Source organism: Jaculus jaculus, chromosome 1, assembly GCF_020740685.1.
Source record: "Jaculus jaculus isolate mJacJac1 chromosome 1, mJacJac1.mat.Y.cur, whole genome shotgun sequence".
In the NCBI taxonomy this organism is placed as follows: Eukaryota; Metazoa; Chordata; class Mammalia; order Rodentia; family Dipodidae; genus Jaculus; species Jaculus jaculus.
In genome coordinates, this window is record NC_059102.1 from 150,657,041 (window position 1) to 150,778,936 (window position 121,896).

At 50.5% G+C, this 121,896-nt stretch overlaps 2 protein-coding genes across 5 annotated transcripts in view; both read left to right on the plus strand.

Moving 5' to 3' along the window:
• Tmem250 (transmembrane protein 250) overlaps positions 1-2,540 on the plus strand; it is a 4,297-nt gene extending 1,757 nt beyond the window's left edge. For all 3 annotated transcript variants that reach the window (XM_045139415.1, XM_045139408.1, XM_045139422.1), the window contains exon 2: positions 418-2,540. In XM_045139415.1, coding sequence (XP_044995350.1) covers positions 535-954 — 420 coding nt within the window. In that variant the 5' untranslated portion in view covers positions 418-534 and the 3' untranslated portion in view covers positions 955-2,540. The remainder of the gene's footprint in view (positions 1-417) is intronic.
• Positions 2,541-22,233: 19,693 nt separating this feature from the next.
• Nacc2 (NACC family member 2) lies at positions 22,234-120,802 on the plus strand. 2 transcript variants are annotated; one of them, XM_045155545.1, is made up of 6 exons: positions 22,234-22,273; positions 75,456-76,395; positions 109,658-109,822; positions 112,601-112,706; positions 113,302-113,399; positions 115,788-120,802. In XM_045155545.1, the coding sequence occupies exons 2-6, from the start codon at positions 75,516-75,518 to the stop codon at positions 116,300-116,302; spliced, it is 1,764 nt and encodes a 587-aa protein (XP_045011480.1). In that variant the 5' UTR covers positions 22,234-22,273; positions 75,456-75,515; the 3' UTR covers positions 116,303-120,802. The 2 variants fall into 2 exon arrangements, with proteins under 2 accessions (XP_045011480.1, XP_004654143.2); XM_004654086.3 differs by lacking the exon at positions 22,234-22,273 and adding an exon at positions 73,893-74,209.
• The last annotated feature ends 1,094 nt before the right edge of the window (positions 120,803-121,896 follow it).

Consider the following 121,896-nt stretch of genomic DNA (forward strand, 5'->3'; position numbering starts at 1 on the left):
TGTGACATGAAAACACCATGGCAGGGCAGGATCCTAGGGCTGGAGAAGCTATAGAAGGAGTGGGCATAGACTCTGCTTATCCTGTCCCCAACCTTCTTGCCATTGACTGCCCCCCCAGGGGGTCTCTTGGCAGCTGGAAGGGGACGCAGCTACTGTTCCAGCTGCTCTCCCGCCCCAACACTGTGGATAGAATGGCACTTTGGGCTTTCACAAGTTGTCAGAGTCCCTGGAAAGTGTCCTCAGGAGGATTTGTGAAGGGGTTAGGGTGAGGTTCTGAGACCGAGGGTACAGCCCCCACACCTGGCATTCGTGCTTGTTCAAACTGCCTGATGTCCAGAGAGAGAGAGAGAGAGACCCTGTGGTTGCCCTTGCTTGTTGCCCTTGCTTGACCTGGCCTCCTTGTTCCTTTTCCTGCAGGCCAACAGTTCTCTCAAGGGTCAGCTGAGAAATCCCAGGCCTAGGCACCTATGACACCTATGCTGGCCGCCTGGACACTGCACCACCACCGTGAGCTAGTGCTGCCGCTGGGGCCAAATGCCGGTTATGCCCATCCCCCGACGGGTGCGCTCCTTCCATGGCCCGCACACCACCTGCCTCCACGCAGCCTGTGGGCCAGTGCGGACCTCCCACCTGGCGCGCACCAAGTACAACAACTTCGACGTGTACATCAAGACCCGCTGGCTCTATGGCTTCATCCGCTTCTTACTGTATTTCAGCTGCAGCCTCTTCACAGCGGCGCTGTGGGGCGCGCTGGCCACGCTCTTCTGTCTGCAGTATGTGGGTGTGAGGGTGCTGCTGCGCTTCCAGCTCAAGCTGTCCGTGCTGCTGCTGCTGCTGGGCCGAAGACGCGTGGACTTCCGCCTCATGAACGAGCTGCTCATCTATGGCATTCATGTGACCATGCTGCTGGTCGGAGGCCTGGGCTGGTGCTTCATGGTCTTTGTGGACATGTGAGGGCCCAGTCTCCCCAGGGCTCTTGACTGTGCCCGGGCATGCTCCATTTCTTGATGAGTAGGGCCAGTCAGGGCCTTTGCTGCCCCATCCTGTGGGTGAGGCCCACAGCACACACTCCCATGGGGAGAGAAAAGGGCTGAGACTACTCCACAATCCTGCTGGCTTGTGCGCTACCCTCCTGTGTGATTCCCTTGGCCTCCTGCCTCTGGTTGCTGCCTGCACTTATTCAGGTTGTCCTGTGGGTGGCCTCTTCTGGCCAGTCGGCACCTTGAGACCCTCTGTGTGACACACCCCCAACATCAGACCCCCACAAGTGGTTTGAAAGACCCTGGGACATAGAGGAGTGCCTTCCAGCTGCATATCCCTTCCTGTACCCTGGTTGTGGCCCCAGCCTCAGGGACCCGTCAAGCTCTACTAGCAGACACACTACTGCCACAAACTCCTCCCAGCTGCCTGAGTCCTATGCCCATAGATCACCCTATGCTGTGCTGAGGGGCTAAGTTGGTCATGATCCCCAGGCAGGCCTTAGGTAAAGTCCAACAGAATGCCACAGATGGCACTGGCAGGTCCTTGGTGCAGGGCCACCCAGGGTGGCACAAGTTCCCATCTGCCCTCCCTCTGAGCAGGTCTTCTGAGTTTCAGGCTGATCCTGGAATTCCATGTAGAGGTCCTGGGAGGCCACTCCCATTTTAGCATTTGGGGGCCCTTTTGGCCTCTCTGAAGGATGGAGACCTGTTGGCCTCCGGCAACTGTCTGAGATCTTGAACAAGCCAGCCTTGGAGAACCCAGACCAATAGCATTTTCTCCAGCGGCTTTTGCCAGCCTAGTGGATGGCCTTAATGGGCCAGCTGTTCCCTCGATGTTTGTAGCTTTTAGAGCACCCTGGGGGTGTGAGACAAAATGCAGGCAGTACCTGGCCTGTCTGGTTTGTCAGTGGAGTGCGTGGCTCATGGGGACCTGGGTGGCAGGTGAAGTACTATTATCACCAGGGGCAGGACACCGGATGGATCCTGTGAATACTTGCTTCACTCAAAATTGTTGTCATCCCCATGCCCTGGGCATGTGTGTGGCCCTTTTGGCCCTGCCTTGCCAGGTAGACCAGTGGCTGGCAGTCTGAAGACAGTTGTGTTCCACTGAAGAAAAACAGATTTCTCCAAACAGGGCAGGCAAGCAAAAACACATGGCTGTTGACCCAGCTCTTTAATTTATAGTCAACTTCCGTCCACTAGCAGGAGGGCTCTGCACGAAGTCTGTCTGCTCCCAAGGACTGGCAGGAGCCTCCCCAGTGGACCCTGCTGCTTGCTGCAGATTTTTTGCACTAAATCATGCTCTTTCCTCAAAGAAGCTTTGTTCTGCATTAATTAGCTCCTTTTCCTCAGAGCTGTCGATGCCCCCCTTGCTGGGTGATGGGGTGGGAGTGTTAGGGTTGGTAGTTGGAAGGGATGGCTGTGCCAAATGTCAGTGGCAGTGCCAGGGGATAAGAAAACTCTGTCACATGTTGCACACTCAGCCTTCCCAGCGTCCCGAGTGCCTGTTAAATTCTTTATGAGATGAACCACCTGCATTAAACCTATTTTTTTAATGTGTTGATGGAGTGATTGCTTAGATTTGCAGTGCTAGGGTCGGAAGGAACCAGGGCCTCGTGTACTAGGCAAGCACTTGCTTTACCACTGAGCTCACCTGCAGCCCTTAACATTTATTCTTTTGCAAAGGATATAATCACTACCCAAAAATGTCACAGGAACCATTTTCCTCCTGTAAAATTGGGACAGTGTCTAAAAACAACTGTGATGTTGGGGATGTCGTCCTTGAGACCAGTACTTTCACTGTGTCAAAATTACTGAGGAAGCTGGGCATGGTGGCGCACACCTTTAATCCCAGCACTTGGGAGGCAGAGGTAGGAGGATCACCGTGAGTTCGAGGCCACCCTGAGACTACATAGTGAATTCCAGGTCAGCCTGAACCAGAATGAGACCCTACCTCATAAAACCAGAAAAAAAAAATACTGAAGAGAGGGCCTGGAATTTAGTTAGCAAGTAAAGTCGGGGTGCTGGGCTGAAAGGCCAGGAGCAGGTCTATGGGGAAGACACAGATGCTAGACCCAGAAACTGGGAGAAGAGAGACTGTGTGCATGCACATGTGTGTACATGTGGTGTGACCTCACACTCCTGAGTCTGGGATGGCAACGCATGTGGCCCCATCCTTGGGGTTTTGTATTTTGAAGAAATTCTTAACTTGAAAAAGCCTTTGCCCCAGGCAGCGCTGGAACTGAAGAGGGTGAGGTCAGCCTTCCAGAACTGGGTTAGGGTGAGAGTATGGCTCCGTCTCCTGACCTGGTTTCTTCACATCTTGGGCTCCAGGTGATGCCATGCTGAGGGATAGCAAAGGGCCCTCAGCTGCCCAGGTGCACCTACTTGATGTTTCCCAAGTACCCAAAACTGGGCTCATTAGCAGACAGGTGTGAAGGTGGTCATACAGTGACAGTGGTCCTGCTAGGCTGCTCACTGTGCAGAGAGAATGTCTCTTTCCAGGAGCTTCTCTGGTCATAATTATCACATGCTAAGCCTTACTCCAGGCTCTGAACTATTTTCTGTTGTGGGTAACAAGACCATCTCCGTCTGGTAGAACACCCTGCCATGTGCAGATGGTCCCCCTACCCTGTCTGGTGGAGCCACTACCCTTAGTGCCCACTGAGCACATGGACTGTGGGCTACAAGACCAACCAACCAGGCCCAGGGTAGCTAAGGGTCCTTGTTGAGCTGCCTGTGGCTGGATGATAACAAGGGTATTTTACATGCTCCCGGTCTTGGGAGCCATGGCTTCACGGTAGCACTATGTATCATTGGAGGAATGCATTTGAGCCAGCTCCTTCTTTATTCCACTGGCAAAAAAGGGCTTCCTGGGGCTGGAGAGATGGCTCAGTTAAGGCATTTGCCTTCAAAGCCTAATGACCCAGGTTCGGTTCCCTAGTACCCATGTAAAGCTAGATGCACAAAGTGGTGCATATGTGTCATAAGTTTGTTTTCAGTGGCTGGAGATTCCGTTATACCCATGTGATTTCTTTATCTTCTTGCAAATAACAAATTTTAAAATATTTTATTTGTGAGAGGGAGAGAGAGGAGAATGGACACACCACAGCCTCCAGCCACTGCCAACAAACTCGAGACGCATGTGCCACCTTGAACATCTGGCTTATGTGGGTCCTAGGGAATCAAACCCTTAGGCTTGGCAGGCAAGTGGCTTAGCCACTAAGTCATCTCTCTGCAGCCCTAAAATACATACTTTTAAACAAGAGCTTCTAGGGCTTAGTGGTTAAGGCACTTGCCTGTGAAACCTATCGATCCAGGTTCAATTCCCTCCTACCCACATAAGCCAGTATGTACAAGGTGGTGCATGCATTTGGAGTTTGTGGCAGTGGCTCAGGTTCTGGCGCACCCATTATCTCCCCCGCCCCATCTATGTACTTCTCTCTCTCAAATAAATATTTTTTTTTAAAAAAAGATTCCAATAGAACTTCTACCTACAGGCCATATTACCTGGATATTGGTTTCAGGGGTATTAGCCCCTGAGGCCCATAACATGTTAAACTGGGTCTGAGACTGCAGTGTCTCTGAAGAGGCCAGAGATACTGTGGGATTGTCTACTGGCAGACGTGGAAATGGAGCAGTGTTCTGGGTCCTGGCTACTGAAGTAGTTTGGTACTGTCAGTGCAGGGGGCCCAGGGAACTCCACCAGTAGCTGTGCCTTTGCTGAAGGCCACTTGCTGAGTCTGAGCATTCTGCTGAAATGTCTTTTTTTGTTTTGTTCGTTTGTTTTGTTTTTTGTTTTTCAAGGTAGGGTCTCACTCTAGCTCAGGCTGACCTGGAATTCACTACTATGTTGTCTCAGGGTGGCCTCGAACTCATGGCAATCCTCCTACCTTTGCCTCCTGAGTGATAGGATTAAAGACGTGTGCCACCACACCTGGCTTGAAATGTCTTACTTATTTATATATTTTTGTGTGAATATGTAAGCATGCAGATATGCATTTGTGCACATGCATGGAGAGACTAGAGGACAACCTCAGATATCATCTTCAAATACACTACTCACCTTGCCTCTTTTTTCCCCCCTTTTTATGTATTTATTTGAGAAAGAGAAAGAGAGGGAGAGAAAGAGGCAGATAGAGAATGGGCACACTAGGGCCTCCAGCCACTGCAAATGAATCTAGACACATGTGCTACCTTGTACATCTGGCTTACGTGGATCCTGGGAAATTGAACCTGGGTCCTTAGGCTTTTCAGGTAAGTGTCTTAACTAAGGCATCTCTCCAGCCCCTACCCACCTCTTTCTAAGACAGGGCCTGTCATTGGTTGGAGCTCACCAGTTGGCCTAGGCTAGCTGGCCAGTGAGATCCAGGGATCCACCTATTTCCACATCCCCAGTAGTAGTGAGGCTCATGCCACCATACTTGGCATTTACATGGGTACAGGGGCTTGAACTCATGTTTGTAAGGCAAGCATTTTAGTACCTGATCTATCAACTCAACCCCCAAATGCCTTAAACAAGGCATATTTATTTGCTCAATAAGGGCTCCATATCACAGTATGGAAAAAGGGGAATGGCCTGTCTGCTTATGGGCTTCTAGAATCTTCCAGTAGGACAGGAGTCAATGACTCAATTCAGGAGGTGCTAAGAAGGCCAGGCCTAGACACAATAACATAGTGACTCCTGGGTGAGGGCACCAGCAATTCAGGGCCTACATAGGAGACAGGACTGACCTTGATACAGCCATCTTCATGTAGCTGCCCAACCCCAGATCCAGGCTGCCCCGAAGGTAGGAGAGTCAGCAGGCACAGTTTCTTCATTGGCCTTGTGATCTTAGGAGGAAGAGTACCTGGGAAACCCTCGTTACCCAGTGCATGGTGGAAAAGGAGAGGGGATGAACATCAGGACCAACCACCTGCTGGGATTTTTCTGAGATTGGCAGATCTGCCCAGCCAGGGCTGACTCAGGAGCTGCAGTTAGAGCTCCTGAGCAGCCATGATAGGTAGGGGAGGTTTGATTTGGGAGTCAGGAGCTGGGCACTGAGCCAAGACATCTTTCCATTGTGTTGGCTCAAGCCAACAAGAAGAAAGCACCCAGGGCAGAGAGGCCATACCCACAGGGAACTTGAGGGGCCAGTCCTTGGACAGAGGAGGAACAAGTGGAAATGGGAACACTGGGTTAGGAAAGCTTATCCAGGTGCGGTGGGGGTAGGGGGCGCGGAGGAAAGGGCTGAAGTCGAAGGTCCAAAGTGCCCACCGCTGAGTGAGATTCATTTCCTGTCCCGTCCAGGGTTATGGCGGTGGGGGTCAGGAGTTGGCTGCATGTTAGCCAGTTTTCTGGCCTGGGGAGGAAGTGGGTGGGATCTCTGTCAGTGGCAAGGGAGATCAAAGCTAAAGAGCCGAGCCAGCAGAGGACAGGAGATAGCAGGAAGGGCTCCATGCTTGGGGAATTTCTAGAAACGAGATGCTCACTAGAAAGAGGCTGGGGGGTGGGGAAGGCGGGGGTGGGGGGAGCAGGGGTGTCTCCCAGGCTCAGGATGGATCAGTTGTCTACAAAGACCCGTTCAGTGCCTCTATAACAAGCAACAGCTTTGCAGCTCCTGATGGAGAACCGAAACAAACACAGCACCTATGACCTTCCCAGAATAGTGGTGGGACAGCCAGGGACAAAGGGTCCACTTAGAGAGGAGGCCTAGACATCGCCCCCCACACACACTGGGCAAGGATGGCTGGCAGGGGCAGGCGCATCTCACAGCACCACCCTGTGTTGCTGTGGACTCATCTGCACAGTTATTGATGTCCCCTGACCTTGGAAAGGCCCGGTCCCTGCCAGCTAGTGAGGGGGAGGGAGCCAGCGGAGGCGCCTTCGAGCGCTGATTCAGCAGTTTCTGGGGAAGGGAAACGTGCTAGATCCGCAGTGGCCAGGGCGCCTTTCTCTTCTCCGTTTTTGGTCTTGTTTGGAAAAAAGGGTCCCTGTCTGCCCAGCCTCCCAGGAAGCCACCCCCTTCCCGAAGTCTCTGTGGCTCCCACACCAGCTTCTAGGGAAGCATCATTCTCAGGCAGGCTGGAGCAAGTAGGAGTGACTTTTCAGAAATCCTGGCATTCTGGTGCGTTTCCCCAACAGTTCCCAAAAGAGAGAGGTGCCCACCCCCCAGCAGCAGCAGTTTTGCCCACGCAGGATAGGGTCCAGCCTAGCTGATTCAGTGGCTGCTGGACACAGTGCCCCTCCCCCACCCAGCTGGGCAGCATGCCCGGGGGCCTGTTGGCAGCTGTGTCACATAGGGGCCTTCAGCAGGGTGGTGTGGCCCACACTGCGCGCCCGGGGGCTGGCAGCAGACTGAAGCACACAGGCTGCCAGGTGCTCCCTCCCCGCCTGGCCAGCGGCTCCCTGCCCACCCCAGGCACTGCTTTCGCAGGCTCCTGCAGGACAGCAGACTTAGAAGGGTGCCTGGGCCCCAAGCAAAAGGGACTGCAGGGCTGCCCTGAAGTCTCTGTCAGCCTCCCCCGCCTCAGAAGATCTCTTTGTTGTAAGAACAGTTAAGTCAGCAGTTATTTCAACCTCTTACAGCCAAAGTCCCCTTGAAGCCTAGGTCCAGGGCAAAGTTCCCATCCGTCTGTCTGTATCTCATGAGGCCACCTGCTGGGGTTAGGGTGGAGCTGCACAGAGCCCCCTTCTGAGCTCTAAACTAGCTGGTCCAGGGCAGCAGTCTGGGGCCCCAGGGGCTCCCAGGGCAGCAAGTGACAAGCAAGGAAATGAGCCTTACAGCTTAGCACATGGCCAGCATTGCTACAGACTGGGTTTGCTTCTAGCCGTGGACCCTGTACACAGAGGAATCTGTGGGGACCACTGACAGGGCAGGAAGGTCCCAGCCAATTGGGACATGGTACCCGTATGTAACCAGTCTTAATGAGTCTGCTCAGAGCCTTGGGGTCCCCATTAGAGTGGGGCCATGGGTGTGGGTGACTACACCAGGCAGTAGCAGAGCAGAGCAGGAAGGCTGGAGGGGAGGTTAGTGTAGAGGCTGAAAGAAAAAGGCAAGCTGGTCAGGAGGGCATGGCCAGTAAGGTCATGGGGCAAAAGCAGGAACCGCAGGGGGTCTCTGGTCAGAGTGAGAGGGCTGACACCACGCTGAGCTTGGGGGCTCATGGGTGGACACGCCAGTCACCCGCTGCAGATCGACCTCGCTCATTAAATGAGGACAGGTATACTTTCCCCTTTCTTGGAATATTAATGACAGTCCCTCAGGATGCCAGATGAATATTCATACAGAGATCAATCAAGTCTAGGCTGGCTGCGACGGCTGCAAGAGATGGGATCAGCCAGGTAGCTAGCGCAGAAAGGAGTGGGGACCCCATCAGGGGTGTGGCTGTGCACCCCCTGCCACTCCTGTGGGTCCCTTCACCCTCTAGGCAGATGACATCACTGCTGTGTGGCCAACCCCAGTTTGGGGATCAGAATCCTGGCATGGGACCTCAGTCCATAGGTCAGCTTGGGTTTTGCAGTGGATGCCACTCTTCAAATGTCAGGCTTTGAGTGGTGAACTTCCTGCCCTCACCGGCATCTGGAAGCAAGGGTGGGACAACCGGAAGAAGGGGCAGGCATAGGGGCACTGGTGAGGGTCAGGCATCAGGGCACTTGGTGAGGCATAGAGCCCAGTGTGTACTAGGTAGCCAAGGCTAATCCTCCAGTGAGCACCCAGTAACTTCAAGCTGGAGGTTAGGGCCTCAGCCCCTCTCTAATACATTGCTGGCCAGCCCACTGACAGCCAGTGGAGCATGTGGGCTTCCAGTTGTCTGGCAGGCACAACCAGGGTTGGCACTTCTCTTCTTGCTTCTATGGGGAGTGTGATCGCTACCCAGAACCCCTCAACAACTTGGTTCACTAGACTGGGCTCCTGCCTGGGGTCTCTCCTGGGGATGAGGGGCTCCACGCTGATCTCCCAGACCCTTGCCTGTCACAGGTTTTGCTTTGCCCCTGCTGCCTGTCCAGGGTGGGGACCGCCTCATGATGGAAACCGGGTGTTGGTGAGAATTCATTATTTACAGCACCATGACGTCATGATAACATGAATTATTTGTGTGTTTTTCGAATTGTGCTGCGATTACCCTGTCTGTTTTCCTGGCTCCGTAATGCATAAGGCGCCCTCGTGAACACCGTCATCTCCCATAGCACCAGCTGCGGCTGCTGCAGCCTCAGCTGACCCTTCAGCCCCCCCCCCCCCCACCAGCAGCCAGGTGTGTGCCTGTCATGCATGTGTTAGTGGAGACGTGAGCAAGCGTGAGCGTGAAAGCACAGCCCCACCATCCTGTTTCTCATGGTGGTTTTGCTGTCTGTCCTCTGTTTTCTCTGGGTGTCTCCCAGAGCACTGAGGGGCTGGGAGAATCCCTGGGTGGTTGTTGCTGCCCAGCAGCCCCTCATGATCCTGCCAGAGACAAGTGCTGCTGTAAGGAGCTGGCAGGCAGATGCCTTCCTGCTTGGCCATTGTCTGAGCTGATTCTGGGACTGGCAGCCTCCAGATCCAGCAGGATGAAGGGAGGGAGCCGGAGGCGGGACCACAGCTTGCAGCCCTGGGTGGTATTTCGTTCCAGAACCAGCCAGCTGAAGAGAAGCAGTGTGGGGGGTGCCGAGTTTCTCAGATGGGTGGAGGGTTCCTCTCAGTGGCCAGAGGCCCCCATCCTGGGGGGACCTGGGCAGGATCTCTGATCCATATGGCAGGTCCCTAATTCTTTCTCTTGGTGAGCACCTGGAGGCCCTCAGAGTATCAGTGACACCAACACTTCTGAATCTTGTCCTGTGGGCCAGCATCCCAGGGGGTCAGCCTGCAGAGAGTACCAAACTTATTCTTGGAGCATGGACCTTGGACTCGGTGATTGGTTGGTTGTTGAGTGAATGAATGAATGTGAGAATGAATGAGAAGCAAATGAATGGTGTGTTGTCACGCACGTCCTCGGGCCTGGCACATGGCTGGCTTCCAAATGTTTACTTTTTTTTTTCTTTTTGGCTTTTCGAGGTAGGGTCTTGCTCTAGCTCAGGCTGATCTGGAATTCACTATGTGGTCTCAGGGTGGCCTTGAACTCACAGTGATCCTCCTACCACTGCCTCCCGAGTGCTGGGATTAAAGGTGTGCATGCCACCACGCCCGGCTCTAATGCTTGCTTTCTGAATGACTGAGGTGAGGGTCCAGCTGCTGTCTTGGTCTAGATTTCGTTTCTGCAGAGATTCTGTCCAGCTCTCACCTACCCGTGTCCCCTATCTGCGGGGCTCACTAAACCACACTTGGTCTATCCTTCCCGGGAGGTAAGCCTCTGCCAGCTCGACCCTCAGCCTGCTCCAGAGCAGGAGGCAGCAGCTGCTCCACAGCTGCAGAGAGGCAGAGGGGAATTTAGAACAAAGGAGGAAGGAGATTAGAGCATCCAATTTAAACAGAGGGGAGGCATTTGGAAACCAAAACCGTCCTGCCCTAATTCCCCGAGCAGACAAGAAACCAAAATACTCACCCAGTTTTCTCCTGCGGAAGAGATCCAAGCTCGCCTGGCCGGGAGCCCACACGTGTACCTGGCCCTGCACCTGGAGGATGACGGGAACCCACCTGTGCCCCTGGGTCGCACCCTTCCAGGACCTGGGCTGGGCTTGTGGGTCCTTGTTCCACGGGGACTCAGTGGGCATCTATGTGGCAGGCAGTGGTGAGGACCTGCCTTGTCGGGGAAGGAGCTAAATTGTTACTAGGACACTAGGGTCAGAGCCTGGGCCCTGGCAGCCCTAACCAACCATGATCAGCCACCTGTCCTCAATAGACCAATCAAGGTGACAAATTAATAGTGAAAGCAGAAAGAAGAGATTTCTTCAATATGGCCATATTGGGAAGAGGGACAAAGAGATCCAGTGATCATTTTTGGAGTCCTGACATGAGATTCAGGTTTAAATAGAGGGCCGGGGGCATATGTAGCTAAGCAGTCCTGGTTCCAGTGTGCTCCTACCCAGCACCATTGTTTCTGTTCGAGTATGTTCTGCAAGGTAGTCTGACAAGTTATACGTCTCTTTCCAGGAGACAAGCTCCCCCTCTCGCTGGCCCCAGGGCCTTAAACCTTTCTCTGCTACCAGCATGAGATTCTGGGGGAAATTTGAGTTTCTTGGGATTCATGGTTTCAATGGGGTGATAGCTATAGGATGGGCCATGCATGTCTCTTTAGAATATCTTCCTTCCTGTCAGGGTGATTATAACCCAGCTTGCATTCTGATGCCCACCCCTAGCCAGTTTGAAGGCATGTGGAGCCTAGTGACAGGGTGTGACCCCAGTCTTTCCAGGCCCCAGTTACAGCCCCCATTGCTTGCTCCCAGGTCAGCATGTGGGGCGATGGGACATGGCTCCCTTCGCTGGTCAGCTTTGTGGCTCAAGCGTCTGCTCTAAACTGGGGCCCAGTGGTGGCTGACGGATCCCGGAGGCTGCCTACAAGAGGAATTGTTCCAGATAAGTCCAGATTCCAATTCAGCCTCTGGCTATATCCAGCTGCTAAACAAGGGTCCCATCACTCACAAGTTTCACTGCAGGACGGCAGAGATGGGGGAAGGAGGCCAGTGGTGTGGGGTGCCTGATGACTCAGGGAGCTCACTACTGAGGTGGCCAGGGTTGGTCTGTTGGCAGAGGGCAGTCTTTGCTCCTCACCTACTCCACCAAGCCCCTGGTTCCTGAGCAGCCAGGGACCCTTCAGCACCCAGGCAGCACCAGGTGCTGGAGGCTGATCCTGGCTCAGCTTCCAGTGGGCCTGAGGGCATGATACCAAGTCAATGCCAGCAAGAAAGATTAGGAAGTGAGGTCTTTTCCTCCAGGGTGGGGCAGATTGCAGGCGGTTCCTGGATTCCTGCCGCTTTCTCAAGGACTCTAAGATTTCTGGTTCTCTGAAGCAGTGAATTCACGCCTCATCACAGACCCATGCTGAGCGGGAACTGAAGGCAGGGCTCCCTGGCCAGAGAGTTGAATCAACATAAGCAGTAGTGTGTTCTGCTTGGGATATCTGGAAGCCTGTGGTGTTTGTGATCATGTTGCCTACCCATCCTTCAGACTCTAATCAAGAGACACCCAGAAAGACTCCTCCCCTGGGGACATGGGGACAGTGGCCATGAGCAGCCCTTTCTAGGAACTGTGCTCCAACAGCCTACTCTCCCAGCCTTGTGGGGAAGCTTCGGTTTATAGGAGCAGGCCACGAGACACCCCACCATACTGCATTCGTGGGCTTCCGGTGTTCAAGGCTGACATGCAGTGTTGGCAATGTTTGGAGCATGGGACTGTTTTAGGAGGCAGATGGTGGCATGGGGGGGGTAGCATTCAGGCAGGTGCCCCATGTTGGTGGCTGCCTGATTCTGCACTGCCACCTTTCCAATTGAAGCCGATGTGACCAGCTCCTCAGCAGGATGCGCTGGATGTCTCAGTCCTGTGAGCCCAGCCTCCCCCTGCGTGTCCCTGGATCCCTGAATCAATCCTCCCCACTCCTTCACACACATGATGGGCCGTGGAGCTGGCTGGCAGGAGCCAGGAGTGCAGAACAGATGCCTTCCTCTGCCTCCTCATCTCAGCGTGGAGGGCGGCGTTCAGCTAGCTGTGCATGTAACTCAGGTGGAAAAGTGCTTGCCTGGTTTGCACAAGGCCTTGGGGTCCTCCCCAGCCCGTGTAGCCTGACTTGAGAGTAGTGGAGGGAAGGGCTCTGATGATGGCTGTGTGGAACTGTCCTCACCTCCAGACTATCTGGCCCCACACATCCTGTCAATCTGGCCACCCCTGGTTGTTGTCCACACTCCATATGCTTGATGCTGATGGTTTTCAACCTACAAACTCAAGAACCTCACTTCCTCCCAGGGCCTAATCCTGGTCAGGATCAGATCTTTTGGGCCCATTTTACTCTGGGTTGAAGTATCTGGTGATCAGATGTCCCGTTGCCCATGTTCCTACCCAGAACTGCATTCTTTCCAGCCTCGTGTCCACCCCCAGTGCCCAGAGACCATAGCCTGACAACCAGCAAATTGTTGTATAGAGGGAAGAAAGGGGGCAAAAAAAAAGTAATGGAAAAGGATTATCATCAAAATATATTTACACATGCATGGCAATTGTATTAAAAAGTTTTTAAAATATATATTTTTATTTATTTGAAAGAGAGAAAGAGTCAGAGGGGTGGGGAGGGAGAGAATGGGCATGTCAGGGCCTCTAGCCACTGCAAATGAACTCCAGATGCATGTGCCCCTTGTGCATCTGGCTTAGGGGGTTCCTGGGGAGCCGAACCATATAAGCCAGGTGCACAAGGTGGCACATGCATCTGAAGTTCATCTGTAGTGGCTAGAAGTCCTGGCATGCCCATTCTCTCTCCATCCACACCTTTAAAAAAGAAAGTAAATATTGAGATAGGGAGTGGATGTGATGGAGAAGGGAATTTCAAAGGGGAAAAGGGGGTGAGGGGGTATTACCATGGGATACTTTTTTATAATCACGGGAAATGTTTAATAAAATTGAGGGAAAAAAAGAAAGTAAAAAGATGCCAGGTAGGTGATACACACCTTTAACCCTATCACTTGGGGAGCCAAGGTAGGAGGAGTGCCATGAGTTTGAGGCCACTCTGTGATTATAGAGTGAATTCCAGGTCAGCCTGGACTAGAGGAGACCTTACCTCAAAAAACAAAAACAAATGGCTGGGGAGATAGCTCAGCAATTAAAGGTGCTTGCTAATAAAGCCTAATGGTCTGATTCAGTTCCCCAGTACCCACATAAATCCAGACACTCAAAGTGGCACAGGCATCTGGAGTTTATTTGCAGCAGCAAGAGGCCCTGGCGTGCCCATACTCACCACTCTCAATCTTCTCTTTCAAATAAATAAATAAAATATTTTTTAAAAAGAAAAGAAAAAATGTAGATTAGTTTAGTCAGCAGGCCTTGGGGCCAGGACAGACCCTGTGTTTCCAACAGATCCCATCTCTGTTCAGTAGGGGTCACTAGAGCTGGAGAATGAGCCAGTAAGGGAACAGAGAGGGGGTTCAGAAACCCAGGATGCCACAGGACTGTAGAAGCCACTAGATGACATTTGGAGGAGGGTGGTGTGGGCACAGTGGGCGGTGTGGCAGTGGTGAGCAGAGGTGTCACTGGGACTCTCAACGACCATGTCAAACCTCGCAGTAGCTGGATAAAGACTGTCCCCAAGTCATTGAGCCCCAGCCTTAGGGCACTGGACACTTGAATAGCAATGCCTGCCAATTCTTTCTCCTAAAGACTCACTGGCTTTTGCCCTGTCCCCACAGTATAGTCCGTAGTTTGACATTGCAGGACCACTTACTTGCCCAGCCATCAGGCTGAGCGCACTTCCCCTCCTCTCCTAGTCCTTCTTGTTCCTCTTGTTCTGCTTTCAGAATCCTCCGCCATCAACCTCTACACTCCTTGGAGACCAGGGGAGTCCCAGTGGGTCTGAAGAACATTCTCACCCCAGCAGCCAGAGCTCCTCAAAGTATGCAATGAACCTAGAGCCCCGGGTATGCTAGCTAGGCAAGCACTCTACCACTAAGGCACACTCCCCGCCCTGGAGCAGGGAATGAGACCTGCCTTGTAGCCAGTGGCTGGCTCCTTCCTTCCAGGCCTTACCCTCCTTGCTGTGGCATCCCTGGGTGACTGCCTTTCCCTTTGTCCAGTCCTCACCTTACTGACCCCTCCTGCCCTCTAAGTCTTCTTTGTCTTGGCTCAAGGAGCCTCCCTGTCCTCAGTGCTTGTGCCTACGTAGCACACTCAGACTGGTTCTAAGAGAACAGTCAGTGCATTAAGCTGCCCACCTGCTGCTCACTCTGTTCCCATTAAACACTACCTCCAACCCTGACACCTGCCTTCTACCTCTGTCTCTGTGGATCTGACTTGTGACCTTCTGGGCCTGGCTCATTTCTCAGCACTATGTCTTCAGGGTCTGTCGCTATGGTGGCAGGTGGCAGTTGTCCTCTGTGCTGGGCTGAGTGATGTTCTAAGATACGGCTACACTCCCCCCTTGCTGTGTTTACCCACCGGCCCTCTATGCTCGCTGTGGCTTCCACCACTGGATGTTACGGTACACTGCTCCCAGCACTTGCTCTCACTTTTGTTGTATTTTATTTTATTATTTTTTGGGGGTGCTGGGGATGTTGCCCAGGGCCTGGCGCATGAGCTGTGCTCCTGAGCTATTTCCCAGCTCCCTGTTTTCACCCCTTTCATGTTTGTGCCTAGAGGTGGGGTTGTCATATGGTCATGCTCTGTGTGGTTTTTGGGGATAGTCTGTGCTGATTCCCACAGCCAACACACTACGTCACATTGCCCATATCCCTTCTGACACTGGTTACTTCATGATTTTCTTATTATTATTTTTCTGTCTAAGCCACCATGGTGGGAGTTATACAGTGTCTTGCTGTGTGAAGTCTTTGATACATCATCATCATTTTTGACCTTGAATTCATAAACTGAGGATGACTTTAAACTCCTGATCTTTTTGCTTCTACCTCTTTTTAAAAAAATATTTTATTTATTTATTTATTTGAGAGAGAGAAAGAGGCAGAGAGAGTGGCGGGGGTGGGGAGAATGGGCAGCATGCCAGGGCCTCCAGCCACTGCAAACGAACTCCAGATGCATGCACCCCCTTGTGCATCTGGCTCACGCGGGTCCTGGGGAATCGAACGCGGGTCCTTTGGCTTTGCAGGCAAGCGCCTTAACCACTAAGCAAACCTTCCAGGCCCCTGCTTCTACCTCATAAGTGATGGAATTGCAGGCATGTACGATGATGTCAGACTTACATGATGCTGGGGATTGGGCACAGGGCCTTGTGTATACTAGGCAAACACTTTACCAACTGAGCTACCTCTAGAGCCCCTTGATATATTTTCTTTTTCTTTGGTTTTTCAGGGTAGGGTCTCACTCTAGTCCAGGCTGACCTGGAATTCACTATGCCATCTCAAGGCAGACTCGAACTCATAGCAATCCTCCCACCTCTGCCTCCCAAGTGCTGAGATTAAAGGCATGTGCTGCTATGCCCGGCTGATATACTTTTTTTTTCCTTTATTTTTTCTTTCCTTTTTTTTTTTTTTTTCCAAAGTAGGGTCTTGCTTTAGCCTGGGCTTACCTAAAACTCACTATGTAGTCTCAGGCTGGCCTGGAACTCACAGCAATCCTCCTACCTCTGCTTACCAAAGGCTGGGGTTAAAGGCATGTGCCACCACACTTGGCTCATTTTCTGACTGGTCTATCTCCCTACTAGGACAAAAGACTAGAAAAGGCTCTCCTCAAGGCCCAGTATCTTCTGGCTCCTTTCTGTGGTGGACTGCACACCATTCTATCCTGACAGCGGCAAGGGTCCTGGTCATCTTCATCATGGGCTTTGAATCTAAGTCACATGGTCAAAGGACATGAGTAGATTCTGTTCCAGGAGATAGAAACTCCTTGACCTACTGTTCCAGGAAGGGGCCTGCCGCTGCTGAGAGCTGGCTGGGGCATCAAGGACACCTTCCCTGAGGACCTGTCAGCCTCCAGGCCTGAAGGATGACCAGAGTTCAAGTGCCAGCATGGAGAGGCAAAATGCTCCACTTAAGAGGAGTCACATGTGCAAAGGCCTTGTGGCATCAGATGGAGAGAAGAGATCTCATATGCCGCTGAGTAGATTGTGATTGGGGGGGGGGGTAGGAGGCTGGGGAGTGGGTAGAGGTCAACAACTTGGGCTAGGCAGAAAGTGACTGGACATAGGTGGGACAAAGTAAGTTTATTCACACATACACCTCGGTCAGTTAGATGCACCCTTGTCACTGACATCTGTGGCTGCAGGACAGACTTCCATTAGAAACATGAAAGACTAAGTCCTTTCCCATGCAGGTCTAACAGACCCACTTCACCTGGGGGGACCACGGACACTGGGGCTGGAAGCAGTCTCCTACCTCGGAGCCAGCCCGTCCCTTTCCTCACTGGGATGAATACCTAATGAGGACTCAGGCTTGGTAGAGGGGACAGGCTCCTGGTGGCAGGGCCAGGGCTGGCAAGCTGGATCTATTAGCAATTACAAAAGTGACACCCTAAAAGAACTATGAAGGTCCTTGGGTACTCCAATATTCATGCCCATAGAGGTGCCCTGTGGTCTGGCATGACCCCGGGTGTGATGGTTCACCCCTGGAAAGGCTAGAGGTGGCTCCACCGGTCTTCCACTCCCATTCACCAGGTAGGTAGATGCCGTGACACTAGACATGGGAGGCGGTTGCTTAGCGGGAGGCTCTGCAGGAAGGGGCTTCGGTCACACACACAACAGCCCCTTCCTTTGGCCTGCAGGTGGCTAGAGTTTGCATATAGTGCATTGAGCGGACTGGATACCCAGGCTCTGGGCCAAGAGCAAAGGTAGACAGAGGGTGGTGCTCAGGGTTGACCGGCTGGGTTGGCTGAGGCTGGAGGGTGGCTTGGTTCCCCAGCTAGGCAGTGAGGTGAGCCTGTTCTCAGTATTCCAGACCATTCTTTCTGAGAACAACCTTTGCTCCCTCAGGTTTCTACGAGTCAGTTACAGGCCAGGTCAAGCCAGGCTGAGGGAACTTCGCAGGGCTTCCTGGGAAAACCACAGCCTTCTTAGCCCAGCAGTCCAATCAAGGTATGTGAAAGGATCTGCCCTTGCAGACCAGGTACTTTGGACACCTTGAGGACCGGGCATAGGGTCCGCTCCTCTCCAACCGGGGCACAGCATCAGAGAAAGGGGGTCTGTGCACCCCTGCTGGGGCCAGGTCCTCCACTGGGCTGGAGACAAGACAACAGAAAAATGGGAGCCTGGACCCACAGGAGCAGCAGAGCAGGAGGCATCAGCCAGCCCATATGACTCACATGGAGGGGATGAGGAAGCCCTTAAAAGCCAGGAGTCAGGGCTGGAGGGATGGCTTAGTGGTTAAGACGCTTGCCTGCAAAGCCAAAGGACCCAGGCTGGATTCCCCAGGACCCACATTAGCCAGATACACAAGGGGGCACATGCATCTGGAGTTCATTTGCAGTGGCTGGAGGCTCTGTCATGCCCATTCTCTCTCATATTCTCTCCTTCTTTCTTTCAAATAAATAAATAAAAATTTAAAAATATTTTTAAAAAGCCAGGAGTCTCTGGACAGAGACCTAAATGAAGGGATAGTGTCAGCCCGGAAGACACCGGGAGGAAGGTGCGTGTAGTGGTCACAGCAGTGAGACTGGCGCTTGGGTATGCTGCTCTTGGTTCTGGGGATGTATTCTAGGTAGAGGGCTTGCCCGGCAGCCACGAAGCCCTGGCTTTGGTCTTCAGGTCCACATCATAAGGGCGCAGTGACACATGCTTGTAGTACTCAGGTGGTAGAGGCAAAAGGATCATAAGTTCAAGGTTATCCTTGGCTACATAGTGAGTTCAAGGCCAGACTACGATCTAAGAGGCTCCATCTTAAAAAAAAAAAATCAGCTGCTTTTGCTAAGAAGCACTGGCTCTTCATCTGGGCCCACAAAGTAACGAAAAGTAGGAGGGAAGCCTGTCCTCTCTGCTTTCATTTTGTGTCTTTGGCTGAAGGCACAGCGATGTCATTGTCCTTAAACTTTCTTCTCGAGTCACCTAAAACAAAACATCATAAGACAGACCAGCCTCCCCAGATGAAGAGAATTACCTCAGCAATTAACACATCCGTGCTGGGAATATAGCTCAGTGGCAGAGTGTTTACCTAGTATGTTCCAGATCCCAGGTTCAACTCCCAGCACCACACAAAAAGACATTATGAAGCCAGCAATTAACAATTTAGCAACTTATTGGAATCACCTTGCAGGACAGACAGACCAGTGCTGAGACAATGCTAAAAATGCTCCCGGCAGTGGTCTGGGGCATAGCAACAAGGCCCTTGTGAGGTGGGATGCAGAATGAAGGGCTGGGTAGAAGGCCCACCCTCACCTGGAGGAGATCAGGTCTGCTGGACCTCAAGAGCGCAGGGGTAAGAGATGGTCAGACTTGTAATGAGGTGGTAAAGCAGGGATTGGCAGGTTGCATCTGGGGTGTGAAAAAGGTGATCAGTTGATGAAATGCAGAAGGAGGAGGTGGGAAAAACAGCTCTGGAGATGATATGGGCTTCCAGCTCATCACATCAACAGTGGAGGTAACTGTTACAGGAACTTCTGATAGAATAAAGCAGGCCACTTCACAAGCCTAGGCACATCTGCATTCCAACAGTCACTGGGCACTCCATCCCCAAAGCCCATCCACAGGCCCCTTGGGGACGCCAGTCCTCATAAAAGGAGTCCTTCAGGAGCCTGGGAAACAAGAGGTGCATGTGATCAGGGTTTGAATGTGAAACTTCGTTGGGGACCCTACACTCCACTTTTGTGCCTCAGAGGTTTGTTTGCAGACATCTCTGATCCACCCCCTGGCCTGAACCCCTGGAGATAAAAGGGGGAAGTCGTGTAGGCTACATCCATGGAAGCTGAGGACCCAACTCTTGGCTGGAACCCATCTCAAAGGTGCTGAGATATTCCCTCCAACAGACACTGCCAAACAGCAGTGGGACCTCTGTGCCTGTGTCGGAGACCGATCTGCCCTTCACAACCGTTGTTTGTAGTGAAGCTGGAACCCAGAACCTCAGGTATGACCAGCAAGTCCTGTTCCACGGATCTGGGTGTGCTCTGCCATTGAGATGTGCCACAGTGCTTCACAGTTCTTTTATTATATATATATTTTTTACTAACAACTTCCATGATTATAAACAATATCCTATGGTTATGCTCTCCCTCCTCCAATTTCCCCTTTAAAATTCCATTCTCCATCATATCCCCTTCCCCTCTCAATCAGTCTCTCCTTTTTTTTGATGTTATCATCTTTTCCTCCTATTATGATGGTCTTCTGTAGGTATTGTCAGGCACTGTGAGGTCATAGATATCCTGGCCATTTTGTGTCTGGAGGAGCACGTTATAAGGAGTCCTACCCTTCCTTGGGCTCTTACATTCTTTCCACCACCTCTTCCGCAATGGACCCTAAGCCTTGGAAGACGGCTTCACAGAATTATTAACCCACATGGAACAAGTGCCAAGAGCAGATGGGGGCGCTGTGGAGGCCACACCTGGCTCAGGCCTCATTCTGCAGAAGGGTGTACCCATTCTCCCTAACCCCCACTCTGCCTGGGGCATATCTTCTTTCTGAATCAATTTTTCCCCCTCATCTGTAAAACAGGAATAATAGATAGAGCTATCCTCATAGAATTATTGTGGAAGTTGAGTTAGGCAAGCAGGTGTGGTGGCTCACACCTGTCACCTCAGTACTAGGCAGGCTGAGGCAGATCATGGAGAGTTCAAGGTTAGCCTGGATTACAGTGAGTTTCAGGCCAACCTGAGCTATACAGTGAGACCCCCCCCCCTCTCAAATAAAACAAAACAAGTTGAATTAGGCAATGTGTGCATTCTCTGAGCATGGGCATAGGCTAGGCTGGGGATTTGCTAAATATTCCATGCAAACAGGCTGGCAGATGCATATAGTTGGCACCTGTAAAATGCAAACATACTCATGCTCAGGAAATAGCTGATACCTGTCCTGTTGTCTTCTAGCACCTTGCTGGTATTTTCCTAATGTCTTTCATTCAAGAATTTCTTGGGCTGAGTGTGTGGCTGAGTATTAGAGTTCCTGCCCAGCATATGGGGAGGCCTTGGGTTCCATCCCCAGCACGGCAAATAAATAAATAGAGAAAAGTGATGAAAAAGTGTGCAAGGTGTTCACTGAACGGCTCCCACCAGGAGTATTGAAGGAGCAAATGGCTTGCCATCTCCAACTTCACCTCTGTGGAGCCCCTCACCTGTCCACAGCCACCCAGCCCTGCTCACTGGAGGAACACTGGGTCTAGTGAACTGCTTTTGGTGGCCTGCCCTTTGTCTGGAGTCCCAGGGGCCTAAGGAGCTGTGTATCCTGAGAGCTCATCAGGAGCCCGTGGGAATTCTCTGAGGCTGCCAGCTCCCGCCTGGGCCTCAGACTTGTTCAGAACCCTCCTCCCCCACCTGAGCCTTCTGATCACACCTGTGCTGAGCAGGTGGCACTAATGCGCCTGTACTGGTGGGCGAGAGCCACATGCCCACGTGACTATCAGCCCAGTCATAGCTGAGTGTCTCCAATGTTTTGGTCCCTCCACCCCAGCCCCAGCTTCCCTGGGCACATTAGACTGCCTACAGTGGGCTAGGCTAGAGGGAGGTGGACTTAGGGCTGAGTTTCAGTTCCGGGGAAAGCTGAGTCCCTGTGGGGTTCCACACCCATTCTCCCAGTGGGCAGGCAACTGAACTGGTGTGTCTGCGGAGTGTTTTCTGGAAGCAGAACTAAAGCTGTGTAGAATTCCAAGTTCAGGCCAAGACAAGAGTCACTCTATGAGCAAGGCAAGGACTTAGTTTGAGGCTGGGGGTTCAGGGCTACTGAGCCAAGCTCCACTCATATGTCCTAGCCATGACCTTGGATAGCCACCAAGAGGGCTTTAGCCCCAGGTCTTAGCCCAGAATGCTTGGGGCAGTGTGGGATGGCTTGTTTCATTTAACTCCCTTCCTCCCAGTGACCTTGCTCATGACCTCTATCCTGGTGTCACCCCCATTTTCCTACAAGGGTTCTCGTGTGGGTACGGGGCCAAAGCTGGCTGTGCCCACAATGGGACCCAAGTTGAGAGGGCATTTTCTGAAAGCATCTGGTGGTTTTACTGTGCACTTGACATCAACTCTGTTCACAGGAACATGGCCTTGCGCAAGGGGGGTAGCCATGTGGACTGTGGCTGGAGTGATTGTTACCTTCCTGGGATCACGCCGGGCCTGAATGCAGCCAGGGCCTTCTACAGGAAGCCGCGGGCCCGTAGGTCCCGAGGTCCTTTCTGTCCACCCCCCCCCCCAAGGTTGCTCTGTCACGCGTCTTCCGCCCGCAGCCCCATCCCAGAGGCTGGTGCAAACGCAGCCGCTGCGGGGAGGGTACGCTAGAGGTCGGACGGGGCGGGTAGGTGTCCTAGGTCTTTCCCCTCTCCGTCCCTCACCGGGTGCCTGGAGCAGGCTCGAACGCTGGGCATCCCGCGCCCCGACACTCCCTCCCGCTAGGGTCCCCTCGCCGGGTGCCCACCTGGCGGCGAGCGTGCGTGCGCGCGCGCGGCTGGCGCGCTGTCCCTTTAAACGGCCCGCGGGCGCCTCCCCGCGCCCCGCCCCCGCCGCGGTGCGGCCGCCGGTGCTGGGCGAGGTCGGAGAAAGTCCGCGGGCGCCGGAGCGCGGGGACGCCGGGAGCACTTCCTGCCGCGGGCGGCGCCGCAGCTGCCCAGGCCGGACCGGGCCGGGCGCCCGCAGGTACGGCCAACTTGGCGCCGTTTTCCGCCACACGGGCGGGTCGTCCCGCCGCACTTCCCGCAAACTCCGCGGCGCGGCCGCCCAACTTGCGCGCCCGCCGCCCTGCCGCAGTGCCCGCCGCGCGCCCGGCCGCCGTGCTGGGGCGCGGCCGAGTGGGGCGCAGTAGCTGCGCGCGGGGCCAGGGCGCAGGGGCCGGTCCCAAGCCCAGAAGCCTCCACCGGGCCGGGCGGAAGCCGGGACTCGGGGCGGTGCGTCCTGGGGAGAGCTCCAGCTCCGGGCGCGCCGGCGTCTTTTCTGTCCCCCTCCCGGGCTTCTTTGGCTACTCGGGACCTCCCCTGGCCTGCCCCCGACCGCGGGGGGTTGGGGGGAGACCTGGCCGGGCCCGGCCCTTCGCAGCGGGGAAGCCCCAGTGAGACTGGCCCTGGGCCAGGGTGGAGGGGACACACCCCTCCTGACCGACGGGCTTGGGGGTTGCGCGTCGGCCCCGGCCCCCGCGCCCTCCCCTCCGGGCCAGGTGGGTCCCTCCGTGGGTAAGGGTCATCACTGCCTCCGGGTTGTCGACTCCAACCTGGGGCGGAACTGAGTGAGGTTCGTTGCGGATCCTGTCTGTCCCTGTTTGTGCGTCTCCGCAGAGTTGAGGTCTCGGGACCCAAACCCCTTCTCCAAGAAACTCAGAGGGGCTGGGGTGGATGGGGGCGCTGCCTGAGGGCGCCACTTTGCTGCTGCTGCTTGCTTCTGCTGTTGCTGCTGCTCCGGGGGGCATGGTGCGAGAGGGCGGGGCGGGGGGGGGGCGGTCGGCGTGGGTCAGCTCAAGCCCTTCTTCAAGCTCTATGGGAAGATTGGTCCCGTGGTGCTTCTCGGATGTTTGGGAGGGGGGGCAGCTTTGCAGGCTCCCAGGTCCTGTTCCTGAAGCTGGCCCCTCTGACATTTCACTCTCCCCCACTAGCTTGGGGATGCAGATGTTTTGTCGGGCGTCCTCCTAGTGGCGGTGTTGCTAGCTGAGCCCGTGGGTGGGCGGAGGGGCGGGGGGAGGGGGCGCCTACCTGGGATCCTGGTCTTGTCAAGCCAGCCCTTTTGAGCCATTTGATTTGTGTGCATGGCCATGTCCCAACCCTTCTGGGGCAGCCCTGTTCTGTTCAGCCCTGTCGTTCTTCCCTCTGTTTTCCAGTTTGGCCCGAGGATGAGGGCAGGATGTCCCATGGGGCTGGGCACTCAGTGTGCTTTTTTTTTTTTTTTTTTTTCTTTTTTGAGGTAGAGTTTCATTCTAGCCCAGGAGGCTGACCTGGAACTCAATCTGTAGTCCCAGGCTGTCCTCAAACTCCCGGCGGTCCTCCTACGTATGTCTCCCGAGTGCTGGGATTAAAGGAGCGCACCTGGCTCAGGGTGCTCTTAAAGCCTCCCCCAGTCCTGTGACCATTTCTCTCAGGGGCCAAGACCTGATCCACAGGAGCTGGGCAGCCAGCACTCCTGTCCCACCTTCCAGTAATCTTCTCTAAGTCCCTCTAGTCTACTCCCTCTGGTCCACCAGGGTGCCCTTTGCTGGCCGTCCTTTCCAGGAGGCCCTCTAGGTACTTTCCCCACCGGGTCATCTCACTGTTGAGTGTTAATTTGCCTGGAGCACAAGTGATGGAAATGAAAGGGGTGAGACCCATGGCAGCTGGCTCTCTGTTCTTTGGACCAGCTGGTTGGAATTAGCACAAGAACAAGATATCACTTGTCACCTCTCATGGCCAGGGATCTTTTCTCCGTGGTCACACCCAGGGCAGGACAGTGCAGGATTCAGGCTGGGTGAAGGCTGTGCACCTTGGACGTCTGAATCTCGCCAATTCCAGGAGCTCCCAGCCATTTAGAGTGCGCTCAGAGAGAATGCTTGTACTGCAGTGAGCAGTGTGCCAGTCTGCCCTGAACTGCTTGCCGTCAGCTCTCGGTCTGTATTGGGACTGTTGGCAGTGTGTGTTCCTGGAGACCAGAGCAGCCATCCTGGGGAGAGGGGCCTGAGGGTGCCTTAGATTAGCGAGCCTGTGTTATCCGGAGAGTCATTTCAGGGGCTGATCTGCTATGCAGAGGCCCCACCTGTCCCTGGGGTCCTTCCTACTTGATTTGAGTGATGGGCAGAGGATGTGTGGTATGATCTCTTCTGGGGTCTTCTCTGGTCCCAGCACAGGGACCTAGCACTTGGGGGTCAGACCCTAAAAGCCATGATGTCCTTAAAAGAGTCTGAGCTCCTGCCTCTAAGGCCTGTGGCTCTGACCTCATTGATCCTGGAATGCACAGGACACTGAGTTGTGGCCTGCCCCAGCTGTCCACTCCTCCTTTGTACCCTGTCCTAGACCTGTTCCCTGCCTCTCATCGCCCAAGAACTCACCCTGTCTCCTTTTGCCTGAGCTCTGGGAGTTCTCCCCTTGGGGATCTTGTGGTGGGTCTGAAATCAGCTGGGGCTGTCGGGATAGAATGAGCCACGAAGCCACTGGTGGGCAGTGTGACCATGAGCTAGCTGTACACCTGGGCCCCTCCTGCCCCCTGCTGCGGACCTCCAGTGTAAGGAGCATTTAAAAAATACATATATATTATTTATTTATAAGGAGAGAGATTAAGAGGGAGGAAGGAGGAGACAGAATGGGAATTGGTGTACCAGGGCCTCTTGCTGCTGCAAACGAAGTCCAGAATCGAACCCTGGCTGTCAAGCTTTGCAAGTAAGCACTTGAACCGCTGAGCCATCTCCCCAGTCCATAAGGAGCACCTTTGAGAATGTGCTTTGACAGCTGATGCATGTGTCTGGTCCAGGCCAGTAGCCTATTGGGGCTAGACTCTCAGGATGAGGTAGGTTGCCCTCCATTTCTGAGGAATGCTAGCTTTCCTCAGGCTGGGTCCCATGGCTGTCTCCTCAAGGGGCTGCATTGAGGAAACCTGGGTGGGCTTTTAGGCCTGGGCTTTTTGCCCAGGCTAGCCTCAAACGCATTATGTAGCTAAGGGTGACTTTGGACTCCTGATCCTCCTGCTTCCAACTCCCAAGTGCTGGGATTATAGCTCTGCCCACCAAACCTGGCTCTGGGCTGGTCTTTTGGAGAGGAGAGCAAATCCCTTCAGTGCTACCTTTGGGAGAGAGGAATCCCTTCAATGCAGGGGCAGGTACCACTATTAGACACCGGCCTGTAGCTGCCCCTCGTAAGTGTGGGGTGCCTGTAGCCAGTCCCATGTATGGAGTGTGAAATCTGGTTGGCTTGGGGGTGAGTGGGCTGGTTGAAGGGATGTCAGAACCTGTTTCAGGCCCGCTCATCAAAGCTGCTTCCCTGGCCACCAGGCTCCTGCCCACAGACTACTCTCTTGCCAGCCAGGGTTCTGTGTTCTCCCTGTGCTTGCCTGCACCCCACACTTCATTCTGAGGCAAGTGTGAGCTGCCTGGTCCTAGGGTACCAGGCAGAACAGTAAGTTTGACCAGCTTGGGTCTCCACTCCTGAGATGTGGGCTGCCCCACCTTTGGCCTCCTCTGCTACTGCCTCCAGCTCCCAGGTTCCCTTTTCCTTTTAGCTTCCTGTGGGCCCCCCTCCTCCTCGCCCCTCCCAGCTGTTCCCCCCCCCCCCCCCCCCCCCCCCCCGCCAGCACTTGGGAGGCAGCCTGTGAACTGGCCTGAAGTGGCCACTCTGGCCTATTTGTCAGTTCAGGCATGCTGGCAACCTCTATGTCTTCTTTAGCAAATTCTCACTCTCCCAGCCGGCCAGGCTCCCTGCTGGTTTCACCTGCAGTCTTCCCTTGCTGGGCTGTAGCCTGCCTTGACTTTGTGGTTGGAGGCGTGGGCTCTTGAAGGTTGCATGCTGGTGGACACAGGACCGTTTGGGAGCATGGATGTCGAGGCCAAGGCCACTGCTCGCCTCTACCCAGACAGGGGAGCCTTCTGAGCAGAAGAGAGACAAGCATCTGGCCTAGGGCTCTGCTGCTCCCTCTTCCTCTAAGTGTGGGTACTGGGCCTGGGCCTTGGGAAGCTGCTGGGAGCAGGAACCTGAGATCAGATCCCTTGGTGGTCTGTCCCCCACCCCCCAGGCTGTGTGACCTTGAGTTTGTAACCCACCTGGCCCTGCTTTGATTAGGAGGAGCTGAGGGGCAAGCAGGCCTTGTTTAGGCCTCTACACTATAGCCCAGCCTGGCCTGCTGCCGTTGGGATAGTGAGGCCATTGGTAGGAACACTGGCCCTTTAAGGGGAGACTGGTTCAATCCCTGGAGAAGGGAGTTGTTTCCAGGTCCCTGGGGAAGAGCTGGCTGGGGCTTTCAGAAGGAATCTTACCCTCCCCCCTCTACTGCGCCTGGCATCCAGAAGGGCACCCAGCCATGGATGGCCCGCCAGCCCCAGGCCCGCCCCTCATGCCTGTGTCTGGGAAGCAGGCAGGGTTGGGGAGGGGGGCGGGAACAGAGGGGCCTGAAAGTGCCCATATATAGTCACGGGGTGAACAGGGAGCCATCCATGTCTCTGGGGCTGTCTAGCACTGGGGTGCCCCCTGACAGCTGTTGCGCTAGGGGAGGGGGGTTGCCTTTTGAAGGGCAGAAGGACCTAGGGAGGTGCAGAACTAGGTCCCCAGTGATGGTTGATTGAAAATAAAAATCACTGAGCCTTCTGTAATCAGGACCAAGTAGACTTGGGAAACCACCATTTTTAAAAAAAATGGAGGTAGTAGGAGGACCACTGGCCAGAGCAGCTTAGATACCTGACTGAGCCTAGGGGCTGGATGCCTGTGGGTCAGGCTTGCCAGTCTTCCCTCGACAGAAGGCTAGTGCCCCCTTTGGAGGGTGACAGCCTGGGATGTTCCATCTCACCGCTACCTTAGGGGAGGGAGGCCTCTGGCCTATCCCCTGGTCTTTCGGAACCCTTCTTTCCATCGCCTGTGCGACTGGGCAGCCCTTGCCATGCTCTGCCTGTCCTCCTCCTAGCTTTTGGGCCACCAGGAGTGCACTGGAGGGCTCCTGGTTTGGGACCCTGGGCATCTGCCCCAGGCCTTTGTCCTTGGCCTCCTCAGTGGTTCCTCCTGTGCCAAGAAGGGAAGAAATAGCTCTTTGCAGCATTCCTGATTCTGCTCTTAAAAATCACAATGTTAACACAGTTTTGCTCATTTAATCTAGTTTCCACTGCACTGCTAAACGCCTTTGTTAAATTTTGTATATTGATACTTTTTGTTGTTGTCAGCAGTTTTTTTTCTTCTTTTTGGATATAAAGCCATTAGGGTGAGAGAAGATTAAAAAGATACATTACAATTAAAATGTTAATGAAATCTGCATCATACAACTTTGGAAACCCTTCAGGCATTAATCTTGCCTGTCATGTCCATTAACTTTGGCTATTCTTATTCCATACTGACCCCTGCTGAGAGATTTGTGCTATAATTGGATTTTTTTTAATAAAAAAAAAAGTGTGGGGGGGAAGCTTTTAAGAAAATAGAGGTTGAGTGGACGGCCCTGGCTTCCAAATGAAGAGAAAGTGGAGAATGGGAGAACATGGCTTCCTCGTGGAGGGCAGGCTCAGGGCCAGTACCTCCCCACTTCTTGGCTGTAAAGGTGTCTGGGGTATGGATGTGCAAGAGAGGGAACCCAGTAGAAGTTGGGTGTGGCCTGAGGGTTCAGGAAGGCTTGGGGTATAGGGATACTCTCACCTCTCGAGAGAACTGAAGTATTGGTTGGAGGGTGAGGACAGGACCCCCCAACTCCTAGCCTATAACATGGAGGTTCTAGGGGAGTTAACCTCATGTACCCCAAGTGTCAGGACTCAGTGGGGAGCCCCCAGTCTCCTTCCCAGAGCAATTGGGAGTTTAGCTGCTTTGTGAGATTCCTGTCCCTGGCAGGTGTGTGTAACTTCTGGGTGGTCAGATGTACATTGTGTGTGTGTGTGTGTGTGTGTGTGTGTGTGTGCGCGTGTGTGTGCGTGCTCACGTGATTATCCTGTGCTGTGTAGTCCCTCTGGGTCCCTGGGACCTGCTCTCCTAGGCTGGGACACCCGGCAGTGCTGGAGTTGGTCAGGTGGTTGGCAGTGGGCTATAATAGACAGATTTCATGTCTGTGTGTTTTTGCAACACCTTTCTATAAAGGGAAACATAATTTAAAATATGATTACTTAGTGTTGTAACAGTGCCTCAGCCGCTCTGCCGCGTCTCCAGATCATTATCAGAGTCTGATATTAACTTGCAAAGAATATTATGCAAATTGCCTGCAGCTCGGGAATCCTCCTAGGATGCAGGCCAGGCTGGCTCCTATGGGGCTCAGGACCTCAAGAGTGACACCCCAACCCCCCTGTCCTTGGAGTTGAGCTTTTCTACTTTCTCCTCACCCTCCACACCCAGGCCTCTGACCTCATGTATAGCAGGGCCTGGGTGGCTTAGCAGAGGCCCTGCAGCCTGGCCCTGGGCGTCGGGTCTGCCGAGTGCTACCCACATCCTTCCCACCTCCCTTCGCTTCATGCCTCCTGGCAGGCTCACCACAGGGAGGGGTGGCACTTACACCTCATGGCGATTATGGCCGTTGCCCTTGCGCTTGGCAGTCTCCGAGGAAGGATCTGGCCAGGGGACAGTGGTTGTCCTGCTGGCTGGCTGACCACCTGGCTTGGCTGTTTTCAGGTGCTGAGGAGCACGGGTTCTGGCGTGGATCTGTTGCAGTGGCATGGTCTGATGGGGCAGGACTGATGGTGATGAGTCCATGCTTGCAAGGAGGGCCCATCCTCCATGCCTGCCCTTCTGGCCCATCCTGGTGGGGGCCAGCAGTCTAATCACTAGAAGTTTCCTTTGAAATGCTCTGTCCCACTATAGCAGTGTCTCACAGAGAAAATTTTGGGCAGCCATGCCCCCAACCCTGCATAGTGGAAGGGTTTTTTTTTTTTTTTGAGGTAGGCTTTTGGTGTAGCCCAAGCTGACTTGGAATTAGTCTCAGATTGGCCTCAAACTCATGGCAATCCTCCTACCTCAGCCTCCCGAGTGCTGGGATTAAAGGCGTACACCACCATACCTGGCTTTGGAAGGACTTTGTTTTTTAAATTTTTAAAAAATTTTATTTTCATTTATTTATGAGATAGAATGAATAGGCATGCCAGGGCCCCTGGCCACTGCATACAGACTCCAGAGAATGTGCCACTTTGTGTACCTGGCTTACGTGGGTTTTGGGGAATCGGACCTGGGTCCTTATGCTTTGCAGGCAAGCATCTTAACTGCTAAGCCATCTCTCCAGCACTGGAAGGACTTTTTTTAATGTTTAATTTTAATTTATTTATTTGAGAGAGAGAGAAAGAGAATGGTTGTGCCAGGGCCTCTAGCCACTGCAAATGAACTCCAGATGAATGCACTACCTTGTGCCTCTGGCTTATGTGGGTCCTGGGGAATCGAATCTAGGTTCTTTGGCTTTGCCAGCAAGCGCCTTATCGGCTAAGCCATCTCTCCAGCCCTGGAAGGACCTTTGAGTTCTCAGAAATAGTGTTGACCTGGTGACCATGCAAGCCCCACAGTCCCCCAAAGAGGCTCCCTTCCAGTAGAGTGAAACTGATGTGCATTGTGGATCACTGAGTCTTGCTGCATCCTAAATTTCAAGGTACAGAGACAAGGTCCGGGAAGTAGGGTCTGGCCTGGGGATGCCTCTAGCTTTCCAGGACAGGGCCAAGGGGGTGGCCTCTGGCATCAGGTGAAGGGAGAAGCAGCGTGCTCTCCATCAGGCAGTTGGATATGGGGCAGGCGGGGGCTCTTGTGGCAGCCGGAGTCCTCGTGGATGGGGGCCTTTTCATGCGTCCTGCTGGTCGTATCCATGGCTGCCCTCAGCCAGAGCCACTGCTCACAGAGCCAGGCTTTCACAGCCAAAGTCTTTTTGTACTCGAGCTCTGATCCTGGCTGTCGGTTTCTTCATGTGGGAAGTTGGGGAAATGGACTGTAAGCTCTGAACAGGGTACAGTACCCCACTTGAGTCACTGGAGTCATTGTTCCATTGTTGGCTCTGGAAAAGCTACCTTATGTCATGGGCTGGGGGTGGGGTGTTCCAGCCTGCTGCATGTCCCCTTGTGACTGAGGCGGACCTCTTCCCTGCTGCGCTCCCCTTCCTGTCGGGTTTTACCTCTTCCTTGTTCGTGATGGGGGCGGCATGGGGAGGTGTCTGACAGCTCAGGTAGACCGTGGCTTTGGCATGGGTGTGTATAACATGCACAGAAGAGGTTGAGAACAGTCAGGTGTGTTTAGGGGTGGTAGTCATGGGAGGAAGAAGTCTCCTAAGGTTGCCCTAAAAAAAAAAAAAAAAAAAAGGACTGCAGATCTGTGAAAAACCACGGAAATCTATTCTTTTCCATTCCAGAAGGCTGAACTCAGGAATCCAGGTGTCTGCAGGCTGGGATGGGTAGGGAGACGGCCATCCCCCAAGCCATTCCACAACCCTGGGTGCCCTTGGCCTTACCTACATCACTCCGGGCACTGCCTCCTTGGCACTAGGAGGCCCTCCCTCTAACCCTGGCTGAACTCATCTCCTGTCCTTAAGCAATATGTATGCAAAGGCTGTGTTTCCAATATAGTCTCATTCAGAGGTTCTGACTGGGTGTGAAGTTTTGGGGGATACTAGTCCACCCGATGTGGTATGGAGCAGAAAACCTTCCTTGCTTGGAGGGCTGTGGGGGCTGTTGCTGTGCTTGCTGAGAGGGTGGGAAGCAGGCAGACAGTGGAGCCCCAGCCAGCCCGGTGGGTGGAGGGTGTATGAGCATCAGTCTAGCCAGAGCTGTTTGAAGGAGCAAAGCCAGGGAGGGGGGCAGGAGGGAAATGGGGCCGCTGCTTATGTAAGCTTTGGGACAGGAGAGGCAGGGATTGTGTTAATTATTGTAACCCAGTTTAGCGGTGAGTCTGTGTCACATGAAGTGTCCTGGAAACCAGCAGCGCGTGGGTCACGGTGGAGCCTTGGGGCGACGTGGCTGGCACAGGGATGGACGGTGTAGCGTGCACTCTAGCCGCAGCTTCCAGGCAGGTGGCTGGAGGGCATGCCTAAAGGATAGGGTTTTCTTGGGGTCTGTGCTAGCCCAGAATTCAGGGAAGACCCATCTGGTCCTGGGACCCATGTGCCAGGCTGGGTGCTGTCCAGACAAGCATCCATGCCAGGACTTCCTTCCACCTGCCTGGTGAGAGGTGACAGCCTTGACTTCTCTCCTGGTGTACAGTGGGCTGCCAGGCATCTCCTGCCCCTGTAGGTGAACAGCTGTGTGGAGGATGGAGCCAGTGCCCCCAAGGTGGTGGGAGGCTGCTTTCCAGGGGGATGGGAAGCCCCCCATCCCAAACTTCCTTGAGAGTTGCCTCCCCAACTTTGTGTGGGACGCTTGAGGGTGTTCACAGGTGTTCCTCTGCCCTGTCCCTTTCATATCCTGTGGGGCTTCTGTGGAAGTTGGCGGTTGCTTGTGTTGATTGCAAGACCCTGGATTACAGGTGTGTGCCATGCCAGGAACGGGCTCCTCTCTATGGGAGTCAGATATTGTGAGTTGGTTTCTTCCAGCCTGAGGCTCAGAAGGCGGCCCCTGCCCTTTCAAGCGCTCTTGAGTTGGGCTGCGTGGTCCTTGTTTTTATTGTTGACCCTATTGACCCCTGTCTCAAGAGTGAGGCCCCCAGAGTCCAGGGTCAGGGAAGCTTGACGCAACTACTGGTGTGTGAAACCTTGGTTCGGATGTTTGAGGAGAAGGTAAAAGAGAAAGCTCATTAAAGTGTAAGAATCATATATGCCGTTTAAACAACTTTCTAGAACCATGTGAAGATAAGTTACCCCTGCACATGCCAGTTTGTCTTGTTCAGGGCTGTGGAGCCCCTGCCACCCACCTGTGCCCGTGGCAGGTGGTGACCTTGGAGGCCCTGCCATTGCGGAAGGCCACTCACCAGCTATTGCCGAGCAGCATTCTTCATGGCAAGACCTCTGGTGCAGAGGCCACAGTCCAGTAATTGTTACATCTTAACGTCCATGTGGCCTGAAGGTGATTCTATATATTTTTGGTTCACTTACAGCTTGTGTTGGCTTGTTTTTGTTTTCTTGAGACAGGATCTCCCTGTGTAGCCCAGGTTAGCCTTGAACTCTTGACCCTCCTGCCTTAGTTCTCCCCGGTGTGAAGATTACAGATGTATGTGACATATGCTCTGTGTTTTGACCATGATCTGTCACTTAGGGTCACTTAGGGTGGAATTTATTGCTGTGTCATGATGGCCCTCAAAGTTTTGAATTTTCTGGGCTGGAGGGATGGCTTAGCCGTTAAGGCATTTACCTATGAAGCCAAAGGACCCAGGTTCGATTCCCCAGGACCCACATAAGCCAGATGCACAAGGTGGTGCATGTATCTGGAGCTCATTTGCAGTGCCCATTCTCTCCCTGTCTGTCTCTCTTCTATCTCTCTCCCTCTCTCTGCTTGCAAATAAATAAATTTTAAAAAAGTTTTGAATTTTTTTTGGGGGGGCAGGGTTTTGAGGTAAGATCTCTCTTTAGCCCAGGCTGACCAGGAATTCACTATGCATTCTCAGCGATCCTTCTACCTCAGCCTCCCAAAATGCTTGTGCCATCTTGCCTAGCAAGTTTGAAATGTTCGTGTAAGGGATACCTGACCTGGATCTGCTCCTCGTGGTTGGCTTCTACTGTGCATTCCTGAGAGTTCATCCTGTTAGTGGCAGGCACTAGGAACACCTCCTTTTTTCATTAAAAAAATGATATATATAATTTATAAGCAGAGAAAGAAACAGACAGAATGGGTGTGCCAGGGCTTCCAGCTGTGGCACATGAACTCCAGGTGCATAGGCCACTTTGTGCATCTGGGTTTTTTTTTTTTTTTTTGTGGGTACTGGGGAATCGAACCTGGGTCGCTAAGCTCTGCAGGTAAGCACCTTAACTGCTGAGCATCTATCTCATCAGCCAGGTTAGCCTTCCTTTTATTTTTTATTTTATTTATTTATGTATTTATTTATTTAAGAGCGACAGACACAGAGAGAAAGACAGATAGAGGGAGAGAGAGGGAATGGGCGCGCCAGGGCTTCCAGCCTCTGCAAACGAACTCCAGATGCATGCGCCCCCTTGTGCATCTGGCTAACGTGGGACCTGGGGAACCGAGCCTCGAACCAGGGTTCTTAGGCTTCACATAGCCTTCCTTTTAAAGGCTGAGTCATGCCCCATTGTGTGGACATACCACACTTTTTTTCCCCTTTTCTTTTTTCTTTTTCTTTTTTTTTTTAATTTTTTTTTAAATTTTATTTATTTATTTGAGAGCTACAGACACAGAGAGAAAGACAGATAGAGGGAGAGAGAGAGAATGGGCATGCCAGGGCTTCCAGCCACTGCAAATGTACTCCAGACGCGTGTGCCCCCTTGTGCATCTGGCTAATGTGGGACCTGGGGAACCGAGCCTCGAACCGGGGTCCTTAGGCTTCACAGGCAAGCGCTTAACTGCTAAGCCATCTCTCCAGCCCCCCTTTTCTTTTTTCTTTCTTTCTTTCTTTCTTTCTTTTTTTTTTTTCTCATTCTAGCTCAGGCTGACCTGGAATTCACTGTGTAGTCTCAGGGTGGCCTCGAACTCACAGCGATCCTCATACCTCTGCCTCCCAAGTGCTGGGATTAAAGGCGTGCGCCACCATGCCCGGCAGTCTTCTGGCTTCAGGTGTGAGGCTGCTGTGAGTAAGGTGAATGAGTATCTGTGTCTTTAGGCTCTGACAGCCTGGAATATTCCATGGCCTTTTCTCAGCTTTCATGATTGTGACTCTGAGGTCTGGGCCAGTTTGGAAGAATGCACCTTGTTTGGCTGTGGTCATGACCTCCTCCTGACCCGTACCTGTCATGTCTTGGGTAGGGTCATCACAGATATGCCATTGGGTCTGATGCCATTACATCCACAGCTAGGGATGGTACATTGTAAGTTAAAAAAAATTTTTTTTTAAAGTTTTTATTTATTAGAGAGAATGGGCATGCCAGGACCTCTAGCCATTGCAAACAAGCTCCAGATGCATGCTCCACCATGTGCATCTGGCTTACGTGGGACCTGAAGAATTGAACCTGGGTTCTCAGGCTTTGAAGGCAAGCGCTTTAACTGCTAAACCATCTCTCCAGCCCAGTATTATAATGTTTTACTTCTAGTTAACTGGGAACATGTCTGTCTGTTGCTTGATTTCCTTCCTTTTCTTCTTCCTTCCCTCTCTTCCCCCTCTGTGGGCCTTAAACAACTCATGCGTAGTCCAGGCTAGTCTTGAGTCTGTGGCAATCCTGCTGCCTTAATCTCTTGAGTGCTGTCTGGGATTGCAGGTACACCACCATGTTTGGCTTGTTGTTGGAGGCTTTTCTTTTTTTGGTGGTGGTTTTTTTAACTGACAACTTCCATAAATATAAACAATATACCATAATCATAACCCTCTCCTACCACCCTCCTTCTCCCCCTCTCAAATACCCCCCTCCACTGAATTTTAACTAGTCTACTTTGATGTCATCATTTTTTCCCTTCCTATTATGCAGGTCTTGTCATGACAACCATGGCCACTTTGTGTCTGGAAGACAGTATTACAAAGCTCTCCTTCTCTTCCTTTGGCTCTTACATTCTTTCCCTGAGAGTTATTTTTGTTTTTTTTGTTTTCAAGGTAGGGTCTTGCTCTAGCCCAGGCTGACCTGGAATTCACTGTGTAGCCTCAGGGTGATTTTGACTTTAGCGATCCTCCTACCTCTGCCTCCTGAGTGCTGAGATTAAAGTCATGTGCCACCACGCCCTGTGAGAGATTTTTGAAAAAATATTTTATTTATTTTTACCGAGAGAGATTGACAGAAGGGGGCAGACAGAGAATGAGAGTGAGGAAGTGGGTATTGGCCCTCTGGGGTCTCCTGCCACTGTAAACAAACTCCAGATCCGTGTGCCACTTTGTGCATCTGGCTTATGTGAGTACTGAGGGATTGAACCCTGACCCCTCTGGCTTTGCAAGCAAGCACTTTTAACCTCTGAGACGGAGTAGGATACCTGAGACTGTGTCATTATGAAGAACAGTGGGTCATTTTAGCTCATGGGTCTTGGGGTTTATAAGCCCAAAGCATGGCATTGGCACTTGCTTTGTTCAGCTTCTCTTGGGGGCCTCCTGCCTCTTCAGCTGACAGGAAGTGAAGTATGAGTGGGCCTGGGCACCACTTAGCTTTGTAATGGTGCGCCTTCCATAACTAACCAATTCTGAGAATGGGAGCTCACACAGAAAACAAGAATTTTTCATGAAGCTAGGCCCCCAGTGATCCAAGCTCCTCTTCCTGGGTCCCACCACCCTGTGCTGCCCACCCTCAATCTCGTAAGAGCTCATCGTTTCTCGGTCAGTTACATCACCAGGGCCCTTGAATCAAACAAGGTCATGTTCTGAACTTCTAGGTGTCTATGAATTTTGGAAAGATGTAGTTCTATCTGGTGCTTGAGAGGCTGAGGCAGAAGGATTGCTTGAGTCCAGAAATAGAAGACCAGCTTGGGAAATATAGCAAGATCGCATTTCAAAAAAAAAAAAAAAAAAAAAAAAAAACCCCAAAAACCAAAGACTGCCTGGAGAGATGGTTTAGCTGTCAAGGCGCTTGCCTACAAAACCTAATGACCTGGGTTCAATCCCCCCAGTACCCATGTAAAGCTAGATGCACAAAGTGGTACATATATCTGGAGTTCAGTTGCAGTGGCTGGAGATCCTAACATGCCAATTATTTGTCTCTCTTTTTTTTAAGCTTATTTTTTAAAAATTTTATTAGCATTTTCCATGATTATAAAAAAATCCCATGGTAATTCCCTCCCTCCCCCCCACTTTCCCCTTTGAAATTCCATTCTCCATCATATTACCTCCCCATCACAATCATTGTACTTACATATATACATTTGTCTCTTATCTCTCTCTCTGTATGTATACACACACACACACATATACATACATATATGCATACACACATTATATATGTATATATATATATGTATATATGTATATAAACATAAAATTCAAAAACAAGAACAATGCTGGAGAGATGGTTCAGCAATTAAAATGCTTGCCTGCAAAGCTTAAGGACCTGGGTTCAATTCCCTAGTACCCACATAAAGCCAGATGCGCAAAGTGACACATATGTCTGGAGTTTGTTTGCAGTGGCTGGAGGCCCTGGTGTGCCCAGTCTCATTCATTCTCTTTCTCTCTCTCAAATAAACAAAACAATGTTTTTGTTTTTTTAAAGATAGGGTCTCGCTCTAATATAAACAAATATATATATTTTTTAAAGGAAACAACAGCAGCAACAACACAGAGAAGGAAGAGCTAGCTTATTTGGTAAAGTGCTTGCCTCGCAAAGACCTGAGTCCAAACCCCAGTATCCACTTAAAAAAGCCAGGCATGGTGATGCGTGCCTGTAACACTAGTAGTGTTGGGGAGATAGAGACTGATAGATCAGCCTGGAGCTCGCTAGTCATCCAGGCTGGCTGAATTGGTGAACTCCAGGCTGAGAGACCCTGTCTCCAAGAGGTGGATGATGGACATACTGTGCTCACCAAACTGCCTTCCAAATGTTTGTTTCTGCCCAGCGATTAGTGCTGCTCTCAGCTTTGCTCAGAGAAACTTGTTTTTGCAGAGACTGAAAACTCCAAAGTGCTGAGAGTAAATGGCTGTTGAGTGCTTAGCCTTAAATGACACAGCTCCATCACCCCCTCACCCCCTCCAAGGTTCAGGGGCTGTTGTAGAAGAGGAAGGGGCTGAAGGAATGTAAGAGCCAGAGGATGGGGGAGACTGTCTTCTGGACGTGACAAGGCTGTTGCACTCAGGAACGCGGCAGCTGTGGTTACTGCCGCAAGATTGGCTCCATCAACATTCCATCACGCACGGGGAGGGGCTCGTGAGGTCCTTCTCTTCCTTGAGGAGTTATTGGCAGTTAATGGCTGCTGGGAGAGGGGGAGACCTTTCCTTCCATGGTGTAGCCACTGGTAAGTTGCTAAAACTGTAGTAAACCCTTTGCCCATGCTCATGCAAACAGCTACCAAACTCAGTGGGTCACAAAAGAAGACATCAGGTAGAAGAGGGGACTGGAAGAGGAAGAGGTTCAGTGGGAGTGGGAGGGGCATGGGAGAAGGCCATGGGGGTGTGTGATGAAGATCACAGTACATTATATCCATGTATAAAATTGCCCGAAAAGGGCTGGAGAGATGGCTTAGTGATTAAGCACTTTCCTGTGAAAACTAAGGACCACAGTTTGAGGCTTGATTCCCTAGGACCCATGTAAGCCAGATGCAAAAGGTGGCACATGCATCTGGAGTTCGTTTGCAGTGGCTGGAGGTCCTGGCGCATCCATTTTCTCTCTCTCTCTCTCTCTCTCTTTCTCTCTCTCTCTCTCTCTCTCTCTTTCTTGCTCTCAAATAAATAAATAAATAAAAATAGACAAAAATTTTAAAAAAATTCCCAAAAAGCCCAAGCATGAAACAAAACTCTGCTCTACTAGTAATTTTGTATGGCTTGTATAATGTTGGTATTTTTCCATATCTTTATTTTTAATTTTTTTGGTTTTTCAAGGTAGGGTATCACTCTAGTCCAGGCTGACCTGAAGTTCACTCTGTAGTCTCAGGGTGGCCTTGAACTCACAACAATCCTCCTACCTCTGCCTCCCTCCCGAGTGCTGGGATTAAAGGCATGCGCCACCACACCCAGCCCATATATATATTTTTTAAATAAACTCCAAGGCATCTGCAGGACCCCAAGAGAAATGCGAGGACAGAGCCATTGCTGGACCAGTGGCTGCTGCAGTGGCTGTGCTATCTGACCAATGGGGTCACCCCATCAGAAAGGGGAAGAGGGAGGCAAAGGAGGAGAGGAGAGAATAGGCCTCTTGGCACTGCAAACAAATTCCAGACACATGGACCACTTTGTGCATGTAGCTTTACTTGGGTCCTAGGGAATTCTTTTTTTTTCTTTTTTTTGAGGTAGGGTCTCACTCTGGTCCAGGCTGACCTGGAATTAACTCTGTAGTCTCAGGGTGGCCTTGAACTCATGGCGATCCTCCTACCTCTGCTTCCCAAGTGCTGGGATTAAAGGCGTGCGCCACCACACCCAGCAGGTCCTAGGGAATTGAACCCTGGACACCAAGGCTAGCAGACTTTGTAAGCAAGAGCCTTTAACCACTGAGCCAGCCTCTACATTTTTCCATATTTTGAAACCCCTTACTAGGCATGATTTTATTTTTATTTTTTTATTTTTGAGAGAGAGAGAGAGAGAATGGGTGCACTAGGGCCTTCTAGTTGCTGTGAATGAACTCCAGATGTGTGTGCCCCTTTGTGCACATGTGCAACATTGCACACTCGCGCCTGGCTATGTGGGACCTGAAGATTCAAACATGCGTTCTTTGGCATTGCTTTGGAGGCTGGGAAGATGGCTCAGCAGGGAAGAGCACGTACCTCACTGACGCAAAGGCCTGAGAGGGCCTGATTTGCCCTGAGCTGGATTCCCTTGTACCGTGTGGAGTGAAGAATGGAGAACTGCTCAGTCTTGTTGGTCAGCCAGTCTGACTGAAAATGGGTTGCTTCTGGGCTCAGTGAGACTCCATTCCAAAGAAACACATGGATAAACCATGGAGGACATCCAGTGTTCTCTGGCCTCCGGAAGCATGTGTGTGTCATGCGTACTGTACTCATGCAAAAATAAAGCCTGCTTAGTGCCTTATCATCAGTGACTCCTTATATGTTAAAAATCATGGTTTGGGGGCTGGCGAAATGGCTTAGTGGTTAAGGTGCTTGCCTACAAAGCCAAAGGACCCAGGTTCGAATCCCCAGTACCCACATAAGCCAGATTCACAAAGGGGCACATGCATCTGGAGTTCCTTAGCAGTGGCTAGAGGCCCTGGGACACTCATTCTCTCTCTCTTCCCCTCCCTTCCTCCCCCTGCCTATTTCTCACTCTCTCAAGAAAAATAAAGTATTTTAAAAAAATCATGGTTTTGCAAGTGCAACGTGTTGCAATTAAGAAAAAAGAAAAAAAAGCAGGCCGGTCATGGTTGCGCACACCTTTAATCCCAGCACTTGGGAGGCAGAGGTAGGAGGATCACTGAGTTCAAGGCCACCCTGAGACTATATAGTGAATTCCAGGTCAGCCTGGGCTAGAGCGAGACCCTACCTCGAAAAACAAACAAACAAACAAACAAAAAAGGCAGAAAGCATAGGCATGTGCACACACAAACGTGTGTACCTGATCACACATGCTTGCCCACATACAAATGTGCACATACCACACCCACTCATGGGAGAGAGAGAAAGCTCATGAAGCCACTGACTGCTGACCCCTTCAGCCTCTCTCCTTGCTCCTTCCTGGAATGGAGGTTGGGGTAGGGGGTTGGGGGTGGGGGGAGGGGAGTGCCCTGGCCTCAGTGTAGAGGTAGTGCTGTGTCTGGCATTGAGAAAAGGGCCCTGAGCTTCCAACTCAGAGCCAAAGACCCTTTGTAAATGTCTCTGTCTGAACAAGAAAACTCAGTGCTGCTATGTCCTTGGCATCTCTGCCTGTTCAGGTAGAGTAGCTGTAAGACATGCACTCATGTCTTTTCTTGTGGGCTGAGATTGTAGGAAATCTTAGTTATGAGGAGAAATGAGCAAAACTACACGCAGCTGCTTATGGAAGATGCCTCTGGTTTTCCCTCAGGGGAGGAGGAAGAAGTAACCCTAGGGTTGTGCTGACTGCAGTGACCGTGCCCTTATGTCTTTGGGAGTCCGCCATGTCCAGTGGACTGTTGGGCTTGATTATCAAGGGGTGTCAGGACAGGGGTTCAGGCAGGCTTAGGCCTCCCACTGAGGGCCAGCCACAGGAGGGGCTTTGGGGACAGGTGCTGTGGAAGGTGGGCAGTGGGGGGCCTGGCTCCTCTCCATTGCATTTGACAGGACTTCAGCACCAACCCAGTGCTTATGCAAGGTAGCCCTCCAGGCTGGAGCCAGTTGGATTACCTTGTGCATACCCTCACCCCTTACTGGCAGGGAGAAGGCAGGTGAGCCTGAGCCTCCAAGCAGATGGCACTTGAGCTTGCACTTTAAGGACCCCCATCCCCTTGCACCAGGCCATGAAGGGGCCTCTTTGAGGTCTGCCTCCATACTGCAGGGAGCCCTAGGTCACCATGGTCCTGCTTTAGGAATGAGCTGCTTCGAGTCCCTGCAGGTGACGCCTGGGCTGAGGGCCTTTGGGGTGAGTATCTGCTACCCGATTTCCATCTCGCAGATGGAAAAACAAAGGCCCTAAGAGGTGGGGTGACCTCATGGTCAGATTGCAGCAGGCACTGGCCCAGCAGTGGCTCTGTCCTGGCTTTTCTCTTGGGAGTCTTATAGGTGCCTTGGAGTCTAAGCTTCTATGGACCCCGGGCAGTTGGTGCAGACAGCAGGAACCCAGTGGGCAATAGGCTGATTACTGACTGTCTTCCTGGACCTTCCTATCTGTTACTCTTTGTTAGTTACCTGGGACAGGTGTCTTTGTAGGCAGAACTTAGTCAGCTGCCTGGGTTTTCAGTAGCTCGAGGCTGGAGAGGTCTGAGCTGGCCTCAAGGGCTCATTTGACCAGGACTCCTTCTGGGGACCATTTTCTTGGTCCCTCTGTGGGTGGTTTTCTTCGGGGCCTTTGCCTGTTGATCATAGTCCCCTGTGTTCACCATGACCAGTGGTTCCCTTGTATTCAGGGTGGAAGGTGCAGGAGGAACTACTGTCCTGGGTGTTCCCCTGTTGCCACCAGGGCACACGGTGGCTTTGGCAGGCCCAGCTGTGCAGCTCTGAGGTGATCTTGTTTCCTCCCTCTGCAACAATTTTTTGTTTTTTGAGGTAGGGTCTCGCTCTTGCTCAGGCTGATCTGAAATTCACTGTGTAGTATCAGGGTGGCCTTGAACTCACGGCGATCCTCCTACCTCTGCCTCCTGAGTGCTGGGACTAAAGGCGTGCGCCACCACGCCCGGCTCCACTTCTGTGACTCCTCTGCAGACTGTGACTCTCAGCCCCCACTCGGCCCATCAAATGTCTTCTGTGGGCCATGTTCTGGGCCATCTGCAGGGCAGGGGAGACTGACCATCTGCTGACCCCACTGTGGTCCACTGCCCTTTTGAGTTTCCAGGAACCTGGGTTGGGTTTTGTATCTTCCAAGAGGAGGGCACCCCAGGCGGAAGTAGTGAGAGGGCTCAGGCTCAGAGGAGGCAGAGAAATAGGTGTGGGAGAAGTTTCCCGAGGGTCACCTGGTGTGGTTTGGCTGTTGGTGTGCTCATGGTCGAGTTATTGACCTTTGCTGGATACTCTAGTGCTTTTGGGGTGGGCATGGGGAGGACTCTGTGCCAGGCTGGGCGTGGCTGGCCCTAACAGCCTCTGTCATTGGGTGGATTCAGTTTCTGCCAGGGTCCGTCTCAGCATCCCAGCTTAGGCGTCCCCTTCGGCAGGGGGTGTGTGTTTGTAGCTCTGCAGTAGGGCCCCCACTTGCACAGCTTACTGTAGTGGGTAGAGGCAGGTCTTTTTCCGGGACAACAGGGCCATGTGGGGCTGGTGGCTTCACCCATGGCAAGTCCCATAGTGCCACCAGGATCCTGGACTTGAGACTTCCCTGACCACTGCACTGTCCCCCAGTGGCCTCACAGTTTGCAAGCTTGAAGATTTCAGAAACTTCCCTGTTAATAGGTAATGGGCAGCAGAAGAGGCCTGAGGCTCCATCATGTTTGTTCAGCCACGTTCCCAGGCTCCCGCGAGTGCTCCGGTGTCCAGTGATGGGCTGATATAGTAGCTCCTGAGACCATGGACGGAAACAGTTAACAGCTCCAGGTGGCCTTCAAGCCAATCCTCCCATCCACAGTGCCAGGTGGCTTTTCTGGTCCTTTTTGTTTTGTTCTGTTTTCGAGGTAGTCTTGCCATATCGCAGGCTGCCCTGGAATTCACTATGTAGTCTCAGGGTGACCTTGAACTCATGGTGCGCCCCCCACACCGGGCCTTATTCCAGTACTTAGTTTGTGGATCTGGGCCTCCATGTGTTTCCACTGGGCCATGAGGTACTAGAGATGAGGAGGACCTGGCTGTCACCCACCTGAGGGGTGGGTTCCTGACTGTCCTTCATGTAGAGGATTTCTGGAGATCCTGGTTCATTGGTTCTGCCTCCATGGTTTCCAAAGAGGGTGCTGTGGGTACCATAGCTGGAACCTGGTGCTTGAGGGAAGCATGTCCTACCTAAAAGCCAAAGGTTGGTGCCCGCTGCACTGGGCTATGTGGGTAGCCATGTGCTAGCCAGACCTCATGGTGGGAATCTTGCCTCACCCTGCCACACAGTGGGACACTGTGTAGGTGTCCTGCCTTTTGCTGGTCTTTTCATTAGCTAAGAAGGCCTGGTGTCTACCCCTGGGGGGAATGTCCTGTTCCTGGACCCCTGGGCCCTTGGGCAGAAGCCTGACATCCTGCTTGCTAACGATTTGCAGTGCACACATAGGTGAGCGGGTTTAGGGTCTGTGTCTTAAACTAATACAGTCTGTGTGCTTTTTTTTTTTTTCTTCTTCCCAAAAAGCCATGATTGAAGTCAAATTAACATATTTACCTTCAGAGCTCCCACGGGAACCGTTAGGGAATTGAAGAGGTGCGGCGGCTGCAGCGTGCCAGTGACAGTGACGCGGACGTCAGCTCCCAAGGGATGGGTGCTCGTGCCTGAGCCTCCTCGTGGCTTTCCCGCTGCTTGTAGGGTTGTTTGGACAAAGTGAGGTGCCAGGCCCCTGTGAGGAGAGATCCTGGGCAGGACTGTGAAGTGGTGACCGATGATGTAGCCCCAACTCACCCACCCAACATGGTAGCACCTCCAATGGCCTTGTCTGGCTTGGCCCGCTCTGCCCTCCACCCCCACCCCATAGGTCTGCCTCTCCCCAGCTTTCCCCTGCATCATGCTGTCTTTGTGATCTGGGTAGCAGTGTCTCCCTCCAGCCCTGGAGCACTTTTCTTTGGAGTCCTTATCTGTGAACCCAGTTGCTGCTCCAGGACCAAGAGTGAGATTCTGAGCCTCAGTGAGGCGGGGTGATGGCATCTCTCCTGAGCTGTTCTAAGTTGTGTGGGAGCCTTGGCCATGACATCACCGGGATGGGAGAGCAGAGCCGCTGGGACTACCACGTGTGTCTATCTCACAGAGGCTTGGTATTGGTTTTGGAGGGCCTGCCGTTTGGGGTTCTGTGTGCTCTACAATGCAGATAAGCAGGGCAGGGCATGGGGCACACTGCAGGGTGGCGGTGCCCCTGGGCAAAGGATCTCATTTGTCTCTTGTACACACTATTTAAAAAAAAATTTTTTTTATTTTTTAATGTAATTTTTATTAACATTGTCCATGATTATAAAAAATATTTATTTATTTGAGAGAGAGAAAGGCAGAGAGGGGGAAAGAGAATAGGCATGCCAGGGCATCCAGCCACTGCAAACTCCAGAGACATGTGCCACCTTGTGCATCTGGCTTATGTGGGTCCTGGGGAGTTGAACCTAGGTCCTTTGGCTTTGTAGGCAAGTACCCCAACTGCTAAGCCATCTCTCCAGCCTGTATGCACACTATTTTCTGTGTTGTTAGCAAGCATTGAGGTTTTTGTTTTTGTTTTTTTGGTTTTTTTTTTGGAAGTAGGGTCTCATTCTAGCCCAGGCTGACCTGGAATTTACCATGTAGTCTCAGGGTAGCCTTGAACTCATGGCAATCCTCCTACCTCTGCCTCCCCAGTACTGGGATAAAAAGTGTGCGCCACCACACCTGGCTTCATTGAGTTATTGAGCTTACACTGTGTGCCCCATTACTGTTTTATTGAGAGAGGGCCTCATATATGCAGGCTGGTCGTTAACCTCCTATGCAGCCAGGGACGATTTTGAACATTTTTTTAAAATGTTTTTTTGAGGTAGGGTCTCACTCTAGCTCAGGCTGACCTGGAATTCACTCTGTATTCTAAGGCTGGCCTAGAACTTGAGATGATCTTCCTGCCTCTGCCGCCTAAGTGTTGAGATTAAAGGCATGTGCTACTACGCCTGACTTTTTTTTTTTTTTTTTAAGAAAGATCAATTTATTTTATTTTGGTTCTTTTTAAAAATATTAGAGAAAGAGAGTATGGATAATCCAGGACTTCTTGCCACTGCAAATGAACTCCACTCGCATCAGCTACATTGTATGTCTGGTTTTACATGGGTCCTGGGGGATCAAACCTGGGCCTGTAGCTTTGCAAGCAAGTACCTTTAACCACTGAGCAATCTCCCCAGCCCTGACTTTGAATTTTTCGTCTTTTTTTTTTTTTGTTGTTGTTGTTTTGAGGTAGGGTCTCACTCTAGTCCAGGCTGACCTGGAATTCACTCTGTAGTCTCAGAGTGGCCTCGACCTCTCAGCAATCCTCCTGCCTCTGCCTCCCGAGTGCTGGGATTAAAGGCGTGCGCCACCACACCCAGTTCCTTTCTTTGATTTTCTAATCCTCCTGCCTCAACCTCCCGAGTACTGGGATTACGGATGTGAGCTACCATGTCTGATTGATGGAGTGCTGGTGAACAGACCCAGGACTTCACCCATGCTGCATAAGTCTTCCTGCAACCTCATGCTCTGGCACGCTGTTTCCGGAGACCAGGCCGCCTGGAAATCACTGTTCTCTTGCCTCAGCTGGGATTATAGGGATGTCCTGTCCCTGCTGGACCTTTGTCATTCTAACAGCAGAGGGTCAGTCCCTGCTTGTACATATGCTCGTCATGATTGGTATATGTGATTAGGAATACACACTCAGCTAAACCCCAAACTCCCCCCCCCCCCCCGCTCCGAATTTTAACACATTTCATGGTGGCTTTTTGGGCTCGTGGCTTCCAGGTAGCACAGACCAGGGAAGTAAAGCTCGCGCTTTCTGCTCCCTCGCAATTTCCATTCATCCCCGAGTCTTTCATCTCCGGCTTGCTCTTTCCCGTTCTGGACTTAAGGACAAAGTGCCTCGTTCCCTGCTGAGCACAGCAACACTCTGATATGTGTTGACCCTTGTCACCTGGCTCCCTTCAGCTCCTGCTGGGGCCCCCTTTCATTTCTTACAATACTTTAACTCCTGAAACTTTCTCTGAGAAAGGGCTCGAGGTAGCCCATGGAAGGTGACCAGCCTACTTATGCAAGTGTGAGCACTCTGGCTCTGCCAGGGGCCACGACTCATGCCCGGGATGCACGGTGTTGGCCGCTGTTTGCGTGCACACAAGGCTGCAACTCATGTGTGATACATGTGACACGTACGTGTCATCTAGAACATGTGCACACATGGACACACATCTCGTAAGCGCATATGCCTGCAACATATGTAGATACATGTGTACATTCAGTGACGTGCAAATGCACATGAAACATGCATACTCATATAACACGCCTGCATACCATACGCCAAAGTTCTTCCCCTTTTTTTGTGATGCTCATTGTGGAGATCAAGCTAATTGGAAAAAGGCTAGTGTCTGTACAGGCTAAGCCTGGGGACGTGGAAGACTATGTACCTTGGGTGGAGCTTTTTATTTATTTATTTATTTTGGTTTTTCGAGGTAGGGTCTCACTCTAGCCCAGGCTGACCTGGAATTCCCTATATAGTCTCAGGGTGGCCTTGAACTCAACGGCAATCCTCCTACCTCTGCCTCCCGAGTGCTGGGATTAAAGGCATGTGTCACCATGCCTGGCTCTTATTTTTTATTTTTATTTTTTGGTTTTTTAAGGTAGGATCTTGCTATAGCCTGGGCTGATCTGGAATTCACTATGTAGTCTCAGGCTGACCTCAGAGTCACAGGGTTCCTCCTACCTCTGCCTCCCCAGTGCTGGGAGTAAAGGTGTGTAACACCATGCCCAGCTGGGTGGAGCTTCTTGAAGACAGGAAACTCACAGTTTCTCCGAAGATTTCCTGATAAATATAAACAAACAACCCCTGATCTGATCTGATGTGAACTGGTGACCTGTCATAAGCTCTGACTCCCCATAGCTTTCACTGCCTGAATCTGAATAACCACTGGACAGTGTACACAAATGGCCTCTGGAACAGGGATGTTAGAATTGCAGGAGGTACAAAAAGCTGATGAAACTTGAGGATAAAGAAAAAGGGGAACTCCGCAGCAGAACCATAAACACTGGGGATTCCGCCCTTCCTTGGGACTGATTCAGTCAAGGGAACACGGAGGAATAATTTTCCACAGAACAGAAAGAATATATTAAGGGTTCTTAAAAAAATAGTTTTACTTATTTGACAGAGAGAAAGAGGGGGAAAAGAGAGGAAGAGAGAGAGAGTATAGGCATGCCAGGGCCTCCAGCCACTGCAACCAAACTCCAGATACGTGAGCCCCCTTGTACATTTGGCTAACATGGGTCCTGAGGAATCGAACTTAGGTCCTTCGGCTTTGCATACAGATGCCTTAACTGCTAAGCCATTCCTCCAGCCCCCCCTTCTTTTATTTTTTGTTTTGACGTGTTTTAAAATTTTCAGGGACTCAAGTCTTAGAGGAAAAAACTTTTTTTTAGGGAGAGAATTGCCACACTGGGGCCTCAGCCACTGGAATAGAACTCCAGACGCTTGTGCCGCCTAATGGGCATGTGCCACCTTGCGCTTGCCTCACCTTTGTGCATCTGGCTTACCTGGGATATGGAGAGTCAAACATGGGTCTTTAGGCTTTGCAGGCCAGTGCCTTAACCACTAAGCATCTCTCCAGCCCTCGTAGGAACAACTCTTAAGGCCACTGCAGACAGTAGTTGATATAATTTTTGGTTTCCTGACAGTGGCACTGTGTGATCAGATAGGACAGTGTATGAGATGGGCTCATGAGAAGGGAGACTTACAATGTTGTCCCCCTCTATCAGCTCTGCTCTCGGACCCAGGTCCTCCTTGGGGGGGGAACAACTTTCTCTTCTGCCCATTAAACAGTTACTATTAGCCAGGACCGCCACCTGGGCCCAAGACAGTAACCTTGCTCTCTTTCATTGTGCCACAGCACACAGCAATCTCTATTTCTTTCAAACATGTGCTGGATAACTTTGTTTACCTCTTTCTATGACACATGGCTTTTCTGGTGGGATATCACATACAGGCTGATTCCCAAGATACTCTAACCACTCTCTCCCACCCTAAAGAAAGCAACACGGGAGAGCTACTCTTAAAGCAGAACATTCTGGATTCAAAATACATATTAAAAGGGCTGAGGAAATGGATTAGTGGTTAAAGGCATTTGCCTATGACGCCCAAGGACCCTGGTTTGATTCTCCAGGACCCACGTAAGACAGATGCACAAGGGGCTACATGCATCTGGAGTTCATTTGCAGTGGACAGAGGCCCTGGTATGCCTATTCTCTATCTTTCTTTCTGTCTCTTTCTCTCTCTCCCCCAAATAAATAAATAAATTAAATATTTAAAAGAAAACAATATGTAAAAAGGCTTTCTTCTAAATTCCCCTACTTGTTATGAACCTGGTAAGTCTTTAAATGTGGATTCTTACTAGGTGCTTGATAGTTTCCCTAGCTTTCAAGGGCAGAATTTATATAGACTGAATAAAAGAATATAAAATTTGGGCCTAAAATGTTTAAAAAGATATATCCATCTGCAAGGACTTCCCCCTTTCTTCTGCTTAGCTCTCAAAAACAAATGGAGGGCTGGAGAGATGGCTTAATGGTTAAGGCACTTGCCTGTGAAGCCTAAGGACTCTCATTTGACTCTCTAGGTTCTGCATAAGCCAGACACGCAAGGTCGCACATGCGCACAAGGTGGCACATATATCTGTAGTTCTGTTGCAGTGGCTGGAGGCCCTTTGCACACCAATTCTCATTCTCTTTCATAAAAAAACTACAAAAAAAGGATTATCTGCTGTAGATCTACATAAACAGCTTCACTGGTGATCTGTATGTTACTGAGTCTTACATCTCAAAAGTTATTAAGTTGCAACTTAATTTTCTTCTTTTATATATTTTATTTATTTATTTGAGAGAGAGAAAGAGGGAGAGAAAGAGAGAAAATGGGCATGCTAGGGCCTCCAGCTGCTGCAAACGAACTCCAGACACATGCACCACCTTGTGCATCTGGCTAACGTGGGCCCTGGAGAATCGAACCGGGATCCTTTGGCTTTGCAGGCAGATGTGTAAACCACTAGCCATCTCTCCAGCCCTTAAATTTTTTCTTTCTTATTTTATTTTTATTTATTTATTTATTTTTGTTTTTTTGAGGTAGGGTTGGTCTCTAGCCCAGGCTGACCTGGAATTTACTCTGTATTCTCAGGCTGGCCTCGAGCTCCCAGCAATCCTCCTACCTCTGCCTCCCAAGTGCGGAGATTAAAGGTGTGCGCCTTAACACCTGGCTCATCATGTTTTTTAAATATGTTGTCTTGTGAGAAAAAAAAAAATAGAGTATAACAATGTAAAATTCAAAATATATAAAACTTGGGCTGGAGAGATGGCTCAGCAATTAAGGTGCTTGCCTGCAACGCCAAAGGACCAAGGTTCGATTTCCCAGGACCCACGTTCACCAGATGCACAAGGGGGCTCATGCATCTGAAGTTTGGTTGCACTAACTGGAGACTCTGACACACCCGTTCTCTCTATCTGCCACTCTCTCTTGTCTTTCTCTCTCTCTCTCTCTTGAATAAGAAAATATTTAAAATATATATAGAGAGAGCTTGTGGCCACTTCAATTTTTCATTCTTAATTTTGTTTTTAATATATTTTTGGTATAACAATTTAACATGTGAATGTTTTGGCGATATATTAAAAGGCCTTACAAATACATAGTCATAAACCCAAGTCATCTTAACTTCTTACAAATGTTAATTTTGGATTTACTAAATGATTCATAAGATCTTAACTGCTACTTGTTTGGGTGATATAATATTCATTGGAATCATAAGACAAAAGTTTTATTAGGCTAGAGGTTAGTATTGGAGGCATGAATGGTGATAATTTCTTTCCAAAACAGGTTTTACAACAATTCTATTGTATTTTTGAATGATTGTAGATAACAAAAAATAAATTATCAAAACACCTTTAAATATATACGAAAGGTCCTTTAATTAGATTGGTTACAATGGGTTTCTTTTTCAGGATGATATACAAGTACCAAATGTACAATTTTATGTGCTTGTTGGAAAAACTGTACGTTAAATTTCCTTCCCACAGTAGAGATTGCAAGTTGTTGTTCCAGAAAACAATGACATTTAAGAATCTGGGTGGCTGGACATGGTGGCACATGCCTTTAATCCCAGCAGTCCGGGAGGCAGAGGTAGGATTGCCGTGAATTGGAGGCCACCCTGAGACTACATAGTGAATTCTAGGTCAGCCTTGGCTAGAACGAGACTTTACCTTGAAAAGCTAAAAAAGAATCTGGGTAGTCCTATTGATATGTGAAAAAGATGGCTTTGCTGTTAAGGCTTAAACTAATGTCTTATAATTTTTAGATCAAATTTAACTTACAGTGTAGCATTAAGATATAAAAGTTGGGACTGGAGAAATGACTTAGTAGTTAAGGTGCTTGCCTGCAAAACCTAAGGACCCAGGTTCAATTTCCCTAGGGCCCATGTAAGCCAGTTGCACAAAGTGACACTTGCTTCTGGAGTTCGTTTGTACACCTATTTTCTTCCTCAAAGCAATAAAAGAGATGTAAAAATTATTGCCTGTTTATCTGTGCTCTCCTCCTTCAAAACATTTTTTTGTTTTTCAGTTTTTCGAGGTAGGGTCTCACTCTAGCCCAGGCTGACCTGGTATTCACTATGTATTCTCAGGGTGACCTCAAACTCACAGCGATCATACCTCTGCCTTCCGAGTGCTGGGATTAAATGTGTGTGCCACTACGCCCAGTTCAAAACAGTTTTTTAAAGTATTTTAAAATTTTTATTTTTATTTGTTTATTAAGACAGAGCGAGAGTGTGTGAGAGAGAATAGGCACATCAGGGCCTCTTGCCACTGCAGACAAACTCCAGATGCATGTGCCACCATGTGCATCTGGCTTACATGGGACCTAGAAAATCAAACCTGGGTCCTACAGCTTTGCAAAGCACCTTAACAGCTAAGTCATCTCTCCAGCTCTCAAAACAGTTTTGTTTAAGGTCTAAATTTTCTGTTTTATTTCTATTAAGTAATATGTTTTTAAGGTATAAATTTAAGAGTAAATATAAAAAAATAGCCAGACTTAACAGGGTATGATGGCACAAGGCTTTAATTTGAAAGACAAAAGTAAAAAGATTTCTATGAATTTAAGGCAAGCCAAAATGAGTTCCAGGCAACTTGGAATAGAGTTAGATCCTACCTCAAGCTTCAAGAAGTTTATATACTGCTTAAGATGTAAATTGTTATTAAAACAACTTCAGTAGGGTTTGCATTGCCCTTTTAGTGCCTTAATTTAAGAGAATTATTTTACCACCATGAGTACAGATCTCTTTGGTTTTGATGAGCACAGATCTTCTAAAAACTTGTGTGGGGCTGGAAAAATGGCTTAGCAGTTAAGTCCATGCCTGTGAAGCCTAAGGACCCCATTCGAGGCTTGATATTCTCCAGGATCCACCTAAGCCAGATGCACAAGGTGGCACATGCATCTGGAATTTGCTTGCAGTGGCTGGAGGGCCTGGCACACCCATTCTCTCTTTCCCTCTCTCTGCCTCTTTCTTTATGTCTGTTGCTTTCAAATAGATAAATAAAAATAAACAAAAAAATTGTGTGTTGGTAAGTTTTTCATTGATAATTGGTTTAATTTAAAATATTTAGGTTTATTGGACTTTCATAAATTAAATTCAATCTTTACATCAAACTACCTGCTACAGTAATAAATGGCTTTATAAAACTATCTACAGACAATATACAAGGCTGCACCAATATTTAAAAACAAAAATTATGGCAATATACCCATGGTGTTTTCCAGTTAGCTGTTAAACTCTTGTCCAATAACAAGAGTTGATTTGTATGGGCAGTATGATTTATTGTTTGTTTATTTTATTGTTTTAGTTTTTCTTTTTCTTTATTTTTTTAAAAACACTTATTAGCAAGAGAGAGGCAGATAGAGTGAGAGAGACAAAGAGAGAGAAAGATAATGGGCGATCTAGGGCCTCTAGCTGCTGCAAATGAACTCCAGATGAGAGCATCAACTTGTGCATCTGGTTTACGTGGGTCCTGGGGAATTGAACCTGGGTTCTTTGGCTTTGCAGACAAGCTCTTTAACCGCTGAGCCATCTCTCCAGCCCTGTTTGGGTTTTTTGAGGTAGGGTCTTGGTCTTTAGCCCAAGCTGACATGGAATTTACTATGTAGTCTCAGAGTGGTCTTGAACTCACAGTGATCCACCTACCTCTGCCTCCCGAGTGCTGGGATTAAAGGCATGTGCTGGCTATTAGTTATGTTTTAAAGTAAACAGTCATATAGGTAAAGCTGTTAATTAGTTCAAATTCTTTTTAAAGCACAAGGTAATTAAAATTTTAAACAAGAGTAACTGAGATTTTATTCTATAAGTTACTGTCTCAATTCTAATTTCACAAAGTTCTTGTTGCCTAGGCTGGCCCTCAGAACTCAGTGGTTCCTGGTTTAAGATTTTATTCTGTCCTTCAGACAAATGCCCTCACCTTGGGTGGAGGGAGGGATGTTGTATGACATTTTTATTTTTTTCTCTGGACCCAAGCCATCTTGATGTAAAAACAAAAAAAAACAAAACCTTGGCCAGGTAGCTACTAGAACTTTAACCCAAAACAATACAGTGGCACAAGGCCTACAGTCACGGTAACAGAACCGTTGACAGCGCCATAATGGATGGAGAAAGTGAGGCGCTCTGAGCCTCCCCCGAGTTCAGTTGTTCCCTCCCATTGGCCCTCCCTCAGTGTCACTTTCCCCAAAGACTTCCAGCTTCTAACAACTGATGCTCTATCTTTAAGGCTACTTAGTGCCATACAAATAATAAGATAATTATTTGATTTTAAAACCGATTAATGACAAATTTAAAAACTACAAAGCTTATTTGGCCTTTACAGTCTTTGTGGCTAAGGGTGATGTATATATTGTCTGTACTATAGATACAGTAACGTTGAGGCATGAGTACTAGTATAAATTAAACATCAGTCAGGTTCTTTGTCACCAGCTGCTCTGTATTTATGTTTCATGTAGCTTGTCTTTATGTGTCCATGTTTAATGTGTCCAAATTTATGTCCATTAAATGTTCAAAAGTACATGGATAAGCAAAATGTTGCTAAATTGCTAAAATCAAGCTGACAATATATTTAAAATAATTCCTCTCAGCAAGGCATGGTGGTGGATGCCTTTAATCCCAGCACTTGGGAGGCAATGGTAAAAGGATCGCCATGAGTTCAAGGCCACCCTGAGATTACATAGTGAATTCCAGGTCAGCCTGGGCTAGAGCAAGACCCTGCCTTGAAAAACCAAAAGAATTAAAAAAAAAAATTCATCTCTAAGCTTTTGGCTTTATGCTTGTTTATGTTTACCACACCAATTTCAAAGTTATCATCTAAATATATATTATGACTTAAATCTTTAACAAATTAATTAATTTGGATTTATTAACAAATCACAGAACTATTAATGCATTTTGTCTACATGACTGTTTTTAAAAAATATTTATTTGAGAGAGAAAGAGATACAGAAATAGGCAGAGAGAGAGAGAGAATGGATGTGCCAAGGCCTCCCGCCATTGCAAACAAACTCCAGATGGGTACACCACCTTGTGCACCTGGCTTACATGGGTCCTGGGGAGTTGAACCGGGGTCCTTTGGCTTTGCAGGAAAGTGCCTTCACTGCTACTATCATTACTTTAAAATTTTTTCTTTTTTGTTGTTTTGTTTTTGGACGTAGGGTCTCACTCTAGCTCAGGCTGACCTGGAATTCACTATGGAGTCTCAGGGTGGCCTCGAACTCATGGCAATCCTCCTACCTCTGCCTCCCGAGTGCTGGGATTAAAGGAATGTGCCACCATGCCCGGCCTTAATTTTTTTTTCTTTTTCTTCATGTGAGAGAGAGAGAACCCTGTGGGTTTCGCTTACATGGGACCTGGAGAGTCAAACATGGGTCCTTATGCTTGGCCACCTTAACAGCTAAGCCATCTCTCCAGCCCTGCTCTTAATTTTTATTTTGTGAGAAGAGAGATAGAGAATGGGCGTGCCAGGGCCTTTAGCCATTGCAAACGAACTCCAGACACGTGTGCCCCTTGTACATCTGGCTTATGTGGGTCTTGGGAATCAAACCTGGGTCCTTTGGCTTCACAGGCAAATGCCTTGAATGCTAAGCCATCTCTCTAGCCCTCTTAATTTTTTTTTAATGTTCAAAAAGATGGTATCATGGTTGCTCAAACTCTGAGCAACATACATCATTTCTGTCCAGCTCTCCAATCCTGCTGAAGGCCAGGGTGGCCTTATTGTGGCCTGACAGAGCCTGAAGAAATTTTCCCATCACATTAGTCAAATGAATTTTTGTGGTGGTTGATGTGTTCCTTGATTCTTAACTCTCTGGTCTGATAATGCATTTTGTTGGTGGGAATCTCAAACCAGCCTCACATTCCTGAAATAAGTCTCATTTGGTCTTGGTCTTGGTCTTTTTTTAGTATTTTTATTTATTTATTTTCAAGTAGAGAAGATACTGAGAGAATGAACATGCCAGGGCCTCCAACCACTGCAAATGAACTCCAGATAGATGCATGCATCACTTTGTGCATCTGGGCTTTATGTGGGTACTGGGGAATCGAACCCAAGTCGTTAGGCTTTGCAGGCAAGTATCTTAACCACTTTGTCATCTCTCCAGACTAGGCCGTGGGCTTTTTAAACAAATCTGACTTCTGAGCCTGCTCTGGAAGCACAAACCTGTATGCCCGGCTACCTGGGAGCCTGAGTCAGGTGGATTGAAGTTTCACGATGAGCCTGAGCAATATAGTGAGACATGTTTCAAAATAGAAAATAAAAAGAGGGCTCGAGGTGTAGTTCAAAACAGTGCTTAGCATGTGCAAAGCCCTGGGATCCATCCCCAGTATCATGAAAAACAAACAAGTAAATTGTGAAACACTCCCTGCTCTTTTGTTTGCTGAAAAAGATTGTGTGTGCATGGTGTTAATCTTCTCTAAATGCTTCACAGGATTCTCCAGGGAAGCCATCTGAGCTTAGAGATTTCTTTTTGAGAATTCGTAAATTAAGAGTTCAATTTCCTTGTCATCATCAGGATGTTCGGATGTGCTCTTTTGCTTTGGGTGGGTCATTGCAGGAATTTTCGCTGAGGAACTGGTTCACTTAATGCAGGTTGTCTCAAGCCAGGCAGAGTCTGTGTAGCCCTTGAACTTTCCATGTCATTTGGATCACATTCTTAAATCACTGCCCCTTAATTTTTTTTATTTTTTTTTATTTTTCAAGGTAGGATCTCAGTCTAGCTCTGGCTGACCTGGAATTCACTATATAGTCTCAGGGTGACCTTGAACTCATAGGGATCTTCCTACTTCTGCCTCCCAAGTGCTGGGATTAAAGGCATAAACCACCACACCCAGCTAAAAAAAAGTTTTTAAAAATTATTTTTATTGATTTTTTTTTTAATTTGAGAGAATATGAGGAAGAAAGGCAGAGAGAGAGAGAGTGTGAATGGGCAAGCCAGGGCCTCCAGTCACTGCAAACCAACTGGAATCGAGCCTGGGTCCTTAGGCTTTGCAGGCAGGTGTCTTGGCTGCTGAGCCATCTCTCCAGCCCAATCACTACAAATTTTAATGGTTGGATTTAGAGAATTTGCATTAGTGGAGTTATTTCTGTCAGAGCTCAGTCTTTTTCTTTCTTTCTTTTTTTTTTTTTTTTTTTTTTTTTGTCGTCCTCGTTGTTTTATTTTTTCCTACTTTCCTGTGGGTCGTTCAGATTGTTTAAAGCTCATTTTGTCTTATCAGTAGCTAGCTTTTATCTGTAATGTTTTTTTTCCTTTTTGATACCTCTCTACTCACATACCATAAAATTTACCCATGCAGTCATAATTCACGTAGTGCATAACCCAGGGGTTTTGTATACTTAGAGTTTTGCAGCCATTACCGCAACCAACTTCAGAACATTTTCATCCATTGGGAAGGCAAACAAACAAGCCCCAGCAAATCACCCCCACCCTTTAGCAGGTGCACTCTCCCCTTTAGCAGTCCTTAGCCCTTTGCCCCCAGCTCAGGGCATTGATCTCTCCTATCTGTAAATTGTCTGTTCTGGACATTTTGCATACATACACTTTCTACACAGCTTTTTGTTTGTTTGTTTGGTTGGTTGGTTGGTTTTTCAAGGTAGGGTTTTGTTCTAACCCAGACTGACCTGGAATTCACTATGTGTTCTCAAGGTAGCTTCAAACTCACAGCGATCCTCCTACTTCTGCCTCCCAAGTGCTGGGATTAAAGGCAATGCACCACCATGTCCAGCCTACATGGCTTTTTTCATTTAACAAGTTTTTCTAGGTTTATCCATGATGTGGTGTCAGGACTCCCTTTCCTTGATTCAGTCATGTCATCTATCTGTCTATCTGTCTGTCTGTCTATCTACTTAAACTTTTTATTTATTATTTTATTTATTGGAGAGAGAGAAAGAGGCAGATAGAAAGAACATGGGTGTGCACTGGGGCCTTCAGCCACTGCAAATGAACTCCAGATGCAGGCTTACATGGGTCCTGGGGAATTGAACCTGGGTCCTTTGGCTTTGCAGGCAAGCACCTTAACCACTAAGCAATCTCTCAAGCCATATGTATATATGTGTGTGTGTGAGTGTGTGTGTGTGTGTGTGTGTGTGTGTGTATATATATATATATATATATATATATATATATATATATATATATGACTTAACTCAAGCCCCAGGCTGACCAGGAACTCACTCTGTAGTCTCAGGCTGACCTGGAACTCACAGTGATCCTCCTACCTCTGCCTCCTGAGTGCTGGGACTAAAGGTGTGCACCACTATGCCTGGCTTACAATCATATCTTTTTTAACTTTATTTTTAATATATTTTATTATTTATTTGAGAGTGAGAAGAGGCAGAGAGAGAGAGAATGGGTATGCCAGGGTCTCGAGCCAATCCAGATGCATGTGCCCCCTGTGCATCTGGCTTACTTGGGTCCTGGAGAATCGAACTGGGATCCTTTGGCTTTGCAGGCAAGTGCCTTAACCATTAAGCCATTTCTCCAGCCCTACAATCATATCTTATTGTCTGACATTTCATCTTTCATTTTTCCATTCATCATTTGATGGACACTTGGGTTATTTCCACTTTTTGTGTCTTGTAAATGATTCTTCTAGGAGCACATGGTTAGAAGTTTGTGAGGCTAGGTGTTGCTGCATCTCTTGGCTCCCCTAGGCGTGGAATGCTGGGTCATGTGGAAATACTGTGCTTAGCCTTTTGAAGCATTTCCAACTGGTTTCTAAAAATGGCCACATCATTTTACAGTCCCACCATGTCGTTATGTCTCTGACTCAGGTTTTTGACACTGGAAATGGAAGCCAGGTGCCCAGTTACGTGCTAACCAACATGTTCTACCATTGCTGTGGCATATTCTCAGCCCTTCATTTCAAATTCAAGTTTCCCGATGACTAATGATATTAATTTATTTTTAGTATTCTTAGGTACATACTGGACATTTGTTCATATTCTTTGTTTTTTTGTGTGTGTGTGTGTTCATATTCTTTGGGAGAAAGTTTCTTCAGATACGTCATTTTGTCAGTTGAGTTATTTATTTTCATCATTGAGTTGTTAGCATTGTCTATTCTGGAAATAAACCTCATCAGAAATATGGAGGGAAGATACTCTTAAGATAGGGTCTCACTCTAGCTCAGGCTGACCTGGAATTCACTCTGTATTCTCAGGGTGGCCTCAAACTCATGGCGATCCTCCTACCTCTGCCTCCCAAGTGTTGGGATTAAAGGTGTGTGCCTCCATGGCTGGTATGAAGGGAAGATACTCTTTTTCTAGACTTCAGTTTTTTTTTTGTTGATGTGGATCCTGGGGATAGAACTGAAGTGATCTCTAAGGCTTCCTTGGGCCCTCATGCTTGAACAAGAATTGCTCTTAACCACTGAGTCATCTTTCTAGCCCTAGTTTTAGTTGTTTGTTTGTGTTTGGTGTTGTGAAGCCGACTCTCACTTGCTTAGGCTGACCTGGAACCCACTCTCTGCTCCAGGCTGGCCTTGAAGCTATGGTGAGCCTCCTACCTCAGTCTCCCGAGTACTGGGATTAAAGGTGTGCATGCCTGGTTCTAGTTTTAGGTTCTTGATACAGAACCTGGCCTTATGTAGCCCAGGCTGGCCTTACTGTGTAATTTAGGATGTAACCCAGCCTGACCTTACTGTGTAGTTAAGGATGTAGCCCAGGCTGGCCTCACTGTGTAGTTAAGAATAATGACCTTGAACTCCTTTTCCTCCTTTCTCTGTCTTACCATGTCCAGCTCAAGGACCATATGTATTTTTTATTTGAAGTAGGGTCTCAGTCTGTAGTCTCAGGCTGGCTTCAAACTCACAGCAATCCTCCTACCTTGGCCTCCCAAGTGCTGGGATTAAAAGTGTGTACCACTTCACCCAGCACATAAACTCTTTATTTTCACCCTTATGTGGGCAGCTGGGGAATTGAACCTGAGCCGGCAGGTTTTGCAAAGAAGTGCCTTTAACTGCTGAGCCATCTCCCCAGCAGGACCATTTATTTATTTGCAATCAGAGAGAGACAGAGAAAATAGGCATGCCAGGGCCCCTAGCTGCTACAAATGAACACCACTTTGTGCATCTGGCTTTACATGGGTACTGGGCAATCAAACCCAGGTTGTTGGGCTTTGCAGGCAAGCACCTTAGCCACTGAGCCATCTCGCCAGCCCCCAGACCATGTTTTGAAGAGATAGTTTGGGGTGGTTTCAATGTGGAAATGTCCCCCCGTAGACTCATGTGTTTGGGTACTTGTCTCCAGTTAGTGACACTGCTTGGGAATACTGTGGAACCTTTGAAAGTTGGAGCCTTGCTGGAGGAAGTACGTCACTGGGCAGGTGGGCCTTGGGGGTCTTAGAATCCAGCCCTGTTTGTTGTCCTCAGCTCACTCTTGCTCCTCACTCCTCACTCCCTGCTGAGGTGAAGATGTGGTGCCTGGCTGTCTGCTCTTGCCGTGCTTTCCCCGCCATGGGGAAACGTCCCCTTAAAACTGTAAGCCAAAATCAACCCCTTCCTCTCATAAACTGCTCTATGGCTGTTTTCCCATTCAGTGGTCTTGACATCTTTGTTAAATCAGCTGTTGACTGGACATATGAGTTTCAGGCTCTTTTTTTTGTTTTGTTTTTGGTTTTTTGAGGTAGGGTCTCACTCTAGCCCAGGCTGACCTGGAATTCACTATGTAGTCTCAGGGTGGCCTCGAACTCACGGCAATCCTCCTACCTCTGCCTCCGAAGTGCTGGGATTAAAGGCGTGCGCCACCACGCCCGGCTTCAGGCTCTGTTCTATTCCATTGGCCTACGTCTGTTTTATGTCAGCGCTACATCGTCTTGGTTATTACAGCTTTAGAATAAGCTTTGAAATCGGGAAGTATGAATTCTCCACTTGCTTCTTTTCAGTATATAAATATATATTTGGCTGTTCTGCCCCCCTTGCATTTCCAAATGAATTTTAACAGCTGCAGTTTCTTCCAAGAGATTGTGTTGAATCTGTAGGTTGAACTAAGGAGTCTTCCAGCCAAGGAGCATGGCATGTTTCTGTTCATTTGGACCTTTCATTTATTTCGACCAAGTTTTGTGGGTCTTTTTTTTTTCTGTTTTATTTTTGTGCAGTGCTGGGATTGAGCCCAGAGCCTCACTCATGCTGGGTAAGCATTATGCCATTGAACTAAATCTCCAGCCCAAACTACTATTGTATTAAATTTAATTGGAATACTTTATGCTTTTGGGTGTCTATAAGTGTAATTGTTGGTTAATTTTATTTTCAGGCTATTCATTGTGAAAGTGTGGAAATTACATTTGAGGCATGCATTTTAAAGTATTTTGATTTATTAGAGAGAGAGACATGGCTTCTTGTAGCAGGGATATGAACTCCAGACACATGCGCTGTGTTGTGCCTCTGGCTTTACATGGGTGCTGAGGAATTGAACCCAGGCCAGCAGGCTTTGCAAGTAAGCACGTTTAACTGCTGAGCCATCTCCCAGTCTGATTTGAAGCATGTTACGCCTCACAGCCTTGCCTCACTGGTTCATTACCTCTGACTGACTCCTTAGGCTTTTCTGGATAAGAGCTCGTGCCATCCTCAGATATCGTTGCTTTCTCCTCTCCAGCGTTATCCTTCGTCTCGTTTTGTGAGCAGTGGCTCCTGCTAGCACCTCCAGTGAAATGTCAACAGAATTGCGGGTGGAGGAGCCCCATTCTTTCTGCTGAGGAGGTAGCTCTGGGGCTGGGGATGCGCTCAGTAGTAGAATGATGCTTGCTGCTTTCACCTCTAGCACTGAAAGAAAGAAAAAAAAATCCAACCCAAGCAGTATGCATGCATGGTCAGGTAGAGGAAGTTCTTCCCTCACCAAATGGTTGGATGGTTTTTCTGTGCTGGGTGGCTTTGTTATTGGTTTGTTTTTGAGCGTAGTCTCACAGTGCTGCCCAGGCTGCCCTTGAATGCTTGAGTTCTGCCTCCTTACCTCCCCCAAAGCTGGGATTACAGCTGTAGCTGGGACTATCGGCTGGTGTACCACTGACTAAGTGTTTGTGTGTGTTGTCTCTGTGTAGTTTGTGTGTTTTTAAAATTATTTTTATGGTTATTTATTTATTTGAGGGCGACAGACAGAGAGAGAAAAGGGCAGATAAAGAGAGACAGAGAATGGGTGCTCTAGGGTCTCCAGCCACTGCAAACAAACTCCAGACGCATATGCCCCCTTGTGCATCTGGCTAACATGGGTCCTTAGGCTTCACAGGCAAGCGCTTAATCTCTAAGCCATCTCTCTCTAGCCCTGTTTTTTTTTTTAAATATTTTATTTTTATTTATTTGAGAGAGAGAGGGAAGGAGGGGGAGGGAGAGAATGGGCTCACCAGGGCCTCTAGCCACTGTAAAACAAAGTCTACACACAAATGCCACCTTGAGTTTCTGGCTTACATGGGTCCTGGGGAATCTAACCAGGGTTCTTTGGCTTTGTGGGTAAGTACTTTTAACTGCTAAGCCATCTCTCTATCCCTTGCACTTTGTGTTTTTAAGTTTTAGAAATTTGGATTCTTTTTTTTTTTTTTTTTGAGGTATGGCCTTGCTCTAGCCTAGGCTGACCTGGAATTCACTATGTACTCACAATATTCCCCCTACCTCTGCCTCCCTTGTGCTGGGATTAATTAGAGGCATGTACCACCATGTCCATCATGAATACACATTTTTTGTTTGCTTGTTTTTTTTTTTTAAGGTAGAGTCTCTCACTGCAGGCCAGCCTGACCTAGCACTCACTCTATAGTCCCACGCTAGCCTTGAACACAAGGGGTGATCCTCCTCTTAACTCTGCATCCCATGTGCTGGGATTAAATTCACCATGCCCAGCTTTAAAATGCTTCCCTCCCTTACTATATTTATTTTTTATTGACAACATCCATAATTGTAAACAATATGCTATGGCAATTCCTTCCCTCTTCTCTCCCCTTTAAAATTCCATTCTCCATCATATCCCTGACCCCTCTCAGTCTCTTTTATTTTGATGTCATCATCTTTTACTTCCTATTATGATGGTCTTATGTAGGTAGTGTCAGGCACTGTGGGGTCTTGTATATCCAGGCCATTTTGTGTCGGAAGGAGCATGTTTAAGGAGTCCTATCCTTCCTTTGGCTCTTACATTTTTTTTAAATAATTTTTTGTTTATTTTCATTAATTTATTTGAGAGCGACAGACAGAGAGAGAAAGAGGCAAATAGAGAGAATGGGCATGCCAGGGCTTCCAGCCACTGTAAACGAACTCCAGACGCGTGCGCCCCCTTGTGCATGTCACTGACGTGGGTCCTGGGGAATTGAGCCTCGAACCGGGGTCCTCAGGCTTCACAGGCAAGCGCTTAACTGCTAAGCCATCTTTCCAGCCCTGACTCTTACATTCTTTCTGCCACCTCTTCTGCAATGGACCCTGAGCCTTGGAAGGTTTAATAGAGATATTTCAGTGCTGAACACTCCTGTGTCACTTCTCAGCACCATGGTGCCTTCTGAGTCATCCCAAGAACCCTAACCAAAAGTGAGAGTAGCATTAATATATGGGTATGAACATTAAGAGAAGTGCTTACTGGGCAGTTTGGTGAGCATAGTATATACATTTAGCCAGACAGCAGCACATACTACACCCTTAGCATTCATGACTACCCTTGTTGTAGGTTTTCAGTATCAGGGAAGTATTTCCTCCCATGGAGCAGACCTCCAGTCACATTGCAGGGCAGTTGGTTTCCCCCATAATAGACGTGCTACTATTGAGCCTGTTGGTTCATTTGACCTGGCTGGCCAGATATAAGGCTTGCAGTGTCCACTGTTGAATATCTTCACTGGTGATTTCTCTCTCTCTCCCATTGAGCTGCATACAGTGTGGCTTTTTCCAGCTTTCTGTCAGCTGGTCTACATGGAGATGGTTTTCAGCTCATCTCCAGCAGGATTTCTCATTGACCTTGCTGCCCAAGTATGTGGAGTCTTCAGTAATAGGGTCTTACCATCTATTCCTGGTGGGAAACCAAGGGCCTTGACAATGGCCTGTAGTGTTTGGGGGGCATTCGGGGCCTCCCTGGCCAACAACTCATTAGAAGGTATCCCATCCCTGACACTGAAAATTTTCTAGTAACAATATATGGCTCCCGTATGTTCCATTGTCCAAAAAAGTAGGTTTCCATATGACTTATTTATATCCTCTTAGATTTTGATTAGCCTCCCTTTCCCTTTCCTTTACTCAATCTCCTCCCCTGACCTCACCTAGGTCTTTTCACCCCCATTAATCTGTCCTTCTTACACATTTGTAATACCATCATTTTAAGTCCCCCCCCAATCCTTTCTATTCCCTTTATATCTCCTTTCTAGCTTACTGGCCTCTGTTACTGAGTTTTCTTCCTACTTACATAAAAGTCCAATCATCTGTAGCTAGGATCCACATATGAGAGAGAACATGTGACATTTGGCTTTCTGGGCCTGGGTTACCTCATTAAATGTAATACTTTCCAGATCCATCCATTTTCCTGAAAATTTCATTTTTCTTTACCGCTGAGTAGAACTCCATTGTGTAAATGTGCCACATCTTCATTCTCCACTCATCAGTTGAGGGACATCAAGGCTGGTTCCTTTTCCCAGCTATTATAAATTGAGCAGCAATAAACATGGTTGAGCACGTACTTCTAAGGAAATGAGTTGAGTCCTTCGGATATATGCCTAGGAGTGCTATAGCTGGATCATATGGTGGATCAATTTTTAGCTGTTTTAGGAACCTCCACACTGATTTCCACAGTGGCTGGACCAGATTGCATTCTCACCAACCGCGTAGAAGGGTTCCTCTTTTTCTGCATCCTTGCCAGCATTTATGGTCATTTGTTTTCATGATGGTAGCCAATCTGACAGGAGTGAGATGGAATCTCAACGTAGTTTTAATCTGCATTTCCCCAATGACTGGGGATGTAGAACATGATTTATTTATTTATTTGCAAGCAGACAAAGATGAGAGAGGGAGACAGAGAGAATGGTGCACCAGGGCCTCTAGCCACTACAAACAGCAAACATACTCCAGATGTATGCGGCACTTTGTACATCTGGCTTTTATGTGGGTACTGGGGAATCCAACTCAGGTCATTAGGTTTTGTAGGCAATCACCCTAACTGCTATGCCATCTCTCCAGTCCCCCCCCCCTTTTATATGCTCATTGAGAGACAGGGAGAGAAACTTATGGGAAGGGAGAGAATATAGACATGTCAAGACCTGTTGCTGCTGCAGACAAACACCAAACACACATGCCACTTGGTGCACCTGGCTGTGTGTGGGTATTCAGGAATCTAACCAAGACTGGCAGGTTTTGTAAGCAAGCGCCTTTAACCAGAGCCTCTCCCCAGCCCCAGAAATACCTTCTGAGTCAGTATATTTTCTGCAAAGGAGTTTCCCCCTCCTCCTTTAAATGTTAGTGATTTTCAACAGTAGAAGTTCATTTATTCAATAGTAGAAGTTCATATTTATATTCTGGGAGCTGTGAAGATGTAGGTTTTAAAACCTTTATCAAGCCAGGCATGGTGGCGCACACCTTTAATCACAGCACTGGGGAAGCAGAGGTAGGAGGATCACCATGAGTTCGAGGCAACCCTGAGACTACATAGTGAATTCCAGGTCAGTCTGAGCTTGAGTGAGACCCTACCTTGGAAAACTTTATCAGCCATTGAGGACCTAACTTTTTTTTTTTCCTTTTGAGATAGGATCTCATCTATAGCCATACCTGAATGTGCCTGATCTTGTTTGATCTTGGAAGCCAAAGAAAGGCCAGGCCTGGTTATTACTTGGATAGTAGGAGGGAACAGGAGCTCATGTAGCCCAGGCTGGCTTAGAAATTCATTGTGTAGCTAAGGATAACCTTGAACTCCTGATCTTCCTGCCCTGATCTTCCTGAGCGCTGGGATTATAGGTTTGTAGCCGTCCCTAGCTACTGCCTAGCTCTTTAAGAGACTTGATAACCTCATGTAAAAATATCCTTGGAGGGCTGGAGAGATGGTTTAGCGGTTAAGGCCATTGCCTGCAAAGCCAAAGGACCCATGTTCAATACCCCAGACCCATATTAGCCAGATGCACAAGGTGGCATATGCGTCTGGAGTTCGTTTGCAGTGGCTAGAGCCCATTCTCTCTCTCTCATTCCATCTGCCTCTTTCTCTCTCTCCCCGTCTAAAATAAATGTTTAAAAAAATACCCTTGAAGAGGTGGATATTTTCCATTCTAAGGGAGCTTTACAGTGGAGCTGCTGGTCAGAAGTAGCAGGCAGTGCTCCCATCTCACTCTGGGGAAGCAGGCTCTTCTTTTGCAGAGGTATGAGCAGTTTCCATGAGTGATGACCAAGCAAAGTAGATGAGACAGGACCAGAATCCTCATCCACCATGTAGCTGTCACCCTGAAAAGCCAGACCCCACCTGTTGACTAGCTCACAGACCTCAGGGCACTGGATAGTGTGGCCACGGCCAGTCTGGTGCTCCTGGTCACTGTCTCTCCTGGCTATCCCATGGAGAAGGGACAGGGCCCAGCCAGACCACCCTCAGACCAATGGATACCAGTGGGTCATCAGACTTGGCCACCAGGCGGAAACAAAAGCAGCCTTGGGGAGATCGTAAGAAATAGTACAGGCAGACAGAAAAGATGGGTGACCGCCATGTTCTCCTACTTTGGGGGACTATTCAAAGAGATGGGAGAAGACAAGCCTGGGCACTGTTTGCTTGCAGCCTAAATTGCCTTGGGTGTCTTGTCAGCAAAGTGTTTCACAAGTTAACAGCTAGGGGCTGGGACGATAGTTCAGTCAGTAAAGGGCTTGTTTTGCAAGGACGAGGCCCTGAGTTTGAATCCCCAGCACCCACGTAAAAATTCCTGGCATGGCACCACACCCCCCCAGTCTTAGCACGGGGGAGGTGGAGACAGTGGATCCCTGCAGCTCACTGTCCAGCCTAGTTGGTGAGCTCCAAGCCATTGAGAGACCCTATCTCAAAAAAGAGGCGGGATGGCGTACTTGAGGGTGACACCCAAGGCTGTCCTCTGGCCTCCGCATGCATGTGCCCAGAAATGCCCTTGGGTGAGAAGGGCTGGTGGGCTTTACCTTTTGTGCAGGTGAGGGGACCCAGAAGCTTTCAACAGCAGTGCCCTGGGGGCCCTAGGAGACTGGAAACCACATGACACCTGGGTGAATTTGAGCTTAGGGTTGTGGCACCCAAAGAGCTTAGGGGCACTCAGTGGTAGGAAGTGTGGTGGGCCAAGCCTAGGCAGGAGCTGACCACAGGGCCAGTTCCATCCTATACTGTGCTGGTACCAGTGGCCTCTGCCTCACCTTAGGCCTCTTCTCCCAACTCAGGATTCCCTGTGTTGGGCTGATTCGCTTGAGGGGCTTGCATAGTGCAGAGGGGCATGCTGTGGCTAGGGCCCTGGGGCTTATGGGGAAGACTGAAGGGCTCTGAGAGGCCCAGCGAGCTCTGTCGTGACACTTTATCCCCAAGAGTGGCTTTTTGTCCTCTTGCCTTAACTCGTAACTTTAAGACCTGATGATGGGTTGAGTGTCTAGTGGCAGAAGTGGTTCCCTGGCAGGTCCACAGCCCTCGACATTGGAGGTCATCTGGCTTGGGCCTAAAGCTTGAGGCACCATAAGGAGACATCCCCACAGCTGATGCTTGCTCCAATAGCCTGGGGCTTTTCCTGGGTGTTAGCCCCCCCCCTTCTCTGACCTAGGCTGAGAAGTCTGCTCCCTGCACCCCAGTTTCTATAGAGTCTGGGGGTAACCGTCTGAACCCTGGCTTGCGAGAGTCATGTGAAGTAGCTGGTGAGGGTGTCATGTCAAAGCTCTTTCCACAGGGCTGTGATGTGATTGTCCCCCAAGGTGTAGGATGTGGCTGGCTGTGACCAGAGAGGCTTATGGGCCTCTCCTTTGCTGGGGGGTGAGCCCCAGGGTCTGACTCTCTGAGAGGGGCAGTGAGGGGCATCTCACTTTCTGGAAAGAGCGTCTGTTGTTACTGTTTGCTGTTGGAATTCTCAGTCTTTGAATTTGTGGGCGTTTGCGGTTTTCACATCAGTAATTAACCTGTTGTGACCCCGGTGCCCAGCTCTCCTGTGCTGTGGTCTCTAGCCCAGCCCAGGACCCAGGCACTCCCTTCTCACAGGACTCGTGGTGTGGTGAGGGAGCTCTCACGGAAGGCTTTTCTGGTTAAGACTCCGTGCTGAGCGCAAGTGCTGCAACCTTCATTTGGCCCCAGGATTCCTGTTGCATGATCCATATTTCCTTTAATTTGTGGGATTTCTAGTAAATGGGCTTAAAAATAGTTCTGGGCATGCTGCCAGGGCAAATGCGGGCAGCAGGCATCTCTGTGCCTCCGTAGCCAATGGTGAATGGGGTAACCCCTGAACTGCTAGCACCTGTGCCTCCTGCAGGTCTCCCCCTCCAGCCCCTCGAGCATACCCCACTCCTGGATGGGTTTGGTAGGGTCTTGGCCAAGGAAGCAGGATGGGATGGAAATCTGGTGGAAGCGAGGCTGTGTGCGGGGCTGGGAGACCTGTTTGTTACACCTGGACCTACTGCCCAGAGGCCCCTCCTGTGCTGCCTGAGAAGCAGCCCCACCGTCCGGCTGGGCTTGTGGGTGGGCTTGCTGACCTCCAGAGCTTTCCTGGAGGACACAGTTTCCTCACATTCAATGTCGAACAGACACATCTTGCTTTGTTATCTCTTAACCACACCTCCACCGATGAGGCCGCGGGACACCTGTGGCTGCGGACACTCTCTAGGTCTGGCTCCCCAGCCAGGTGCCTGCAGCCTGTTCCTCTCTGCTCCCTTTTCATTTGCGCGTGAGGCTGTTCACATGCCCCAGTCACCTCGTCTTCCGTGCGCCAATCTGGAGTGTTCTTGATGCCCGTGCTGGGGAAAGGCTCGTCTGGACAGGTCACCAGTGCAGAGCTGCGCTGACCCCTTGCTCAGTCCCTGTCCTCTCCCTCTACGCTTCTGGCCCTTGAATTGTTGCAGAGCCTGCCAGCCAGAGATGCTTCTGAGAAGGTCTCTTGGTCTTGAGAATGGCTCGGTACAGGAAAGTGATCCTGGGCATGGTGCTCTGGTCTGGGGCAACTTTGTCCAAGTTTCCCTGGAGTCCCAGCAACACCGCTACCCTTAGGGTCCTGCCATCTGTTTCACTGCCAAAACTTGCCTTCATACCACGTGCCATCGTGTGGGTTCTAGGTTGGCCCACACTAACTGGCCTCTACTCCCACCTCTGGCCTAGAACCGTTCACTCTGTAGGTCCCCACATTAGTCTCCCTACAGACAGGAGGGATGCCTCTTCCTGCCTTGGCAGGGCTGTCCTTCAGGGGTAAGATCAACCCCAGAGCCCATCAGTGGCTTACTGCTCTGCCCAGGATTCCCGCCCAGTTCTCCACCCTTCAGTCACGCACAGCCCCAGAACAGGGAAGGAAGGGCATTCCAAATACCTGCTGTAGTGGGAGTCAAAGCCCAGACTGCTGGGGATGTGGGACGCTTTGTTGGACACATCCGCTGGGTTAAGTGTGGGTGACGAGAGCCCCGGGCAGTCCCCCAGAGCCTGCCTTCTATCCAATGCCTGTTGCTCCCACTGAGCTGCCAGGGCCTCTGGAGAATGGAGAGTGGCATCAGGCAGGACAGAGTGGATGGCAGGGGTTCCTTAGTACTACTTTGAGGGCAAACACAGGCGAGTTTAAGGCCCCCAGGATCATGGACTGGGTCCCCTGGGCTACTGTCACTATCAGCCACCTTGCCAGAGCATGAAGGTGAGGGACTCCTGCACTGTGACACTGCCCTCCCCCCCCCCCCGCCCCAGCGGCTGATTTAGTGTTTCTGTGTCGCTCTGATTTACATTAGATTTTTAAGCATAATTAGAAATGCAGGGGATCTTTGTGTCTTACCTCGCCTCTGACTATTTATGGCATGATATGCAGATGAGGAGAGCTATGAATATTAAAGATGGGGTATGCTGGGAAGTGGCTCTGTACTGAGTTGGGTGACCCACAGCCCAGCACATACTGAATGCCTCGTCCTATCTGCCTCCCCCATAGCACCTGGGATCCAGCTGCTCTTAGGACCCCCTCTGTCCTCTAGGGAGTGAGGGTTAAGGTCACAGGCTTCCGGGGGGACCTCTGGGAAGCTCAAAAATGAAAGGGGGCCTGTGAGGGCCAGCTGCTGGGAGTGCCCTGGGCCTGGACCGAGGAGTCCCTTCACCAGGAGGGCGGTGGGTGCAAGTGCACACGGAGCTGGCGCTGGCTTTTTTAAGTTATCGAACCACGCCTGAGGGAGATACTCCTCAAGCTCACGTTATTTAAATTACAAATAATGGGTGAGGGAGACTGTCTGTTCTTCTCACAACACCGCTTAATTCTTGGGAAGCCTTCTGGAGCCAATCTGTGGCTTGTCTGAGATTTGCATGGTGCACGGACTTGGTGGGTCTGCGAGGCTGGGGAAACGGGCGGGAGGCAGCAGGGACGGTCGCAGGCTCACGGAGGCCAGCCCTAGGGTACTGGCCTCCCTGTCTGGGCGATCCGCTCATTCTGTAGGTCATACTGTGGTTAGTTTACGCCTCCGTTTGAAAGCTGGACATAGCCCAGGGTCAGGGCAGGCCATGTGCCCAGGTAAGCTGTGACTGTCAGAAGGTGCATTGTTCCCTGTGAGCAGGAGGTTTGGCTGGGCCACAAAGACCCCTGGAGTGGATCCTCAGCAGAGCTGGCCCCAAAGGCCTAGCGCTGTCAGATACAAAATCAGCTGTTACAGGTGGGAATAGCCCAGGCCACCCCTGTGGTCCTTGGGGTCGGGTAGTCTTGTCCCCTATAGGACCCATGCTGGATGGTCATAGGCTCGTGCTAACACCCCAAGTTGGTTTGGTCCTCACCAATGAGGAAGGAGAGGCAAGGGGGAAATGATTGACAAGCCAAATCTTAAATCTGTGGATTCCAGCATGATGTCGGCCCTTCTCCTTCTGAGGAAAACAAAACTAAAAAAATAAATAAATAAATAAATAAATAAACAAACAAAAACAGGTTTCCAGGCAAACATTTGATAGTGCAGTTCAAACCAGCCTTTATGGCCAACACTGGTCCAGGCCGTGTGGTCTGGGTGGGAGGCTGCTCCCAGCCTGTGGAGGGAGAGGGCCTCGCCTGACGGGCTCATGTAGCGGCGCGGCTCCATCCTGCCTCTGGACTGGGTTGATGGTCCACAGGGGCCCATTGCGGCGGGACCCCTTTCCTCTTCCAAGTACAGAGCTAAACTCTTGTCTGGCACCTGAGCTCTGGAGACCTCTGGCTGTGCCAGCCCGGCCCTGGTACCTCAGGCAGGGTCTGTTCAACAGGGCTGGTCCTCACCTTCTTGCTCTTGTCGTTTGAGAACCAAAGGCCTCCATAACCCTTGATGTCAAAAGTAGGAGGTCAGGGGGCTGGAGGGATGGCTTAGCTGTTAAGGCATTTGCCTGCAAAGGTGAAGGACCCAGGTTCGATTGCCCAGGACCCACGTTAGCCAGATGCACAAGGGGGCGCATGCATCTGGATTTCGTTTGCAGTGGCTAGAGGCCCTGGCACGCCCATTCTCTCTCTCCCCCTCCTTCTCTGTCAATAAATAAATAAATAAAATTGGGAAAAAGTTTTAAAAAAAAAGCGGGAGGCCAGGGGGAATGATTACCATCAGGTATTGGGGCTCAGGCCCTAGGCCAGTGGCTCCTAGCTCTAGGGCCTCAGTTATCTCGTTGGCAACACCTAGAGGGATTGATTGGGGAAGTGGGGGGGGGCAAGCGAATAGTATTGCAGTTGGTGGGTCTCTGGGGACAGTGGGGAGGGGCCCTGGCAGCCAAGACCCCATCCTGCAGCTTCTGCTTCTGCCTGTGTCCTTGTGGGCAGTTGGCAATTCCATTAGCAGCAAGGCCCGGGGCAGCCTAGCTCTGCTTGATGGTGTCTTAAAAGTTTAATGCAGACCTGAGACCAGCCCAGCACCACGCCCAGTTCCTGGGCACCAGGGCACACCTGAGCCAGGACCCTGTGTGGGCTAGCCAGGGGGATCCTTCTTGTCCCATTATCTCCTGGCAGGGGCAGATCTAGGAAGCTATTGGGAAGAAATCCAGGCAGAAGCAGACCCCCTCCTCCCAGCCTGCGCTGCGGTTGAAAGCAGTTGTTCTGCAGACCTTGTGCCTCAGTGAGCTCCGTGCCAGGCTGTGTTCCTGGCACCCCATGTTACTGCCGTGTGTGTGTGTGTGTGTGTGTGTGTGTTCGTTCGTGTTCTCTGACAACTCAGTCTGCACCCCATCTGGGGTTCATGCCTTATACCTCCTGAGCACTGCCAGCCCACCCCATTTGTTGCCAGCCTGTGTTCTCTTTGTGGTGGTGGGGCCTGGGTGAAGGAACCTCCACTGAGGTAGGCAGGGCTGCTCTTTTTTGCAGAGTGTCTCCCAGGGAAGGCCTTCCTCCCGCCTTCCCTCAGCAACGGTGTGATGCTTGCCCAGGTCTAGAGCTGCTTATTAAATTTGGGAAAATTAAATCTTGAAAAAATAGTTTTATTTAACTTATCTCTTCTCCCTTTCCTTGCTAGCAGCGTTCTTACAGACAGGAGACACCGTCTTTCCAGTCACTGCACCATTGCTTAGCAAGTGTGTAGAACCCTGGGACAGGACGATGGGTTTTGGTCAAACTCTAGACAAGGACCTGCAGGCCCTGGAGCCAAGACTGGACTCGGGGACTGGGAAGAGTGGCCCCTCCTTATTGCCTGGTCTACCCTGTCCCCTGACATACCCTCGGTTTGCCTTGTTCCTGCTACACCTCGTACCTGGCTGTACTGGGCTTTGGCCTGGGGCTCTGTCTTCGTTTGAGTCCTGTCTGGGGACTGAACTCAGGCAAGGAGTCCCTCTGGCCTTGCCCCTGTATGCCCATGTCTGGACATAGCTCCAGCACCCTGCCTCCATCCCCACCTGTTACCCCTCATCAGTCTGCTCCTCGAATATCAACCTGTAAGCTTTAGTGCTCTTGGGGACTGTGGGGACCTCAGCCTTCTCAGGCGAGTTGTCTATTGAGGGGACCCCACTCTCCTGCCACTCGTGTCCTGTTTTGGGGAAGTCTTGGGACTCCCAGGAGGCTCCTTTGTATGGGGCAAGGTTGGCATATCAGTGAGGCTTGGACTTTGCGCTTCAAGTTGTATTCGTAGGTTTCCCAAAGAATGTTCCATAAGGGGTCCTGGATGCAGAGGCTCTGAGGGTGACTGAGGTGAGCCAGAGTTAGAGCCTGCCAATTTACTACCTGACTCTTTAGTCAAATGGGTGTGGCAGAGCTCCCCACGGAGAGGAAACAACAGATGGCCCTGTTTGGCTAGAATGGGGGTGGGGAAACTGAGTCACAAAAGGGCCAAGAGATGTCAGCACAGCTGAATATCGCTGTGCAGGGGATGGTAAAGAGGGTCTCTTGTCTCAGGAGCTAGGCTTCATCCCTCCCTTTGGGCAGACAGTCTAGTTGCAGCCCAGGGACTACTTAGGCACAAAGCCCCCCTCAGCCACAGCCCCCAGGGCCAGCCCTGGCTTGTCCTGCTTTCACGGCCCTGGGAGTGTAAGCCAAGCCTTTATTTGATTCCTTTCTCCTAAAGTTCAGCTTTGTTCTTGCCTCGGCCCAGGCTTCTAAGAAAGCAACCTAAAACCAGCTCCTGTCCGGTTCCCTCAGGCTGGGTGCGGGCAGCCACCGTGCCAGCACAGGTGGCCTGAGGACAAGGCAGCACAAGTGCCAGTTGTCCTCAGCCCTTGGGGACCCAGTTAGCCTCATCACCTTCTAGGGGAATAATGGCTCCTTCTCTAGGTGAGCTAGTCTGGTCCTGGTTCTGGGCACTGGCCCTGAGGTGTGGACGCAAATGCCCTACCTGCAAGCCACACAATAAGTCATAGACATCACCAACGCATGCTTGCCAACCTTTACCGGGGCAGGCTCAGGTTGAAAGCTGTTCAGACGCTTCTTGGCATTATGCCCTCAGTTACTGTCCTGGGGTCCGCCCTGACTCTTGATTCACAGTCGGCACCTAGCGCTGAAGATCACAGGAGGTGGCTGATGCCGACAGGAATTTCCTTCTGACCCGCTGAGCAGAGTACACGCTTGTTGGAAGGGGCAGGGTCCCAGGAACCTCACGCTGTCCCCTGCTCAGGCCAGGCCTAGTCCCTGGTGTTGGGACCCTTTGGAGCCAGTGTACAGTACTGGCTTTTTCCCACCCTACCTAGGCTGGCAGGAGGCCCCCATCTGGCTGAGATGACCCATCTCATTGTCCTGAGACTGCAGTTGTCTGCAGCAGATGCCATAGCTCTCTGGAAGGCTCCAGGTGTACTGTAGACCTGAGAAGGGAGCCTCAGGTTCTGGCGGGCATTGGGGGGACATGCCTTCCCCTTTGCTGCGTGTTGTTGGCAGCATAGCCCTTCTCCAGCCCTGCCCAGCTATCAGTCAATGACCCGCCGGGCCTTAGCCCTACCCTGGAGCTTCTGAGGGCTGCCTGTTAGACTTCCTGGAGGAAGGGGCAACTAAGCTAGGTCCTGAGGATAGCAGGTGATGCCTGGGACATGATCCCACAGAGCCCCAAGTCTCCTGGCCCTGAGGAAATCAGCCCTGTAGCATGGCTGAGTGTGGGGTCATTTTTGTAAGCCCCAGTGTCAGTGCCCACCTCATGACTGGCCACCCCAAGAGTTGTGACCACCTTCTGGAGGAGGCAGGGGTCAATTAGAGGGTCCTGAGTGTGAAGCCCGTTGGCAGCTTCCATACCTGGATTTCTTCCTGCTCTACCACCGTTGAGTGGCTTTTTGTCTGGAGCCCATGGTGTATAAATAGGGAGGTACCAGATGGATCTTTGATCTTTTGATGCTTTGGAGGGAACACTGGGGGTGAGAGACTGGTTGATGCTACCGCCTCCTCCTGGCCTGTGTTTCCTTGAGGGCAGTGGTGGTGGCCGTTACTCAGGTGAAAACGGTAGCAGAGCAGACTCTTCTACTGCCAGCCTTGACTCTGTCCCTTTTTTAAAAAAATCTCTTCTTATTTATTTTTTTTAATTTTTTTTTAATTTTTAAAATTTTATTAGCATTTTCCATGATTATAAAAAAATTCCCATGATAATTCCCTCCCTTCCCCCCCCCCCATCACACTTTCCCCTTTGAAATTCCATTCTCCATCATATTACCTTCCCATCGACTCTGTCCCTTTTTGTGAAAGGAACATGTTCTTTCTGGGACCACAGTTGGTGGCAGGTGGGGAAACTGAAGCAGGCTGTCCAGTAGCTTGCCCCAGGGCCCTTTCAGTCCAGCAGGTATTGTGAACCTGCAAGGAGATGCTCACCCTTTGTACAAGCAGAGAATGGCTTCCCTGTCCCAGAAAAAGACCCCATAAAGGACATGGAAGACCCATAGGGCAGAATTCGTAAGTGGAGGGAGAACAAGGGACAGGTACCCACCGCCCCTGCAGGGAGGGTCAGGGCTACCTGGCCACTAAGTTCTCCTTTCTTAAAGAGCCAGGTAGAGATGGAAAGAGAGATGGGGAAGGTCCTGGACCCTCAGCCTGCTATTTTGGGACTTTTGGACAGGCAGAGGGATGTGGCACCGAGAAGTAGGGAAGAAGGCAGCTCTAAGACCCTGGTACTTTCTAGTCCCTCCCCCCTCCATGCCATCATCCCAGCTCCTCCTTCCCTGGCTCTGCTGTGCCCCTTCCTCACTCAGCTGCCCCTATGTTTTCCCACTCCCTAGCCCTCTGCCCTGCCCCCCTTGCCCAGCCTCCTGCAGCCCAGGAAGAGTTAAGTCAGAGGCTCTGCTAGCCCTGCAGACGATTTGGAATAGTTTAAATGCTTTGACACTGGGTCTGTACAGGATGGCAGGGAGGCAGTTTACTGGGTAATTCATATGCAAAACTGCACTATAAATTTCCAGGCTGTCTCAGTTGCCGTGGCACCACGAAGCATTTCTCCACGTACAGTACAGTATTTCTGCCATCTTTGTTTGCATTGCAGTGAGTCATCAAAAGTCTGTCTTGCACCAACACCCGGAGCCGTGCATTCCTCTGGCACCAACGCGCCACTGTTTTTAAAGCCCGGGCTGGGAGCTGGCATTTACTTCAGCTCCCAAATCAAAGGCTGGTATTCACTCCCCAGAGCTGCCTGGAAGCTCGTCTGCATCCGGCCGCTTCATTGAGATGCTGTGCGCTGCCCAGGAGAGCCGGCCTGGGTGCAGCTGAGCTGCGGCCGCCTAGCCCAGCGCCCAGCTCTCTGCACCCCCCCCCCCCCCCGCTGGGCTCCTCGAGCCCTCCCCACCTCAGGGCTCCGGCTCCGTTTGCTGCATTCTCGGAGCAGCTGGCGGGCCGGCGTGCAGGCAGCCTCTGCCAGGCTAAGCTGGCAGTGTCGGCCGGTGGCCGCAGCAGCTGAAGGTAGGTCTTCCCCGCCTGCCCGGTGCTCGCGGGCCAGACTAGCAACTTCTCTGCAGTGGGGGCACTGCGGGGCTCCCCAGTGCTGCGCCCACCTGCCCAACTCCTGGCGCGGGGTGGCTCCGCCCTCCTCCCTGGCCACCCGGCGCCTCTGCAGCCGCCTGCACTTTCCTCCCGCGGGACACAGCGGCCCTTTGTGTGGCCCTGCAGAGTTGGGTCAGGGCCCAGCGCCTTCTCCGGCCACCCCTAGCCCCCTGGGCAGAGCTGGCTGCTGGTGGCCACCAGTCCTCACCCTCACCCCCTGGGCATGGTCTCGAGACCCTTCTAGTCACCTGGGCTGGGACCAAGCCAGCAGGGATTGGCCAGTGTTGGAAGTGGGGTGGGAAAATAGATTCCTGGGCTGGGAGGGGGGTGGGATGCGACAAGCCCCAACTCCTGCTTGTGCCTTGCATCCCAGAGGGTGCTCAGGGATCTGGGTCTGGGTCTGTGCTGCTGGGGGAGCGAGGAGTGCACCCACAGTCCCCGTACTCGGCAGAGAGGGAGGTCTTTCTCCACCAAGAGAGGAGTGGAGGAATGAACTCCCAGCCTCAGCCCGCCTCTCCAGTGTTTCCCCTGCCAGGCAAGCCAAGAGATATGGGAGGGGACACCTGCTCAGCCTCATTCCCTCCGAGGGCCTCCTGCAAGGCTGTCCAGAGGAAAACTAGAAACTAAACACTTCCAAAAGACCTCCTGCTCTGGTCAACCCCCCTCCCCTCCTGGGGGCAGGCTACACAGTAAGGGGCTATTGGCTGCAGGGAACTTTTCCCTCTCCAAAAAGAGTTGCTGAGGCCTCTCCCAGGCCAGGCCCTCGTCCCTCCCATTCCAACCAGTGGTGTGACTTGTCTTTTCAGTTCACTCCTGTCCTGTCTTCCCAAGGGCTCAGGTCTCTGCCCAACCTCTGCAGGCTGGAGTCTGATGCAGCAGGATGGTGTCGCGGGGGTGGGGGGGGGCACTTCCCAGCAGCCCTCACGTCTGTACAGGAACAGGGTCTCTCTGTCCTGCCCCACAGCTAGGAATTCTGATATCCAGGAACCTTCTCTAGAGTTTGTTCCAGCCAGGGAAGGACCAGGGTAGAGTACGGGTGTTTGCCCTGGGCAAGGGTGGGACTGCAGAGACCGGCCACCGTGAGCAGGCAGCTGGATGGGAGCATTTGGTCAGCAGCTGATCAGGTTGTCTGACCATGCCGTGTCTCCTTCCTCCTCCTCGACAGATGTGCCCCAACCGGGTTGCCCCGTGCAGAGTCTGAGTCCCACCCACCACGCCACCTGCCATGTCTCAGATGCTGCACATCGAGATCCCCAACTTCGGGAACACCGTGCTCGGCTGCCTCAACGAGCAGCGTCTGCTGGGCCTCTACTGCGATGTGTCCATCGTGGTCAAGGGTCAGGCCTTCAAGGCCCACCGGGCCGTTCTGGCCGCTAGCAGCCTCTACTTTCGAGACCTGTTCAGTGGCAATAGCAAGAGCGCATTCGAGCTGCCGGGCACCGTGCCGCCTGCTTGCTTCCAGCAGATCCTCTCCTTCTGCTACACGGGCAAGCTCACCATGGCAGCCAGTGAGCAGCTCGTGGTCATGTACACGGCCGGCTTCCTGCAGATCCAGCACATCGTGGAGCGGGGCACAGACCTCATGTTCAAGGTGAGCTCTCCCCACTGCGACTCGCAGACCGCCATGATCGAGGACGCCAGCTCGGAGCCCCAGAGTCCCTGCAACCAGCTACAGCCAGCTGCCGCCACCTACGTTGGGTCCCCTTCCATGCCCATCCCGCTTCTGACCCGCGTAAAACACGAAGCCATGGAGTTGCCGCCCACCACGGGCCCAGGCCTCGCTCCCAAGCGACCGCTGGAGACAGCCCCTAGAGATGGCATGGCAGTGGCCACAGGTCCCGCAGGGACACCTGGTACAGCCCCTCTCAAGCTGCCCCGAGTCTCCTACTATGGTGTGCCCAGCCTGGCCACCCTCATCCCTAGCATCCAGCAGGTACCCTACCCCCAGGGGGAGCGGACCAGCCCCGGGGCCAGCAGCCTGCCCACCACCGACAGTCCCACGTCCTACCACAACGAGGAAGACGAGGAAGATGACGAGGCCTATGACACCATGGTGGAGGAGCAGTACGGCCAGATGTACATCAAGGCCACAGGCAGCTATGCAGGTAACGCGGCGGGCCCTGGTGCCCTGCTTCCCTTGCAGCCAGCGCACAGGTGCATGGTGGGCCTGTGTGACGCTCACAAGGTGTGTGGGCTGGCGGAGCGAGCAGGAGCCGACTGTCACAGAGCTCAGATCCCGTGTGCCCGAGGTGATCCTCACAAGCCTCTGCCTCTGTTTCAGTGTGGTTTGCAGGTGCAGGAGGGGTCCTTGCTGGCACTGAACAGATGAGGAAACCGAGGCTCTTGGTGGCCTAGTGACCCCTCTGAGGGCCCACAAGCCATTTTCCAGCTGCTCAAGGCCTCAGTTTCTCTGTGAAGTCCTTGGTTCCATGTTTGCAGTGCCCTGCAGGTCTGGCCTTCCTCCCCTTCGACCTTAGTCTCTTCTCCCTGTGGGCTTTTAGCGCTCTATGACCTGTGCAGGCTACTTGTCTCCAGGTGCTCTTTTGTTAAAGGCTGTTTCCCTTGGGGACCTCAAGCCTGAAAGGCTATAATGTGAGATGCAAGGTGCTAACACTAGAAGTCACTCTGGAGACTGGGGTTCACTGGGCACAGTGTCCTTACAAACCCGCTGTGCACTGGCTCCTCCCACCTATGATGATTTGGTACAGGGTCATATGTGGTGGCCTAGGACCCAAGCACATGAGGGGCTGTGTGGGGCCTCTTCTTGCCCTGCCCTCACGTGGTCCTGGTCTCTGATGAGACGTTCCCCCGTCCCCTGAGTCCATTACTCGGTATACATTCTTGGGACAGCCAGGTGCCTCTGGAACAGCTATCGACACAGACTAAACAATGTGATCTCAGCCTCTGCCTTGACCACCATGGCTCCCTCCCAGGGCCTGTGGGAGAAACTGCTACCCTTGCCCTGGCTGTCCTGGCCTGAGCCCCGTGGCTTCTGGCTCCCACATGAAAACAAGTAATGCTGCCTTGCACAAATGCTTCAGAATGGGGGCTCTGGGGTCTGGGTGGATGCCTTTGTTTCCTTTCTGCGATAGTGGTCAGGGTTGGTTTTTCTCCTCATACTAGGAAACTTAGCGGCTTCCACATTGTCCAGGATGAGTGGGTCTCACATATTCGGGCACCTGGCCCAGCCTGCGGGTAATCTGCTACTGTGAGGTATCTTCCACCAGTGCTGGCCACTCACCCAAGGTTTGGGGTTTCTGTAGGGCAGGGCTGTCGCTGGGTCTGAGGCAGACCTCCTCTCTGGTTTTTGAGGACTCTCATGTCATGATAGCCCTGCAGTGGGGCAGGCCAGAATCAGTGTGGGCTGAGGAGAGGGGTTGCTCGCTGAGAGTCCACAGCAGTGTACCAGAGAGCTGGGAGGGGACTCCTTCTCTGTCTCATCCCCTCAGAATCATCCCTGCATAGGCCCTGTCGCTCCAGAGCGTGGAGGACTGTGGCTTGCTGGGACAGCAAGAATGGGGCACGGTTGGTCTGATACACTGTGCAGTGTATCTGCCACTTGGTACTGGGCCAGCTGGAGCCATTGCCTCCCCTGTACAGGGCAGCCCACCAGCCACAACAGGTTTTCCAAGGAGCTCGTGGGACAGTGGCCATGGAATGGTTTTGCAGAGCCAGCATCTGTGGGGTAGAGCTAGTACACCAAGCTGTCCATAGCCAGATTGGACACTGATCTATGGTGGCTGAAAGGTTCTGCAGAGGCCGCGTTTGAGTGTCAGGAGGGAGCCCTACCTGCTTTGGCATTAAGGTCTGCTAGGACCCAGATGGGGCCAGTGGGGCTGACCCTGTTCTGTTGACCGCCCCATGGGGCATAGTCTACGTTTTCTTGTGGCTTTCTCTCCAGCAGACTCATAAGTGGGGCAGAGAAAGGGGTGTGCGATTTCTTGGTTAAAATCTAGGTTATTGGCAGTGATGTTGCGGCATCACTGGGTGTGCTCAGGGAGGGAGCTAGAGCTGCCTCATGGTGCTGGCTCCTGTATCCTGAGCCCCCCTGGGCATGTGCACTGGCCCTGGCTTAGTTTTGGGACGTCTTCATTTTTTTTTGTTGCCCAGAAGGCTGGTGGCTCATTGCTTCTTGCTTGGACAGTATGCCTGTGGTCAAGCTAGTAGACACTGGAATGTTCTTAGGTGCTCTTATAATGAGTCACTTCCTATCCCTGGCCTCAGTTTCCCCCAAGTGAGGGGCTGACCAGAGAGACTCAGGGTCTTGCAGTCCAGTGTCCTCTGTGTACCCTAAAGTATGATGACAACAGGGATGTCCCCCTCCCTTCCTCTCACCAGGAGCCCCTCTCAATGTGGCCTGTGCAATAAGCATACCTCGAAAACACTCAGAAAGCTCATTGTTTCTTGACCCCCTCTTACTGCCTCCTGGTACATGTGCCCCCTCTGCTTCCCTCTAACCCCTGGATCCCAACCAGGGGTGGCTGTTAGGAGTGACGCCACTGAGAAGCCCTGCGGTGGGAGCTCTGCCCTCAGTGAAGCTTGCCTGTCTTAAGTCCACACCAGCAGGATGTCCCTTTCTGCTGCCCACCAGCAGCATCTGCCAATCCCTTCTGAGTCCCAAGGCTTAGGCAGCAGGGCAGTGGGCAGGGGAACTCACTCCCAGTCCTCTGGGTTTCCCTGTCAAGTTGCCAAGGGGCACTCGGGAGCCATGTGCTGCGCTGGAGGAAAGGCAGCGAGGGGGAAAGGCAGAAGATGCCCAGTGCAGCTCCCCTGGGGCTGCTGTCTGCAAAGCACACTCGCGTTTGCACGTATGTGTATGTCGGGGTCACTGTGCCCCAAGCTAGAGAAATTGTGAATGGTCTGCCTCTGGGTCACTGTGATGCAGGTATGTCAGGGGCAGTGTCTCAAGCAGGAGGCTGGCACCCATGCAGAGTCCCATTCCTGGGCCCCATACAGCTGGGGACACAGGTAGAACAGTAGTCCTCTCCTCCCTCACCCCCACCCTGTCCTTCCCTGGCCAACGTGGCATGGGGCCATCTTCTCCTGGGTTGTCAGAGCGTTCAAGGGCTTCAGGATGGGTAGTGTCTGCAGGTTGACAGCAAACCCAGAAACAAGGAGGCTGCCTCCATCTTGGTGGTAGGCTTGGTGGGGGTCACGGGAGATCAGCGTGTACCTTAGTGGGCCGGGGAGTACAGAGTCCTGGCTGTGCTCTGGGGTCTGCTTCTGTGGTTTCCTTCTGTCCAGGTTCCGGGGACAGATCTGGCCCCTCGGGCCTGTGCTGGGGTGACTGAGGTAGGCATGCTGCTGCCTTACTATCGGGGAGACCTGAGCAGTTGCTGAAGTGAAAAGAGGCTGCTGTGGCGGGGCAGGCTAGGGGATGAGAGAGGAGGGTGAAGAGCACCAGGTGGGTCCCTGTCCTATCCCATGTGAGGCCCTGACACAGCCACCACCCCACCCTTCAGCAGGCCCAGTCCCTCTCTCCCTCCCTCCCCTGGTAGATGCTTCCTCGTGGCTGCCAGCTATTGCTCTCTGGAGGTGTGAAATGGAGCCCTGTCTGGAGTGCTTCCACGTTACCATATCCCTTTCCCCCTGGGGGCACCTGCTTCTGGGTTCTCTCGGTTGTCCCACATGCTGTTCCTTGAGACAGGAGAATTGGTACCCACGTCATGTGCCAGCCTGTGAGGATTTCCCAAACTCTGGGAAAAGTTGGGACCACTCAGAGCCTTGGGCCTCCCAGGGTCCTCATTCCACTGTCCACATACCCAGAAACTAGACAAACACGGGGAAAAACCAACCCAGCACTTCTTGGCGTGACTGTCCCAGCTCTGCCCACCTGAGACCCTATAGTGGCTCCTGGTGTTTGAGAGGTAGGCAGCCACAATTCGTCCTTCAGGCTGGTGTGGGGCACAGAAAGACTTGTGTGGTCGTTCCGTTCCACACGTGAGCAGACCTACACAGCCCTTGTGGTCACCAGGGTGCTTGTCTTAAGTTGTCCTCGCTTGCAGCTTTCCCACCCATCACGGGGCAGCACGGCCTTCCACTTGTCGGGAGGGTGCAGAATGCCCCTGCTCGTGGCCTGGGTGGAGACACACGGTCAAAGTTCAGCCTGACCCCTAGCGGGCTGGCTGCTTTTTGTCCCTGGCCTGGACAGGATGGGGCTCAAGGGAAGACCCAGCATGTGTTGGAGTACTACTGGGGCAAGAAGCCCCTTCCCTTTTATTTTTATTTATTTATTTGAGAGCAACAGACAGAAAAAGAGGCAGAGAGAGGGGGAGAGGGAGAGAATGGGCTCACCAGGGCGTCCAGCCACTGCGCGTGAGCTCCCTTATGCATCTGGCTTACATGGATCCTGGGGAATCGAGCCTTGAACCGGGGTCCTTAGGCTTCACAGGGTGGCTCCAGTCTCTGAGGGTCCCTGGGACTTCTGCAGTAGTGACTTCTTCATTGAGCGAGCCTAGACAGAGCTCTACTCTGAAGCCTCCTGTTTACCTCCAAGCCCCTGAAATTTTTAACACTTAGGCCAGGTTTTTTGTTTCTTGCCTCAGCCTCCCCAGTGCTGGGATCAAAGCCTTGAGGCACCATCCCCACCTTAAACCAGTCAAAAAAACATACAATCTCTCCTTTTCTCCCTTTCTGCACGTATGCGTGTGTGTGTGTGTGTGTGTGTGTGTGTGTGTGTGTGTGTGTGTGTAGAGACAATCCTCACCTTCCTCCTTGTTTAAGGCAGGGTCTCTTGTCAACTGCTGTGATTGCCAGACTAGCTGGCCTAGGCGCTTCCAGAATTCTCCTGTCTCCGCCTCCTATTTTGCTGTTGGAATGATCACAGGCATGCGCTACTGCGTCGGGGTTTACACCCTCGTCAGCACTGGTGTTCTGTCAACCAGCTCAGATTATAGCCACTCTTGAGGGTGTGAGGTCACTTCACTTTGCATAGCCCAGTGTATGGTGGATCCCGTTCTCTGTGACTTACCGTGATGCACTTCCTCAGACCTTTTGTCCCGTTGTTTTGTTTCGGCAGGGGCATAGTGTGCATGGCGTGGAGCGTGTGTGTGGGTCTATACCTGTGCTGCTGTGGCACCCTGTGGGCTCGCCCGTGGCAGCTGGGGGAGAACCTCGGGTGTTCCTCTCCATCCCTCAACTGCCTATTTTTCCTTGCTACAGTCTCTTGCTGATTCCAGAGCTTGCTCATTGGAGAGCCCCGACGGTGCTCTGGTTTCTGCTCCCTGGAGGATGGGGTTACAAACATGTATGCCCATGCCCAGCTATTTACACGGGTTCTGGAGATTTGAACTTGGGCAGTCTCAGACTCTCATGCTTGCACAGGAAGTACACTTAAATCCTAAGCCACCTCTTCAGCCCCCTTTTTGAGTTTTCTTTTTTTTTATTGTTGTTTATTTTTATTTATTTATTTGAAAGTGACAGAGAGAGAAAGAGGCAGATAGAGAAAGAGAGAGAGAATGGGTGCGCCAGGGCTTCCAGCCACTGCAAACGAACTCCAGACATGTGCACCCCCTTGTGCATCTAGCTAACGTGGGTCCTGGGGAATCAAGCCTCGAACCAGGGTCCTTAGGCTTCACAGGCAAGCGCTTAACTGCTAAGCCATCTCTCCAGCCCAAGTTTTCTTTCTTTATGCTTCTGCATGTGGTACATGTGCACGCGGGACACCCCATGTACTTGCCTGAGGTAGCCGGGGTAGAGCCTCTGGTGTCTCACTACATTGCTCTTCCACCAGGTTTTTATTTTGGTTTTCCGAGGTAGAGTCTCACTCTACTCCAGGCTGACCTAGAATTCACTGTGTAGTCTCAGGGTGGCCTCGAACTCAAGGCAGTCCTCCTACCTCTGCCTCCCGAGTGTCGGGATTAAAGGTATGCACCACCATGCCCAGCTTGTTCTTCCACCTGTTTCTATTTTATTTATTTATTTTCATCCTTTTTTTGGGGGGGGGGTCGTTGAGGAGGGAGAGACAGAGAGAGAATTGTCACGCTAGGGCCTTAGCTACTTGCATCTGGGTTACGTGGATTCTGGGAGTCAAACCTGGGCCCGTTTCTACTTTTATTTGGGCAAAAATCTTAGTGATCCTGGAGTTTGCCTTTTTTTTTTTCACCAGTTCCACATTGATTCTCAGGTTTCTGCTTCCCTAAAGACTGGGGTTACAGACATGCATGGCCATGCCTGGCTGTTTCATGTGGGGCTTGAGGATTGAACTCAAGCGAATGTCTCAGGCCTCCTCAGGCCCTCATACTTGAACAGGAAGAGTTCTTATCCACTGAGCTATGTCTCCAGCTCTTCAGTATTTTTTTTTTTTGCTTTTTTTTTTTTTTTTCCCAAAACAGTCTTCACCCCAGCAAACCTGGAACTCACTCTGTAGTCCCAGACTGGCCCCAAATTCACAGTGACCCACCTGTCTCAGCCTCCAAGTGCTGTACACCACCATGCCTGGCTCCTGCAATATTTTTTTTATTTTTTATTTTTTTGGTTTATTTTTATTTATTTATTTGAGAGCGACAGACAGAGAAAGAGGCAGAGAGAGAGAGAGAGAGAGAGAGAATGGGCGCGCCAGAGCCTCCAGCCACTGCAGACGAATTCCAGACGCATGCGCCCCCTTGTGCATCTGGCTAACGTGGGTCCTGGGGAATTGAGCCTCGAACCGGGGTCCTTAGGCTTCAAAGGCAAGTGCTTAACCGCTAAACCATCTCTCCAGCCCTCCTGCAATATTTTTATTTTTACTTTTATTAATTTATTTGAAAGTGACAGACTGAAAGAAAAAGAGGCAGGTAGAGAGAGAGAGAATGGGCGCGCCAGGGCCTCCAGCCATTGCAAACGAAATCCAGACACGTGCGCCCCCTTGTGCATCTGGCTAACATGGGTCCCAGGGAATTGAGCCTCGAACCGGGGTCCTTAGGCTTCACAGGCAAGCACTTAAGCACTAAGCCATCTCTCCAGCCCTCCTGCAATATTTTTAAAATGTGTTTTAAGAGTTATGCTCTAATTTACAAAACAAGTCCATTGTCAAAGATACGTTGCAAATATTTTCTATAGTCCAGTGTGTGTTTTTATTATTGTGTTTTCTAATGACTACAAGTGGTTTTTTTTGTTGTTGTTGTTTGTTTGTTTTTCTAGGTAGGGTCTCACTCTAGCCCAGGCTGACCTAGAATTCACTATGTAGTCTCAAGGTGTGGCCTCAAACTCAGAGATCCTTCTGAGAGCTGGGATTAAAGGTGTGCACCACCATGCCCGGCTCAATAACTACAAGTTTTAAATTTTAAAAAATATTTTATTTTTGTTTATTTATTTGAGAGAGAGTGAAAGAGAGAGAGAGTATGTGTGCCAGGGCCTCCAGTTGCTGCCAACAAACTCCAGATGTATACATCCCTTGTGCATCTGGCTTATGTGGGTCCTGGGGAATTGAACCTGGGTCCTTTGGTTTTGCAAGCAAACACCTTGACCACTAAGCCATTACTCCAGCCCCACAAGTTTTAAATTTTGATGAAGCTCAAATTATTAATGTTTCATTTTTATGGCCAGTGCTTTTTGTGGCCTGTTGCAGGTTTTTTTTTTTTTTTTTTTGACAGTGTTTTATAATGTGCAGCCATGCACCTGTCTCAGCCTCCTGAGTACTGGGGCTTTCGTGCGTGAGCCATTACACACACCTGGCCTGTTGAAGAGCTCTTCATTTGCCTCATACTGCATGTGGGTGCAAGAGTAGTCTTGTAGCTCTGTCACTTACATCTTGGTCAGTGGCTCATTTTTGTATAATATGTGAGGTAAGAAGGGAGTTTTTTCCTGTATGAATATTTAGGATTGTGGTGAATTCATATATTTGACAAGAAGGTCTGTTTTTCTTTAAATAAGTCTCTTACTAAATCTTTTTTTTTTTTTTTTAATTTGAGAGGGAATGAGGGAGACAGATAGATATGTATAGGTAGAGAGAGAATTGGGAGGGCATACCAGGACCTCCAGCCACTGCAAACAACCTCCAGACACCTGTGCCACCTTGTTCATCTGGCTTTACGTGGGTAGTGGGGAATCAAACTCTTGTCCTTAGGCTTTGCAGGCAAGTGCCTTAACCTCTGAGCCATCTCTCCAGTCCCTAAGTCTTAAGTTGAAGTCTCAGGAGGTGTCAAGCCCTGCAACTTTCTGATTTCTGAGTGGAAGCTTGCTCAGATGTGATGTGTTCCAGTAGAGCTGTAAACTAGCCCCTCAGCGACATTGAGTTTCTGGTTCCTAAGTGTGGTGTGTCTTGCTGCTTCCCCCCCAGCGGTTTTGATCATTGGTGTGACACCTACTTGGAGTGGCTTTACGGAAACAGAACCTACGTGCAGTGTCTGTCACCCCTGAAAGTGCAATTCAGTGGTTGAGTCAGAATCACAGTCCACTGTGGGACATTTAAAAAAATTTTTTAGGGCTGGAGAGATGGCTTAGCGGTTAAGCGCTTGCCTGTGAAGCCTGAGGACCCCGGTTCGAGGCTCGGTTCCCCAGGTCCCACGTTAGCCAGATGCACAAGGGGGCGCACGCGTCTGGAGTTCATTTGCAGAGGCTGGAAGCCCTGGCGCGCCCATTCTCTCTCTCCCTCTATCTGTCTTTCTCTCTGTGTCTGTCACTCTCAAATAAACAAATAAATAAATGTTTTTTAAAAAAAGGAAAAAAAAATTTTATTTATATGTTTGTGTGTGTGTGTGTGTACATGTGTGTGCACATGCCAGGGCTTCTTATCACTACAAATGGATACCCATCTGGCTTTACATGGGTGGCTCGGGAATCAAACATGGGCCAACAGGCTTTGCAAGCAAGTGGCTTTAGCTACTGAGCCATCTCCCTAGCCCCCTGTGGCACGTTTTTCTCATCTCCTCAAGCTGCATATACTGTAGTAGTCATCCTGCTTCCCCACATTCCCCCTGCTCAGGCAGCCCCTGTCCAGATCCCGATAGAAGGCCAGATCTGAGCACTTCAGAACCATGGCATCATAAGGTGTCTGGATTTTAGTGGACAGCTTCTTTGATTTGATATCGAGGGTCATTGGTATTAAAGAAGGGATTAGCACTTCAGTTTTTTTTTCTTACTGAATAAGGTGCCACTGTCAGGGTGTACCGTGCTTATGTAAGAGCAAAGCCTGTCTTCCGTGCTGGCCCACCTGAACACCTGTGCCCTGAGTCACAAGGCCCAGGAAGTTTTCAGGTTCCCTGGGATCTCGCATACGCTGGTCTGTCTCTGGGAACAGCATCTCTCTGCTGGCTTTGCAGCCTTACGTCTGTCACTTCCGGGGTAGTGTGGTGAGAGCGCCTCCTCTCTGTGCCCTGTGCAACCTTGGTCTCGGTCTTGATCTCCGCAGCAAGGCAGGAAGGGTGGTGTTAGCTGCAGGTCTCACATGGATGTCCCTTGTCCCGCATCTTGAGATGACTGGTTTTCTCCCCGTGTTGTGTGCTGTTGGCCATCAATGGCTGTTCCCATGTTGAACATCCATGCATTCCTGGGTTCGATTTGCTAATGATTTTCTGAGGAAGTTTGTGTCTGTGTTCATGAAGGCTTGCAGATCTGTGTTTCTTTCATGTTTTTAGTCTGGATTTAGAAGTCAAATAATGCTGGCCTTATGCTTCCTTCTCCCTTAATACTTTTAAATTTCAGAGATAAAACTCTGTTTTTTAAAATATATTTTATTAAGTAATGTATTTGCAAGAGAGGCAGACAGAGAGAAAGAGAGTGAATGTGAGCATACCAGGGCCTCCTGCCACCACAAACCCACTGCAAACAAACTCCAGACACATGCGCCACCTTGTGCATCTGGCTTACATGGGTCCTGGGGAATAGAACCTGGGTCCTTAGGCTTTACAGGCAAGCACCTTAACCACTAAGCAATTTCTCCAGCCCAATCTGTTTGGTTTTTTTGTTTGTTTGTTTTTGTTTTTGTTTTTTTTTTTTTGAGGTAGGGTTTCACTCTAGCTCAGGCTGTCCTGGAATTAACTCTGTAGTCTCAGGGTGGCCTCAAACTCACAGCAATTCTCCTACCTCTGCCTCCCGAGTGCTGGGATTAAAGGTGTGCGCCACCACGCCCAGCTCTGTTTTTTTTTCTTTCTTATTTTTCATATATCTATTTATTTGAGAGACAGACAGACAGAAGCAGACAGAGAAAGTGAGAGTGGGTGCTTCAGGGCCTGTAGCCACTGAAAACAAACTCCAGATGCATGTGTCACTTTGTGCATCTGGCTAACATTGGTACCAGAGAATCGAACCTGGGCCATCAGGCTTTGTAAGCAAGTGCCTTTAACCACTGAGTCATCTCTTTAGCCCTCTTCCATTTACTGAAAGGATTTGTGTAACTATGGTAGTATCTCTTCCTTAAGTGTGGGTAGAATTGTGTCACCAGTGAGCCCACTCAAGCCTGGCGCTTGTTGCTATTCATTGTGGGAAGGTTTTAAATTTCCAATTTATTTTAATTGCTAGTATTATTACCAATTACAATTCGCTTTAATTACCAATATTACTTTAGATATACAACTGTTCAGATTTTCTCTTTTATCTTTTTCCAGTCATGGTAATTTGTGTATAATTTGTATCTTTCATGGAATTTATCCATCTCTGAAGTCCAATTTGTTATTAACAAAACCATTCTAGCTTGCTCGCTTGCCTCCCTACTTCCCTCTCTTCCTCCTTCCCTTCCTCCATCTCCTCCATCTGTTTCCCCGATCAACCCTTGCACGTGCTCTACCACTGAGCTCTCCTCCATAGCCCTCAGCTCTCTTGTACTTACTATTTACATGCTGTTGGCTTCTCTCCTTATACTTTTTCAATGTTTTTTTGTTTGTTTTTGTCTTGCTTTTCGCACTATGTAGTCTCAGGGTGGCCTCAAAGTCACGGTGATCCTCCTACCTCTGCCTTCCAAGTGCTGGGATTAAACATGTGCGCCATGACACCTGGCTCAAAAATATGACAGAGAGGGCTGGAGAGATGGCTTAGCGGTTAAGCGCTTGCCTGTGAAGCCTAAGGACCCCGGTTCGAGGCTCGGTTCCCCAGGTCCCACGTTAGCCAGATGCACAAGGGGGCGCACGTGTCTGGAGTTCGTTTGCAGAGGCTGGAAGCCCTGGCGCGCCCATTCTCTCTCTTTCCCTCTATCTGTCTTTCTCTCTGTGTCTGTCTCTCTCAAATAAATAAATAAATAAAAATTAAAAAAAAATGACAGAGAGAGCGAGCGAGAGCGAGAGAGCAAGAGCAAGAGAGAGAGAGCAAGAGCAAGCGAGTAAGCTAGTGTGCGCAAGAGTCAGTGAGTACACATGCTCGGTTGTGCCAGGGCCTCTTGTTGCTGCAAACTCCAGACATGTAACACCACTTTGTGCATCTGGCTTTACATGGGGTAGTGAGGAATTGAACCTGGACTGACAGGTTTTGCAAGTAAGCACCTTTTTTAAAAAAAGATTTTATTTATTTATTTAATTTGGCAGAGAAAGAGAGAATGGGTGCGCCAGGGCCTCCAGCCACTGCAAACAAACTCCAGATGTGTGCACCCCCTTGTGCATCTGGCTGACGTGGGTCCTAGGGAATCAAACCTGGGTCCTTTGGCTTTGTAGGCTAGAGCTTTAACTGCTAAGCCATTCCTCCAGCCCTCAAGTAAGCACCTTTAACTGCTGAGTCTTCTCCTCAGCCCTCCTTGTACTTTTTAAATTTTTATTTTTTTAATCTTTATTTATTTATTTGAGAGCGACAGACAGAGAGAGAAAGAGGCAGAGAAAGAGAGGGAGAATGGGTGTGCCAGAGCTTCCAGCCACTGCCAACGAACTCCAGATGCGTGCACACCTTGTGCATCTGGCTGACATGGGTCCTGGGAATGGAGCCTCAAACTGGGATCCTTAGACTTTACAGGCAAGAGCTTAACCACACTAAGCCATCTCTCCAGCCCCCTCGTACTTTTAAGTGCACTACTTACTGACAGAATATGTTTGGGTAGGTCTTTTAATCCAGTCCAGCAATCCTACCTTGTGTGTGGAGAACTTGGGCTATGAGCTCGTGGTATTGCATTCAGTCCACCATCTTGCTGCTGCTGGTCAGCTCTGCCCTTCTCCTCACTGGAAGTTCGCTAGCATTCCTTTCCCACCGGGCTGTTCGCACTTCCTGCCTCTCTTGAGCTGTTTTCTGCCTCTCATCTTGTGCTCTGCCCCTCGGACAACCTGATTCCTAATCTCCTCTCAGCCTTTGTGCTACTATGACCACACAGTTTGCTTCCTCCTAGGCAGTGAGCGCATCCCAGTAGGTAATTTCACCTTAGAAAGGCTAGTTATCACTTACCTTTTCTCCCACCTTTAGTGGTGTTTGGAATTTGGAGACTAAAAGCTACTCTGGGTGGACAGTTTTCTGAGACTGAATAGACGCTAGCAGTCCTGTTAGTCTGTCCACAACTGAGACATTGTGTCACATCCAGCTCACCCGGCCCCTCTGAGGTCATTTCTGTCCCCTGCTTTATTTCTTGGCAACCTGTTTTCTACCATATAAACAGAATCATATTCAGCCTGAGCCGTTAGAGTCTTAATGCATCTGAGGTCCATTCATGTGGAAAGTGTTAGTGTGTTATTTTTAAAGTTTTTATTGACAGATTCCTTACATATAGACAATATTCCATGATCATATATTGATCTCCTCCCTCCACCCTCCCATTTCCCCTCCCCACATTCCTTCCCTTTTCCAACTAGTCTCTTATTTTGATGTCATTTTTCTTTTCCTTCCTATTATGCAGGTCTTGTGTAGATACCATCAGCCACTGTGAGGTCATGAATGCAACGGTCACTTTGTGTCTGGAAGACAGGACTGTAAGCAGTCTTCCTTTTGGTTTTTACATTCTTTCCACCACCTCTTCCACAATGGTCCCTGAGCCTTGCAGGGTGTGATAGAGATGTCTCACTTAGCGCCAAGCACTCCATAGTTATTTCTTCTCAGCACTTTGGTGAGTTTTGAGTCTCCCCAGTGGTCACCACCATCTGAAAAGAGAAGCTTCTCTAATCAAAAGTGAGAGTAGCAAGGGCGTAAGTGTAGGTATTTAGAGGTCACTTTGGTGGGCATAATATATCCATTTACCCAGACTACAGTAGCAGTTTTCCCCCCAGGGTAGTGTTTATTCTTTTTATGGCCAGTCAAGTGCCATCCTATTGGACGGTTGTATGTAAAGGGCATTACATTAGATTTTTCATGATCGTGAATCAGCACAGGGGTTTTTGTTAATGCACGTGGTGGTTGAGGTGGGCGGCGTACATGGCACAGTGTGTGCGTCAAGATCAGAACCTGGGGATTTTTCTTTTGAGGCAGGGTCTCTTGTCACTGGGTGCACCCCGGTCTAGTTGGCTGTGAGCTTCTGGGTCCTCCTGACTCTGGCTCCCCTTGCTATAGGCGCAGTCACATACGCTGCTTTGCCTCTGGCTTTATGTGGGTGGCTGGGGAGTGTAAGCCAGCACCTTTAACCACTGAGACAGCTCCCCAGTTTTTGTTTCTGTTTTTATTGTTTGTTTATTTATCTTTGGTTTTTCAAGGTAGGGTCTTTCTCTGTCTCAGGCTGACCTGGAATTCACTATGCAGTCTCAGGGTGGCCTCCAACTCACAGTGATCCTCCTACCTCTGCCTCCTAAGTGCTGGGATTAAAGGTGTGACCACCATGCCCAGCCTCCCCCCACCCTTTTCTTTTGTTTTTCAAGGTAGGGTCTCACTTTGGTCCAGGCTGACATGGAATTAACTACATAGTTCCAGGGTGGCCTTGAACTCACAGTGATCCTCCTACCTCTGCCTCCCGAGTGCTGGGATTAAAGGCGTGTGCCACCATGCCCGGCTCTCTCCCTTTATTTTTGAGACAGGGTCTCAAGTAATCCAGCCTGGCTTCTTAGACTCCTGATTCTTTGGCCTCCCCCTCCTTAGGGTTGGAATTAGGGTTGTGTAGCACCACTTCTGGCTCCCATACAGGCTTTTGTATGCACCTAAGTTTCCTTCATACTGAGTAAGAATGTCGAGTAAGGTTGGGGGATTGTGAGATGACTGTGTGTTTAGCATTACAAGAAGCCTTCTGTGCTATTTTAAAAAGTCACCCCTTGTTTCACATTGCAGGCCTCAGTGTGTGCGCTCATTGTCCCTGTTCTCAGCAGCACTTGGCTTTGTCTTTTTTTATAAAACCATTTTAGTATGTTATTATGTGTTTTTTTTTTCTCTAATGCCCAATGATGTTGAACATCTTTGTATATGCATTTGCTACCTATGTGTCAGCCTATTTAAGCTTTGGGTTTAAAATCTAGGTCTGTGGCCCATTTTGAGTTAGTAATTTTTTTATATTACATATTTTTTTTATTAGAGAGAAGAGGCAGATAGAGAAGAACAGGGCCTCTAGCCACTACAAACAAACTCTAGACATATATGCCACCTTGTGCATCTGGTTTATGTGGGTGCTGATGAATCGGATTCAAATCTGGGTCCCTATGCTTCGTAGGTAAGCACCTTAGCCGCCATCTCTGCAGCCCAAGTTAGTATCTTTTTTTAAAGAATATTTTTAGGGGGCTGAAGAGATGGCTTAGTGATTAAGGTGCTTGCCTTTGAAGCCTAAGAACACAGGTTTGACTCCCCAGTACTCATGTAAGCCAGAAGCACATGGTGGTGCATGCATCTGGAGTTCATTTGCAGTGTTTAGAGGCTCCGGCATACCCATTCTTTCTCTCTCCCTCTCTCTCTAGTCTCTCTCTAATAAAAAATAAGTAAAATAAATATTAAAAATATTTTTAGGGCTGGAGGGATGGCTTAGTGATTAAGGCATTTGCCTACAAAGCCAAAGGACCCTGGTTCAATTCCTCAGTACCCATGTTAGCCAGATGCACAAGGGGGCACACCTGTCTGGAGTTCATTTGCAGTGGCTGGAAGCCCTGGTGTGCCCATTCTTTCTCTCTTTCTCTCTCTCCTCCCCTTCTCTGTCAAATAAATAAATAAATAAAATAAAATATTTTTAGAAGCTGGACTGATGGCTTAGTGGTTAAGGAACTTGCCTGCAAAGCCAGAGTACCTAGGTTCTGTTCCCTAGGACCCACATAAGCCAGATGCACAAGTGGCTGCATACATCTGGAGTTCATTTGTAGCAGTTGGGAGCTCTGGTGTGCCTGTTCTCTCTCCCTCATTTCCTCCCTCTCTTTTTATTTTCATTTATTTGCAAGCAGAAAGAGAACAAGAACCAAGGTCTCTTGCCATGGCAAACAAACTCCAGACATAAGTGCCACTTTGTGCCTCTGTCTTTATGTGGTGAGTGGGGAAATGAACCCAGGCTGGCAGGCCTAAAAACTAGCATTTTTTAAATTAGTTTTGTACTCAGGCATCTTTTTTTATTTTTTAGTTTATTTTTTCTTTTTCCTAGCAAGAAAGGGAGGGGGGGAGAGGGAGGGGGAAGGAGGGAGGGAGAATTGGTACACCAGGGTCTCAGCCACTGCAATGAACTCCAGATGCTTGCGCCACCTAGTGGGCATGTGTGACTTTGTGCTTGCCTCACCTTTGTGTGGCTGGCTAACATGGGATCTGGAGAGTTGAACATGGGTACTTAGGCTTCGCAGGCAAGTGCCTTAACCACCAAGCCATCTCTCCAGCCCGAAGCAAGCATATTTAACACCAAGCCATCTCTCCAATCTGCCCTTTTAAATCTTGGTTGTTTTTTTTTGGGGGGGTTGGTTTTTCGAGGTAGGGTCTTGCTTAGCCCAGGCTAACCTGGAATTCACATGTAGTCTCAGGGTGGCCTTGAACTCATGGAAATTCTCCTACCTCTGCCTCCCAAGTGCTGGGATTAAAGGTGTGTGCCACCGTGTCTGGCTTAAAGTGGTTTTTGGGTTTTTTTTTCTAACAATTTTTTTTTTATTTATTTATTTGCAAGTATTAGTGAGAGAGAGAGAGAGAACGGGCATGCCAGGACCTCTTGGCAAAATGAAACTCTTGACAAATGAACTCCAGATACATATGCTACTTTGAGTATCTGACTTTGTGAGCACTAGGGAGTCAAACCTGGGCCTATAGGCTTTGCAAGCAAGTACCTTTAACCACTGAGCAATATCCCCAGCCCATTTGGGTTCATTTTTGTATAGTGTATAAATTGAGGTCTTGGATTTTTTTTTTTTTTGCATATGGATATACAATATTTTCCCCTTTAAGGTTTTAAATAGAAAAAGAAACCACTATAAAACATACATGCGTGTTTGCCCACATACTTCCTTATGTCTGTACCTCGTCCTGTTCTTTCATTCGTGGTGGATGACCTTGAACCTCTTTTTCTCCTGCCTCCATGTGTCAAGTGCTAGGAGTACAAGTGTGTGTCGCCATGCCCAGCCTTTCTGTATCATAAACATCCCCCACCATTCAGCTTCTCTCCTCCTTCCTTTTTCTTTCATTTTTCCCAGTGCTGGGAATGGACCTCAGGGCTCATGTGTACTAAACAAGCAACACATGCCTCTATTTATATACTTCTGATAGAAAGTTTGCTAATTTGAAATCAGTAGCAGCTTTTACATATTAAAGAAACTTTTTCCCACCTTGAGACTATTACGATATCTTCATTTGTATTTGTAAAACAAAACAAAAACGCCTTTTTTTAAAAAAAATTTTATTTATTTATTTGAGGGAGAGAGAGAAAGAATGGGAGCACCAGGGCCCCTAGCCACTGCAAACGAACTCCAGACTCATGCGCCACCTTGTGAGTCTGGCTTACATGGGTCCTGGGGAATTGAACCTGGGTCTTGAGTCTTTGCAAGCAAGTGCCTCAACTTCTAAGCCATCTCTCCAGCCCCAAACGCTTTGTTTTGAAGCCATTTAAAACTCACATAAGGATAGTGAGACAAGCTCAGAGCTGTGCTTTGTGCCCGTCACGTGGAGTCACCAACCAGAAAGAGTTTCCCGTGTGTGCCCTGGCGTTCTCTTTCTCCATCTACGTGCAGAGCAAACTGGACACACCGTGCTCCCAACAGGACACCCTCTTACACAACTACAGGATAGCCCTCCAAATTCAAGCAGTGTTCTCTCACCACGCTCTGGTCAGATTCTGTGTTTGCTTCCCCCAGGCATCTGTGTTTCGTGATCGTTCACTCTGAACACTTTATTGTAAACTAGATTCGCACCCTGTCTCAGGAGACCCCCTGCCCGCACCCCACCCCACCCACCACAGTCTTGAGCGCAGTTCAGGTTTTCGAAGCCATGTTTGCCCTGTCTCTTCTCGGGGCGGGGCTGCGGCGGGCCCACAAGAGCCCTTCTGTGTTCCCCTCCCAGGACCGTGGAGTTCCAGTTTGGCTCAGTACTTGACATGACCTTGGGTGAATTCACAAAGGGTCCCTGCCAGGTGAAGCCACTGCTCCTCCTTAGGGAGGAGGAGGTGTGACAGCTGTCCTGAGTGTTGTGGTTTGGGACTGCAGTGACACTGGTTGGGTGCTCCATGTTGCAGGAGTGGTGACAGCTCACCCCATAGCTCCCACGTTTTTAGTAAGCAGTCTTTTATAGTGCAGTTTCCCACTGATGTTGCCTGCTGATTTGTTTTATTCCCTCATCTATTACACTGATTTATTTACCATACACACACACACACACACACACACACACACACACACGTATTTTTTTTTTTTTTTATAAAAAGCATTTTCTACTGTCTGGTTCAGCAGAATATTGTAGGCTCATGTTACACCTTTTGTTTCCTAGACCCTGCAGAGTGAGTTCTAGGATTAGTTGTTTCCTACCTGCCATGGGGAGCAGTATCTATTATTTGTTTATCCTCCCCCCCTTCCTCCCCCTTTGTGCTGGGGATCCGGCCCAGGGTCTCTGGCGCTGGGCAAGTGCTGTAGCGCTGAGCCTCGCCCCAGGCCTGAGTGGTGCGTAGAGACTACACTCTTGGTGCTGGGTCTGCTCACTGCTGTTGGGCCGTCTGCGGTGTTTTTTGGTTTTTGTTGTTGTTGTTGTTGTTTGCCTTTTTCTGGCAGTTAGAGCTATAGATTTACATAGTTAAAAATTGCGAGTTTAGAATCTGATGAGGTACACTCCTGTGGTTCTAGCACATGGGAGGCAGAGACATGAGGGTCACTTGAGCCTAGGAGCTCAAGGCCAGCCTGGGAATCCTATGAGCCAGGGGTGGCGGCGATGGGGTGGGGGGAGAATACGACTCATGAAGTGAAGGCGGTCTTCAGAGCCAGCCTTCTTTCCGCCCCATCCTCCTCCCGTCGTAGAATTCCGCTATCCCATCTTCCCCTCAGAAAGGCCTGTAGACTGGGCTGCTCCTGGAATAGTCTTGAGTGTGTGGTCTGGCCCCGGCCTCCAGATTCCTTCTCTCCCCCTGTAACTTTCCTGTCTCCCGGCCACATACTATTGAGAGAGGGTTCTTCTGCACCACCGTACACCAGTGTCCCCCTTGATGGGTGCTACCTGTCAGTACAATGTCTGGGCTCTGTGCTGTCCTCTCTGTCCATCTCCTGTTATCCCATGGGTGTACGCATGTTCTCTGTAGTGTAAATATTCCCAACCTTTTCTTCCTGGCTACTCACATTTTCAAACGTGGTTTTGGAATCAAGTTATCAAGTCCCACAGGCAGAGGAGCCGCCTGGACTCTTGGCCTGCACAGACTCCGCAGATCCACCTGGGATGGACTGGCGTCCTCTCACTGTCAGGTTCCCCAGTCTCCGGACGTGCTGAATCCCTCAGTTTGCTTACATCTCCTTTCAGTTTTCCTCAGGAATAGCTTTCTTTCTTTCTTTCCTTCTTCCTCTTTCTTTCTTTGTTTCTTTCTTTGTTTGTTTGTTTCTTTCTTTCTATTTATTTATTTACAGAGAGAGACAGGAAGGGAGGGAGAAAGAGAGGGAGAGAGAATGGGCACACCAGTGGGGACCTTTAGCCATTGCAAACAAACTCCAGATGCATGCGCCACCATGTGCATCTGGCTTACATGGGTTCTGGGGAGTTGAACCCAGGCCCTTAGGCTTTGTAGGTAAGTGTCTTAACCACTAAGCCATCTCTCCAGCCCTCATTTTGGTTTTTGAGGCAGGGTCTCTCTTTCTCTAGCTCAGACTGACCTGGAATTACTCTGTAGCCAGGCTGGCCTCAAGCTCAGGTGATTCTCCATCCTCAGCCTCCCCAATGCTGGAATTAAAAGGTGTGCACCACCACGCCCTGCCTCAGGATGATTTCATAGTACTCTGCGGGACTTTTTCTTATACTTATTTCTAGAAATTCATTGTATCTTTTAATTCTGTGGTATTTATTTCTCCTTCTAGTAGTCTATTGCTAACATATAGAAAGGAGTCAGACAGTTTCAAAAAAACGCCTTGTTGGGCTCAGGATATAGCTCAGTTGGTAGAGGGCTTGCTTGCCTGGCATAAGGCCCTGGGTTTGATTTCCAGCAGCACATAAAATGGATGTGGTGGTGCTTCTCTGTATCCCAGCACTTGGGAGGTAGAGGCAGGAGGCTCTGGGACACAGGAGGCTCTAGTTACCTTGCTAAATTTTCAAATGTAATAGTTCATTTTGGATTTTCTCCTCTCTCTCTCTCTCTCTCTCTCTCTCTCTCTGTTTCTCTCCCTCCTCCCCTTTCTTTGTTTGTGTGTAGGTGTGTGAATGTGGGCACATATATGTCATAGCATGCTTGTGGAGGTCAGAGGACAACCTTAAGTGTTAGTTCTCACCTACTACCTCTTTTGAATTATTTATTTATTCATTTGCTTAAGGGGGGTCAGATGTATATAGAGAAAATGGGTGTGTCAGGGCCTTCAGCCACTGCAAACGAACTCCATATGCATGTGCTACCTTATGCATTAGGCTTATGTGGGTACTAGGGAATCAAACCTGGGTCCTTAGACTTTGCAAGTAAGCGCCTTAGCTGCTAAGCCATCTCTCCAGTCCCCTTCTAGTTTCTTTTATAAGTTTTAAAAAAAATTTTATTTATTTGAGAGACAGAGAGAGGACAAGACAGGTAGATAGAATGAGCACATCAGGACCTCCAGCCACTGCTAATGACTGCAGACGCATGCGCCACCTTGTGCATCTGGCTTACGTGGGTCCTGGGGAAGTGAACCTAGGTCCTTAGGCTTTGCAGGCAAGTGCCTTAACTGCTGAGCCATCTCTCCAGCCCGCCTTCTGCCTTTTTTGAGGCAGAGTCTCTTTGTTGTAACTGCTCCTTACGTGAGGCTAGCTGACCTGCAGGCGTCTGGGGGCTTCTCCTGTCTCCATCTCCCATTTTGCCATAGTAGGGCTGGAATTGCAGACACTTTCTCCTGACTCCCACTTTATGTAGGCTCTGGGGACCTCAATTCCCTCTTTTGGATTCTCTGTGTATATAATCTTCTGCTAGCAGCAACTTCCATCCATCCTCCCTTCACGCTGGGAACTGAACCCGGGGCCTCATGCATATTAGACAAGTACTTTATCACTGACTTACAACCCCAGTCAACAATGTGTATTTAGCCTTCCTTTTTCTTTTCTTTTTTTTCCTCTTTCTTTTTGAGACACATTTTCACTATGTAACCCAGGCTGGTCTTGAATTTGTGATCCTCTGCCTCAGCCTCACAAGTGTATGACACCACATCTGATTAGCAATTTGATTTTGGATGTTAACCAATTTATTTATTTTCTTTCCTCCTGGTACTAGCCAGAACTTGTCTCTCCCACCCCTCCCCCATACACACCCTCACCTCTCAGTGCAGGAAAAGCTGTTGAAAGTTTATTTTTATCTACTTAATTGCAGGCAGAGAGAGTGAGTATGGGTGTACCAGGGAATCATGCTAGTGTAAACGAACTCCAGGTGCATGTGCCACTTTGTGCATCTGGCCCTCTGTGGGGGCTGGGGAATTGAACCTGGGCCAGTGGACTTTGTAAGTAAGCACTGCTAACCACTGAACCATCTCCCTAGCCCCAGGAAAAGCTTTTACACTGTGAAATGATGGAGCAATGTATTTTTTTTCTTGGCCTACTGTCATGTTTTAAGTTTGACTAAAGGTTTATTTTTTATTTTTATTTTTTTTCCTAACTGTAGCCATGCACTGCTAAATGCTAGAGTTCATTAGGCAACCTCACCATTGTGTGAACATCCTAGGGGGCACTTGCTGCCCAAGCATGAGGGCCTGAGAACCACTCGAGTTTGATTTCCCTGGCAGCCAGGTGGGGGGTGATAGGACAATCCCTAGAGCTTGCTGGTGGGGGGTAACAGGAATGGTGAAGACAGCAGCACTGGGTTGAGTGAGTGACTGTCTCAAGGAAACAGGCCAGGCAGATGGGTGAAGAGAGGATACCTGACACTGTCCTCTGGCCTCCACACAGGGCACACATGTGTGCATAGTACTACATCACATGGCATACCACACATACTCTATGCACACGTGCCTGTGCGTGTGTGTATGTGTATATCTATATTTGTTTGTATTATATAGATGTATATAAATTTAATTTTTTGTTTATTTTTTATTTGAGAGTGACAGACAGAGAGAAAGAGGCAGATAGAGAATGCGTGCGCCAGGGCCTCCAGCCACTGCATACAAACTCCAGACGTGTGCGCCCCTTTCGTGAGCACTCTCAAAGATGATTGGTTGAGAGGATTCCGCCCACGAAGGTCAATGATACGGAGACACTGGTGTACTTGCAAAGGAGTTTACTGGGATGAAAGTCACACACAAGCAAGTCTAAACTATCACAACTAATATTATAGCTAATATAATATATAACCAAATTATATTCATCACTACTAACACAAGAATATTTCTAACGAGTCTAACATGTATACAACCTGATAACGCGAGACTTGGGACGCAGTATCGCGAGACTTGGGTTGCTACGTCTCGGACGCTTTACGACCTGGTAATGCGGGGTCCGTGCTGCGACTTTTTCTCTCGGTTCGCGGTGTTTCAAGCCTAGTCTTGATCGTTCGGACAGCGTGTCAGGCAGATGAATTCGGATCGGTGATGCGTCTCGTGGAGGTCTCGGTCCGGACTGCTGAGCAACCTTTCAGTCAGTCATAGTGTCGGGAAGACTGAGACAACGTTTGCTGAGCAGCTGGGGTTTTTATACTTTCCACTACTTATCTAGAGTTCCACACACACACCTGCTAATCTCTACTATGTCACCGCACACAGCTTAGTCTTAGTTTTTGCTTACAAGGTTTGACTTTGCATTTTTACTCTCACAAAAAAAAACTTATTTATCTAAACTGGCCCTGGACCATATGCTGGTCCTTACATGCTCATAACAGCCCCCTTGTGCATCTGGCTAATGTGGGTCCTGGGGAATTGAGCCTCGAACCAGGGTCCTTAGGCTTCCCAGGAAAGCACTTAACCACTAAGTTGTCTCTCCAGCCCTATATGTACATAAATTTAAAACCCAAGGGCCAAGCTATCATAGAGGGCAGGGAACTATGGGTTTTGAATTTTTGTGTGTTTGTATGTGGTGTGTGTGCATATTTGTGTGTGTGTGCATGTGTAAGGGTGTGTATACACGTGTGTGCACATATGCGTGGAGTCCAGAGGTTGACATCGTGCGTCTCTCTCGATTATTCCCTACCTTAGTTTTTTTTTTTTTTTTTTTTTTTTTGTTTGTTTTTTTTGTTTTTCAAGGTAGGGTCTCACTCTGGTCCAGGCTGACCTGGAATTAACTCTGTAGTCTCAGGGTGGCCTTGAACTCATGGCAATCCTCCTACCTCTGCCTCCCGAGTGCTGGGATTAAAGGCATGCGCCACCACACCCGGCTACCCTACCTTAGTTTTTGAGACAGTGTCTCATTGACCCTAGGGCTTGCTGACCCAGCAGCCTAGCTAGCTGGTATTTCCGTGGGTGTTGGTGATGGCTGCACTCAGGCCCTCACATTTGCATGACCTGAAGCTTCACCACCAAAGTCGTCTCCCAGCCCTTTTTCCTAAGTCTGTTTTTTTGGTTGTGTTTTTTTTTTTTTTTTTTTTTTAGATCGGGTCTCACTCTAGCCCAGGGTGGCCTCGAACTCAACGGCGATCCTCCTACCACTGCCTCCCGAGTGCAGGGATTAAAGGTGTGCGCCACCACGCCCGGCTGCCCTTGGATTTGGTAGCAGTCTGTGCCTTAACCCTCCGGTTTTTGAGGCCAGCTTCTGCTAGGCTGTCTGCTCTGAGTCCCGCGTGGCCATGGAGCTTCCCCTGAGCTCTTTCTACCTCTTCCTCCTTGCTCTGGAACATGTGAGGGCTTGTTTGGTGCCTGGCTTGGCTCCCAAGTGCACCAAGAAGAAATTGCACATTCTGCCTAATAAGTTGCACCTGGAGTGAGAGCGAAGCTGCGTGTTCCTCCAGGACCACGCTGCTCGGGGTTGGAACAGAGGCGGTGTATGTATGAAACCCAGTCCTGCTGGCTCTACTGGGTGCGTGTTAATGTCGGCCTTGCTTCTCTTCCTGGTGAATGGCTGTGTTTGTTGTGAAAGAAGCCCCTCCACACCGGCCCTTACGCTGGCCTCGATGCCCATGACATTCACACAGTGCCCAGCTCCCTGCCACGTGCCGTGTATGCGGCGCGTCCTGTCCTGTCCTCTCTTGCTCTCATTAGGTTGCTCAGGCTGGCCTCGAACTCCTAGGCTTGAGGGCTCCTTCCTCTTCGGCCTTTTGGGTAGCTAGGACCACACCTGCTCCTAAATTAGAATTTTTTTTTTAGTCTGTGTGTGTGAGAGAGAGCGCGAGCGAGCGCACACACGTGTGATCAAGTGAGCGTGTGTACCAGGATGCGTAGTGTTGAGGTCAGAGAACAGCCTTCCATGTTGGTCCTCGCCTGTCGACCTCGTCTGCGGCCAGGCCTCTTGTTCAGCACTGTGTGTGGAGATACGCCTGGCTAGCTGGCCCAGCAGCTCCTGGAGAGTCTCCGCCTCCACCCCTCATCTCACTGTAGGTTGCTGGAGTCACGGGTGCGTGCCTCTGTGCCCCGCTCTTTCTTTCACACCCCCACCTTGCTGTGTTGTTGCTGCGCCCACTTTCTAAGTCTGGGAACCGTTGAAGCTCTGCCTGACTTGTTTTAGCACACCGGCTCCACCTACCTTTGTGTAGCTATCCTTTCTGGTGCCCTCAGGTTTCCCTACGTTGCCTCTCCGTCTCACCTGGGGCCCCGTTCCTTCTGAGGGACCTCATTGCCTGACCACTGTGGGGTACCCAGCACTGGTCTTTTATGCAACGTCCTCTTCCCCACTCGTGCCTGGCTGTTGCCACGTCCCAGGTTCCCTGTTTCTCTTAGGCTGTTTCCTGTCATTGTTGTTTCTTCTTTCTTTTTCTGCCTCCAGCTGCATATTTTGTGTTGCATTACGTTCCACTTTACAAATCTCCTCATCCCCTTGGTTTAATTTCTCCCTAAATCATCCTTTTTGAATTTGTGATTTCGGTTACTGTGGTCCATATTGATTCTGGTTTTCCTTGAGGCTCCCCATCTTGTTATCCACGCCTCCCGTACACACTTGTGACGGCTATTTTGAAGTCCATATCCGTTAATTGTCTGATCTAATGTCTTCTTGTAAATTTTTTTTTTTAATCAATCATTTGGTCTATAGGTCTGTATCTAATATCTTTGTTGCTGTTTTCTGGCCTCCTCTGTATTGCTTTCTTGATGGCTGGGTATTGTTTGAAGTGGTTTTAGAAGTGCTATCTATTAGACTGGAGAGATGGCTTAGTGGTTAAAGTGCTTGTCTGCGAAGCCTGAGGACTCATGTTCAACTCTCCAGGTCCCATGTAAGCCAGATGCAGAGTGATGCAAGCATGCAAGGTCACACATGTGTACAAGGGGGCGCATGCATGCGGAGTTTGATTGTAGTAGCTGGAGGCCCTGGTGTGCCAATTCTGTTTCTCACATTTAAAAAAAAAAAGGGCTGGGCGTGGTGGCACATGCCTTTAATCCCAGCACTTGGGAGGCAGAGGTAGGAGGATCACCATGAGTCCAAGGCCAGCCTGAGACTACATAGTGAATTCCAGGTCAGCCTGGGCTAGAGTGAGACTCCACCTCGGAAAAAAAAAATAATAAGAAGAAGTGCTATCTGTTATGAGGAGGGCCCGGCTGCAGTGAGAAGCCCTGCGGGGCAGGCTCTGCAGTCTCTCTCCACAGGATGCAGGACACTGAATTCTTGTCCTGTGTATGTGCTGCTTCGTATTCTATAAACATGCCAGGGCATGTGAAGAATTGCTCCCAAAATGTCATCCCTAAGTGCCAGCTCTCTTGTCCCTCCCATTCCTGAGCCCTGCGCTTTCCTCTCCTTAGGGTCTCAGCCCCTAAGTCCTGACCACGTGAGCTGAAAAGCACAGCTCTTACAGTTTTCTTGGTGAAGAGTCACACTATCCTGGTGGCTCCGCATAGCTGCACCAGGGTCTCTGGGGTGTTTTTACACATTAAATTTGCTTATTTCTGCATAGAATATAGAAACCATGAAAAGGGCACCTAGCAAGCACCAGCCTCCCTTGCTGCACCCACAGGCTCCGCGTCTTGGGCACTTGTCTCTTTGTCAGACATATATACATGCCCACATGTATGAGGTAGTGGCATGGTCTCGCACCTGGCTCTTGGCTTGCTGCGTGTATGGGTGTTAGCTTCCATACATGATAGCTGTCTTCAGTGCCCTTGGTGTGGCCATAGCCTGGACCTGGTGGTACCACCTGGTCTTGTGTGAAGGTGACACTGTGTGCTTCCTGGATGTCATTGGACATGTTGGAGAAATTAATGGAAGGATGGAGAGGGATATGGCCAGGTTGGCAATGAGAATGACCCAAAAGTCATGGGCAAGGTGGGAGAGCCACGGGGAGCCTCCTGGCTGGACTCAGGGTACCAGTGACCCTTGGGAATAAAACCCGCTGTGGCTGGATGAGCTCCGCTCCTGGAAGGAATGTTGGCCAGAGCTGTGGGTGTGGAAGCAGCCTTGGGCCAAGTTAGACTGGGCCAGTCAAGTCAGTGGAGAAGCCCAGAGGGCCGGGTTACTCACGGAAGCCTCATGGATCCCTGAGAATAGAGCTAGAGAGGCCGTTTAAATTCTTTAGTCTGGCCACTGTGTATTCCTCATGCTGCTCTGGAGGTTTCATCCTCACTGCCTGTGTCTTCTCCAGCTGAGCACAGTGACCCCAGAGACCACCATGCCTCTTCTGTGCTGTCCCCAGAAGCCCACAGTAGCCAGATAAGTGTAGATGCCCTGGTTCTGACCCGGAATCCGGCTGCCACATCCATCCTCCCTCCCCCACCCCATCTGTGCCCTTGGCCCATGTTCTCTTGTGCCCAACACACTACATTTCTTTGGATCCCAGATGTATTTTTCTCATGTTTTAGCATTTGTGGAATGGGCACGTCTCACAGTCCCTGGTGTGTCCTGGTGACATTGAAGGTGTTTCTGTCCTCTGACACATAAAAGGGACATATGTGGCAGTTAGCATCTTTGGTCCTTCCTCGAGCAAGGTAGGGCTCGTGAGCTGTGGGCAGGAGCAGCGCTTCAGGAAGTGCCTGTACCAACAAGATACTCATGTATAGGACACGTACTGAATGGAGGGCATGTGTGGGAGCAGGCTAGCCCAGCCAACAGAGAGTTAGCTGGCACCATGCACCCTACCCCTAACACTGGTGTGGATGTCTGACACCTGGGAGGAAAAACTTCTCAAAGCAGCACTGACCATACTGGGTGTCCATGTCTTCATGAGGTGACCTTCAGCTGGCCAGGCTGTGGCCATCAGGAAGTGTCCAAGCCAGGAGCCGGGAAGCACATGGTGGCCCCGACCTGGCTGATATCAGGCAGCAGCAGGTGTGTGCTTCGAGGAAATGAGGGAACACAGCCCTGTGTGGAGGAGGGTCTGGGCACGGGCATGTGTGAGACTCCCCCCATTCTGAACACCCAGGAGAGCTCCCCCATGCCCTGCCTTCTGGTCATCTCCAAAGTCTGTTGTATGCCCCAGCCTGCCTGGGTCCCTATCGGTGAGGCCCCTAGGCATGCCTGTGCCCCTGTTCAGGTTGATGACCACCATGGGCATGCCCCTAAAGGTGGGTAAGAGGTGTCCACTTGGTCATCCTGTTTGAGAATTCATTGAGCTGCTCTGCAGAGAGGGTCCAACCTTGTGTTCTCGTCCATGACACAAGGACACTGGCCCCCTACCCTCGCTAGCGCATAGCTTTCCCCGTGAATGTTTCCAGGTCCTGCCATTTGAACAACGGGGATGGCGTCCCAGTGTGTGCGTGCGTGTGTGTATGTGCTACACACGTTTGTGTGTGGAAGCCGGAGGTTGACGTCAGTGTCTTCTTCAGTTACTTTCCACTTCGTTTTCTGAGACAGAGTCTCGTACTGAACTGAGAGCTTACTGATTCTGGCTAGACTAGCTAGTCTGCAAACCCCAGAGCTACCGGGCTCCATGGACCCCACCACCAGTCCTGGGCAGAAGTCCTGTCTCTGCCTCCCTAGTGCTGCTCTTAACGATTGATTGCAGGGCAAGAGCTTTACCTGCTGGGTACCCCCGTCCCATATGCCCTCTGGGCTTCTAACTGAACACCTTTTCTGTGCAAATTTTCCACCAGTGTCTCTGTCCGCATCATGTGCCCATTTTTGAAACTGGGCTGTTTTATTTAAATATTTACTTATTTGAGACACAGAGAGAGGCAGATGGATAGAGAGGGAGAGAGAATTGGCATACCAGGGCCTTCAGCCACTGTAAACAAACTCCACACGCATGCACCCCCTTGTATATCTGGCTTACATGGGTCCTGGAGAATTGAACCGGGGTCCTTTGGCTTCACAGGCAAATGTCTTAACCACTAAGCCATCTCTCCAGCCCTGGGCAGTTTTTTGACCATTGAGTTTTGAGGGTACTTTATTTCTTTAGACACAAGTCCTATGCAAATATTTTCTTCTCATCTACATCTGCCATTCTTTTGTAGAAGTTTTTCTTTTTTAAAAAAACAAGGTCTTTCTTTTTATAAGATTTTTTAAATTTTTATTTATTTATTACAGACAGCGAGCTGGAGAGAGAGAGAAAGAGTGAGAATGGGTGTGTCAGGGCCTCCAGCCACTATAAACGAACTCCAGACATATGCGCCACCATGTGCATCTGGCTTACGTGGGACCTGGAGAATCAAACCGGGGTCCTTAGACTTCACACTCAGGCTAACCGCTAAGCCATCTCTCCAGCCCAAGAAGTTTTTCATTTTGAAAAAGCTCGTGTCTCTGGTTGTTATTTGCAGGGATTTGTGCTTTGGAGTCAGGGCAGTGTTCTCCCTGACCCAAGGTCACAAGGGTTTTCTGCTGTTTGCTTCTGAGTTTCACGGCATACTTTGATGTGAGGATTGAGGCTCAGATTGAGGGTTGCCCTGCCTTTGTTGTTTTGTGTGGGTGGGTGGGTGAGTAAGCGGCCAGTTGCTGGTGAAAGGGCCAATGTTTGCTTTGCTGAGTAGCTCACGTCCTTTTGTCAGAAGCCATCAGAGCGTGCTTGTGCGGTCTGTCTGTGGCTTCCTTTCTGCTGAGGAGCTTCACGTCTGTCCACTCGTACCATGTGTCTTGGTTTTCCCAGTGTGTTTTATAGTGTGTGACATATGTGTGGGTCATGTGAAGGTCAGAGGACAGAAGGACAGACAGCTCTCAGGTGTCAGTCCTTCCGTTCCACCTCCTTTGAGGCAGGGGCTCACATTGTTCACCGTCGGATCTTTGCCAGGCTAGCTGTCCCCTAAGCGTCCTGGGAATTCTCCTGTGTCTCCATCCCTGTATATGTGGCTGGGATTATAAATGCCTGCCATAACATCTGTGGGTTGTTTTTTTTTTTTCCAACATAGGGTCCCACTCTAGCCCAGGCTGACCTCGAATTCACTATGTAGTCTCAGGGTGGCCTCATGGTGATCCTCCTACCTCTGCCTCCCAAGTGCTGGGATTAAAGGCTTGTGCCACCATGTCCAGCTACATCTGTTTTTTGTTTTTTGGTTTTTTTTTAACACGGATACTGGGGTTCTGAACTCAGGTACTCATGCACATGTATGTAGCAAGCATTTTTATGCACTCAGTCATCTCCACAGCCCCCACAAGCCATCTCCCCAGTGCTATCTTGACGGCTACAGCTTTACTGGGAATCTTCGAGAGTGCGCATCCATGTTTTGCTGTCATTGTGATTATGTTGTGTACTTCTTTATCATTGAGGACTAGGGGCTTGTTTTTTTATCCTGCATTTCGAATGGTATGTGCGTCTGTGGAGTGGGTGACCCCGCTTCCCATCCCTAGGCGACTTGTGGCAGCTCCCTACTGACAGTCACTCACATCAGTCTGGGATTTCCTGACAGGGCTCCCAGGGGTATAACTGCCTGTGCGGCCTCCCCGGATGCCACCACAGTTAGCCCCAAGGACACTCATGAATCAGGATTGGAGCAGGGCTCATAGCCTGGCACCTGCTGGGCAGTAGCATGAGGCCAGAAACCTGGTATGCACGGGTTTGGAAGGGGCCCTGAGCTCCACGATGGGGCGGTTCCCCTCCTCCTGCCCTCTACACAGTCATTTTTCTCTCCCTCTCCTTTCTCCCTTCCTTTTTTTTTTCTTCTTCTTCTTTTTGGTGCTAGAAATAGAACTTGGGGCTTCACTCAAATTAAACATGTGCTCCAGCACTAAGCTATGCCCCCCTCCCCCGTTCCTGTTTGTTTGTTTTTGAGACAGGGTTTCATTTAGCCCAGGCTGGTCTTGAACTCAGTATGTAGCTAAGGAGATCCTTGAATTCCTGATCCTCTTGCATCCACCTTCCAAGTGCTAGGCTTATAGGCTTGCACCAATACATCTGAGTACATTTGGCCTTCTTTTCTTTCTCCCTCCTCCCCAAGATAGAGTCTCGCTGTAGACCAGGCTGACCTGGAATTCACCATGTAATCTCAGGCTGGCTTCGATTTCACAGCAATCCTTCTACCTCTGCCTCCCAAGTGCTGGGATTAAAGCTATGCATCACCGTGCCTGACTGCCTTCGTTTTAAAAAAATGTAATTATTGTGATAAAAACCACAGAATATGATTGACTATTGCATTCCAGTGGCACCAGCACATTCAGCCATCACCACGATCCATCCACAGAACCCTGAAATCTTCCTAATTAGACATTAAATACTATACTATAACAATATATATTATATATATTGTATATTATATATAACATAATAATGCCTATTAAATACTGATTTCCCCCTCCACAAGCCCTATACTCACATTTGACCTCCTGTTTCTATATATGGTCTGACTTCTGGATCTTGATTAAGTGGAATCCTGTGGGTTTGTCCTTCTATGTCTGGTTCATCACACTCAGCCCCTGTCCTCAGGAGTGGCTTTTTTCTCTGAGATTTGGGGCCCATGTGTCCACCACCCAGACTGGACACTACAAGACTGCTTGGTTCCCACACCAGGACACTGTCCTGAGTATTGCGCACACGTCCGTGAGTACAAGTGTCCAGTTTGCTTTTGAGGTGTGCTCCGAGGGTAATGGCTTTCCTGTCTTCTCAAACTGGTGCCTGGCTGCCCAGGCTGCTGTTTCAGACCTTTCTGCCCTGACTTCTGACTCTGCTTCAGTGACTGTAGTTTGTCACCTCCTCCTAGAGATAGTAGTTAACGGCGTCATGCTTCCTCCCTGGGACACACGATCCTGGAAACAGGAGCCTTGTCACCTGTTAATCAAACGTGAAGGTGGTAGCAATGCCACAGGGACCAGTCCTGAGCTACAGGAGCCACAGGTCTTCTAGACCCCAAGGTCCAGGTGTGGGGACTTCCATGTGGTCACAAAGACTCTCCTCAGCTCCCAGTCCCCCATGAGGCCCGCCAGTCCTGGAGTGACTTATGGGCCCCTAAGACCTGGCTGAGGGCCGCTGGGAAGAAGCCTCTGGACTTTTCCTTCCACTCCCAGCTGCAGCCCGTCCTGGCAGTCCCTTTGGCCTGTGATCTGGGACCTGGGGGAGGCACGGGGTACGTGAAGGAGCATCGAGCACCTTCGAAGGCGAGCTGAGGCTCTGTATGGGGTATTTTTAGCAGCAGCGGCAGCAGCAGCATTCGGCACTCGGTAGGGCAGAAATAGAAGTGGTTTTTCGGGACTCTGGGCTGACAGTCTCTGACTCCTGGAGAACTGGGCTGAGGCTGGGGAGGGGTGTGCTCAGTGCAAACAACTTCTGCTGTTGAGAAAAACATCTCCAGAGCGGTGCTGTGGATGGGGAATTATTTCTGTTGGTGAGCACTCTTTATGTAAATGCCACGCGCAGCGTTGGCGCTGCTCGTTTGCATGTGTAATCACGGCGGGCGGGGGGCGGGTAATTATGTTTTAAAATACCATCCGGATTGTTTTTCCATGTGTTCACTCAGTCCCTGGGTAATTCCAGGCTGTAAAGATTCTCCATTGCTCTGCCCGATGGGAAATGCCACGTGGCCCACCTGATTGACCCATCCTCGTTTGGTGCCAAGCGAGGGTCCACGTCTATCCTAGTGGCAGGTCCGATGAATCAGAGGCCTCCATGGAGGGCCTGCGATACACAGGAATGGGGTGTTGGGGGCCCCAAGGCAGCCTGGGAACCACATTCCTTGATTCCAGACACCGGGGACAGGGCTGAACTGCAGGAGGGCGTGGCGCTCTCACCCGGACCTCCCTACTGGAAAACCTCCCACCCTCTCCCATAGCAACTTCCTGCTGTTTAGAGTGTGTGTGGTCATTTGGTCGTGCAGATATTGGCCTTGGTGCCGCGGGCAGTCCCAAAGATGACTTGCAGCTACTTCTTGCTCGGGACCCTGCACTGTCACCCACTCTCCTGGGGTCCCTGCACAGCAGCCCCCTGCCGAGAAGTGCCTTGAGTCCCCACTGTGGAGCTGCGCCGAGGGGAAGCGTGCTGGCCCAGCTGGAGCAGCCAGGTGCACCTGCTCTGATCTTGGAACAGCCGTAGGGCGGGATCTAAGTCTGAGCCACCTGCCCCTGCCACTGTGCTCTGAGCCTACAGGACTAGCAAGCTCTGGCTGTCAAAGTGCTAACCCTAAAAGCCCCAAGAGGCCTCCCACATGGGAGCTGTAGGACCTTTTGACCTTACCGAGTTGCCAAGGGAACTACCACCTGCCCCAAGCAGACCCACCCTGAGGGACCGGAGTGCCGAGCGCAGCCTACGGACTCCAGAGGCTGGGAAGGATCGGCCGCAGGACAGGAGTAGTCCCCCTGTTGAAGGGAAGTTGATGAGAATTCCTGGTGAGGACAGCTGGCCTGCAGGAGGCAACCCTCCCAGGAACTCGTGTGTGCTAGGGACACATGGAAGGGCGAGGTGGCACTTCTGCCTTCTCTCTGAGTAGGGTTGGCTGTGTGTGCACACCAGGTCTCCATGTCAGGCACGGTAGCCTGAAGTCTGTGCCCTACGGGAGCACGTTGTGGGGAGCTGGCTGAGAGAAACCCCGCCTATCCGCAAGGCCTCCTGAGACAAGGGGCGTGACGGGACTTGGGCAGGATTGGGGTCAGGGCCGTGTGTCTTCCTTGGCCTTGCAGTATGCAGAGTGCCAGCAACTGTTCATTAAACAAGGGGTCTTGGCCCAGGCCATCTGTGGCAAGTAGGGGGAATCCCTCACCATGCCAGTTGGGGGATCGGGTCAGGCTGGGCCTGGTGAGGAGGGCCGGGGCTGGCCTTCTTGGGGCAGAGCTGACACTGGCCGGCTGTGTTCTGTAGATCGCACGCAGAGGCCTGTAGCCCACTGCTGCAGGTCAGTCATGGGTGCATGCCTCGGAGCTGCAAGTGAAGAGTGGCTGCCTGGCTCCAGGGCCTATCCCTAGCAATGGCCTGATAGGAGCATTCCAAGACAGAAGTGACGCTGGGCTGCCTGGCTCTGTTAGCCAGCACTTTCAGGCAGCTCCTTGAGCTAGGCCAACCGTCCAAGTCCCCATCCCCTTACCTGCCAGGTAGGCCTGATCATGCCTACCTGCCTCTTGTGCAGAGCCACTGTGAGGAGAGTCTGGGGACTCCTGCTTGGGGCCACATTCTAGTTCCTTCCTATATCCTTCCATCAATTTTCTGACAGTAGAACCAGGCTGCAGGGGCCCATCCCCATCTACAGCTATGCAGTGTGACCAGACTGCCCTGCATCCCACTCCCAGCCTCTCCTTCAGTCCCTCGCATTCTTTCCCACATGGCCTAAAACCCCTTAGGTAGATACTTCCTGGGGGCCACCACCCACCCTAGGTAACTTGTTCCCAGACCTCGACCAGCATCCCTTGCTGGCTACCTCCCACTCACTCATTATCTTGGGCATCCCTGTGGGACAGACTATGTGCAAAGGTGGACACGCAACAGGTGTGGAGGGTAGCCGCCATGGGTCCAGTTTGGCCCCAGGCTGGCACAAAGTACTTGCCACCTGGGCCTCAGGGGAATATGTTAGGCAGGCACAGAGCAGCCCAGCCTGGCCTGCAGACACTCACCTAACCAGGTTGATTCTCTATCAACAGTGCAAGAGAAACCAGAGCCAGTGCCGCTGGAGAGCCGCTCCTGTGTCCTCATCCGCCGCGACCTGGTAGCTCTGCCTGCCAGCCTCATCAGCCAGATCGGGTACAGATGCCACCCCAAGCTCTACTCGGAGGGCGACCCAGGCGAGAAGCTGGAGCTTGTGGCAGGTGAGGCTGCCCCGCCCGTGCCTGCATGCAAACGCATTCCCCCTTGTTTGGTTCAGAGCTCTGAACAATGTGCTCATCACCAATCAGTCAAAAAAAAAAAATCTTAAATTTCCTCTAATTTCCTTTTAGAAGAATGTGTCATTAAGAGGAGTTATTCAATTGAATTAATTTAGCATTTTAATTGAATCCCCTGGCTGGCCATGCTCCTGATTGGCAGGGGCTGTATCCATGATGCGTTTCAATTTAGGTCACAGATAGAACCACGCCGTGTGGTTTACCAGCTTTCTTCCCATGCCCAGTGTCCAGTTGCAGCATCTGAATGGCAATTCACAGTCCAGAGCAAAATCCCACAGGAATGAGGGCACTGTTGCTGTCTCCAGAAGCCCCTCAGGACCTGTACCTTCATCAGAAATACCATCCCTGTAGTGCTGGGGTTCGTCCAGCTAGTCTCAGGCTTTAAGGCCATTCAACAAAAAGATGCAAGTGAGCCAGGCGTGGTGGTGCACGCCTTTAATCCCAGCACTCGGGAGGCGGAGGTAGGAGGATCGCCGTGAGTTCAAGGCCACCCTGAGACTACACAGTGAATTCCAGGTCAGCCTGGGCTAGAGTGAGACCCTACCCCGAAGAACCAAAACAAAACAAAAAGATGCAAGTGGATGGTGCCATTACCCCATTCAGTTGATATTCCATTTCTACATAATTTCTTTCTGATTACCAAAAAAGTTGCAAGCATGGGCTGGCAAGTCCTTCATCCCTGAACCCCAGGCCTATCTCCCTAGACCACTCCATCCCACAGCCACGACGTGGGCAGCATCTTGGCATCCACTCACCCAGCAGAATATGGGCCCCAGATCCTGCCCAATTGTCCCTCTCTCCTGGAAACCACTGTCTTGTGGCCAACTTCATAGCCAGCTGTGGGTGGGCAGTCAGCTGCCATTCTTTCAGGAGCTCCCTGTTTCCCTGGTGGCATGGAGTGGGGCTGCTCTGGCCTGGTGGGGGCAAGTCACAACATGCCACACCCTGAGGCCGCAGCCATTTCTGGTTGGGCCTTCACCTTGAAGTCCTGGTGTCAGGCTGCGATGGACAGTGAGGTCTAGACAGGTCCTGGAGTCTTCCCAGATTTTCTCAAGTAGAAACAGCTTCCCCAGTTGCCCCACCCTCCAGCAGCAGCCTAGATCTGGAATGTGAGAGCCTGGGGAGATGTTCAGGGTATGTTGGCTCCCTTGGCCCTGACAGACTTGGGCTGGGGACAGGTAGGCCCTGCCAGAGCAAGAAACACAGGACCTTTAGACACACATGGACAAAAGCCTCTTCAGGGAAGAGCGCCTTTGTAATTGTAGAGACTGCTGTCCCCAAGACAGTATCCCTGGGGAGAAGGGATGGCCCCATAGGTGATGCTATTTGGGAAGGTAGAGTTGGTCCTGAAGCCACTGTGAGTGGTTCCTCTAGGCAAGAGCTGGTTCCTGTCTCATCTCTTCTTCCACAAAGACCTAATGGGCATGGCAGTCAGGAAGATTTAGGAGCCAGACATCGTGACTCAGGACCCCAGCACTCGGGAGCTGAGGCCAGAGAAGTAAGAGTTGGAGACCAGCCTGGGTTCTATAATGGGATCTTGTCTCAAAAGAAAATAAAATAGCTGGTTGTGATGGCTCATGCCTAGAATCACAGTACTCAGGAGGCTAAGGTAGGAGCATTGCTGTGAGTTCAAATTCAGCCTAGGCTACAGAGAGTAAATTCTAGGTCAGCCTGGGCTAGAGAGAGATTCTGCCTCAGAAAATATAGAAGAGAGCTGGAGAGATGGCTCAGAGGTTAAAGGTCCTTGTTTGCAAAGCTGGATGCCTTTGGTTCGGTTCCCCCAGTTCCCACGTAAAGCCAGATGCACAAAGTGGCACATGCATCTGGAGTTCTTTTGTAGTAGCACGAGGCCTTGTCACACCCATATTCTCTCAATCTCTCTCTCTCATAAATAAATAAAACTATTAAAAAATAGAATAAAAAAGATTGAGTATGTACTCAGTAACAAAATAGGAAGAGACCTGAGTGAGACAGTGACATATACCCTGAGCTGTCTGAGCCCTGGGCTGTGCCCCCTTCATGACTCTCACCAGTTCCTTTCTCTTCAGTCAGGTGAGCATACTTTGGTAGCCACCATTTCTGTATGCCAACACTGTATAAACAGGGGCCTCCTTGTTGTCCTGGCGGGCTCTGATTGCTGTAGGTTCAGTCCTTTTTTCACCCACATCCTGCCAGTGCTCCTGGGACATTGCCAGGCTTCCATGAGATCCGTGGCACAGCATGGCCTTCCTGGTCACTCCTGTACTGGATCCTCCTTAGATACAGGAGGTGGAGGGACCAGTGCCAGGTGAAGCCACAGTTGGACCTTGTGGGCCCCAGTCTGTCTCTATCTTCTTTGCCGGAGGCTCTTTGCATCGGGGAAGGGACAGGGCAGCTGGTAGGGACAGAGCCAGAGCCAGCCTCTGGGAGCCTCTTCCTAAGGAGGCAGTCAGGGCTTGGCTGCTTACGTCTCGCCACCAGCACAGCAAGAGAAGTTGGGAGTTTAGGACCTGGTGCTGGTGTGGGAATGCCTTGGCTTCCAGTTGTGGATGGGAGCCTGATGTGGGCAGGGTTTGGCCATAGTTGTCATCCTGGAACCTACAGAAATTTCTCCCCACCTCCCACCCCAGTGCAGATTCCGCTGGAGCCCCCTAGATGGGACTGAGTCCTGGGTTTTGAGGCACAAGTCCATGGGCTTCACGCGTCAATGTTTGCTAACTGCAGGTTCTGGGGTCTACATCACACGTGGCCAGCTCATGAACTGCCACCTGTGTGCAGGAGTGAAGCACAAGGTCCTACTACGGAGGCTCCTGGCCACCTTCTTTGACAGGTAGGTAGTGGGCATAGGGTGCTTCAGGAGGTGTTAGAGACTCCTCTAATCGTGAGCTCTCTGGTTGTCAAAGGTTAGAGCATTTACACCTTTTCCTGACTCTAACATGCCCCCTCAACCTGAAGATGGTGGAGAACTCTGGAAGGTGGCACATCACCTCACATCAGGGCTTAGTCTGGGGAAGGGCTGGCTTTCCTGACACTTTCCAAAGGGCTTAGGCCAAAAAAAAAAAAAAAAAAGCCATATGCATTCCACCTTATGGATGGGTCAACAGAGCCATTTTCCCAAGGGGCTCTCAGATGACCTGGATTTTTTGCTGGCAGTGCCATGATCTATCAGTTTCCCACCCAAGTTACCCACTAAGCCAAAGGCTTTACCTGTGTCCTGTCTCTTAGAGGAAGGTTAGAGGAAGGCTGGATCTACTTCTCATCTCTTGCTATGACTTAAAAGACAACCACACTTGTCCAGTAGAGGCCATTAGAGACAAGGGGGCTTGCTTTTGTCTTTTCTACCTGGGGTGTGGCTGGGGAAGCCCCATTCCCTGGGTCACAGGCCAGTGGCCTCATTCTGTCTCCTTTCTTCGTTCCTCCTTCAGGAACACGCTGGCCAACAGCTGTGGCACTGGCATCCGCTCCTCTACCAGCGACCCAAGCCGCAAGCCACTGGACAGTCGAGTCCTGAACGCTGTGAAATGTGAGTTGTCTAGGGTCTCCAGGGCAGGGTGGGGCCTAGGAAGCTCCACCAGGCCCTGCTGGGGCACAAATCTCCACCTGAAGAAGGCTGGTGGGTCCCGGGGCAGGTGCCCACCCTGTGCCCACAGAGCTGGGGAGAGGAGAAAGAAAAGAGCAGCAAGCAGAGCTCGAGGTGTTACCGTCCTTGGTAGGTTTCCAAGCGTGATGAATTCAGCTGCGAAACTATTTTAATATGTGAAATAGATCTAATTTTCCTTTTTGAACAAAACCCCTTATTTACATGTTGAGGTTATTTTGAGCTTCTGCCATCTGTTCGGACTGCCTTTGCCTCCCGCTCCTGGGTGGCGGGGCGGACCCTGGTCCATCTCTGTGGCAGGCCGCCGCCCAGCCCCACACCCCCACATGCAGAAGGAGCCACTGCTGCCTGGCACACACTAGACTGGACAAAAGTACAGCCATTGGCCTGAGAAATATGTCTCATTTTCTTTAACATTCCCTTATGACGCTAATCCTCTTGTACAGCAGAGGGGCCCTACCGTTGTGTACTTACTTTTCCAAAGCAGAGAGGCAGTGATCCAGAAGGTGCCGGGAGCCTGTAGCTTTCAGGGACCTGGTTCTGGTTTGGTACGCTCTTTAGAGCCCTGGACCCCTGAACCTGGACTTGGCTTCTGACCTTATGGAGAAGGGAAGTTTGTTTGGTGGGGGGGGACATGTTTGTGAGTGTGCATGTGGGGGCCAAAGGCTGACATAAGAAGTTTTCTGTAGTTGCTCTCCATCTTATTTTATTTTATTTTTTTAGTAGGATCTCTCACTAACATTGGAGCTCACAATTTGACTAGACTAACTAGCCATCGAGCCCCAGGGTTCTGCCTCTGTCTCCCTCTCCAGCATTGGGATTACAGGCACACGCTTTTTATGTAGGTGCTAGGGATCAAACTCTGATCGTTTTTCTTTTCTTTTTTTTTTTTTTTTTTCTCTAGCCCAGGCTGACCTGGAATTCAGCATGTAGTCTCAGGGTGGCCTAGAACTCATGTTAATCCTCCTACCTTTGCCTTCCAAGTGCTGAGATTAAAGACACGCACCACTACACACACCCTTGTTCTTTTTTTAAAATATTTTATTTTTACTAATTTATTTATTTGACAGAGAGAAAGAGAATGGGCATGCCAGGGCCTCTAGCCACTGCAAATGAACTCCAAATGCATGCACCATCTTGTGCATCTGGCTAACATGGGTCCTGGGGAATCAAATCTGGGTCCTTTGGCTTTGCAAGCAAACACCTTAACTGCTAAGCCATCCCTCCAGCCCCTTGTTCTTTTTTTAAAAAATTATCTTTAGCCAGGCATGATGGTGCATGTCTTTAATCCCAACACTCAGGAGGCAGAGGTAGGAGGATCGCTGTGAGTTGAAGGCCACCTTGAGACTACATAGTGAATTCCAGGTCAGCCTGGACTAGCATGAAACCCTACCTTGAAAAAACAAAATATATATTTTATTTATTTGAGATAGAGAAATAGAGAGAAGAGCACACTAGGGCCTCTAGTCACTGCAACAAACTCCAGATGCAAGGGCCACCTTGTGCATCTTATGTGGGTACCGAGGAATCAAACCTGGGTCCTTAGGATTTGCAGGCAAGCACCTTAACTGCTGAGCCATCTCTCCAGCACCTCTGGCCCTTTAAAAAAAATATTTAACTTATTTTATTTACTTGAGAGAGAGAGAAAGAATGGGCATGCCAGGGCTTTCAGCCACTGCAAACGAACTTCTGAATGCATTGCCACCTTGTACATCTGGCCTACGTGGGTCCTGGGGAATTGAACCTCAAACTGAGGTCCTTAGATTTCTCAGGCAAGCGCTCAACCGCTAAGCCATTTCTCCAGCCCTGGAAATTGTTTTCATGTGAGGAATAATGGAATACAAAATGGACAATAAATCAAAGAGGATGGCTATTGGATTCAAGTACTATGAAATCAAATAGTTGAAGTCTTTTTCACACATGCTCGACAAGCTGATGTCTTATGCATGTCACCGTGTAAGAAGGATCCTCTGACCTTGTCCCAGTTTGCAGGTGGAGGCAGAGAGGGCCAGAGTAGTTGGACATGGGTCCAAATGTGGTGGACAAACCACCTCACCAACAGATCACTCTGGAGGACTCTGAGGGCCTCCTGGGCCAAGCAGGGAGAAAGTGACCGCTGGTCTGGTAGCTCAGATCAGGAGAGCTTGGTGCCAGTACGATCGGAGACTCATGAAGGTAGCAGCTGCACTCATTAGTGCTGTGACATTGAGGTTCATGCAAGACACCCTGGTTTGTAGCTTCTTGGAAGACAGAAGGCGGGGGTATAATGCGGGAGGCCGCTCTCACGCCTCGCTCTTCTGCCTCCCTCCACAGTGTACTGTCAGAACTTCGCTCCCAGTTTCAAGGAGAGCGAGATGAACGTGATTGCTGCAGACATGTGCACCAACGCCCGCCGCGTCCGCAAGCGTTGGCTGCCCAAGATCAAGTCCATGCTGCCAGAGGGCGTGGAGATGTACCGTACCGTCATGGGCTCCTCGGCTGCCAGCCTGCCCCTGGACCCAGAGTTCCCACCCACCGCCGCTCAGGTATTTGAGCAGCGCATCTACGCCGAGCGTCGGAGCGATGCGGCCACCATCGTGGCTCTGAGAACTGACGCCGTGAATGTTGACCTGAGTGCCGCCGCCGCCAACCCCACCTTCGAGGCCAGCGAGGAGGCGGATGGGGCTGGCTCCGTCATTCAGGAGGTGGCCGCCTCTGAGCCACTGCCCACCGATGGCCAGAGTCCTCCGCAGGCCTTTGAGCAGTCGAGCGCCAGCTCCAGCAGGCCCCAGACGCCAGCGGCTGCGGTGACCAGAAGGCCAGAGGGCACCTACACAGGGACCTTGTAAGGGGCCTGGTGAGGCCCCCACTTGAGGAACAGAGTACTAGAGCTGCTTGCATGCATTACTAATACAAACAAATGTGATCAAGCCACTTACCTACTGAACTGCTACTGCTGCCTGACTACAATGTGATTTTTATTCTGCCTGTATTTAAAGTGGATGAAGGAAACATGCATTCATTATACTGTAAACAGTTAGGCCGCTGGCCACCCACTGGGAGAAAGATCCCAGGGCTCCTTTTTGATATTCCCCAGCTACTCCCCCCCATGGCAGCTCCCCCTCCCCCTACTCGGGGAGGGACAGGAGGCCTCCAGAGAGGCCCCTGCCTCACCTACCCTTCGCGTTCCTCCTGCCTCGGAAGGGAAGAGAAAGCTGAGCAGTCATGGCCTGTTGGCTGGGGCGGAGGCAGGCATATGGCACTCCATTTCTTACTCGTGGGGACCTTGCTGGGGCAGTGAGACAGTGCTGGGTCCCCAGGGGCCAGGCTCCTCTTGTTTTTCCTTCTTTCCAAGACGCCACCTAAGTGGGTAGGTGGTGTGCGCGTGTGAGAGTGAGTGTGTGCATTGTGTGTGCGAATGTGCGTGTGTGCACACAGAGACCAGTGACTGAGCTGCAGCCATGGATGTGACGAGTCCCCTGGGGGAGGGGGAGGGACGCTTGATCCTTCCCCCTATCCCCCCCCCCCCGCACCTGTACCCTCACTGTGCTCCACCTGGAGCTTCAGGGGCTGGCCTACTGACCCCCAGGGTCCCTCTGCCTCTGGCCTTGCTTGGCTGCCTGCCGTCCCATGGGGTGGGGCCGCCACCCTGTGCCCTCCATGGGACATGCGCAGCTGGTCCCACCCTCACCGCCCTCTGCCTCCCCAGCCACTCTGGGATTTTGCTTGTTTGGTGTTTTTGTTTAGTTTAGATCTATTTCGTGTATGATTTGAAAACTTTTCAGACCCAATAGAGCAAAAAATCAGGGAGGGACTGGTCCCTGTCCCAGCCTACCACAGATCATACTCACGGCCCCCCATCCTGGGTCAAGACCCACTTGCCTCCCATTGGAGGCAGAGCAACCCCAGGGAAGCACAGTGAGATGTCGGTGTAGGCAGGCTGAACTCGTGCCTGTGGGCTCTGCTGTGTGGGGCACTGCCACCTGAGCTGTGCTCATCACACTATGGGCACTTCTGTGGGTGCCCCAGACTACAGGTGTTGGGTGGCAGGCACAGACCTAGGCTGGAGTGGTTGGCAAAAATTGACCCCACTGGAGACCAGAGGGTCAGGAAAGCACCAGGCTGGGTCCGGAGGAGGGGCCCACAAGGGCAGCTGGTGGTTTGAGGCTAGAACACTCACTTAGTTTAGTCATTTTTAGTACGTCATTCCCACAGAATATGGGACATGCTCCTGGGGCCATTTGCCCAGGTGTCTCTTCCTGGTCCCTTGTTCAGGAATTGCTTGCCCATCTGCAGAGCTCAGCAACTCCTGATGTGGCCAAATCCTCCCTGTCCCCCCTCCCCCCGCAACACACACACCACCATTCCAAGACTTGCAAGGTCTGTGGCTGTCTGTCCTTCCATCCATCCTGAGCTTGCTGCCTCATTAGCCAGCCTGTGTGCACACAGGCTGAGAAGGTCCTCCCAAGCTTGGACCAGGATGTGGGGAGCCCAGGCTGCAGTTTAGACCCCCCTCTGGGCTCTGTTTCTATGGAGGATCCTTGAGTAGACCTCACAGGGAGCCTCTTTTCACAATGTACTGGCTGCAAACCAGTGTCTCCTCTCCCGACAAAGACCTGTGGCTTTGGAAAGGGGGAGGTACACCACAGGAAAGACCTAGTCCCCTCACTGCCCCTTGGGTGATCCAAGCCTTGCATTCCTGGGACCAGTGAAGAGGTTAGCGCATGCCTAGAAACACCTGACCAGATGCCTTTCTGGTCCCCATCCTGGGCCCAGTGAAGAGGTTAGCGCATGCCTAGAAACACCTGACCAGATGCCTTTCTGGTCCCCATCCTGGGCCCAGGTAGATTGGAACCCAACCCAGCCTTCTGGCAACCTGTACTAAACCCACCTGGTGCTGGGAAGAGGCCATGAGCAGTGGACCAGGGTGGCCCCTCTAGAGTTTTCCTTCATCTGCTTCCCCCACCCAAATTTGCACTTTAGTTTGACCATCCCTGGGGACCTATGGGAGATGGACCTGCCTGTCCTGGCTAGTGACAGAAGGGCTCTCTCTTTATCCCCTCACTCCAAGATGGGCACGGCCCCCACCCTGGGCCAACACAGGGAGGACGCTGCTGGCCCCTGGAGGAGGTGGTGGCCGCACAGAATGCCTGACCACTGCTCGGGCTAGCACAATGTCCCTTGACCTCTGTCCCTTAGTTATTTCTAGTCGCCGTCTGTTTTGTTGTTCTGGGTAAGGAAGGCAAGAGCTATAGTTAAAAAAAGTAATAATAATAATAATTAAATGTGAATGGATTCTGAGCTCTCCCTGCGCCCCGGGCGGGCCAGGCCGAGCGTTTTGCACTAATGTGTCCCGTGGTGGACGTGGTCGGGAGCGTTTGCAGACGTGCGTGGCCGATTACTGTACCTGCCGGGGGGGCGGGGAGGGCTCCCTCCGCATCCTGAATGTACCACGGGGCCGGTGGGTGGTGGGCCTGGGCTCGGAGGGGCCTTCCAGAGTGCCTTAGCATCTTTTGATCATTTTTTCCCAAGGAAAACCAATTAAGAAAACCGGACCCTCCCCCCTCCTTTGTTTACAAGATGACTAATTCCAGAATTGGGGCTGTCTTGTCCTGCCAGCGTGACCCTGACTCGTCCAGACCCTGTAGACAAGAGCCTCTCAGTATTTATGAGATACCTGCACCTCTATCCCCGGCTTGACTACTAGCAATACGCATATACTACTTAGAGTCTATTATAGAGCTGTAAGTTATATTGGCACCTTTCCCACGAGGACAGTCAGGACTGGAGCTACTGGGGGCTGGGCTCTAGCCACCACCTCATCCTCCCCTGTCCTCAGAGTGAATGGTCCCTGAGGCAGCTGGGACGAGGGCCAAAGGTCCAGAGGAAGGGACCCAGGCAGGGTGGATACTGTGAGCTCGGAGAGACCGCCCGCCTAGGCGGAGGTCTCCGGACTTGAATTCTGTCTTGTTTTCTGCACCAGTTGCTTCAGCTTACACCAGATTCAGTATCTTTACTTTGTCCCCGAATGTGGACACAGCTGTGTGTGAGAGGCAAGCAAGGAGAGACCCCCCCGAGGGTCTTGCGTAGGGTGACCACCGTGGGGCCAGTCCACGGGGAAAACTAGGTGTGTGTTTGCGTCTAGAGCCTAGTGGAAGGTAGAAAGAAGGGCCTGTGAGGGATTGGCAGGGCCTGTCCTCTCCGAGGGGACTCTGGGATACCTGGTGCTGACCTAGTTCAACAGTTAGAACTTGCCAGTCCCAGCGCCAGCCCCACCCTGCCCGATCATGCCCTGCCTGGGTTCCCCTCAGACAGTGAGTCTTAAGGGAAGTGTCTTAGCTGAAGTGAGAAGGGCCAGTGACCCGTTAATCAGCTGAAAATCCTGTTGGCCTCTGCTGTCCGTGGACCCCAAACTGGGACCCGAGCGTGTTGGCGCCCCAGCTCTAACCACTGCTTCCAAATGGTGCTGCCACCGCTGCTGCTGTGTGATTCCTTGTGTCAGCCAGCCGGCTCCACGCAGGCGCGTGAGGGCTTGGTACGAGCTGTTTCAAAATGGCAAAGGAGTTTTGCTTCTGTTGTGTTGTGTTGTGTTGAAAGAGGAAAATGATGTCGAGTGAAAAGCATTCAGATTGGACAGCCTGCTTGTGTTCCGTCAGTCACCTCCTTTGCTAGCGTTTTGCACACGATTGTGATTTTTATGTCAAAACAAGCCAAAACTTGCAATACTATTTTTAGCTGACAAAAAAAAAATACTAAGTATGAAATGTATAAATATTTTTGACTTGAACGTTTGGGTGGCCCTGGGTACAAAGCGGAGCATTCATCCCCTTGACGGGATGTTTGGAGAAGAGACTCAAAAGAGAGATGATTGTTTCAAAGGCTCTGTCTAGAGGTTAATGTAGTAGTGTACTGTAACTTACGACTGTTAGAAAATAAGTTAATAGAGTCAGTTGCTCCCCTGCTGCTGAGGAGGGCTTCACAGAACCACTGAGCTAGAACAGCTGCCGTGATGCTGGCTTTTTGTTTTCAGGAGGAGGAAGCCTTTTTGTTTGTTTGTTTTGTTTTGTTTGTTTGTTTGTTTTTGTCTCTCTTGCATCCTCCTCACTCCCTCTCTGTGCTGTGATCCCGTAGTGACAAGACTGTTACTTTGTAGCCATGGCTGACAACATTGTATCAATAACTAAAACCACAGCAATGTCCGCAAGCTACCAGGGAAACCTGAAGGCTGCGAGCCTGAGCTCTGCCATCTCCAAGATGGAAGTCCACGGCAAACAGAAGGACGTCATCATTAGTTGTAAAGCGCTTTGTAAAATTCACATTTACAAAATAATAAAGTCAGTTCAATCCCAGCTTTTTGTGAACTTTGTTTGACCATTGGGATTTGCGGGTTGGCTGCGAGAGAGCACTATCCCAGAAGGGCCCCCAATTCCGGACCCAGCGCTGCTAGAGGGCAGGGATGGCCACCACCAGGCTCCCTGCTCACTGTCCACACAGAGGGACTGTGGCTTCAGGGAATCTGACCCCTTCTCCCAGTGTCTTCATGAAGACAGAAAGGGACGGGAAGGCAGGATGCCCTGGAAGTACTTCCATGGGGGTTCTGCCCTGAGTCCATACTGACAGGGAAGGGACTCACATTTGTGAGGTTAGTTGTTATTTATTCATTTATACTTAACGTTTTCTAGACATACATGGATTTCATGTAGCCCAAGCTCATTGTGTAGCCAAGGATGACCTTGAACTCCTGATCCTCTTGCCTCTACCTCCAGAGTGCTGGGTTGCAGAGTATCCCACCATGCTCAGCCTGGGTTAGGATTTATTGTTTACAAAACAGGGCTACTGGACTGGAGAGATGGCTTAGCGGTTAAGGTTCTTGCCTATGAAGCCTAAAGACCCAGGTTCAACACCCCAGAACCCATGTAAGCCAGACACACAAGGTGACACATGCCCGCAAGGTGGCGCACACATCTGGAGTTCCATTGCAGTGGCTAGAGGCCCTGGCTTGCCAATTCTTTCTCACACGCATGCCCACTCTCCCTCTCTCTCTCATAAAAAAGGACAAGCAAAATGGGGTTTCTGCTTCACCTGACTTACCTACCTACCACCTAACAGGTTTGTGGCTCCCACCTTGGTTAGGCCCTCCTCCAGGTGGGCAGAGCTTATCCCAAGCCTAGCAGTCTGGGCTGGGGCTCAGTTCGAACCTGGTAGCTGCTTTCCTGTCAGTCCCACCACTGTATCCCCAAACAGCCTTCTGGGCTCGCCTTGAGCCCTGGTCACGTGCGCTGGAATAGCTTTCTCCAGTGCCTGATGCCTGCGTGGTGGGCTCCACACCTCCTCCATCTGTAAGGATCTCTCCAGGGCCACCTCTGGTTATTTAATAGCTATCCTATCAAAGAGACTCTAGGTCTCTTTTACGGGTTTCATAGTACCCTGTCTCTTGTCCACC

Coding starts and splice junctions, on each gene's coding strand:
- Nacc2 (XM_045155545.1), top strand. CDS start 75,516: ATGTCTCAGATGCTGCACATCGAGATCCCCAACTTCGGGAACACCGTG. Junction 109,823..112,600: donor GAAGCTGGAGCTTGTGGCAG/GTGAGGCTGCCC, acceptor TGCTAACTGCAG/GTTCTGGGGTCTACATCACA. Junction 112,707..113,301: donor CTGGCCACCTTCTTTGACAG/GTAGGTAGTGGG, acceptor TTCCTCCTTCAG/GAACACGCTGGCCAACAGCT.